At 49.3% G+C, this 139,859-nt stretch overlaps 6 protein-coding genes across 13 annotated transcripts in view; 2 read left to right on the top strand and 4 right to left on the bottom strand.

Annotated features, from left to right (window-relative positions):
• The window catches only part of Cda (cytidine deaminase), a 25,839-nt gene extending 7,935 nt beyond the window's left edge, over positions 1–17,904 (top strand). Inside the window, exons 2-4 of the mRNA XM_051171958.1 lie at positions 6,451–6,562; positions 14,034–14,091; positions 17,735–17,904. Of these exons, the coding sequence (XP_051027915.1) occupies positions 6,451–6,562; positions 14,034–14,091; positions 17,735–17,851 (287 nt within the window). The 3' untranslated portion in view covers positions 17,852–17,904. The remainder of the gene's footprint in view (positions 1–6,450; positions 6,563–14,033; positions 14,092–17,734) is intronic.
• Positions 17,905–28,598: 10,694 nt separating this feature from the next.
• Pink1 (PTEN induced kinase 1) lies at positions 28,599–43,724 on the top strand. Its single transcript, XM_051171260.1, has 8 exons — positions 28,599–29,046; positions 33,911–34,174; positions 34,871–34,971; positions 37,147–37,329; positions 37,785–37,948; positions 41,620–41,747; positions 42,011–42,247; positions 43,349–43,724. Exons 1-8 carry the CDS (start codon positions 28,660–28,662, stop codon positions 43,604–43,606), a joined length of 1,722 nt encoding a protein of 573 aa, XP_051027217.1. The 5' UTR covers positions 28,599–28,659; the 3' UTR covers positions 43,607–43,724.
• A 1,618-nt stretch (positions 43,725–45,342) lies between these two features.
• On the bottom strand, positions 45,343–52,027 carry Ddost (dolichyl-diphosphooligosaccharide--protein glycosyltransferase non-catalytic subunit). The gene is made up of 11 exons (XM_051171159.1): positions 51,854–52,027; positions 51,624–51,734; positions 49,038–49,124; positions 48,327–48,430; positions 48,125–48,219; positions 47,636–47,729; positions 46,970–47,118; positions 46,382–46,529; positions 45,826–45,946; positions 45,633–45,739; positions 45,343–45,545 (listed from the first exon to the last, which is right to left on the bottom strand). Exons 1-11 carry the CDS (start codon positions 52,011–52,013, stop codon positions 45,396–45,398), a joined length of 1,326 nt encoding a protein of 441 aa, XP_051027116.1. The 5' UTR covers positions 52,014–52,027; the 3' UTR covers positions 45,343–45,395.
• A 2,169-nt stretch (positions 52,028–54,196) lies between these two features.
• On the bottom strand, positions 54,197–90,812 carry Kif17 (kinesin family member 17). Its single transcript, XM_051171645.1, has 15 exons — positions 90,535–90,812; positions 83,577–83,723; positions 82,787–82,888; positions 80,255–80,444; positions 76,747–77,199; positions 73,918–74,027; positions 67,716–67,869; positions 64,758–65,305; positions 63,651–63,731; positions 62,195–62,412; positions 61,519–61,750; positions 60,876–61,134; positions 58,976–59,043; positions 57,309–57,429; positions 54,197–55,082 (listed from the first exon to the last, which is right to left on the bottom strand). The coding sequence occupies exons 1-15, from the start codon at positions 90,763–90,765 to the stop codon at positions 54,904–54,906; spliced, it is 3,093 nt and encodes a 1,030-aa protein (XP_051027602.1). The 5' UTR covers positions 90,766–90,812; the 3' UTR covers positions 54,197–54,903.
• Positions 90,813–93,268: 2,456 nt separating this feature from the next.
• On the bottom strand, positions 93,269–102,312 carry Sh2d5 (SH2 domain containing 5). 3 transcript variants are annotated; one of them, XM_051171949.1, is made up of 10 exons: positions 102,220–102,312; positions 99,453–99,580; positions 99,037–99,117; positions 98,647–98,721; positions 97,773–97,919; positions 96,547–96,822; positions 96,246–96,420; positions 95,798–95,906; positions 95,163–95,322; positions 93,269–94,096 (listed from the first exon to the last, which is right to left on the bottom strand). In XM_051171949.1, exons 2-10 carry the CDS (start codon positions 99,537–99,539, stop codon positions 93,893–93,895), a joined length of 1,314 nt encoding a protein of 437 aa, XP_051027906.1. In that variant the 5' UTR covers positions 99,540–99,580; positions 102,220–102,312; the 3' UTR covers positions 93,269–93,892. The 3 variants fall into 3 exon arrangements, with proteins under 3 accessions (XP_051027906.1, XP_051027907.1, XP_051027908.1); XM_051171950.1 differs by having other exon boundaries at positions 96,571–96,822; XM_051171951.1 differs by having other exon boundaries at positions 96,246–96,417; positions 96,571–96,822.
• A 6,610-nt stretch (positions 102,313–108,922) lies between these two features.
• Positions 108,923–139,501, bottom strand: Hp1bp3 (heterochromatin protein 1 binding protein 3). 6 transcript variants are annotated; one of them, XM_051172215.1, is made up of 13 exons: positions 139,365–139,501; positions 134,642–134,836; positions 134,167–134,266; positions 132,830–132,983; positions 129,485–129,644; positions 125,552–125,695; positions 122,653–122,733; positions 120,798–120,952; positions 116,736–116,826; positions 114,327–114,486; positions 111,446–111,557; positions 110,071–110,187; positions 108,923–109,639 (listed from the first exon to the last, which is right to left on the bottom strand). In XM_051172215.1, exons 2-13 carry the CDS (start codon positions 134,735–134,737, stop codon positions 109,345–109,347), a joined length of 1,665 nt encoding a protein of 554 aa, XP_051028172.1. In that variant the 5' UTR covers positions 134,738–134,836; positions 139,365–139,501; the 3' UTR covers positions 108,923–109,344. The 6 variants fall into 6 exon arrangements, with proteins under 6 accessions (XP_051028172.1, XP_051028174.1, XP_051028177.1 ...); XM_051172217.1 differs by lacking the exon at positions 134,642–134,836 and having other exon boundaries at positions 139,365–139,427; XM_051172220.1 differs by lacking the exons at positions 134,642–134,836; positions 139,365–139,501 and adding an exon at positions 138,811–138,880.
• Between the last annotated feature and the right edge of the window lie 358 nt (positions 139,502–139,859).

The following is a 139,859-nucleotide window of genomic DNA, read 5'->3' as shown; positions in this document are numbered from 1 at the left end:
ATGGGATACCACAGTCTCATCTCAGAGTCAGAGACAGTGACGTAGCTTCTCTTCAGCCTGTCCCTTGTGTGGAGATGATGGTGGCCTGTTTTGTGACCGTAGGGAAGCAAAGCAATTTGCAGGTCTTTCAGGATGGATGATAGATAGATAGATAGATAGATAGATAGATAGATAGATAGATAGGGAATTTAAGATTATGCAATTTTCTAGAGACCCTGAATGCAGTTATTTTCATCTCAAAAATTTAGCTCTGAAGTGGCATGCTCTACTTGCTCAGGATTAGTAAATCATTTTCACTCAAATGGCTGTAACAAGATGGCCCAGGCTGGGTAACTTCAACTACACACATTGATCCCCTCACAATCTACAAGGCTCGGCTTCCACTCTTGGCCACCTTCTCTTCATGTCCTTGCCCAGTAGGAGAGAGCAGTCTCTGGTGTCCTCTGAGGGCGCCATATGGGCCTGTCTTCCACTATTCATCAGGAGGAGGATGATGACTTCATCTCAATCTAGCTGTTTGCCAAGGCTTCTCCTGTTTGCTCCATAGCAATGCTGGGTAGGGCTGCAACAGGGGAAGCGTGGAGGCAGGTACACATCCAGGCTGGAGTATATATCCAAGACCTCTGCTGTCCCAGACCCCAGTCACTCTCCTACGACCACGACACAACCAAGCTTGTCGTCACAAAATTCACATGAGAGTTAACTAAGAGGAAGATGTGTTTCAGCCAAGAAGCACCGTGAAGAAAGTTAAGGCTGGGCAGGCGGACAGAGAGGGCGGGAAGATGGAGGAAGCAAAGAAGCGGGCTTGTGGAGGGTGTCGGGGAAGGTTTCCCACAAAGGTGAGTAGGAGGAGCTGTGAATCTGGCATCTAAGGCCAGAAGGACAACACATTAGGATAAAGACGTTAGTTGACTTTATTTTGGGTTCTAGCAACAAATTCATGTATTAATAATAATAGTCTTTTCACGGGCTGGAGAGATGGCTCATCAGTTAAGAGCACACACTGCCCTTGCAGAGAGGACTTCAGTTCCCAGCACCCCCATAGCAGGGATCCGGGGATCCAATGCCTCTCACCTTTCCTGGTACTCATGTGGGTTTGCACATACCCTCGAGGCCACCACCACACACATATACGCACATACTTTATTTTTTTAATTAATTAAGATAACCTATAAAAATAATTACAATGAGTGTTTAGGAGGCTGGAGTTGTAGCTTGGTTGGTGGGGTGCTTATTTGCCTAACACACAGCAGGCCCTGGGCTTGCTCCCCAGCAGTGCACATGTACACACCCCTCACATCTATATACTCACCCCTGATAGGCAGCATACCACAGACCCAAGGACAGATACCACCAAAGTCCAGTTTGGTGAACTAGTCAGTTTAATTGGGGTTACTTACAGGAATATGAGTGAGGAGTCACTCATAGGAGCAGAAATGACTCAAAGACAGCTGCATCACCAAGGCCCACCCCAGCATGAATGGCATCTCACAAAGCAAGGAATCTGGAGCTCTCTGCACATTTTGCACAGGACTCAACAATTGAAGAGTGGCCTCTCCGGGTGGCTCAGTTGGTTTAAATGTCTTCCAGGTAGCTCCATTTGTCTGAGAGTGACTCCCAGCATTCTTTGCTCTTTACTCTTGGGGAGGGAGATGCCCAATGAATCTTGTCGGTTTCAGGGACTTCCTGAAGCTATTCTGAGTTGTTTACTTGCTGTCTTTTTGTTTGTTTGTTTGGTTTGGTTTTGGCTTTTCAAGACAGGGTTTCCCTGTAAAACCCAGGCTGTCCTGGATTTACCTGCTGTCTTTTTGTTTGTTTGTTTGTTTGTTTGTTTGTTAGACCAGGCTGGCCTCTAACTCACAGCGATGCGCCTGCCTCTGCCTCCCAAGTGCTGGGATTAAAGGTGTGCGCCACCATGGCCGGCTGAGAGAAAAATTTACAAGGTGTGTGTGTGTGTGTGCATGTGCGTATGCGTGTGTGTGTGTGTGTGTGTGTGTGTGTGTGTGTAATATTGGCCCTTGGTGAGCTAACTACCTCTGATAGGAAAAAAACAAAAACAAAACCATTTTCTTTTTTTTTTTTTTTTTTTTTTTTTTGGTTTTTTGAGACAGGGTTTCTCTGTGTAGCCTTGGCCATCCTGGACTCACTTTGTAGACCAGGCTGGCCTTGAACTCATAGCGATCCGCCTGCCTCTGCCTCCCGAGTGCTGGGATTAAAGGCATGCGCCACCATGCCCGGCTCAAAACCATTTTCTTATGAAAAAGAGACTCATTCCTTTCTTCATGTCAAGCACCAAGTGTTGAGTATTAGTCTCAGGGTTGCTTTGTTGCAGGTTTTTTGTTTTGATTTTGTTTTTGTTTTTGTTTTTCGAGACAGGGTTTCTCTGTGTAGCCTTGACTGTCCTGGACTCACTTTGTAGACCAGGCTGGCCTCGAACTCACATTGTTGCAGGTCTTGAGTACTAGCTGTATTCCTTGGCTTTGTGTCTGCAATGACAGAGATACACATGAACTGTTATAAACTGAAGAAATGCAGGAGCTCACATAGCCACCCCGTGGAAGGACCTGGAGATTATCCGGGCCTTGGGGATAGCTGCCAAAGTACAGATGTGTCTCTCGTTCCTCTGTGCAAAGGTCCTCTAAAGGTCCCTTTCAGAACAAATGGGAATATGGCCAGCCTCAGAGCAGAACAGAAGAGCTACACAGAGAAGAGCCCCTGATTGGCCAGTTTGGGTCAGATGCTCAGCTGTAGGCCAGCCAGTAGGAAGGCCATGTGAAAAAAGATGGCAGCTTCCGTCTACATTGCTTGCTGGGAATGAGGTGACCCTTCATAAAACAGAGGAAGAAGAGCCTGGGCAGGGGGTTCTGTCCTTAAATTACTTGCTGTGAACCTGGGTTCAGCTCTCCAGAACTCACGTAAAATAGATGGCAGAGCATACGAGGAAACCTGTTATCCCAGGTTGGGGCATGCAGATCCAGGACAGCAGGATCCCTGGGGCTTATAGGCCATCCAGACCAGATAAACAGATAAGCTCCAGGTCCAGTGAGAGATCCTGCCATAAAAAAAATAATAATCAATCAGCCAGGCATGGTGGCATACACCTTTAATCCCAGCACTCGGGAAGCAGAGGTAGATGGATCGATGTGAGTTCAAGGCCAGCCTGGTCTACAAAATGAGTCCAGGACAGCCAAGGCTACACAGAGAAACCCTGTCTCAAAACACCAGGAAACAATAAGGCTGGAGATGGCTTAGCAGTTAAGAGCACATAGCGCTCTTGCAGAGGATCTGAGTTTTGAACCCAGCCTCCATGTCAGGCAGTTTGCAACCATCTGTAACTCCAGCTTTCAGGGACAAAATGCCCTGTTCTGAACACCACAGGCAGCTGCACTCACGTGTGCACAGATATCACCACACACATGTATACACATAAATAAAATAAGGTGAGAATGAGGAAGACACCAACATCAGCCAACAAGAACATATGCATACACATAATCAAACATACACACACACAAATAAATAAATAAAAGGAAGAGATGCTAAGATGTCAAAGCAGTCAGTGTCCACAGCACTCAACTGTGGTGCCCACTATATACACCTGCTCTTCTTCCCTGACAGTGCAGGGCCACCCTTAACCTGGCTATGAAACATGCTGGCCTTCCTCCCAGCAGCCTTACAGCTGTGGCATCCTGCCAAAGGTCTAGTGACAGCCATCAGTCCTGGACCACGGATTCATGTGATCTCAAGAGCTATGAGCTACATAATAAATGTATTCACTCCCGATGCGCTAATGTAGATCATGAAGGGACAGGAAATCCAAGAGGAGATACGGACTCTGGCAGCTGGATGTTCAGGGACTTCTCTTATGGCTTGTAGACCTGATAAACACCTGAGGGACAAAGTACTGCAGACTCATAACGAGCACTCAGGCTTGGATGTGGCAAGAACTGAGCGTATATGACAAATATGGACCCAGTGACTGCAGGAAGATGGCTGCCGCGCTCTCTTTTCTCCGGAAGACCAGGAGTGGGGCTGGAGTCCAAGCATGTGGGCTGCTGCACTGCTTTGTTCTGCAATCTGGTCTGGAGATTTAAAAAAAAAAAAAGGATCTGTCCAGGTGTCCCACCATCCCTAGAGTGGCCCTTATCATGCACAGGGTCAGGCTGGCACGCTGTCCCATTCAAGTCTTAGCCCTTTGCTGGACAAGGTGGCACACATCCTTAATCCCAGCACAAAGGTAGGTTGATCTCTGTGAGTCTGAGGCCAGCTAGGTATACATAGCAAGGTCCAGGCCAGCCAGAGCTGCGTTGTGAGACCCCTCTCAATGAAACAAACACACACAAAAAAAATCATGTCTTGAGCCCTAGGAAGGCAAAGAGGAGGCAGAGGGCTAGCGGTGAGCTTCTAGAAACGTCGTCATAAGTCATTCATTGTACTTACTGCATCCATTCACGCCCGCTGGCTTAAACTGCGTAACTGGCCTAGGGAGATGGCTCAGCTGTGCAAGCACGAGGACCCGAGTTCAAATCCCGAGCTCTCATACATGTAGAAAGTGGGTGTGTCACATTTGCTTGTAATCCCAGGGCTGTTTGTGAATTGTGGGGGGGGGGGTTGGCGGGGGACAAGAGGATCCTTGACAGATTACTGCCTGTCACCCTAGCTCGAGGGACTAAAGAAAAGAATGACACAGCAAGCATTCTATAGCCTCCTAAGGCCTCCACAAATGCACACAGGTGTGCACATGTCTCCCCCCGCCCCCACACACACCCAAGCCAACAAAGCAGGACTACAGGAAACTCCGAGGGAGCCTGTAAAATGTGGTTTCCAGCTGAGTAACCCTGTCTGTCCCCAGCTAAACCCAAATGGGGCACAATTAGCAACCTCTGTCACCTGGTACAGATCTGCACACATTCCTTCTTCCCCTAGACAAAGCACCCACCTTTCACCTGCCTAAGGGAGGCCTCTGAGGGCAGACTCCCACAGCTGCGCTGCTCGCTTCTCCTCCTCCAGTCCAGATGTAGGTTTGTTGGCTCAATGGTCCATGAACTGAATTAGTTTTCTGTCGCCACTTCCCATCCATTCCCACAACACCTCATGTGGAGTTATAAACAGTGATAGTGGCAGGATGTCCCGCTAGGTAAAAGGAAGGAAAGGGGACACATAGTCACCAGCCATGGAAGCTAATAAGGGGACACATAGTCACCAGCCATGGAAGTTAATGAACCCCAAGACAAGAAGTGAGAGGTCTCCTGTCCTGGCACATTTCTGTTTTCTGCTTGGGTCTGTAGCTAAGCTATCTGAAAACTTCTTCCTTGGTCAAGTCTGGGAAGCTCCTCACAACTGATGACACACTTGCTAAAAGTGTTGGGGAGCTGGGGGGATGGCTCAGAGGTTAAGAACGCTGGCTGCTCTCCTAGAGGACCCTGGTTCAGTTCCCAGCACCCACATGGTGGCTCATAACCATCTCTAACTCCAGTTCCAGGGGATCCAGCATTCTCTTCTGGCCTCTGTGGACACCAGGCACACATACAGTATTCCTACATACGTGTAGGCAAAACATTCATACACATAAAATAAAAACGAATGAAACGTAAAAAGCAAAAGCGTTCAGACCACACTGAGGGCCCCTCCCCTGTCGCTTCCATCTCTTAGACCCAGATCAGAAGCTTCTATCTGTTTTCTCCCTCTGCAGTACTGGGAAAACAATCTCTATCCTCACACTAGGTGAGCACTCTGCCACTGCCAGCACTCTGTTATCCAGTCTCAGCATCTCCCTTCACCTTGACCTTGACCTTGACCTTAGGGGTGATGATGAGGCTGCCCACCTGCCCAGTTGCAGTGTCCTCTGCTTCCAGGTTGGGAACTAGGATAAGGCACCAGGGAAACAAAGACCTGAGCATTCTTGGAAAATCCACTCCCCAGGGGGCCCCAGTGTTCCCCATACATTACCCTCTCCTTTCCCACTTTGTTCATAACAGTGGGCCCCTCCCAGGCCTGGGCTGTAGGAGTGTTCTCGTTATGTTTTCTGTTGCTGTGATAAGGCCCAACCAAAGCAACTTGGGGAGGACAGGGTCCACGCCACCCACATTTTCACATGGTCAGAGCAGGAGCCTGGAGGCAGGAACTGGAGGAGAAGCCGTGGAGGGAGAGGGCAGGCTGCTTACAGGTTTGCTTCTCATGGCTTACTCAGCCTGCTTCATAGTACTAAGGACCACCAGCCCCGCCGTGGTACCACCTACAGTGACCTCTCACATCAATCATCAGTCAGTACCCCCACAGACTTCCTGGGGTGGGGCATTTTTCTCAACTGAGGTTCCCTCTCCCCAAATGACACTATCATGAGTCAGGTTGACATAAAAGAGGCACAGGGAACCTCTTCCGGCCTCTTCATCAGGAAATGGTTCTGTGTCACCGTATTGCCTATATCGTTGGTCTCCTCTCTCCCCTCAGGGTGCAACGTAGAAAACGCCTGCTACCCACTGGGCGTGTGCGCTGAGAGGACTGCCATCCAGAAGGCCATCTCGGAAGGGTACAAAGATTTCAGGGCTATTGCTATTGCCAGGTGAGTGGAATAGGCCAGTTACAGCAGAATCCATCATATTTCCGGCTGATGGCCCCCACACAACTCATTCATTCACTCACCAGACACGTGACTATTGTAAACGTTCTTCCTGGCAGGCTGAGTGCCAGGGATGTGGAGGTAAATAAGAAATAGAGTCTGAGGCTGGGGACTTGGCTCGGTTGGTATTATGCAAAGACCCCAGCATTGCATAAAACTGGACATACTTGTAGGCCCCTATAATCCCAGCACTCAGAAGATATAGGCAGGGCGATCAGAAATTCCAAGTCAGCTTTGGCTACAGGAGACCTTGTCTCAGAAAGAGCAAGGCAGGAAGAGCTGAAGAGTGGTGGAGCTCTGGGGAGCCCTTGATGCATGCACGCACTTGAGGACCTGAGTTCTGTAAAAAACAAAAACAAAAACAAAACCCAGTCCTGATGGCTTATGCCTGTGATCCCAGCACTGGGAAGGTGGAGACAGGCAGATCCCTGGAGCTGGCTGGTCAGCCAGTCCAGTCAAAAAAGTGCCCTCCAGGTTCAGTGAGAAAACACCTTTCAAAAACATAAGGCGGGGGCTGGAGAGATGGCTCAGCAGTTAAGAGTCGTGGCTGCTCTTCCAGAGGACCTGCGGTTTGATCCTCAGCACTGACTTGGTAGCAGCTTACAACCGTTTATAACTCCAGCTTCATAGGATCCAACACCCTCTATTGGTCTCTACAGGCATCAGACATGCACATGGCACACAGACATACATGTAGGCAAAATAACCAAACAAATAAAATAAAACAATTGAAAAATATAGATAAGGTACATAGTGACATAGGAAGAGGCCTGAAACTGATTTCTGGCCTTCACACACTTGCATGCATGCACACACAAAAACATATACATAGTCACACACACAAACCTATACATACTCACACATACACATAAAGAAAAATAACAATAATTTTAAAATGGATTCAATCAGCAGTAGTGCCACAGGAGACATCCCAGAATTCCACCGGGATCCTGAGGAGGTCCCCTTAATCTTTAGACTTTAAACAGAAAGAGAGGCGCCAGGAGAAGAGTAGACACACCTAAGAGCTTGGGTGTGGGCTTCTCAAAGGAAGTACACACTTTCTTGTCCCAGTAATGACTATAAGAGGGATCTGGAGCCAGGCATGGTGGCACATGCCTGTAATCCCAGCACTCAGGGAGGCAGAGGCAGGTGGATCTTTGTGAGTTTGAGGCCAGCCTGATCTACAAAGAGAGTCCAGGACAGGACAGCCAGGGCTACACAGAGAAACCCTGTCTCGAAAAACCAAAAAACAACAAACAACAACAACAACAACAAAAAAAAAACCAGAGGGATTGGGGGCTTTGAGATGTCAGGTTTCATCTGGTTTCTAGGGGCTCCTCCCCTCCTCTATCTTTCTCTCTCTCCCTCCTCCCTCCCTCCCTCCCTCCTTCCTCTCCCCCCCACCCTCTATTCTTTGTTTTTGTTTTTGTTTTTTGAGACAACATCTCCCTGTGTACCCCTGGCTGTCTACACAGCTATGAAACTCACTTTGTAGACCAGGCTGGTCTCAAACTCACAGAGCTCCACCTGCCTCTGCCTCCCTTGGGATTAAAGGTGTGCGCCATGCCTGGCTAATTATTGGCATTCTTGATTCCCAGCTGCAGGGAGGCTTCAACCAGACTCCTGAGTAAGCAGCTCCTATTCTTTTTTCGTGCCCCTGTAATTTTCCAGGTCTTTCTGGTCTGCCTCAGACTCCACCCTCAGAGTTAGCTTACCGAGCCGGTAACCCCAGGGTGATTCCATCCCAACACCACCAAGTGTGACACAATCCCCCAGAGGTACAAAAGAAAGATGTCACACAGGAACTCATAGCCAGGGGACCTGAAAGTCATTTGGTGCAGACTCCCTTGCCACCACCCCACTTTTATCGACAAAAATAAAACAAAACAAACAAACAAAACCCTGAGGCCTAAGAAGTTAAGGAACTTTCCTGGGCATTAGTGGTAAAGCTGGGACAAAACCCAGGTCTCAGTAGTCCAGGGCACAGTCCACTGTGCTGTGCTGTGCCAGGAGGCAGACACCACCCCCTGCTCTCCTCAATTGAGTCCAGAACCAGCTGTTGCGCTCTGCTAACTTCAGAAGCCAGCATCCAAGTGAAGGTGCCAAAACCAGGGTTCAAAAACAAGCTGGCGCGGTGACCTGGTGTCTAGGGTTCAAACTAACCCAACTCCAGCTGGGCCCTGGCTGTACTAGAGCCCCAGTCAGTGCTCTCTGGTGTCCCAGATGTGGTCACTCTAGCTCCCTTGGCCTTCCTGCAGTGGGAGTGTGGTGGGGCCTTGCTGGCGCTGGTCATAGGTAGACTGTGTGCCTTCAAGACCAAAGCCTGTATGAATGGACTCTTTTCCTGGTTTAGACCCCAGCAAGTTAATGCCTTTGTGGTGGGCTGCATTTTGGGTGCCCCTTTTGTATTGGCTGGGAGAGACGTAATCTTGGCAAACTCATGGTTGAGGAGACTGACACAGGACACAGCAAACCCAGCCAGCAGAGCCAGCTGACCCAAACATTGGTCTTTGGCAGTATGTGATACAGACTGTCGAAGAGCTTTTCTTCTTGGGAATGGAGTTGCAGGCTGAGAGCGAGGCAGGGCCTTAGAGCAAGGCTGACATGGTCTATGCAGCAGAAAAGGACCTGGTGGCTTGTCCAAGACCCTGTGTTTTGCCCCAGTTTGGCCCCGAGGCGGTCCAGAGCACCTGAATGTCATGTCGCAGTGACTGAAGCCAGGTGTGCCCTGGGGAAGCCAGGCTGCAGTTCCCAGCGTTCTCCGGAGCCCAGGGCTGGCCTGGCTTCCCTTTGGTTTGCGGAGAATAAATGAGGCTGTGCTGGGAACATTCTGTGCAAATGAGCAGAGATCAGGACATGAGCTGCACTTTGTGAAGGAATGGCGAGAAATAACTCAATTTCAAAGCTGGTCCAAGAAAGTTATGATGTTCTGGGAGAAGAGAGGTCAGAGCCAGCAGAGTGGCACTGTCACCTGCCCGCTCTGTTAGCATTTGCCTCATGAGAGGCTTTTTCTCTTCCCCATCACCTGCTTTTAAACATGACCAACTGGGTCTTTCTACGGTCCTTACACAACAACTGCACTCTCTAGCACCCAACGGGCCTACTCTGGATTTTTTTTTACCCCATAACCATATCCCCCAGCCAGCAATGCAGTCATTACCACACTAATGACTTATTAAATAGCACCAATTTAGAGGAGGAATGGGAAATGTCAGCCAGCTCTTATTGGCAAAGAACAGGACCGAGCAGTCTAATGCTCTCTCTGGGATCACAGAAGATGGAGATGCTGTGGGCGTTGGCAAAGCCACGTGAGATTCTGAGGCCGCGCTGGGCTCCTAGCCTCTTTCGGCAGGTTTCTAGTCCACCGAGCTAAGTGTGACTTCAGGGTGCAAACAAGGTCTGCACAAACCACAGGAAACCCTTGATCTCCTGGGGAAAAGGTAGCCCAGGGGAGAGAAGAGAATGCAGAGAGGCATGGGAGAAATGTCCAGATGCAGCCAGCTTGTCTGTCTGTCTGTTTGTTTGTTTGTTTGTGTTGTTTTGTGGGAGACAGGGTTTCTCTTTGTAGCTTTGGCTGTCCTGGACTCGCTTGGTAGACCAGGCTGGCCTCGAACTCACGGAGCTCCACCTGCCTCTGCCTCTCTGAGTGCTGGGATTAAAGGTGTGCGCCACCACACCCTGATTTGTCCATTCTTTTTTTGTTTTGTTTTGTTGGTTGGTTTTGGTTTTTCGAGACAAGGTTTCTCTGTGTAGCCTTGGCTGTCCTGGACTGGCTTTGTAGACCAGGCTAGCCCTGCACTCACAGAGATCTGCCTGCCTCTGCCTCCGGAGTGCTGGGATTAAAGGCATGTGCCACCATGCCTAGTGCTCACTCACTCCAGGCAGGAATGTTGAGTGACAGCTAAAGTCCCATATCTAGGGTCACTGAGGCCTGTCCTACTGTCTACTTAAGGTATTTAGAAGCCTCTGAGCCAGACAGTGGTATTGCACGCCTTTAATCCCAGCACTCAGGAGGCAGAGGCAGGCGGATTGCTGTGAGTTCAAAGCCAACTTGGTCTACAAAGCGAGTCCAAGACAGTCAAGACTACTCAGAGAAACCCTGTAAGAAGCCTCTGAGTCTGGCTATTTTATTTTGTTTTTTTATACTAGGTCTCATGTAAGCCGGGCTGGCCTCGAACTCACTTTGTAACTGAGACTATGACCCAAACTCTTATCTTCCTGCCTTTACCTCCTGAGTGCTGGGACCATATGTCTGTGCCATCAAACCCACTTTGTATGGTGCTGTAGGCCAGACTCCTGGCCTCTGTGCATTACAGTCAAGCATTCTCACAGCCCAGCTACAGTTCTAGCCCGCAGCCTGGCTTTTTAAGCTGTAAAATTCATGAAAGGAACAATCCTCCACCAAGTTGTTGGCAGGTCACCTGAAATGACTTCTGTGACCTCCCTAGCACCTGGTGTGTCATCAGTGAGAAGCACCATTGTGGTGGTTTTTGTGACTACTTCTGCAAGCGGAGACAGAGTGCCTGGGTTCTGGGTTCAAATCTTGGTTCTGCCCCTAACTGGCTCTGTGACCCTGAGTAAGTTGCTTCTCTCATGACCTCTAACACGTAATAGTGCCTGCCACTGGTTCATATCTTTCAGGGTGTGTGCGTGTGGGGGGGGTTAAATGATCTGGTTGGCTCACTCTTCTGAAGAGCCTCAGCTTGGCGATGGCTACTGCAGTACAGAGGAAAGTGAGCCAGTTAGCACAGCTTAGAACTTCTAGTGGTTAAAAATGAAGCTGAATCCAGCTCCCTGGTAGGATGCTGGATTGGTCCCCTGGAGACTCCTGACTCAGGTCACCATGTCCTTAGGGAGTCACCGGCTGTGGAAGGGAAGCGGAGGCCTTCCCGCAGTTGGCTTCTGCAGCAGCATTTCTGGGCTGCTTTGTCCCTCTATGTGGTGGTGAGGGCCCCGAAGGCAGGAGCACTCTGAGGGCCTGTTGCTCCTTTCCCATGCCTGCCTGGCACTGACACAGGTAGGAGGAAACAAAACATAAGACAGTCTAACCCTGTAACACCTGCCACCCAGACACAGCACTGTTTGACTTGATTCACAGAATGTCCCATTCCCCCATGTTCCCACGGGTTTTCTTCTGGAGCAGGGAGCCTTCTTGGGGAGAACCCCACCCTTTCATGGAGCAGAACCATTTATTTTTTATTTGCCGGGCACAGTGGAGCATGCCTTTAATCTCAGCACTTAGGAGGCAGAGCTAGATGGATCTTTGTGGGTTCGAGGCCAACCCGGTCTGCATAGCAAGTTCTAGGACAGCCAGGGCTACAGAGTGAGACCATGTCTCAAAAACCAGGCAAAAAAAAAAAAAAAAAACACCCGAAAAACAAAAACGTAAAACAGAAACATTCTTTGACTGGACCCCAGATATAAGTCAGCTATTGCCGAATCTAAAAAACAGCCCTCAGTTGCTCTGTCCTGCTTTTGTTTGCCTCCACTTGGTCCATTGATGGCTGGTCAATTGGCCTCTTCCTCTTGTTAACCTATAAAGTTCTGGTCACAGTGAATATGTGTGTTTCCTTCATTGTTGTACCCCCAGCACCAGTGGCAGCACATAGTAAGTGCTCAATAAATGCATGTCATCTGAAATGAGCCAACATCTACAGAACCCCTTGCAGGGAGCTCAGCATGCTAGGCACACAGTGCACAGCACAGCAGCTACCGTTAACGCATAGTGAGAATAATTATAAACAGCACAGAGCACACACTATGTAATAAAGCATTTTTGTGATAAAGTAAGTGCTAAAATGATGGCAGAGATTGCATATGGAAGGGAACAGGTGTGTGGAAATTAGGCCCGGCAATAACAATACAGCATTCTGAGACTCGTGAAACCCTGGGGCACAAATTTAGCTGAGTTGGAAGAACACCAACCTAGCATGCATGAAGCCAGGCGTGGTGGCGCATGCCTGTAATACGGGAGCTGAGGAGACGGAAGCAAGGAACTCACAAGGTCAAAGTCATCCTCAGCTACATGTCCAGCCTGGGCTACGTGAGACCTTGTCTCAAAAATAAAGCTTACATGTCCTTCCCGCAGTCTACTGCACTTTGTTGAGATCCTGTCAGGCAGATGGCACTGTTACTCCTCACGTATTACAGACAAAGGCACAATCCCTGGGTGACTTAAGATGACTCAGAGCCACACATCGAGCAAAATAGGGAGCTTGCCAAAATCCCATGCTCTTTTAGAGCAGTCATTAAACTGTGGGCACAGAAGGTCAAGGATGGTGGCAGCAGGCACCAAGACCCCTCCAGCCACTTCTGTTCTCTAGACACCATCCAATGGTTCTCTGTGTGAGCCAGAGGACTATGCAAAGATGCGTGAATTCTCGAAGGCAACCTGGCTGCAAGTGTGTGTCTTGCTCTGTCTCTCTCGGGTGCCAGGAGCCCATTTTTCTCTTTGATACCGTTTTGTCCATGCCCAGGCCCTTTGTGTGTCATCTTTCTTCCTTTTTCTTCCATTCCTGTTTCTTTCTTTCTTTCTTTCTTTCTTTCTTTCTCTTCTTCTCTTTTTTCTCTTTCTTCTTTCTTTCTTTCTTTCTTTCTTGTTGTTCGAGACAGGGTTTCTCTGTGTAGCCTTGCCTATCCTGGACTCGCTTTGTAGACCAGGCTGGCCTCGAACTCACAGTGATCCACTTGCCTCTGCCTCCCAAGTGCTGGGATTAAAGACGTGCACCACCACTGGCCCGGCTCCTTTCTTTTTAACCAACATTTTTATTTGTGTGTGTGCATGTGTGTACATGTGTGTGCAGGCTTCAGAATAGCCATTCTGCTCTGTATTTCACCAAACGTATGGCCTCACCAATAAAACAGCTATACCAACTCCCCACTTGTTCGGAGGAGTAAAACCAAATGATGAGGTAAAATGCCTGGCACAGTAGTTTTTTTCACTAAGTGGGAATGAGTGACTCTACTCTTCCTGTAAGGACCAGTTGGTGCTGCCTTCTGTGTGAGACGTGACAGGGTTGCTCCAGTGACAGGGTTATTACTCTCTTACTGTGCATTCTTAGTGCATTTTCCTTAAATAATAAGTCATCTGGTTTTTGTGTCACCCTCTGGGCCGAGCCATCCTATAGAAGGATAGAGACTAGCTCTCCCTCACCCCTGTCTCTTGGGGTATAAATGACAAAACAGCTAAGTGCCCCTTAAACATTTATTGGGACACTGATGAGGGCAGTGTTACCACTGTGGCCAGCTGCCAAGTCCCCTTCCCAGCCTCCAGACACAATGATTCTGGGAATCAGGAATTGTCTGATGGGGTGTGACCTGATTTGCAACAGGACAGGGACTCCGCGTTTGAATCTCAGCCATCGGCCAAGAGCCTTGTGACAGACTGCTCTGAGTCGAGTCTTTGTTTCCCCAGTGACTTGCAAGAAGAGTTCATCTCTCCCTGTGGAGCCTGCCGACAAGTCATGAGAGAGGTAAGAGCTTGGTTCCTTCCGGGAAAGCAAGCCTGAGGTCTCTTCGGGGCCACACCGGACTACCAGTGTGGACACTTGCTGTCCAGCCTACTTGGCTGGCTGACTTCCAAGATCTGCCTGGGTTCTTGTGAGTCATTGGAAATGAGTCCCTCTTTCGACATACGTGACAACTTGCCGTGGTTGCTACCAGGCACTGAGTCAGCTCTGGGGACAAGCCAAGCCAGGCCAGGCTTGCCCTCACAGAGCTTCAAGCAGCTATAAGAAGAGATTTCGGGGACAGAGGGGCAGCAGGGGACAGAGAACGATAAACTACAGCCCGTAGGCCAATTCCAGCATGCCTCTTGATTGTAGATAACTCTGATAGGGGTACAGCTACTCCCACTCGCTGCTGCATTGGCAGTAACCACTCTGGCCCATGGTAGCAAGGGTGATCAGTTAGAGGAAAACCACAAAGCCTATATTTCCTATTTGGCCTTTTTAAGCAAAATCTTTGCCAGCTTCTACTCTAAGTGGCCAGGAAGGACCTCTCTTTGAAGGTGACATTTTAGTAGCAATATAAATCATGAACAGCGATGAGGCAGGGAGTTCTGCATGGAAGGACCAGCGAGTTTCACACTAGCCTAGCGTTGTGCTGTGTGGACTGCAGAGCAAAGGGCAGTGGGGAAAATCACAATGGGATATGGGATCACAGGTGTGGGCTGGGCCCCGGTCACGTGGCCATACCAGCCAGCCAGGGAACACAGAGCATGTTTGTTCCAGAATAAAGGCAGCCAAGTTATGTACTTAAAAAATGACAAAAATCACAAGTTATATGTAACGTGCGTTTTACTAGTGTCTTCGGAAAGTCAAGAAAAGCCAGATATAGCCGGGCGTGGTGGCGCACGCCTTTAATCCCAGCACTTGAGAGGCAGAGGCAAGTGGATCTCTGTGAGTTCGAGGCCAGCCTGGTCTACAAAGTGAGTCCAGGATAGCCAAGGCTAACACAGAGAGACCCTGTCTCGAAAAAACAAAACAAAACAAACAAAAATCAAGAAAAGCCAGGCACGATTACAGGCATACTCTTGTGATCCCAGAACTCAGGAGTTGGTGGGAGGTTTCTTGCAAGTTTGGGGCCAGCCTGGGTTCCATAGCAAGTTCCAGGACAGCTGTGGCTATCCAGGGAGCTCCTGTGTCAAAACTACAAACAAACAAACAAACAACAAAATTGAAAAGGGGGGGGGGCGGGGGCGGGAGAATGAATATATAAAGGGGAAGCCAAGAAAGATATGAAGCAAGTGTTATTATTTATGTATTTATTATTTTTAATGTGTGTGTGTGTGTGTGTGTGTGTGTGTGTGTGTGTGTGTAAGTAGGTGCCAGGGTACAAATGTGGAGGTCAGAGTACAACTTTTGAGATTCTCCTATCTCCTTCTACCGTGTTGGCTTTAGGGATCCAGTTCAGACGCCTCCTGTATCCACACGCTGGGCGAAGTGTGCAGGAAAGTCTGAGGGGCTTTGCCACAGGGCAGCTGTGTGCCTCCTGTTCTGTGAGCATTCTTGCTTTGGAACCAGTGCTGGCGGGCGGGGCAGCTTGGCTCATCTGTCTTCTGCTTCCCAACCCTGCAGTTCCCAGAGCCCATCTCCCACATCCAGATGAAAAGCTACCCCCAGAGGCATTTAATTCACACAGTGAATTTTACCTCCACACAGAGGGGTGAGCGCAGCTGCCAGCGCGAAGTGACCGTGCCTAAGGAAGCCACCACTGAGCATCAAGTCTCTGGTTCTCAGGGCCCCAACTTGATCCGCTTGCTTACAGCCATTTTCTCTAACAGATTCGATGCTGGCAGAGGAAGGAGAGCAAATGAAAAAGCTGGAGGGGAGAAGGAAACATAAAACCAAATGTGAACAGTGAGCCATGAGGCCTGGGTACCAGGGACCTGGCATCTAAACCGGCCTACATCAAGCTCACATCCTCACCCTCAGGCACTGCCTGCCAAGCAGAAAAATTTCCTCCCTTGAAACCTTAATTCTGAAAAATCCAAGGATTGATAGTGTCTGGTAACAGCTCAGTGATTCAGACAGATGTGTGGAAGAACAGGAGGCCAAGCACCAGCCTCAGCTGGCAGCCCACACATCAGTCACAATGCCATGGCCTCTGTGAGCTGGGCTCTTTCTTACTAGGTGCCAGGGTCTGTGGCTCTCATCATGGCCGCTAGGAAGAAGCTGGGTCTTTTGACTTCATCTCTACCACTGACTTAACTTCCCACCTACCCATCCCCCTGGCACCCTCTCCTATAAATAAACCCCCTCAGAGATAACGATAAGGAAGCCCCCAGAGGATCCACAGCAAGGTAGGATGTGGGAGAAAGTTCTGGAGACATGGTCATCTTTGCTGAGGCGGATTGCTGTGAGTTCAAGACCAGCCTGGTCTACAAAGCGAGTGCAGGGCGGCCAAGGCTAACACAGAGAGACCCTGTCTCGAAAAACCAAAAAAAAACAAACAAATAAAAAGAAGTTTATCTGAGGCTTACAGTTCCAGAGGGTTAGAGACCATAGTGCAGACAGCAGAGGAGAGAGGTAGCTGGAAGCCGGAAGCCGGAAGCTGGCATCTGGACCAGTAAGCAGGAGGCAGCGAGTACTCTGGAAAGCATGGATTTAGAAACCTTAAAGCTTGCTTCCAGGGACACTTCGTCCAGCAAGGCCACACTTTCCAAGCCTCCCCAGACAAGCCTACCAACTGGGAACCAAGTGTTCAAATGAGACATCTCTTTCAAACTCCCACAGCTGATTGGTCCTACTAGAATTCAAACAGTGTGTTGAGCGCCATCCTGGAAGAGACACGGACTCCTCTTTGGATGAGGCACAAAGGGGAACCTGTAAGGGGCAGCAGGTCTTAGCTGTCACTTGTCATGGCAGAAGGAAGCCTAGCTCTGGGGCATAGACTTTTGAAGAAGATTTTACTGTTGTGTCTGTGTTTGTGTCTGTGTGGGGACACGCCCATTCAAACACAGTTCCCGGGCCTTTAATGCCAGCACTTGGGAGGCAGAGGCAGGCAGATTGCTGTGAGTTCGAGGCCAGCCTGGTCTACAAAGCAAGTCCAGAACAGCCAAGACTGGACAGAGAGAGACCCTGTCTCGAAAAAACAAAACAAAACAAACAAACAAACAAATGTTCAAGTCAGGGGTCCCCAGAGCAAACTGGCTGGCAGGACTAGCCACATGGCTGAACTCTTGGGGTTTGAGAGAGAGACCATGCCTCAACAGATAAAGTAGAAGAGCCATAGAGGAGGATTTGAGACCCAACCCTTGGGCTTCCACACGCACATGCACCCACATGTGTTCCCACACATGCATATACACACGTGTATACCACACACACACACACATGAAAATGGTATTGTTTTTACAAAGCTCCTGGGGGCATCCTCTAGGGAATGCTCATGGCTCATCAACAACAGGCCATGTACTGTGTGGTGGACCAGTGCTCTTCCACTGTGAGCTGCAATTATTTTCATTCCCATTTGGCAGGTGAGGAAAACTGAGGCACAAAGAGGAAGACCATTAGATAGAAAATAGTAGAGTCAGATTCAAACTCACACCTTCCACCCACCTCAGTCCCACGGCCTCCCTGACACAACTTTGCCCTCTTTTTTTTTTTTTTCCAGTTTGGCACCGACTGGGCCGTATACATGACCAAACCAGATGGCACATATGTAGTCAGGACAGTCCGGGAGCTGCTGCCCGCCTCGTTCGGGCCTGAAGACCTGCAGAAAGTTCACTGAAGGCTGGAGAATACCTACTGCCTATGAGGGCCTGGGTTCCTGCCTAAGGGACAGCTCCTGGAAGACTTCATAATGACCCTGTCTCTGGCTGGCCCTGGGGATACCTGCCACATGGGCCCCAAGTGGCTGGGCAAGAGTGACCTTGATTAACCACCACAGTCTCCCCCAGAATGATGGAAGCCGCCTCTTGGCCTGAGCCAAAGCCCACAACCTCCTGGAGACTCAGATCACTCCACTCCTTCCTGTCTCTCCCATGGGCCCTGGCATTCCGGGCCTGGCCTGTCTCCCTGCCAGCCTTCCAAGACTCTGTCCTGTCCCGTGTGACTTTTCTGGTTATAAACATCACAGAAGACCTTGAATCAGAAGGACGCATTTTTGCTCTTAATCCCTGTGTGCAGCTCTTAGAGGGGGTTTGTCTCTGGGGGAGTCTTAGCTGGTTTCTTCTGATAGAGGATATGAGTGCTTCCCACTGTACCCCTCTATGTGGCATCTGAGGTCAGAGGCCTCTTGCCTCTCTGTTCTTGGATGGGGGGAAGGGGGTGCCCCAGGCAGGGTTTGATCATAGGAGCTCACTTGCTATAGTGTGGACACAGGATGTCCCTCCAAGGTCCATGGACTGAGTAGGGGAAAGCTAGGTCATTGGGTGTGTGTCCCTGAAGGACATCGAGACTTCCAGGCTTCTTCTCCCCCCCCCCCCCCCCCTCCGAGGCTACTACTTTCTCTTCCTCACTTCCTAGCTATGAAATGAACTGGTCTTTACCACATACTGGCGAGGTGAACTGCTCTTTACCACACACTGGCACAGTGATGTGTCCCTCCCCCAACCAGAGGATCAAACTCTCAATGAGGCCCACAGGCCAGACCCTCCAAAACTTGAGCCCAAATGAACCTTTCCTCCTTATAAGTTGATTCCCTCAGGGTATTTGTTACAGTTCAGAAAGCTGACTGACACAATTGCTAGGGGCTGGATTGGGCTGAGACCTGCGTCCCGGAGCCACCCACTGCCACAGCCATGAGAGACTGCACAGTGGAAGGGTTAAGTGTGGGCAAAGTAGAGAAGATTGCTCTTGAGATCCCGTCAGTGTCACGTGCCTTTGTACTATTCTTTGTTTTCAGTGCTCAGGGGTTCTGGGACTTGCTGCCACCTCTCTTTTTAGATGATGGGGCACAGTAGCTGAGAGCTTGCTCTATAGCCATGTCAGAGCACAACAAACGGCCTTGGGGCTGGAGATGGTACTCAGGGGAAAGCAAAGCCCGTGCAAAGGCCCTGGATCCCTGCTGTAAAATAGGACAAAATGCAAAACAGCCTGGGAAGCTCAGGGGCTCTTCAAAAAGGTTTCAAAGGGAGGGAAGAAGTTTAAAAAGAGAAAACTGAGCCAGGGCATGGTGGCGCATGCCTTCAATCCCAACACTCGGGAGGCAGAGGCAGGCAGATCTCTGTGAGTTCGAGGCCAGCCTGGTCTACAAAGCGAGTCCAGGATGGCCAAGGCTACATAGGGAAACCCTGGCTTGAAAAGCCAAAATAACAAACAAACAAAACTACCTAAGACACTCAACACTTGGGAAGCTGAGGCAGAAGAGTCATAGCAAGTTCAAGGCCAGCCTGGGCAATAGGGTAAGAACCTATTAAAAATCAAACAGCCCAATGTTAGGTCCTCAGTAAGCTGTCAGTAAATAGCTGCTATTTGCCTAATCAAAGGGGAAAGAGTTTGGTCCTTTGAGGATGAATTCTGCAGTCTTTTACAATCAATTTGATTCTCTCTCTCTCTCTCTCTCTCTCTCTCTCTCTCTCTCTCTCTCTCTCTCTCTCTCACTCTCACTCTCTCGTAGCTCAAGCTGGGCTCAAATTCACTGTGTAGTCAAAGATGACCTTGAACTTCTCCTCCTCTTGCCCCTACCTCCCAGGTGCTATGTCTACAAGCATACCCTATGGTGCCCAGTTTTATGGGGTGCTAGGGCTTTGCCTGCTAGGTAAACACTCTACTAACTGAGCCGCATGCCAGCCCGTGGTTCCTTTACTGATATATTAACAGCGCTGTGCTGGTGCTGGGACACAGCAGGGAATAAAGGGAAGCCCCTGCCTTCACAGCCTCATGGTGGGAAAGTGAGGTTTAAGATGGCGGTATTTCATGTCAGCCCAGAGAAAGGCAAAGTCAGGGAACAGATGGCACGGAGCTCCCCAAGGAAACCGGCATGTCTGAGCCGGGGGTTAAGGTTTTGGTTTTGTTTTAGGAAAGGATGTTGCTGGGTGGTGGTGGCGCACACCATTAATCCCAGCACTTGGGAGGCAGAAGCAGGTGGATCTCTGTGAGTTCGAGACCAGCATAGTCAACAAAGTGAGTCCTAGACAGGCAAGGCTACACACAGAGAAACCCTGTCTCAAAAACAAACAAACAAACAAACAAACAAAAAAAGGGTCAAGACAGGTCTTCCAGTTAGGGATATACAAAGGATTGTCCCCCCATGAAACACTGAACTTCTGGAAAGGGTAAGAGCAAGGCACAAATACAGGATGAGGCACTTTGTGAAAGCAGGCAGAAGCAGGAATTACTCAACGGAAGCTTCTAGAAATTAGTTGAACAGCATCCCTTAGGAAGAGCTGTAGTTATTGGCCCAAGAGAGGCAGGAATGTTAAAACGAGATCGTTTTCACTTGGCAGCCAGCTGCACAGCACACACTGACAAGCAGAGTTTTCAGAGCCCTGTGTGCTCTATTCAGTGTGTTGGTATCTGCAGACCCCTGAGGTGCAGACCCAGATTCTGATGGAAATAAATAGAAACATGTGTGCCTCCTCTGCTCTCACCAGCTGCCGCCACCTGCCTCCTTCAGTCCCACGAAGCTTGAGGAACAAGGTCACAGCTACGGTGACGGATACTAGTGTGTACGCAGTGCCCGTGTCTCAGCTCAAAGCCGCTGTTCATGAACAAGTGGCTGGGTGTAGTGGTGTAGGGCCGGAAGCTCAGCTACCTGAAAGGCTAAGGTAAGAGGGATGTGAGTTCAGGGCCAGTCGGGCTTCCTTTTGATTTGAGAACCAGCCTGGGAAATTTAGCAAGACTGCCATCTAAAAAAGAAAGGTTGGGGCTAAAGAGTTGGCTCAACGGTTAAGAGCATTCAGCACGTACTGCTCTAACAAAGAGCCTAGACTCTACATCCGGTGCCTCACAACTTCCTTTAACTCCAGATCCAGGGGATCCTACCCTCCTTTTCTGGCCTCCACAGGCACCTACCCATATGTGATGTGCATTGTGTCACACAGGGACACACTTAGAGAGAAAGGAAAGCAAATACATGAAAATAAATAAAAAAAAGAATGAGGCAAATGGATCTCTGTGAGCTCGAGGCCACCTGGTCTACAAAGCGAGACCAGGACAGTCAGAGCTGTTACACAGAGAAACCCCGTCTCGAAAACCCAAAAGTAAATAAAGTCTTGTTTTGTGTTTTCTTTTAAAGGCTGAGGATATAACCCAGTGGCAGGGAGTTGGGAGTTGGTCTGGTCTGCCCAAATGAGCAGACTCACGTACCCAGAATGTTTGTTCGTTCGTTTGTTTTTTGAGACAGGGTTTCTCTGTGTAGCCTTGGCTGTCCTGGACTCACTTTGTAGACCAGGCTGGCCTCGAACTCACAGAGATCCACTTGCCTCTGCCTCCCGAGTGCTGGGATTAAAGGCATGCGCCACCACGCCCAGCTCCCAGGATGTTTGTAACCTTGCCTAAAACCTTGTTCCTGTTTGTCCAATAAAAAGCCAACACAACCTGAGCAGGGCAAAAGAAATAGGCATTGCTAAGGTTCTCCAGCTTTTGGGAGAGACCGGAAAAGAGGCGGCGATGGCACAGAGGAAGAGCAAGGAGAAGGCAGCACCATGGGTTAGGTGGAGGAAGAAGCTCATGGCCGGTGTGGATGGAGACTTGGCCCAGATGACAACAATTAGCAAGTGCTTGGGATTATGAATGGGAGGTAGCTTGATAGAAATTACTAGAAGCAGATGGCATGGGATTGGGGCAGGGTATGGGGTACCTGCCCCCATATGGGGATATGGGGATTAATATCTGCCCTGCCCCAGGTTAGTTAAGGCTATTTTAAAATATAGCAGGTGTCTGTGTCTTCATTGATTGCCACTGTAACAATAATTATAGGGCTAATAATAAACTCTAGGCCCTGCTTATAAATTAACGGCAGCAGGGCCCTCACCTAGCATGTGAGTTCAATCCACAGTATTGTGAAAGTAGAAGAAAAACGGGCTGGTGGGGTTCTTGGAACAGGAAAGGAGAAAGAACAGATTACCAGTGCAGGAGGGTAGGAAGAAGCAAGCATGGCTGGACCTGCACGGGAGTCTGACCTAACTGCAAAGGACACCATCGGCTCCAAGGCAGGGAGGGAGACTGGGGCATGGCCACCTTTGCAGCTAAATAGCTCCTCTTCTAAATCAAGAATTGCAGGGCTCGGGGGTGTGGCTCTCATGTCTGTATTCCCAGCCCTGGAGAGGGAATCAGTTCAAGGTCATTTTTCACTATATATACAATATGGGGTGAGGGTGGACTACTTGGGGAAAAAATGGAGAGGAGAAAGAGCATCAGAGATGTAGAGGAGAAAGTCAAGGGAGGCTTCCTGGACCTTGAGTATGGATGGAGACTTGGAGAGGCAGCTCAGACCACTGGGATAAGATGACTCGGGCAACAGCAAATGATCCTGGTATTGCTGGACCCTAAAGGGAAGGACAGGGGACACAATATTTGCTGGGATGTATAGCAAAGGCCGTTCTGTACCCTGCTGAGGAGTTTCGACTTTGCCCTCAGACCAATAAGCTGGGCAAAGAGCCTTGGGAGGACTTGGCAGTAGGTGGCACGGCTGTCTCCTCTGTGAGTGTTCACGACAGGGCAGCAGGAACTGAGTGGCACAAACCACACATGGCCGAACTTCTCAACAACGTGGCGTCTCCCTGTTCCACTGCCCGCCTTGTTTCTGTCCCTCTTGGCCCAGGCACCACGGTGATGGCTTCCTTACTCCTAGTGAAGTGTCGTTCTCTGTCCTCTGTGTTCTGATGGGAACCGCTAAGACCTCCCGACAAGAAGGTCTTGTAGAGGGCAGGATTTTGACCTGGCTTCAGCCTTGCTCTGTCAAAAGCTGCAGCAGCCAGCCCCTGTGGGGAGAACCCTGCTGTTTAAGGTTGCAGTCCTCGCACTGTGCGCCACTCTGAGCTCCCTGCTAGCTCTTTCCCTCCCTGGGCCTTGGGTACCATAGCCTTTTTCATATGATAGGGGCATGCTGCCAAATGCCGAACAAGCACCATAAAAGTGCCTGGTTCCAACCAATTATGAACACCCATCTCGGAAGCCCCCCACCTATTCCCCAACGGCTATATAGCCTTTGTTCTCCCTGATTAAAGTTGAACTAGCTCCAGAAGTGGTGCCCAGAATGTTTGATCTCGGTCGTGCTGCTCCCTGTCAGGCCCTGTGTCTCGTCTTCTGCTCCTCTGGACTCGGTGGGCTGGTGGCCAACAGTGGCCCAGGGAAGAGGAGAACCACAAGCCCTCCTCCACCTCTGCTGGAGTTAACAGACAGCAGTTCTGAAATGGGCTGTGGTTAGAGGACACTGAAGCTTTGGGGAAAATGTGTCTTGTCTTTGCCAGGAGGACACAGCAATGAGCCGATGAGCCGGTGCCAACAGATGCTGTCCAGAAAGGAAAGGACAAATGCACTCAAAGGCTCTTTTTTTCAATTCCGCCTTTCCCATTTTCACATTAGCATCAGCTTTTTTTTTTTTTTTTTTCCCTCACGTCCTTTGGGAGAAGGTTAAACGATGCTTCTGAGGAGTAGCATGTACTTTACCAAAGCTCTGATGTCTTGTGTGCATGGTGGGAGAGTACTTATACAGACAAGGATGCCATGGCAGGAAGTAGACTAGAGATGGGTCCTGTGGCCTCCCCGGGACCCCTTCTGTCTTCTCATTCTTGCCTCTGAGCAGATCAAAGCTTCTCCAGCACATACCTGCTGTGCTGTGCATGCATGACTCTCTCATATAGAACATGAAACCTGCAGAATGTGAGCAGGATTCTCACCAGAAGGTCATATCCCACATCCCCATTTTAACCTTCTTGGGTACCAATGCCAAGCTGGGAGACAGCATAGGAGAACTAGGGATTATCTGCCCTCTGAGATGCTTGGTGCCACAGAGAGGCTTCTATCGTCGGACAAATGGGAGCTGCGGAGATGGCTTACTGGGTAGAGTACTTGCTGCACAAGCATGAGGACTTGAGTTCGAATCTCCAGTGCCTACAGAAAAGCTGGGTGCAACAGTGCATGACTGTAAACCCAGCATTAGGAGTGGAGGGACAGGCAGATCCCCAGAGCTCAATGGCCAGTCGCTCTAGGCAAATGGGTGTGCTTCAAGGTCAGTGTCTCAGAAATAAATAATAAATAGGTAGATAAACACACAAATAAGTAAATAAATCAGTAAATGTGGGTAGCAATAGAAAAAGACACCTGATGTTGAACCTCTGGTCTCTACATGCACATGTGCGCACAGGAACACATAAATTAAAAAAAAAAAAAAAAAATAGAGGATTGGGAGAAAGGTATCTCCTAGGCCTTGTCATAGACTGCAGGTGATAAGCACAGAGGCCCTCAGGCCCTGCCAGAAGCTTCTGTGTACAGACATCACTTGCCTGCCCTTCCCTTAAGATGTCTGCCAGCAATCAGGCTTCATGCTGTGCTTGCCTCAGACCTGTCGGAAGCAACTAAGGCTTTTCTCAGAAAGAGACGTGAAGGCCTCCAATTTACAGCAGCAGGTTAATTAACATTAGTCGGGAGATTCCTTTTCCAGGAGGCCGGCTACAGATCCCAGTCTAGTGGGACTGCCCGCAGGCTTAGGAGAACAAATCCGGAGGCTTAAAACAAACGCACTCCTGCACTTTGGATTTCAAACCATGTCCTTCTCAGGCTAAGGACTGGTCACAAACCTCCTGGTAAAGGATTATGCCACAGGAGACTAGAGGACACATCCTGCTGCAGATGGAGCTTAGTGGCTAGAGAGCTAGCCCACCACAAATGAAACCTTGGATTTGAACCCGACACTGTATCCTGCAACTGGGTGTGGTAGAGGTTCCTCTAATCCCAGCACTGGGGAGGTGGAGGCAGGAGGATCTGCAGGTTCAAGTTCATCCTCAGCCACCTAATGTATCTTGGGCTACAGGAGACCCTTTCTCAAAATATCCACCACAAAATGTTAATTGAAATATTATACTCAGGCCGGGTGGCACACGCCTTTAATCCCAGCACTTGGGAGGCAGAGGCAGGTGGATCGCTGTGAGTTCGAGGCCAGCCTGGTCTACAAAGCGAGTCCAGGACAGCCAAGGCTACACAGAGAAACCCTGTCTCACACACAAAGAAAGAAAGAAAGAAAAAGAAAGAAAGGTTATACTCAGGACAGGCTGTGATAGTGCAAGCTTTTAATCCCAGGCAGAGTCAGACAGAGAGGCTGCACAGAGAAGCCCCGTCTGGAAGAAAAGAAAAGAAAGGATAAAATATTATAGTTAGAGGCCAAGGACTCAGTGGTAAATCATGTTGTGAGGAGGGCAGGACAACAGAAAATTGCATTGTACATTTCTGAGTGTACAGTGAGTGAAATGAATCTTTTTTTCTTTCTTTCTTCTCTTTTTCTTTTTTCTTTTTTTTTTTTTTTTTTTTTGAGACAGAGTTTCTCTGTGTAGACCAGGCTGGTCTCGAACTCAGAGGTTTGCCTGCCTCTGACTCCTGAGTGCTGAGACTAAAGGTGTGCGCCACCCCTGCCCAGTGAGTGAAGTGAATTTTCATTCCATCAACACACAGATCATGAGAAGTCACCAGCATCCAAGTCTCCTCACATTGCTCTAGTAACTGCACCAGTGTCCTGACCTCTAACACCACAGAGCAGCCTCACTCACTGCCTCTGAACCTTATGTGAATGGAGTAACACTCATTCTTTTATTCTTGCTTTTACTTCTTACTACATTTATAAAATGCTGTACATGTATTTAGAAGCCCCTCATTCCTATGGGGTGAAGGAGAGATAAACCTGTTTTTTTAGGATTCCAAGTGTGGGATCGGAACAGTCTTGTGAGAGAACAGGTGAGGTTAATCCACTAGAAGACCAGCCACCTCCTGGGGGAGCTTGATTGTTGCCAGCTGAAAAGATCCCGTGAACAGACTCTGGGAGGAGATATATAAAGGAGCCCAGAACTGGAGGCGGGGCCTTTTAGAGACTTGGGATAGTTTTGGCTGTTCATCACTCCACTTCGAGACGCTCCTAGAGAGAACCGCCCCCCGCCCCCGAGAGAAAGTTTCGGGGCTCCGGGCTACTGCGGAGGTTCCAGGTTCTGGTTACTCCAGGTTCCAGCAGAAGAAATCCTGCTGATTACACGGGGAGAATCGTTCCTCGGAACTGATATCCTTACGGTTTTGTTATTGTGCCTACAATGGGGGTTTTCAGCGTTATGCTCTGTGGAATGATGTTTTAAGGCATTTTTTTAAGGTCTGTTCATCCCTCCACTTCGAGACGCTCCTAGAGAGAACCACTCGAGAGAAGGGTTCAGGGCTCCAGGCTAGCCTGGAACTTTCTACATAGATCAGGTTGTGAGCTACCACGCCCAATACTGTGAACCTTGTTAAGTGTGTATTCTGTGATTTTGACAAGTGTGAAATTACTGGGTTCCTATTTGCATATCTAGATGAATATGTCTTATATACACAGACTTTAAACTTACCAATTCAAATATGAATTCCTTTAGCATTGCCTGAATTATCTTTTTTGGTTTTTCGAGACAGTGTTTCTCTGTGTAGCCTTGGCTGCCCTAGACTCACTTTGTAGACCAGGCTGGCTTTGAATTCATCGATCTGCCTGCCTCTGCCTCCTGAGTGCTGAGATTAAAGGCGTGCGCAACCATGACCAGCCATTGCCTGAATTCTACAGGTAAACTTCACACACACACACACACACACACACACACACACACACACACACAGAGCAGGAGGGTGGGGAATTGGTAAACTTTGCTTTGCAGACCTGAGTTAGATTCCTGGAACTCAGGGTTGTTTTGTTTTGGTTTTATGTGTACAGTTTGCCTGCATGTATGTCTATGCCACGTGTGTGTGGTGCCTGAGGAGAAGGTGGTTTTGGATCTTTTGGAACTGGAGTTACAGATGGTTGTGAGCAGCTGATAGGGTTGTGGGAAACAAACACAGGTCCTCTGGAAGAGTGGCCAGTGTTCTTAATAGCTAAGCCATCTCTCCAGCCTCTTTGAGTTTGTTTAAAAGCTGGAAAACTGCCAGGTGTGGTAAGGCACACCTTTAAGTCCCAGCACTTGGGAGGCAGAGGCAGGTGGATCTCTGCGAGTTCAAGGCCAATCTGGTCTAAACGGTCTAAAACCTGGTCCAGAACAGCTAGGGCTAACACAAAGAAACCCTGTCTCAAAACACCAAAAAAATAAAATAATAAAATAAAAGGTTGGAAAGCTAAGTGTAGTGGCTCATATCTTTTGTTCCAGTGTCATGAGGCAGAAGCAGGTGGCTCTCTCTGAGTTTGAGGTTAGCCTATTGTACATACTGAGTTCCAGACCAGCCAGAGCTACTATATACTGAGACTATTTCAGAAAAGGTAAAGAGTGGAGCATGGTCAGTGCTGGGTTTTGGCAGCTGTCTGGGCTCACACCCTGAGAACGCTTTACTTCGCAATAAACTCTACTTAATCTTCTAGTCAACCCACAGGCAAATGGAGCAGGAGAACATAGAGTTTAGGAGAAAATGTATTTTTTTTTTCTTTTAGGTTTTTCAAGACAGGGTTTCTCTGTGTAACTCGCTTTTGTAGACGAGACTGGCCACGAACTCAGTGATCCGCTGCCTCTGCCTCCCAAGTGCTGGGATTAAAGGCGTGCACCACCACACCCAGCTTAGGAGAAAATTTATAATAGCTATTTGCTGATTAGTGGAGCTGAATGACCAATATTTCGGATGTATTATGTGACTATTTATGATGTTTAAAACAGAAACAAGAACTATTCAGTCTGATGTGGTGGCATATACCTGTAATCCTCACACTCCAGAAGGCTAGCCTAGTCTACATGGAGAATTCCAGGCCAAGCCGGGCTATGCAGATCACCTGATCAATACCCTCATTATCAGCTAGCTATTCCTAACAGGATGTTTGAGTAACAGGGATTTGCCATTAAGCATCTGTGTGTCTTCTGGTTAAGTGTTCCAGTGTCTTGAACCTCGGCTCCCAAACCCACTGATGCATAAATTGTAGACTTTGGTCAAGATTTCCCTCCAAGATCTAAGCTCTGAAATGTCTAACCTGCACAGGAGTATGAGGGCACTTGGGAGTAGGGGAGAAGAGACAAGGCCCTCCACAGCCAGGGCAGTGTGAACTTCAACCTTAGCCAGCTCTAATACCTGCATACAATCTGGTAACACAGCACTTTCTTATCTACAAAATTGGCACCCTTATATCACTGGTGGGAAAGTTAAGCCAGTTAATAAGTGTCAAGGGCCTGGATCGGTGAATGATAACAAATATTAGTTTCCTGACTCAACTTCTCATCTTAACCAGGACCAGGGAAGTTAAGTTAGCAACCCCTCCTCTGGGGTTCAAAGTGCAAACCAGTCACGTTTAAGAGGATGCGCAGGTGAGCGCTCAGCGCCATCGCGCGCCGAGCGGGAGAACTGCCGAGGCCCCGCCCCCCGCGCTTGCGCACATAGGCACCGCCCCCGAAGTTTGTTGTTGTTCTCCGCGTCTGGGACGTTTGTGGCGGTGGCAGCGGGTCGGGTCGCGGAGTCACCATGGCGGTGCGACAGGCGCTGGGCCGGGGCCTGCAGCTGGGTCGGGCGCTGCTGCTGCGCTTCGCGTCCAAGCCCGGTCCGGTGTCAGGCTGGGGTAGGCCCGGCCCCGCGGCGGCCTGGGGCCGCGTAGAGCGCCCGACCCGGGTTTCAGGCCCCCGAGCACAGCCGCGCCCGCTGGGGCTCCCCCTCCCCGACCGCTACCGCTTCTTCCGCCAGTCGGTGGCCGGGCTGGCGGCGCGGATCCAGCGGCAGTTCGTGCTGCGGGCCCGGGGCGGCGGGGGCCCTTGCGGCCGAGCAGTCTTCCTGGCCTTCGGGCTGGGCCTGGGGCTGATCGAGGAGAAGCAAGCGGAAGGTCGGCGGGCAGCCCAGGCTTGTCAGGAGATCCAGGTGAGCACAGCTGTGGGCTGGGAGCACCGGGAGCTGACCGAACCCAGGCCTGAGAGCAGCCCGGAGGCCTGACGGGGCGGGGAGAGGGCGGGGCCTGGGGCAGGAGGAGGCGGGGTTAGGAGAGCGAGTGGTCGCCGGGAGGGGGCGGAGCCACAGTTGACTGTAGCGCTTGTGCCGAGGCGAGCCTAGCGAGGAATCTGGCCCGACCTGGGACTAGAGAAGGAGAGGTTATCACTAAAAACACAACTGGGAGCAGGGGCGTGGGGGCTGCTTGAGTCAGGAGGGAATAGGCAACTCGGGTTTAGGGTGGAGGCGTGACTTCGGGCTTTGGACAAGTCTGGAAAGCGGTTCTAGTGCCGTTAAATTGGCGCTGCTGATTGGTGGCGGGCACAGGAGCAGCAGCAGGGGCGGGGCTAGCTGGACAGTTTTGGGGGCAGGTCTGAGGGTGAACCAGGGCGAGGTAAGAGCGTGGGCGTTGGGACTGGCAGGTCCCTGAGCCCTGATTGGACAATTAAAGGGGTGGGGTATTCGAGGACCGACTAAGCTGTGAGTGGCATCTTAGTTACGTGTCTAGGAGCATGTCCTGAGGGCATGCCTAGACATGGTACTGGTCAAGAGATAAAGGCAAAGATTATGGTCTCTCTTTGAGTATAAATTTCCTCGATATCATCCGTTAAGGCTGACCTGGGCGCTGGAGAGATAGCTCAGAGGTCAAGAGCACTGACTGTTCTTCCAAGGTCCTGAGTTCAGCTCCCAGCAACCACATGGTGGCTCACAACCATCTATAATGTGATGTGGTGCCCTTTTCTGGCCTGCAGGTATACATGCAGGCAGAGCGCTGTATACGGAATAATAAATAAGTCTTAAAAACAAAAAACAAAACAAAATTGAGTCGGGCATTGTGGCACATGCCTTTAATCCCAGCACTCGGGAGGCAGAGGCAGGCGGATCTCTGAGTTCGAGGCCAGCCTGGTCTACATAGTGAGTTCAGAACAGTCAGGGCTACAGAGAAACCCTGTCTCGAAAAACCAACGCGGATGGGGGAAGGGGCAGGGAGAGGAGAAAGCTGACCTGTTTCCCATTATTGATGGCCTAATTGGCCAACACTTTGCATTTCTTTTACAAAGAGTACTGCTAATTATTAGTTCCTGTTGCCATGTGGCAAGTGGCTTTAAGTGATTTGCTTTTCTTTTGGTGTGTGTAAAGCGGGGGGGGGGGGGGGGGGGGTGATAGAGCCCTGATTTATATATGTAGCCCAGGTTGGCCTTAAACATCTGACCATCTTCATCTCCAAAGTGCTGAGATTACTGACATGCGCTACTGTGTTTTGTATACCTTTTCTAAAATCATAAGGCTCCATGCCTTGATGGAGTTGTCATCCCAATTTATGGAGGACCCATAGTCAAAAAAGGCGAGATGGCTCACTCAAAAATCACACTCTTGGTAAAGGTAGTGCCCGATTTTCAACCTTCCAAAGCCTGAATGTGCCCTCTGCTGAGCCAGACTATCACCCCAGTTTAGCCAAACAATGTGAGAGGCTGAGCAGAGAAGACTGAGCTGTGGGAGAACACAGCAGCTCTAACGTTTTCGTTAACTAGAGTGGAGCTATGTCTGGATATATGGGATTTCTCTGGTGGTTTGTTTTGTTTTGTTTCGTTTTTTTCTGTGTGTAGCCTTGCCTGTCCTGAGCTCCCTTTGTACACCAGGCTGGCCTTGAGCTCAGAGATCCACCTGCCTCTACTTCCTGAGTGCTGGGATTAAAGGCATGCGCCACCCTCCCCCCCCCCAGCCCCCCCCCACCCACCCCCCCACCCCCCGGCTTAAACTCTTAAAATAGCACAGAGACCTCTCTTTCTATTCACAAAGTCTTCTGGTCAAGGTCATCCAGACAAACGAAACCAACAAGCTGGGTGTATTTAGAGACAGGACTTATTGTGAGGACTTGGCTCATGCTGGGCAGGCTGAGCTAAAAGCGGCAGGCAGGCCCAGTAAAGAGCCAGCTCTGCAGTTCAAACTGTAGGTTGTTGGCTGCCAGAACTGAGCCTTTCTTGGGGAAGCTAGCCTTTTCCCTAGGCGTTGGGAACACTTGCTGAGAGAGTGTACCCCTGCATTTTACAGGGTAGGGATGAGGGTCAGAGGATGAGGAGCCATGCTCAAAGACACTGATGAAGGACCAGGCAAGCATTTTCTCTTCTCCCTGTCCCTAAGACTGGGATCCAATTCCTGTGTCTTACGTAGCTGCACAGGGAGACGCTGCCTCAAGCAAGCAAGCAAACAGCCAAGTAGAAAAAGATGAGTACAAATGACAGATAAGCATATGTGAAAGTGTTCAGCACCACTGGCCATTTGACAAGGGCACATTAAAATGAGGTAAGGTATTCATGCATACTTACTGGAATAGCTAAAATAAAGTTAGGACAATAGCAGATGCCAGTGAGGGAAGGGAAATGGGCTCTCTTGTTACATCACAAATGGAAAGTAATACAAAATAGGTGTTTACCACACCAGCCTGTCATTGAAGCCATCAGCATCTACTTGGGGAAACAGAAGCATTCACACAGAAACCTGTGTGCTGCAGTTGCTATGGAAACCGGTAACCCTAGCCCTAATCCTCAAAAGATTAAAAATAGACTCATTCTAGCCAGGATTCCACTTCTGCACATATATTCAGCATAATAGGAAGCATGGGCAGAGCTTTATCCAGTGACGCTCCAGGCAGCTTTCTTCCACTAGCCAGAGAGACTGACCCCAGAGTGCTTCGGTGCAGGAGTGAATAACAAAGTACACACACACACACACACACACACACACACACACACACGAGGACATCACCCAGCCTGCTATGCCTGGATGAGTGTTGAAGACAGTATATGGCTCTAGTTCTAAGAGCCAGATGTCTATGTGTTCCCAGACAGACAGGAGGAAGAATGGAGTGCAGTTGTAGAGTCTTGGTTCTCTCGGCTGAATGGTGCTTGGGTGGTTGCTTAGCAACATGAAAGTACATTTAAAATGCTCCAATTTTAATATATATATCATATAATTAATGCTGGGCATGGTAGCCTATACCTCTTTTAGTCTAAGCATCTACAGGAGGCAGAGGCAAGCAGATCTCTGAGTTTGAAGAGAGCCTGGTCTACATAGCAAGTTCCTAGCTAGCTAGGGATATATGTAGCGAGACCCTGTCTCAAAAGAACATTTTTTTCATAATCTAAATATAAATCTACTTACTGTTGTACATAAACGATGGTAGCAACATTATTCATAATGTCTCCAAAATACCCATCTGTGAGTGAAGAGTAACACCAGCCATGGTATATTCATAGTGAAATACTCCTCCACAGTAACAGGCACCCACATATATATACAGGTAGGGACCTGAATGTACCTGGGGGCAGCAGGCTTAATGTGTAAACACTGCACGATTTCATCTCTAACTCTCTTGACATGGGCTGTCCACGGGGGCACAATGGTGACACAGGTGCTGGGAGAAGCAAGGAGTTCTGTGGCCATGGAGCTGCCCTGCATCTTGACTGGGAGGTGATGACGTGAAGATTGTGTGAGGCTGCATACTTGTGCTCGCACACACAGACACACACACGTGCAAGTTTGCCAAATGTAGTGACAGTTCAGTGTGGGTTGTCGTTAATTGTGGACCTGTGTCAATGTGATTTTGTGCCACCACTGCATAGGTATTCTGGGGAAAGGGCACAAGGGACATTTTATGCTATTTTTGCAACTTCCTGTGAATGTAGTTACTTTAGAATAAGAAGTTTAAAAGTGTCTTGGCCTCAAAACCCTGGTTGATGGGGATTCCTCTCTCCTGCCCCCTGGGCTTTATGAAGCTATTGGCAAGGAACACCCATTTTCATTGCATTAAACTATTAGAAGCCTCACTTCAAAGTAGAGTAGTTTCTAGGGACCTGTGCTCAGGAAGTGCAGAGGGCATGTGTGACAGGCTGGTCCCAGGCTGGTTATGGAGAGAGGGAGGATGGCCTAAGCTGGGCTTGAGGAAATAGGAGTGTGCCAGGCACAGCAAGAATGCAGAAGAAGCCTGGGGGAGAATGCATGAAGGGACCCAGAGAGGGTAAGTACAGAGGATACCCAGAGGTGGGGTGTAGCTCAGTAGAGCAGTTGCCTACTGTAGGTAAGGGCCAGGACACTAGAAACAAGTATAGGCGTGCCCAGCCCAGCCACAGTTGTGTCCACAGGGAATAGGTTCTAGGTCCCATTCAGATACCAAAATCCACATATACCAATCCACATCCCTTCAACAAGACGGTGGTTTTGGATGGACCTGTGCACACCTCCTGTGTGCTGTAAATCGTGTATCTCCATCGCTTACAGGGCCCAGCGTGGTGGTACACAGACCTGAATAAATGCCATGTGAGGAGCTGCTGACTGGAGCGTTGATAGAATAAGGGCAAGAGAACGGTGTACAAATGAATTACTTGCTTTGTTTGGTTTAGCTTTTTTTTTTTTTTTGGTTTTTGGTATTTTGAGACAGGGTTTCTTTTTATAGCCTTGACTGGCTGGCCTCGAACTCCCAGCAATCCACCTGCCTCCTGAGTGCTGGGATTAAAGGCATGGGCCACCATGCCCTGCACTTAGGTGCTATTTTTAAAGATTCTTTTCCATCTTCAGTTGGTTAGAGCCACAGATGATCACAGTGAAGGAACATGTGAGACAGACTGTCTTAGCCAATGAGGAGAGGCAGGTAGCGTGTGCCCAGGGCAAGCCCACACTTAAAGTCAAGGTGGCAGTCTGGGTGAGGACCCTGCCCCACTGTGCCCCTCCCCTCCTGTGTTTGCTTCATGGTGGCCTTACTATAGCCCCCTAGATCACAGTGCGTTCTTTTTCCTCACAGGCAATTTTTGCACAGAAAAACAAGTTGGCGTCTGACCCACTGGACACGCGATGCTGGCAGGGCTTCCGCCTGGAGGATTATCTGATTGGACAGTCCATTGGCAAGGGCTGCAGTGCTGCTGTCTATGAAGCCACCGTGCCCACATTGCCCCAGCACCTGGAGAAGGCCAAATGTGGCGGCTTTCTAAGGAAAGGCTCAGATGGGGAGCAGGCTCCGGGGGCCCCTGCCTTTCCCTTCGCCATCAAGATGATGTGGAACATCTCGGTAAGGATGACCGGACAGTGTTCAGGGACTGGGGAGATTGTCACAGGCTTTCCACAGGAAGGGCCTGTAGAGTTAGGCATCGAGTCTGTTCTCTGAGAGTCTGGCGCGGTCAGTTTCCGTTTGTAACTTATCCACCATCCACCAGGGCTTCAGGTCCCGTCGCATATTTGGATTCTGTCAGTAAGTAAGGGTGGGGCTTGAGAGTCTGGTTTCTCCCCCCAATTCTGATGGTGCCCTGGCTTCTGGCCTGTGAACTCCTCTGAGAGGAAATTGGCTAACCCACAGGTTTCTGAGCTAATAGTTATTTCATTTGATATAACCATTCTCCCCTCACCCTTAGCTTCTGTGGCCAGGAGTCCTGTTCCTCCCCATGCCCAACCACCTGATCCAAGGTTTACTGTCCCCTCCCTGTGGCTAGCTGTGAGCGGATGGTCACCAGAGCCCTCCCTGGACTCTGTGCCTTGGCTTCTGTGCCTTGCCAGGGCCGCTTGACAACCAAGAGCTTGCTCCAAGTAGGACCTTCCTCCAGTCTCCAGGAGGAACTGCTTTTGGCTTGCCACTTGAGAGGCGTTCTCTCACCATGGAGATGAAAGCCAGCTCTAGGTTGCAGCTGCCTTGCAACTACCCAGGCAGGGCTTGAACTTGACATTCCACAGGGGTCAGTGCACTCATATGTGCACTTCGGGTATGTTCTAGGCAGGCTCCTCCACTGAAGCCATCTTAAACAAAATGAGCCATGAGCTGGTCCCAGCAAGCCGGGTGGCCTTGGATGGAGAGTACGGAGCAGTGGCTTTCAGGTAAGCACCCCTCCGCCCACCAGAGCACTCACGGGTTCTTTGGGAACAAACACATCATTTGTATCCTCAGCACCATGTCTAATGTGCCACACAGTTATTGAATGATGCTTGGGAAAAACGGAAGATCCTCTCATGCCAGCTAATGATGTGGATGCCTGATTTACACAAGGAACTGGAGAGAACACCATCCAAACAGGCCCAGTTCAGAATGCTAGAGAAGCCAGGCGTGGTGACACATTCCTTTAATCCCAGCACTCGGGAAGCAGAGGCAGGTGGATTGCTGTGAGTTTGAGGCCAGCCTGGTCTACAAAGCAAATCCAGGACAGCCAGGAATACAAGAGAAACCCTGTCTTGGAAAACAAAAAAACAAAAAACAAAAACAACAAAACAAGAGCAGTGTGTGGACATAGCGCCACCTAGTGGTACATGTGCCCTATCTCCACAGGTGGGAATACTATAGACAGTGGCCACAGCCTGGTGTACAGACTCCATCAGAAATAGCCCTGACCCTCCCTCTAGTTGTTTCCATGACTTTCATAGCTATCTGGCCTTCAGTCCTGTGTGTCTTCCTGTTTTTCCAGGTGACAGTGACAGTTGGTTCTGCATTGAACCCCTAGTGCCTGTGCTAAGGGTACTAGCGGAAGCACTGCTGGGTCTCCAGAGGAACTCCTCTAGAGCACTCGGAGCCATGTCCACTTGGCCCCATCCAGAAGCTCCTTGCTGCTTCTCCCACCCCATGTCTCATCCTTGGCCATTGTGCTCTCCCCACTCCTCCCCAGAAGGACGAGCTCTGCCTGCTGTGCTCAGGCTGCTCTCTGTACATTGCACACAGACCCAGGTCAGACACACCCGCCCATCTCCCCACACTGCCTCAGAGCTTGTATGACCCCTGCCTGGGTGCTGCCAGCCTCCTGCGGGGGTCCTGACTCTCCCGGTCACCATTGACCCAGGGGCAAGGCCTATGCCGCGTAGTGCAGGGGCCCACTCCTGTGACACAACACAGAAGGGGCAGAACAAGGGCACCAGGCCACAGGGCTCCAGGACAAGGTAGGCATCCTCTGAACTTGGCTCCTCTCTGGGCACTCCGCCATTCTCCTCTCCACCCTTAGCACTGATGTTTCTTCCCTGTGGCTCTTCTGTTCCTGGGGGCTTTTGCTTCTTGTCCCTTGTCCCCTAAGATAAGTGACTTCCTGGCCTGTTCGTCTTCCCACCAGCCATCGGGATCTCTGATGAACCCATGAGCACATTGCCCTTGGTTCCAAATGCCCACTCTTGGTTTTGTTTTTGTTTTTTGAGACAGGATTTCTCTGTGTAGCCTTGGCTGTCCTGAACTCACTTTGTAGACCAGGTGGCCTCAAACTCACAGAGATCCACCTGCCTCTGCCTCCTGAGTGCTGGGATTAAAGGTGTGTACCACCATGCCTGGCTTCCAAATGCCCACTCTGGATCCAGTCAGCTTTGAGGGCCAGAGCCACCCTGTCCCCAGTGTTAACCACTGTGCCTCTGTGTGGCCATGGCTATGGAGCCTCCTGTAGGAGTGGACACGGGCCACTAGGTGGCACCACTACAATGAACTGGGGTCTCATTTGGGAAGGAGCATGCTAGCTTCTGGGGTCAGGGAGATGATTTGGGGCTAGGTCCCTGTCCTCATGAAGCTAAAGATCTCCTGTGTTAGATCTCAGAGCGGTGACCACTCTATTTGGAGTTCTGAGCATTGTAGCTAATGCCTGGTTCTCAGTGTGACAGGTAAATGCATCCGCACCCAGTACCAGAGTAAGCACGACTGCAGTGCTTCTGTGCACTAGCACCTTGCGCAGGGCATCGAGATCTTGCCCCATTTCCCACTCCACCCCAAGCTCAGAGGGAATGAGTGGTATGATCAAGGATTGAGTGTAGCAGCTTCCGGGGTCTCTTAGCCACTGTGTTCTGCCATGTGGGATGAAGAGATGGGCACTGGTGGACTAGAGGAGCCATTGAGTGTGAGGAGCCACCACTGTTGAAGTTTTCCTCAAGCAGCACAGTAGCTGCAACAGGACAAACCTGCAGTGGATATTGGTGACTGAGGGAGTGAGGGAGTGAGATGCATGCGTGCGTGCCTGTCGTGGTGGCCTTAGCTCATCTTCCCAGCACTTGTCTCTGATGCTGATTCATCTCTTGTTCCATTTTCCCAAACAGGAGATCCAGAGGCAATCCCAAGCAGCTAGGGCCACACCCCAATATCATCCGGGTTTTCCGAGCCTTCACTTCATCTGTGCCCCTCCTGCCAGGGGCCCTGGCTGACTATCCAGATATGCTGCCCCCGTGCTTCTACCCAGAAGGCCTGGGCCATGGCCGCACACTGTTCCTCGTTATGAAGAAGTAAGCAGGAGGTGGGAGAAATGGAGGGGTGGGGGAGATGGGGTTTAAGGATCTTGAAACAGCTTCTCCTTCCTCATGGGAGCTGATCCCTGTCCTTGGAGCACAAGACTTCTGGGAGAAACAAAGCATGCAGAGGTGAGGGCTGTGTGCAGGAGAGAGCTGTGCTAGAACGAAACACCCCATCTTCCAGGATATTCCTCCCAACCGGTGCTCTTGGCACATCTGTGGCTCCTCTCACTGTGGCGTCCTCCTCCTGTGCCACCTAACTGCAGAGATGGATCTGAGGAGTTGGGGCTGCACTGTCATGGCTTCCGAGATTCAGGGTCAGGCTGGGTGTGGTCTGAAAGGACGAATAGAAATAAGAGCAGAAGCTCCTGGAGAGGAGAGGGCCAGTCCTGGCAGTGAGTGAGGCTCTGGGAATTGTGACTCCCAGACTTTCTGCTCTCTCCTGCCAGCTACCCGTGTACCCTGCAGCAGTTCCTTCAGGAGCATAGTCCCAGTCCCCGCCTGGCCACCGTGATGACCTTGCAGTTACTGGAGGGCGTGGACTACCTGATTCAGCAGGGCATCGCCCATCGGGATCTCAAGTCTGACAACATCCTTGTGGAATTGGACTCAGGTAGGTGCTGACCACACCCAGGGAGGGGGAAGATACCCCTCGAGGGCAAGGCGTGTGTGCATGTGAAGTGCGCATGTGAGGGGCCAGGGTTGGGTACCAGGCTGCTTCCTCCATCTTCCCCTTATGTGTTTAGACAGGGTCTTTCACTGAACCCAGAGCTCACTGTTTCAGTTAGACTGGCTGGTCAGTGAGCCCCTGGGATCTCTCTCCACCCACCCCTCAGGGCTATAACAGCTTTTACCTGGGTGCTGCGGGCTTAGGTCAGTGGTTAGAGTTATGAGGACCTATCTCTCCGGCCCTTGAGTGCACTGTTCTGTACTGTTGTCTTTAGCTCCAGTACAGAAGAGGAATACTATCTGATGGGTGAGACAGGCAACAGCTCTCTTTTAAGTTTCTGGGGTCTTCTCTGGGCCCACTTGCAGAACACCACCATCAGTTGATCCTGTAGTTCTCGAACCAGTGAGAGGAACGTGAGAGCTACCTGCATACACCCAGCACCTCCTGGGGATGCTCTAAAGGAGCCGCAGATGGCTGGGTAGTTAGCTGCTTTCTCTCCTGGATGACCCACATGGAAACTCACGACTGCCTGAACTCCAGTTCCTGGAGACCTGATGCCCTCTTGTGGCCTCCATGGGCACCTACATACACTTGACACACATAAACAGATAAAAAAAATTTTTTTAATTAAACTTAAGCCAGGCATAGTGGTGCACTGCACACCTTTAATCCCAGCGCTCAGAGAGGCAGAGGCAGGGGAATCAGTGAGTTCAAGGCCAGCCTGGTCTACAAAGCAAGTCAGGACAGCCAAGGCTAAACAGAGAAAACTTGTTTTGAAAAACCAAGAAAAAGAAAGCTAAGTGAATTGGCTTTTTCAAGGAACTCTGAACTCCTTTATCTTCAAAGGCCCATTTATTAGACTGTCGGCATTACAAACTCAAACTAGAGTAGAAAGATCCTTGGAGATCACTCAAAGGTGCAGTCCATGGTCTCTTGGCATTATCTAGTTAACTACAACATTTTCCACATGAAGTTACCTACCCCCACCCTACCCCTTATCTAGTCCCCTTCTAGGCCCTGTGTGGCGTGTCATGCACTTGTTGGCAGCCCTGCTTCTCCAGCTTGCTCATAAAGACTCCCATCCCAGTCTTGGCCTGAGCTCCTAGACACAGTCTAGTTCACCCATGTAGTGAGAATTCTGAAAATTTGATTTCTTTAAAAAAAACAGATTAGGGGACTGAAGAGTTGGCTCAGTGGTTAAGAGCACTGTCTGCTCTTCCAAAGGTCCCAGGTTCAATTCCTAGCACCCACATGACAGCTCACAAGATCTCCAAGATCTGACACCCTCACACCAATGCACATAAATTAAAATTAAATAAAATAGTAAAAGAAAAAAAACACAGATTAGGGAATATGGATGTGGCTTTGCAAGGAATGAAGTAAAACCCATGAGTGCTAAGTCACCCATAACACAGACATAAACAAAGTACAGATTGACAGCTGTATGAAACTGTCAGGTCCAAAGGAAACTCCAACTCCCCAAACCCCAAAGGCAGTCCATTCCATAAATGAGCTCAAGATGGACTGTCAGAAGATTTCTGGAGCTTAGATAAAAGCCAGCATTCCTCAGGAACTTGTGAGACTGGCTCCCTTCAGCCAAAAGAAGTCATTTCCTGGGCTAGAGAGTTGGCTCAGAGGTTAAGAGCACTGTCTGCTCTTTCAGAGGTCCTGAGTTCAATTCCCATTAACCACATGGTGGCTCACAACCATCTGTAATGTGATCTGATGCCCTCTTCTGGCCTGCAGGTGTACATGCAGGCAGAGCACTGTATACATAATAAATCTTACACACACACACACACACACACACACACACACACACACACACACACGAGATTATAAGAATGTGCTTTTGAGCCGGGCGTGGTGGCGCACACCTTTAATCCCAGCACTCGGGAGGCAGAGGCAGGCGGATCGCTGTGAGTTCGAGGCCAGCCTGGTCTACAAAGTGAGTCCAGGATGGCCAAGGCTACACAGAGAAACCCTGTCTTGAAAAACCAAAAAAAAAAAAAAAAAAAAAAAAAGAAAAGAAAAAAAAAAAGAATGTGCTTTTGTTTTAATCCCAGGTGTGGAATATGGGGCTGCTTTGTAGCAGCTATGATTTGCTTCGTACATGCTCTGTCAAGTCATGGCTGACTGTTGCCAGCTGGAGATAGTTTGTGCAACTGTGTGATGTTTGGAATTCTGGGGACTTTTCAGAGGGTGTATAAATACTAGGGCCCGGAGAGGGGGGGTGGCTGGGTGGGTGGTTTTCTAAGTAGTCATGCTCGAAGGAGAAATTAGATATCCTGATGGTGAAGATCAAACTTGCCCCGAGACGCTGGATGCCCTTAGTCAGCAGGAGCAGTGTAACAGTAACACCAGCCCTGCTTCGTGCACAGATCTCTTTTCTTTCCTCTTGAGCCTATTTCTCTCCTGTCTAGTGATAGGGAGTAAAACAGAGTGGGAGATAAAGGGAGGAAAGACAAACCCACAAAGTAGCAAAGACCAGCTACAAGTGGCACCCCACTTTGGGTGACCCCCCCTAACACTAGGTAGGAGAGAAACAATGATAAAAAAAGAGAGAGATCCTGAATAAAGTCAGGGAGCAATGTTGTGGTTATAGCTACTCCCTGCTGACCAGGTTGTGGTTAGCTACTCCCTGTGATCAGGTTATGGTTAGCTACTACCTGCTGACCAGGTTGTGGTTAGCTACTCCCTGCTGACCAGGCTGTGGTTAGCTACTCCCTGCTGACCAGGCTGTGGTTAGCTACTCCCTGTGATCAGGTTGTGGTTAGCTACTCCGTGCTGACTAGGTTGTGGTTAGCTACTCCCTGCTGACCAGGACATGGAGCTTCTTGGGGCAAGGATGATCTTCGCTGTCAGGACATCTAATTTCTTTCTTGTTTCTTTACACATGACTACATAATAAGCCCACCCACCCACCCACCCCGTCTCTCTGGGCTCTAGCATCTATATACCCTCTGAAAAGTCCACAGAATTGCAGACTGCACAATCACAGAAACTATCTGTAGCTGGCAATATCATGGCCCATCAGAGCACAAGGCAAATCATAGCTGCTGCGAAGCAGCCCCATATCCCACACCCAGGATTAGAACAATAGTGTGTTCTTACAGTCTTTCTGTGGTGTTTGGTTTGGTTTGGTTTGGGGGGGGTAGTTTTGGTTTTTCGAGACAGGGTTTCTCTGTGTAACCTTGGCTGTCCTGGACTTGCTTTGTAGATCAGGCTGGCCTCAAACTCACAGAAATTCTCCTGCCTCTGCTTCCTGAGTAATCACAAGTGTACACCACTGCATCCAGCTACCTTTCTGTTTATTTTTTTGGTTTTTTTGAGACAGGGTTTCTCTGTGTAACTGAGCCCTGGCTGTCCTGGACTCTCTTTGTAGACCAGGCTGGTCTCAAACTCACAGGGATCCACCTGCCTCTGCCTCCCAAGTGCTGGGATTAAAGATTGTGTGCCACCACTGCCCAGCCCCCTTTCTCTTTTTAAAGAAACCAAAATTCCAGAATTATCACTACATATCCATGTCTTGGTGGTGGCTTCTGGAGGGACCTGGGAGGGACTGTTGGGGCCAGGGGCAGACCCTGCTGCTCATTTCTGCCACCTCTCTGCAGACAGCTGCCCCTGGCTGGTGATCTCAGATTTTGGCTGCTGCTTGGCTGACAAGCATGTTGGCCTGCAGTTGCCTTTCACTAGCTGGTATGTGGACATCGGTGGGAACAGCTCCCTGAGGGCCCCTGAGGTGAGTCCTGCTGTGTTCTGCCATCAGTGGGTATTTCCTTAGTATTCCCAGTAAATGAGGGTTCCTGCCCCGATTCCTTTTTCAGTAGGCTGACCTGAGGTCCGTGGGACGTCTGTCAGCATCAACCAGGCAGTTTCGGCAGATCACTCTGGGCTAGATGCATGCTGCATTAAATTCTAGGTTCAGATTTGATCCCAGCTTAGGAGACATGCATGAACCAAGTGGTAGGCCTGCTGGGCCTGACCTCACACTGTTTCTTGAAGGTGTCCACAGCCCAACCTGGCCCTCATATAGTGATTGACTACAGCAAGGCTGACATCTGGGCTGTGGGGGCCATCGCCTATGAAATCTTTGGGCTTCCTAATCCCTTCTATGGCCAAGGCAGAGCCCACCTTGAGAGCCGCAGCTACCAGGAAGCTCAGCTGCCTGAGATGCCCAAATCCGTGCCTCCAGATGCAAGACAGCTGGTGAGGTCACTGCTCCAGCGAGAGGCCAGCAAGGTGAGGCTGATTCCAACCAATCTTTGGGCTGTTTGGATGAGGGTCTCTGTTCATGTCTGAGTCAAGGCTAAGTGTAGGCATGCTCTACAGGGTTAAACAGAGCCTCCGCCACATCCAGGCAAAGGCCAAACACAGGACAGAGTAGGGTTGAGAACAGGAGTAGGAAGCTGGCCAGCAAGCCCTGGCAGTGCACCACACCCTTTGGGTCTCTTTTACTACCTAGTCATAGGGCTTTTGTATGCTGCACATGCACCGTGCCACCCATGCTCCCAGTCCACTTGGCTTTGGTTATGTAGGAAGTTGCTTAGGATGGGGTGGTTAGATGGCCCACCTGACAACCTGAGTTCAATCCCTGGGACCCACATGAAGGTGAGAGGGCTGACCTCACACATGTGTCACAGCATGCACACCCATACACAGCATACATAGCCAGCAATAATGAGAAAAATGTAGGGCCAGCAAAATGGCTCAGAAGGTAAGGGCACTTGCTGCCAAGTCTGATGACATGAGTTTGATCCCTATGACCCACACTATGAAAGGAGAGAACCAATTCCCACAGCCTCCCCCACCCCAATAAATAATATGGTAAAATATTTTAATTTTGTTTAAAGGAGAGTGGCTTAGAAAGAAAAGGATGTTTTTTGAGAAACTTGTAACAAAGATGCAGCATGTGGAAGGAAACACTGTTCTCAACCAGCAAGAGCAGGGAGGCCAATCTGTCTGAGCCAAACGTGCAGTGGCAGGTCTGCTTCAGAAAAGCCTGAGGCTGACCTGATGCTGTTCTGCAGCCTCCACGCCTCAGTCTTCACAGCTGTCTTCTTGCAGCAGCTGCACAGACAGCGTTAATCAGCAACTACAGCAGGTGCAAAGGCTTCTTGCCCCATGCTAGAGCCCAGACAGTAGTGTGAGTCCCCTCCATGACAAAGGTGTCCCAGCACAGCTGACATGGGGAAGGGCCTGGGATTGGTTAGGGAGCAGCTGAGGGAAGATTGGTGGAGGAAGAATCAAACTGGAGCAGGCCTGAAACGACGCTCACACGGCAACAGTGTGGAGCAGGTGCTTGTTGCACGCATTCTGACTGCACCTTCCATTGCTTTGCAGAGACCATCTGCCCGTGTGGCTGCAAATGTGCTGCACTTAAGCCTCTGGGGTGAGCATCTTCTAGCCCTGAAGAATCTGAAACTGGACAAGATGATTGGCTGGCTCCTCCAGCAATCAGCGGCCACTCTGCTGGCTGACAGGCTGTCAGAGAAGAGCTGCGTGCAAACAAAGCTGCAGATGCTGTTTCTGGCTAACCTGGAGTGTGAGGCACTCTGCCAGGCAGCCCTCCTTCTCTGCTCCTGGAGGGCAGCCCTGTGATGCCTCTGCTGTGCTGTTAACTAAAACTCGGGGCATCTGTGTTGTGACGTCATGATAGTATATGAAGGACAAAGGAGGTAGCTTGGCTGGGTGGGTGGGAGTCGGGAGACAAGCTGGAGGAGGGGCTGGTCAGCCAAAGAGTAAGCCTCAGGTTCAGTAAATGCAAAGAGCAACCGTGACAATTCAAGCTGTAGACATTCGCTAGCTATGCGGGCTTGGAGGAATCCTATAGCCCTTCCTATTTAAGTCTCCAGGAGAATGAAAACATGAGTTGGCAAGCAGTAGAAGGGCCAGACAGGAAATGACTCGCCTGTCACCGAGGCAAAAGGACAAGTACTACAACACCACTGACGCTGCAGTGTGCTTGTCAATAAATTCATTTTGTAAGTGGCAGGCCAGCATGGATCACAGGTGAGCTTACCAGTGGCTGGGCTAGATGTATTCTTCTTAAAGAATGTTCACTGACCACCAAAGGGTGTCCATGCTAAAAACAATATGAGGGGTAGCCCTGTGCACACACTGGAAGTAATGAGTAGAAATTGCTCAGAGAAAGCACTGCCTGTCCTTGTATGTCCTCAGCGTAGCTGTGCGGGAGATGAGTGATTGCGGAGTCAGACCTGCGCTCCCTGTCAGAGATCCAAGATCCAAGTGGGTGGCAGTTGATGACATCTGTCCATTGTGCCAGGAATGGGCTTTGTCTGGCCAGTGCTGCTTGGAATGTGCCTCCGAGGCTGAGGACAACTAATATGTACAACAGTGTTCAGGGACCAACAGGAAAAGCCATCCTCTAATGGCAGGGGTGTCTGTAGGGCTGCTCCAAGGTACGCCTGGAAATCTGTTTCTCGGTGTTCCCAGTTGCTTCTGGAATACTCCTCTCCCCAGGCACTGAGAGAGTGACTGTGTTTCTGGCCAGCATTCCTTACAGGAGCTGAGAAGTGTTAAATGCAAATTTACAACGTAGAGCAGAGAACAGTGTGCTGATCTGAGTTTGTTAGACCCTAACAGTGAGAAAGAGGTCACATGTATTTAACATGTTACTGTTAAGAACACAGGTGTAAGCCCAGCACTCAGGAGGCAAAAGCAGGGAATCTCAAGAGTTCAAAGCCAGCCTAGTCTACAGAGCAAGTTCCAGGACAGCCAGTGCCACACACAGAAACACTGTCTCAAAAAACAAAACACAGATATGACCTAAAGCCAATCAACATAAACAGGATTGTTTATTTTATGTATACAATGTTTGCTTGACCTTACGATGCACCACTTGAATGTCCAGTGGCCAGGGAGGCCGGATAAGGGGCATCAGATCTTCTAGGTATGGAGTCAGACTGTTGAAAGCTGTGGATGCTAGGGCTTAAATTTGGATCCTCTGCAAGAGAACCAGTGCTCTTAACCACCAAATCTCTTCCAGGCCCTCAAAGGTCTTAAGACCATCACTGTCAATGTAGTTCCCACTTTGTGGTTCCCACCTTCCCTCTGTGAGGAGAGCTAGAAGACCCGCAGTCTCTGGCCCATGATCCCTAGACAGCAGCCACGCCTTCACCAAGTGTGATGGGGCCAGGTGATGTGTGAGGGCAGTGGTTCTCTTTATTTTAGAAACGGGTGGCTGCACATATGAAAAACACCAAAGTGATTCAAAGTGGGAAAATTTACCAGAAAAAAATGTTTCCTTCCCCTCCATCCCATAGTCATCACCCCCTGAGGTAAGGCGGTGCCAGTTTCCCATGGCATTTAAAAAAACAAAACAAAACAATCCATTCTGGCTGTCTCCCTGCTGTGTGGAGCCCCAGGCTCAGTCAGACTTCTCCTTCTCCTTCATGTGCAGGAAGACGATGCTGAAGATGAAGAGCCCAGCCATCATGGAGAAGGCACTGGCGTAGTAGGGATAGGCCGAGGGGATGAAGCGCTCATACTGTGTGTGCTGGAGTGGCCTCACTGACACCTGTAATAGGACACGGGTGGCAGCCCTGGTGGCTGAGAAGCCAAGGCGGACACCTACTGGCCAGAAACAGGGACTGCCCCTGCTTACCTGGGTGGAAGAGTACAGGTGTGTGTAGCCCAGCCGGTTGTAATCCACTTTAAACTGGAATACACCATACACATCTGGCAGCTTGAACTGGACACTGTACTTGCCACCTAGGAAGAAGCGACACTCAAAACCATGAGAGTTTCCCAGAGGCCAGTGCACCTTGGGGCAGGTCCAGGTCAGAAGTCACACTCACCTTTCCTCTTCAAGAAGGTCCTTACAAAGGGGTCAATGCGCACAAACTCCAGCTGAATGTCATCACCATCAAAGGGGACCCACTTGCCACTGGAGAGTTGTTCAATCACAATGCTGTACTCCTGTGGTGAGAGGCTGGTCAGCTAGGAGCCAGCTGTGGAAGGGTACCACCACCTATAGGCAGAACTGTCCTTAATTCCCACCCCTCAGCCAATGGCAGGGACTCCAGGAGGCCTACAGCCAGTATGGCTGGAGCACCTCTGCTTTCTTGGCCTGAGATCCCTAGCGGAGTCTGGGTATCACGATGTACTCAGAGTGCACTCTACCCTGACTGCAGGGACTGGCGAGTGAGGTGGCTGCCTTTTCTCCTCGGCCTATAAACTCCAACCCAAAGCTCCAACTGCAATGCCACTTTTCTGGTAAGCCTGCTCCACATCCCTGCTGACTCTTAGGGACAGACTCAAGTACCTCCTACTCCTGGATGCCCCTGAGGTGGCTGAGCTAACTGAGCCACCCAGGTCAGATCCTTAGGACCCGCCCTCCCCAGGAGCTCTTACCACCAGGTCGGTGACAGTGTAGGCATTGGGTGGTGCCGTCTCGCCCACCCGGTGATGGGACACAGGCCCTACTCGAAGGACACCCTCCTCCTTGAACACCCAGCGGGAGAGGGCCACAGCTAACTCATAGTTGCCTGTCTGAGAATACCTGGAGGAAGAGGAAAGGTGAGGCTGCAGCCACTTGCTGCTGGTGCTGATGGACCAGACCACTCCAGTCTCCTGGGCCACAAAAAGCGGCCTCTGAATGGAAGGTGCACACACCTACTGGTCCATAGATAAAGGGCAGACACTGAACAGTGAGGTTGCAGGTGGTGCTGCTATGGGTCATCTGCACAATCAACCCCAACCCATTTTGGTGCTGGAGAATGAACTGGGCCTTATGCCTGTGGGGTGAGTGCTCACGTAGGACTTAGAGGGCTCCACACAAGCCGCCACCACCATGCTAAACATGGGGCACCAATGCCAGCAGCATTACAACAAAGTCTATGGACAGTCTGAGCCCTGAAGGTACGTACACACTTCACACACTTGGCTAAAAGGCTCTTCTCCCCCTGGACACAGACTTCATGTTCCAAGCTCTGGCATTACCTCTGGGCACCGGGTGTGGCCTTCTGCACTGCTGAGTTGAAGAAGGCATCACTGAAGAAATCAAGGGACCCACTGAAGATGACTCGGGCATTGTTCCTGGCCTGGAGCCCGGCGATCAGAAGTGTATTCTTCCCCACCGCGTGGGGATACTGGGGACAGAAGAGGGCAATCCAGAGCTGCACACATCTGGACAGCTACATAGCTATGTCCCACATCCACCTGAGGGAAGACTAGGATCCCACTACTTGTCCCCAGTCCCATCACCTCTTCATCAGTGTCAGTAAAGCCCACCTCTCCTGCTCTGCTCTGATTTTTTTTTTCCCCCGACACAGGGTTTCTCCACCTGCCTCTGCCTCCCGAGTGCTGGGATTAAAGGCGTGTGCTACCACACCCAACTTCTGCTCTGATTTTCAAGTAAAAAGTACATGCCGGGGGCTGGAGAGATGGCCCACCAGTTAGGAGCACACTATTTGCTCCTCCGGAGGTTCTGAGTTCAATTCCCAGCAGCCACATGGTGGCTCACAACCATCTATACTGGGATCTGATGCCCTCTTCTAGCATGCAGGTGTATATGCAGAGCAAGCACTCATGTACATAAAAAATAATTTTTAATAAAAAGTGCTTCCCACTGGGCCTCTGGAGTGCAGAGGCTGCCAAGTCTCTTACCTGGGTGATGGGCTTATCTGGGAAGAAGGAGTAAGAAGTTGAAGAGCCTGTTAGGATGTCCAAAACCAAGGGATTATCAGGGTCTGCCACCATTCTGCAAGAGAAAGGAGAGAAGATCCTAGCACTGAGCAGGTGGCTTCAAGACACAGGGACCCCACGCCATCTCCCCTACCCCCAAAAAACTCTTCGTTTCTTCCCGGAGAGCAGTTAGTTCTTCCCTTTCTCATCTGTTCATCATCCACTCGTTCAAAGGTCTCACTAGCCAGGTTGGCTTGGAAGCCCCAATCCCCTGCTTCAGCCGCCTAAGTCAGGCACGTACCAGGAAGGACCCTTCCTCAATAGCCAAGCACTTAGGGCTCCCCGTGTTTATAGTAGACTCATTGGCACCACCTGGGGAAGGAACATTCTCAACCCTAAGTTTGCCTTAAGGTCCACCAACAGCAAGTGGCCCTTGTCCCTCCCAGTCTTGCCAATCCCCTGCACACTTACCCAACTCCCCGGAAGAGAATGGGGTTGGGCAATGACTTCCCAACAATGGTTGGGGCCTTCAGCAGGTTCTCAGCGTCAGCCACGATGAGCGTATGCTGCAAAGGTACAGATAGGTCAAGCAGGATCTACAGGAGGGTTGGAGGGCCAGGGGGTCCTTCCGACTCCCAGCTGGTCTCTAAGTGAGGGGGACGAGCCTGATTACCTGGCCAAGGTCTGAGACATCATAATTGTGATGGTCGATGACAGCTGTCTTCTCTTCATCAAATTCAATCCCACACTCACTGCCTAGCTCCCGAAGAGGGTCACCTGCACAGACCCAAGAGATTGCCTGGCTGAGTCCTGGTCGGTAGGTCTGACAATGCAGGTCATGGCTTCACTGCTCACCCTGTGCTGCATCAGGCAGGGCACCACCTCCAGTGCCCCTCCCCTATGCACTTCCTTGCACAAAGATAGAATTTGGTTCAGCCCATGCTCACTTAGCAAACTCAACAAAGCCACAGCCAATGCTGACGTCCACAGGCCTGAGCTCACCATGCTCCGTATGACCTCGACAGACCTACTGAGAGGAGCATGGTTGAAAGTCCATCACTGATGAAAACCAGGCCCTGAGCTGTTTACTGCTGGAGATGTGGGACCAGCACAGGAGCCAAGGATGCGATTCTCTCCCAACTCCTGTACAACTCTGCAACTTTGAAAACCAGAATCTGAAACCAAATCTACCCACTGCCATCCAACAGAACACAACAAAGAGAAAACCAATCTGTCCTCACTGTCACAGGACAGGACAGGAGGGACCCAGGGCCAGGTAAGTCCTGCGGTTCCCACTGCCTCCCTGGCCAGGGCTCAGCTAGCCAATGCTCTAAGATCCATGCAGAACTGGTGGAACATCCCAGAACACCTAGGGCAGACTTACCGATGTCAGAGCTGGCAGCCACCAGAACACTGCCGCCACCATCTATGAAGGCGCTGATGGTCTCCACATTGATGTTTCCTCCAAAATCTGAAAGAAAGCCCCCAGACACAGTGACGAGAGGCGCCCTGTCCCCACTGTCTGGAGATGAGACACCCACTAGAGCAGCCACAGTTGATCTGAGTGGGTTCCTATTGATCCCAAAATGAGAGAGTAGATTCACCTATGTGCTCCAAGCCATTGACCTGCGTGCTCAGAGCAATGCCTCGGCGTCCAGATGGAGTCGCCAAACTCATCCTAGTCACATTTGCTGAGGTGAGAGCACATATTCCGTGCCATCTATTCCCGCAGAAACTCTGAACTTTCCACCCACATTTCACAGAGTAACGCTGTTTAAATGCTCAGATGCCTTCAGCACCTGTAGCTGGCACCTGGGGTCGCCTTACAGCACACTATCAATGTCATTCGCCTAAAGTATTTGAGAAGGCACTGCAGAATCCACAGATAACACTGTCACTTGGCTGTGAGGCTCACCGGCCTAACACTGACAGCTTCCTTGTCACATTATCCATTCAGTGCTTTAAACATCACCCAAAGGGCTTGTTGGTTTCTGGCACTTAAAGGACGCAATCCTATCCTGTTCTGGCCAGAGCACTCAGTTCACCATTGCCACCAGCCTCCAAACTAGCACCAGTGGGCTCGTGGAGCGCTAGGGTTCTCTCCAGAGTGAGTCTGTGTTCAACACAAGGCAATCCTCTCGCACGCTAAGCATTATGGGCTGGGAACAAAGAAAAGGGCAATGAGGAAAGGAAGCCATTGTGCTAAAGTTAATGAGGAGAGCCTGCAACACGTGACACGTGAGAAGACAGCAGGGTGAGCCTGAGCATGGCATAGAGGAACAGAACACAGGCAGAGTACATGACTGTGTGCAGCCTGCCTGGTAGGGTGAGCCACAGGGCCGGTCTGAGGACCAGGAGGTGAGGTGGCCAGTTATTAGAAGGCTGGGCTGGTGGGAGCTACTGGAGGATTCTGAGCAGGAGAATGTGTCTTCCTTAGTTCCAAGGTAGAGCTAGGTGGCATGTGGGTTAGAAGGTACTGTGAGGCCAGGCTGTGAAAGCGTTCCTAAACCAGTAGCTGTTGGGAGAGAGGGACATTCCCATGAGACCTAAAGGGAACCAGCAGGAGCCAGAGGGAAACACTTTAGACAGCAGGCAAAACTCACTCTGTAAACTACAGAATACAAAGTCGCTGTCAGGGACATGAAAAGGCCATTAGTTTCATCAACTGAAGGAAAGAACGGCAGGGACATCTTACCCAGACAGGGACAACCTGGGTCAAAGACAAAATGAAAAAAAGCTATCTAGCATGCTCACCAACACAGCAAGGCAAAAGAGAAACAGGGCTGGAGAGGCAGCTCAGTGATTAAGAGCACTGGCTGCTCCTCCAGAGGAACCAGGGTTAATTCCCAGCACCCACACAGCAGCTCCCAAGCGTCTGTAAGTTAAGGCCTAATGGATGCGCCACCCTCTGGTGGCCTCGGAAGGCGTCAAGCATACACATGGTGAGACCGATATGCTTGCCAAACACCCAAACAAAAACCAAATAAATAAGAAATAGCCAAAGGAACTGGAGATCAGGTAAAGACACATGTGAGGAGGCTACAGCTACGTGACAGCTATGCAAGACAGCTATCTGCTCTTGGTCTGGGAACACCAGACTCTCAGGCCCAGGGGAGTTAAGAACGCTTTTCCAAAAACACAGGTGGAGGAAGGAGGCAAATTTCAGCTTGGTATAACTTCCTGACAGAAATGTCCGGTGGTGGAGGGGACTGCCTCGTAAGATAGAAATAGTTAAGTTAGAAACATTCATTTCATTCACTAGTCTCTTGAGGGTTGGGGAGATAGCTTAGTAGGCAGCCATGGGGCACCTGGTTCAAATCTCCGGTAAGAGCTGAAAATGGCAGATAGTGCCTATAGCCCAAGCATTAGGAGGCAAAGACAGGAAGATCCTGAGAGCTCACTGGCCAACCTCCTTAGTCATAATGGCAAAATTCAGGTTCAGTGAGAGACCTTGTCTTAAGAGAGTAAGGAGGAGAGTGACAGAATTAAGTGACCCAACACATCCTTCTCTGGCATCGTCACGTCCACAACCTCACACACACATGCATACACCCACCACCACCAATACCAATTAGCCTGTGTGATTCGGCCAGACACATCCGTCAAGACACACGTGTGTCTATTTGATTTCTTATGATCTACCACCCGCAGAATGACGTTTTACAGCAATTCACGTTAACAGGACAATTCTTTGCACACAAACAAGTCAAATCAAAGGCTTCTTTGTCATCTCTGTTAGAGAAAACCCCCTTCTCCATAAGCAAGGTGTCTATCGCGACATTTGACCCTATCCTTTAACGGATATCCTTTTTGAAAGATGAAACCTCCAAGGCCCAGGCTGGAATTAACATTTTCCTCTACTGCACTTCCGCAACTAATCTCGGGAGACAGAACATGCCCACGATCCATAAGACGACAACGGAGTCCTGAGCCTCAAATCTCAGTTCTGGGGGCGACGTGACGTCCTTACCTTCCACCGACGGGGAAAAGACGATGAGGTTGTCATAGAGGAACTCCCCGTACTTAATGAGGGACAAACTGGGATCATCTGCGGTCTTGAAGGTGAGCTCAAAGCCCCGGTCTGGAGAAGAAAACAGGAAGTTGGGGCAGACGGTCAGCAGAGGAATCCCTACTGTCGCCGTCTGAGGGTGCCGCCTTCCCCGCCCCAACCCCCCGCCATGCCCGCGCCGAGGCGCTCACCCTTCAGGCTGCGAAAAAACAGCGAGTGCGTGTCCCGCACGTTGAGGTTATCCAGCAGCACGAGGGTGCGGGGGCCGCTGGCGCAGACGCAGCCGAGAGCAGCCAGCAGCAGCGCGCAGAGGGACCAGGCACGGACGGCGACGCGGGGACCCATCTTCATCTCCCAGTCAGAGAAGCCAACACCTGGACACCGGAAGCGTCCCTCGCGGATGCCCAATGGCCGCTCGCAGCGGTGGAGTACCACCTGGAAGTGGTCCGGGTACTCCGTGGCCCCGGCGGCCCATGCCCCGACAAGGACGGACTGAGAAGCAGGGAACGCCGCCGGAAGTGCTGCCTCGGGCCGGAGTCGCTGCACCTTATTGGTGGAATGTGCTAAGGCTCCGCCTCCCCCAGGAAAAAGGGCCAATTCAAGAGAGACAGCTCCGTAGCTCCGGCCAATCAAAAAAGCCGAGTGTCCTTAAGCTCCGCCCGTGCCAGCTCCCGCCGTGGGTTTCAAACTCTGGTCGTTTCTAGACATTCTGTTTCCTAGGCTGCTGGTCCGTTTCTCCCCGCGCAGGACGCAGTTGTCGCTACTTGGACGAAATCGAGGTCACCTCCTTGTCCCTCACTGGCCTACTGGGCTAGGAAGCAGGCCCTTATCCCCAGGGAGCAATGGGGTTGGGAAATAGGCTCCTAACCAGGCCGGAAAGAGAATGGATGGCCAAGAGACAGGTTAGCGATTAAAAGGCCCTTCACACCCGAGATTGGTGGCTCGTGTCTTTAATTGCAGCGCTCGACTGAGGGGTAGAGGCAGGCAGATCTTGGTGACTTTAAGGCCAGCGTGGTCTACATCGCGAGTCTAGGCCTGCCAGGGTTACGTATTGAGAGCTAGGCAAAATGGTTCAGCTAAAGGTGCTTGCCACCGAGACTGACGACCTGAGTTCAGTCCCTGGGTCCCACACGGTGGAAGGAGAGAACCGGCCTCTGCAAGTTGACTTCTGACTTACACACCAACCCAAGACTCGGGGAAGAAATAAAACGTAAAGGTCTAGGGATGTAGTTCAGTGGGTAACCTCTTACCTAGCACGCACGAAGGCCTGGGTTTGATCCCCGGTATCATATACAATGAGGCATGGTGGCACACGCCTGTAATCTGAGCACTCGTGGTGCAAACAGCAGGATAATTAGTTCAAAGTCATCCTCAGCTACATGCCAGGTTCAGAGCTAGCTGTATGAGACCCTGTCTCTATAAAAATTATCGCTCCCGCCGGGTGGGCGTATTGCTGTGAGTTTGAGGCCAGCCTGGTCTACAAAGGGAGTCTAGGATAGCCAAGGCTACACAGAGAAACCTTGCCTCAAAAAAAAAAAAAAAAAAAGTATTGCTCCCAAGTTCTCTGCAGCACAACCCCACCACCCAGTGACTGACTTTTGGTGTGTGCCACTGCTTAGGGCACCTTTTCAAGTGTCCTCCTTGCTTTGAGTACCGCCAGCCTGAGCATACACCCTGAGTTGCCCATCTCCCACCGGCTGCTCTTTCAGCTGCCCCCGCCAGTCTATTGTCTCTACCCTTCTTAGAGGGGTGAGTGGAGCTTTGCCCCTATAGAAATCAGAGGTGGCTTCCTGTGACTGGTTCTAGTGCAGCAACTTTTTGTAGCCTCACCTTCTGCCCTGGCTACTACTTCAGCCAACTCCTGGGCCACGGGTAAGGCCTTGGGCCTACCATAGTCACTGATATAAAGGAGGAGGGCGGGATGGGAGGGCTGGTGGGTGCTACTGTTGACAGGTGGCTCAGGACCCATCTCCCTTACTGTGGGCACACCACAGGCAGGCCTGGAATACAAAGGGGAGGGCTGCCATGGCAACCTGGATTCGTTTTTTTGGCTGTGTCAGGACACCCAGTTCCAGTTCAGGCCCTGAGGACTGTCAAAACTGAGGCCCAGGCGGGAGAGCAGGAGCTGCACAAGCCTGAGTTTAATCCCTAGGACCCACAGTGGAAGGAGAGAAGCCATTCCTGCAAGCCGTCCCCTCACCTCCACACCATGACATACGCTCCCCCAACCAGGCACACACAATAAAGGAGAGAGTGCTCGTTGGTGGGGACACTTGCTACCAAGCCTGTTGACCTAGATTCAATGCCTGGGGCCCACATGGTGGAAGGAACTGACTTCCATGGGTTATTCTCTGCTCTCCACATAAACGCCACAGCACATGTGTCCCCACCAACTCAAATAATTAAACAACAACAAAAAAAAACCAAACTGGGGAGATACCTCAGTTGGTCCGTAACACACCTGAAGAGTAATACCTGAGGTTGTCTTCTGATCTACACACACAAACACAAACGCACGCACATGTGCACGCCAGGCTATTTCTGCCTCAGCAAGACAAGGTTTTGTTTCTATAGTCACTTGTGCTGGTGACAGAAACCCTGGAGCTGCTGCCAGTCTCTCTCTAGGGCAGCAGGGTAGGCCCTAGGAAGCATCGGAGGGTTGGGGAGGGGAGCTTATTCTAAAAGGCAGTTTATTGGGCAGCTTACTGTAAAGCACCTTCTCTGGGCTGCGGTCCAACCAAGGGTAGGCCAGGCATAGCAGCTGGCTCCAGGTTGCCATCTGTGTCCACTGTGTGGCACAGGTTTCCCCGGAAGGGGCCCATCACACAGAGGCCCAAATCTTAGTCACCAAGATGTTGAGCTTTGTCCATGTGGCAGCTTCTGGGCTCAATGTTGAGGATGCATGTGAAAGTCCAGGGGCATCTGAGCCCATGGAGGCAGACCCACACTGGCTAGTGTAGGCTCTGTGGCAGAAGAATCAGTGGAACACTGGCTGCTGTGCACAGCTGGAGCAGGCCTCTCTCTCTCTCTGAGAAGGGTAGTCCAACTTCCACAGAGCTCAGGCCCTGAGGCAGAGTGAGTTCTCTAGGGAACAGGGAAGAGAGTGTGTCTTCCCAGGGATGAAATCCCCTTGGGCTTGGGGACACTGTGGAGTAGGGGAGAGGAGGCCTGGTTGGGGTTTCATGGGGGAGGACTTAGAAGTTTCTAGAAGCCTGAAGGCAGGTAGCAGCAGGCAGCTGGGTCACAGAGGCTCCCCACTGAAGCTGCTTTTGCTTTTCTTCCGCTTGGCTTTAGAGAAGGGGATGTCAAGGGACTCCAGACGGAAGGGCCGGGGCTGGGGCATTTCAGAGGTCTGGGTGGACGGCAGCGCGGAGTTGTTGTTCAGAGGGGAATTGAGGCCCGGCGGTGAGTTGTGATGCGCTGTGGAGAGGAAGCAGAGGACACGGTGAGCCAGGACAGCACCACACGGGCATGCCAGTGAGCCAGGACAGCACCACACGGGCATGCCAGTGAGCCAGGACAGCACCACACGGGCATGCCAGTGAGCCAGGACAGCACCACATGGGCAAGGAGAAGGGTCTGGCAGTACCTGCCCACCTGAGGCCCTGGCTCTGCAGCCGGGACCCTCTGAGACTGCTCTGCCGTAGTACCTATGTGCCACCTGTGTGCCAGGGCGTTTTTTCCCCTATTCTATTCTTCACGTTCCTGTTACCTGGAATCTTTTGAAATACTCCATTTCTTTGTTGGCCATAGTATAACTTATTAACTAACGATTAATTTCTAGTCATGTCTCTTTTAATAACTGGAAGAGAAGCAGAACTACTTCAGCCACGGACCGTCCCTAGCTGCAGTCCTGGACCAGGGTCTCATAGCAACCATTGCTACACTTGAGGAGTCCTCACCTTGGGAGTGAAATGCAGTTAGAAATAGAGAAATCCTTCTGTGTCTGAAGGATCCAGGGTAAGGAACAGAACTGTTAAAGCATCTAACAGGCTCCAGTCTGGTACCTAAAGCTGGTAAGCCCGGGCACAAAGCCCAACCCAGCACTTCCTACAAGTCTCTGCTCCTAAGCCTTGGTTTCCTTCTCTGTCACCCAAGCACAGTGCCAGGCCTTCAGTGAAATCCTGTCCTTCCCTCTCCTAACCCCAGCTTCACTCTGTCGCTGATTTCAGTTTAGATTTTTTTTTTTTTCAAGACAGGGTTTGTGTAGCCCTGGCTGTCCTGGACTTGCTTTGTAGACCAGGCTGGCCCAGAACTCACAGAGATCCACCTGCCTCTGCCTCCCAAGTGCTGGGATTAAAGGCGTGCGCCATCACACCCAGCTCAGTTTAGAAAATTTTAAAAGTTAGTATCAGGGTTTTTAAATTTTCGGTTTTTTTGTTTGTTGGTTGGTTGGTTTTTCAAGACAGGGTTTCTCTGTGTAACCTTGGCTGTCCCAGACTCACTCTATAGACAAGGGTGGCCTCAAACTCACAGTGATCCGTAATATTGCTTTTTTAAAGTTTTGTTTTTTTTTTTTTTTTATGGTATGAGTGTTTTGCCTGCATGTATGCCTGTACACTATGTGTGTGCAAGTGCCCATAGAAGACAGAAGATGGCATTGGATCCCCTGGAACAGCATGGATTGTGGTGAACCACCATGTTGGTGCTAGGAACCCAAGTCTTGCCCCACGCCCCCAACCCCTACCCACTACCTACTGTCACCACCCCCACCACCTCCATGAAGATCAGTCTTATCAATTCGACTGTATTGAGAGACTGTGTGTCTGGGCAGGTTCCAGAGTAGAGTGGTCTATGGGGTAGCAAATGAGGAAGGAAGGCATGCCTTGAAGAAGCAGGCTAGAAGCTTAGATGGATCAAAAAGGAGAGAGAGGAAGCCCCTATCAAAAGCTTGCTGCTTCCCCTGGCTAGCATGATGTGAGCAAGTGAGCAGGTCTCCACTGCCACTGTGTCTCGCTTAGTCTCAGTCCAAAGTAGTCAATCCTCCAAACCTGTGAGCCAAACTGATCTTTCAATCTTCCTTTCTTGGGACAGGGTCTCACTAACTGGCCTCATACTTTCTATGTAGCCAAAGGTGGCCTTGAACATCTGACCTTTGCCTCCAATTCCCCAAATGCTGAAATTCCAAGCAAGTTCCATGAGCTGGTTTTTGGTTGGTTGGTTGGTTTGGTTTGGTTTTTTGTTTGTTTGTTTGTTTGTTTTGTTTTTTGGTTTTTCGAGACAGGGTTTCTCTATGTTATCTTGACTGTCCTGGACTCACTTTGTAGACCAGGCTGGCTTCGAACTCACAGCGATCCGCCTGCCTCTGCCTCCCGAGTGCTGGGATTAACGGCGTACACTACCATGCCCAGCTCTCATGAGCTGTTTTATACAGTGCTGGTGACTGAACCCAGGGCTCTGTGCACTCCAGGCAAGCACTACCAACTGAGCCACGTCCCCAGCACTCCTCCTCCAAGTTGCTTGTCTCAGGTATTCCTCGTAAGCAATAGGCACTGGCTATCATAATTACCTACTATGTGGCCCTACTTCCCCAGCCCACCTCCTCTAATCCATGCTTTAAAGCTGAGGAAATTGCGGTTTAGAGAAAGGTTCCTGATTTCCTAGTGGTTGTGGGGAAAGTTGACGCCCAGTGGGCGGGGCACTCACTGAGGCTCTTCATCGGGTCGGTGCTCAGGATCTGGCTGGCCCGCTTGGACCGGAAGTAGTTACTAGCGATATTTTCACTGTCGCTTCGACTCAGCATCAGCTTATACCGGTCTTCCTCCTGCTGCGATTTCAGAACCTCATGAGTGACAGCCCCCTCGTTTGTGCAGCTGCTGTGGGCCCTACCCTGGACTCAGGAGGTTAGGGGATGGGCGACGCCATGCTGGGCATCTCCTGGGCTCCATCACTCACAGGACTCTTAGGGGAGGAACCCCTGCCCTTCCTTGAGATGGGGGTACATGTTCCTTTCTCCAGCTTCACCAGGGGCAAGGGTGAACGACACTATGTGGTCTTATCCCTTCAGGTATAGGCATCACCGTAAGAAAAAACCGAACTTGTCAGCTACTTTTGTGGCCAACACTTCCTCCCCTTCCCTCTCCTGGGAAGGTTCTCGTTCACCTCCGTGTCAGAAGAAGGCATCAGACCCCATTATAGACGGTCATGAGCCACCATGTAGGTGCTGGGAATTGAACTCGGGACCTCTGGGAGAGCAGTCAGAGCTCTGAACTGCTGAGCCATCTCACAAGCCCCTGGAGGGTTCATTTTCAAAGCCGCTATGATGAGCCTGTTTTCCTTGGTCTGAATTTTTGGCACTGGGTTACTATTTCCTCCCATCCAGGTAGAGAGAGAAATTCACGGGGCCAGGTGTAGGGCCCCAATCACAGACTTACATCTAACTGGACATAGGAACTGGTCCAAGAGTAGGCCTGTGACCAGGCAGAACCAGTCTCAGCCTTTCCACAAGCTTTGATGTACGGATGGCTTAAGGCAGTGGTTCTCCACCTAACGCCATGACCCTTTCATAGAGATCTTCATGTTGTGGTGACCGCCCCCAGCCATAAAATTATTTTCGTTGCTACTTCATAACTGTAATTTTGCTATTGTTAAGTGTAAATATCTGATATACAGGGTATTGGACAGGAACTCCTATGTAAGGGTCGTTTGACCCCCCCAAAAGGGTCATGACCCCACAGGTTAAGAACCACTGGCTTAAAGGATGGTAGCTTTCTTCCTTTTGGATTAACTGCCCCACCCCTCCATGGGAAGAAAGCCTGAAGTTAGCTAGCACAGAGGAAAAGACACAGGGCAAAGCCAGACCCAGAACTCTGACGGAGCCCTGAGACTCAGCCATGCATCAACTGATCCACCTACATGGACGAGTGAGGTCTCTATTTTATGTTGACTGTTGGCATCTGCCACTTGGACTTAAAAGTGTTCTAACATAACCTCCCTTGTAATTCCGGGCTAAAAATATTTCCAAGCTTTTTCTTTCTTATGAAGTTAGGCCACTGCGGTGTCTCCAATCTTAGGCTAGCATGAGACACTGCAGGCAGTCACCACGAGCTGCCTGCGAGGGTGTTTGGTTGGAACAGACTTTCTCTTTGTTCTGTACTTTAGAATGAGGGACTACCTAGGGTCCAGGTGTCTAATACAGTGGTGGAAAACGGTTCAGGTTCAGCACACGGCTTTAGTCCCCAAGCAAGACAAAAGCAGCTTGTACCCTCACTGACCCCCAGCACATTGTGGGCAAACCCCACCCTCTGCCCCACCCCTCACCCCCACCTCCACCCCGACAACTATTTCTCCTTCCCTTCCACCGTGGGCCTTACCATGTGTGGCTCGCCACTGTCTACTGCAGAGGTTTTGCGGACTGGCTTGTTCTGTGGCCCAGTTGGAACTGCTATGAGAAAACAGAAACTGAGGGGCCGGGCAGTGGGTGCCAGCGGGAGCAGCCCTGGCTGGGGTGGGGTGCTCAGGCTTGGCTGGAGGCTGGAAACGGGACATTGGCCAGTCTAGCCAAGGGATGAAGACAGTAGAGGAGAGCAAGAGGATTCAGATACAGGAAAGCATGCGGCTGCTCCTAACTGAACATCATCAGGTGAGTAGGACTGGCGAGGCTGCTGCCCAGAGCTCATGGGAAATGGAGCTGGCTGGAGCTTTAATCAAATGATTGGCATCCATGACTACCGGTCACTTCAGGATGGAGGTGTGAATGGAAACTGACCAGGAAAAGGACTAGAGGGAAGTAGAGGTACACACACACACACACACACACACACACACACACACACACACACACACACAAACCTCTGAAATGAGCACAGCTATGTCTAGCTGGGAAAAAATTCCACAAAATCTGACTCTATTCTGAGATTCATCAGAGCTGGATCGGTCCTTACAGTCATTTGATCCAACCCCTTCTTTGGTAAAGCTCAGAGAGGGACAGTGGTCTTCATAAATCACACAGGAGGTCAATGGCCAAAGCAGAGACTGAACCTTGAACAGCTGGTTCTATCTATGGTCCTATTATAACTCACTGCTCTGGCTGTGAACTTGACCCTAGACAATGCAGTTTAATTTTTCTTTGCTTTAGTTTTTTGGGCTTTATTTACTAGTTTATTTTTATTTTGTGTGTGTAAGTGTTTTGCCTGTGTGCATGTATGTGCAGTATATGCATGCCTGGTGCCCACAAAGGCCAGAAGAAGCTGTCACATTGCATTAGAGCAGCAGTTACTGGCAGTGTGAGCTGCCAGATGGGGGTGCTGGCAATCAAACTCTGGTCCTCTGCATGAGCAGCATGTGCTAACCACTGAGCAATCCCACCAGCCCCTGTTTTGCTTTGTTCTTGAAGTAGAGTCTCATGTAAAACCACTTCTCTATGCAGCCAATAATGACCTTGACCTCCTGGTCCCCCTGCCTCCATCTCCCAAATACTGGGATGATCACATGCATGAGTTTTTTGTTTTGTTTTGTATTTTGGTTTTTTTTTTTAAAGGTTTATTTCATCATCATTATTATTATGTATACAGTGCTCTGCCTGCATGCACACCTACAGAAGAGGTCACCAGATCTCATTATAGATGGTTGTGAGCCACCATGTGGGTGCTGGGAATTGAACTCAAGACCTTTGGAAGAGCAGTCAGTGCTCTTAACCTCTGAGCCATCTCTCCAGCCTGTATTTTGTTTTTTTAAGACAGGGTTTCTCTGTGTAGCCTTGACTGTCCTGGACTCACTTTGTAGACTAGGCTGGCCTTGAACTCGCAGCACCTGCCTCTGCCCCCCAAGTGCTGGGATTAAAGGCATGCGCCACCACGCCCAGCTCTTGAGATCCAGTTTTAATCACGATCCTTTGTGGGACTGGCAAAGGATGGAATGACAACAGTGACAGAGCCAAGTACTCTGTGCCCTGGCAGCTCTAAGGCACTGACATGCCTGAGCATATCACAGGCCTCACAGCAACTTTAAGGGAACGGCTGTCCCCATGTCACAGATGACAGTCCCACAGAAGTTACACACACACACACACACACACACACACACACACCTGTCTACCTCCATAGCACAACACTTTCTCAGAGCCCCGATGCATTGGAGCCTCAGGGACACCAGGCTGTAATGCAGTCACAGCTTGCAGGAAGAGGCCAGGCTTTGTCCCTCTGCAAAGTGGCAAGCTGTCAAAGAAGCAGGGGCGGGGCGGTGGGGCGGGGGCGGGGCAGCCAAGCGCCTGACCTACTGGAAGGCTGGTTTTCAGGATGATGGGATCTGGGATCTTCCAGAAGCCGTTCTCCTCATCCCAGCTGGACTCCCGCCTTATCTTCTCCAGGTTGCTATAGTTACAGTCCCGGCGGATGAGCGGCTGCACCTGCTCCAGAAGCTGCTGGAAGAGCATGGAGTCCCGCTCCTGCCTGCGGATGGTTGCCAGGTAATCGATCTTCTCCAGCTGGAACTCCGACTGCAGATCTTTGATCTCCACCTCCGCCGCCCGGAGCTGAGCCGAGGATGCGTGTGACGGGTGGTGAGCGGCGACAGGCAGCTCAGCACCTGTCCCCAAATGGCCCCCGCCCCCGCAGCCACTCACAGCTGCTCACCAGCTCTCCCTTTCCCATGGCCCCATCAACACTGCATCCAGCCCTCTGAGCCTTGACCCACTATGTACAACCCTCCCTTCCAGCATGTAATGAGCGCCTCCTGTATGCACGGTCCCACCGCGCCGCCCCAGCCACCACGCCCTATTCTGGAGAATCAGAAGAGACACACTTAAATGCTTGCACGCAGACACTTAAATGCTCGCATGAGGAACACAGGGTTGCCAGCTGTTTGTGAGGTTGATGCCCACCTGGGCCATGGCGGGGGTCGGGGGGAAGGGCCTCACCTTCTTCTGCATCTTCTCGAGCAGCTTGCTTTTGGCCCTCACTTCCTCTTGGATGGAGTCGTAGACGTTGAGCAGCACCCAGTCTCCGCCGTCTTCGTCCGAGTTCTGCAGCGCGGCCACCAGCTGCTTTTTGCGCTCGTCTGCGTACCGCTTACGCCGCCTGTGCTTCTCCTTTAGGTCCTTGTTCTTAGCCTGCTCACCCCCTACCACCTGCTGCTCCAGCAACTGCAGGCTGTGGCCAGGGGGAGAAAGCCCGTGGGACAGAGCCCGCTGGTCTGCAGGCACCTGCCGCCACCTGCTCCCCACGACCCCCTTCACAGAGTGGTGCAAAGGGCTAAAGCTGCTCGCTCAGAACTTTAAGAAGTGTCCTAAGGGCTTCCTCAGCAAAGGGGTGGTGCCCAATAGTTTTTAATCCTCCTTTAAGGAACAGCTGTATCCCAGCAGGTGACTTAGCAGAAACTGGTGTCCACAGCAGCTCCGGGTCTGAGAGCTCTGCTCTGCTGTAGCACCTCGCCTTCCCCACTGCAGCGGGGAGGAGCTTGCTGTGCGCTCAGTAGAGGGTGAGTAGTGGATCTCACCTCACCCCAGCCTGGGCCACAACTCCTCAACCTCCAGCCTTGGCCAAGGTTCTTCCCATCATCCCCTAGGCTCCTGACCCCTGACCCCTGGTGCTCACCGAGCCAGCACCCGCTGTTGATCCACAGGCTGCAGCTCCTCGGTCAACACAGCTGCCTCCACACCTCCACTCTCCCTTCGCACGCTTGCCATGGCCATCAAAGGCTGAGGCTGGGCCACCTCAGCCACCTGGGCCATGTGGGCTTCAGGCTCCATCCACACACCAGGCTCTGCCTCAGACACCACCTCCTCGGCCACTTTCAGGCCTAGATCAGGCTCCTGGACACAGAGGAAACAAGACAGGAAGGAGTCATGAATGAAACTGCATAGCTCGCCTCTGGCTCAGACACGCAGGCTGAGCGCCCTAATTCCGAAGTCTAAAATCTAGTGTCAAAGAAATCTGAAAAGCTCTGAGCTGCAGGGTGCTCCAAAAGCTCCCTGTGTCAGGGGCTGGATTGCTCAGTGGTTACAAGCATAAGGACTACAGTTTAGCCTTCTAGAACACGTGTAAATTCCCTGTAGTCCCAGCCTCAGAAGGCCAGAGACAGCGGACCCCACCAAGCGAGCTGGTGACTGGGACCAGCCTTGTGGGTGATCTCTACGGTTGGTAGGGAGACCCCATTCTCAGTAAGGTGAAGATGCTTTTCAACATCAAGTTCAAGCTTCCACATGCATGTGCGCACATGTGCACCTGCAGCCATGGGCCCACATACATGTAAAACATGCACACACATGAATAGGACATAGGGGGAGGAGTTCAGATGTCAGATCATTATGGATTTAACATAATAGGGACACAACTTATAGCAAGCTATAAAAAATTTTTTTTGCACTCAATCTAACTCTCACTACAATTACCTTCACCAAATAGCCTCCCAGCCTCCTCTCCTGAGTCCCCAAGGAGGCAGGATAAGCTTTTCAAAAATATACACTGACCGTAGCATCCTTTTCCTGTCCAGGACAGCCAAGGCTACCCAGAGAAACCCTGTCTTGAAAAACCATAGGGCACCTGCCTGGGGATGTGGAGGTTTTGAGGTCTCCTCTCCCTCCCCTAGTCTGCTACTATGTCCCAAGCAGAAGATAAAGTGTATCCGAACTGGATGCCACAGGCCTACAGGAGGTCCCTGTCAGTGTCTTACAACCACCAGGTCTTCCTGCAGCCTTAGTCCTCAGTGCACACCCTGCCTTTGCTCCTTTAAGACAATGGCCTCCTAGCCTCCTGCCCAGCACTCAGGAAGCAGAGGCAGGCATATCTCTGTGAGTTCAAGGCCAGCCTGGTCTACAAAGAGAGTCCAGGACAGCCAAGGCTACACGGAGAAACCCTGTCTTGAAAAACCAAAGAGGGCAGGAGGACAAGGGCCCCCAGTGCTTCTGTCTACAGAAGGCCGCCTATTCATATCACCCTTGTGCTGAGTGCTAGTCCTCTGCTTAACATTGTTCAGCCGTGGTGCACCTGCCTGGGGGTGTGGAAGCAAGGCAACCTAGTCCCAAGAAGGGAGGGCCAGGCAGGTACTCACAGTCTCGAAGAGAAGGCTGTCAGCCACCTCAGCTTCTGACTTGGTTTCGTCACTGGGCTCCAGCAGGTCCAAGGATGGCTGCTTTTGGAAAGAAATGAGTGAGAATAAAAGGGATGCTTTGGGCCAGAAATCCCCTCTACTTTATCACTGCCATGACACCCACTTCACCTTACCTCCTTGGGGGCTCTGGACCCACCCGTGGCCTCCTCAGCCCACTGGATGAAAAGGAAAGTGGGGGAGACAGGGCACAGGTGAGCACCTATGGTGTCCCGAGATGTGCTCTGTGTGTTAATTCAGGCAAAGCACAAGCTGGCACCTCTACAGTTTGGAGGAGGAAACTGGTCTAGAGAGGCGAGTGGCTGGTGTCGCACCATCAGCTGGGATGGAAGTGGGGGCTGGGATTTCAAAGGCCCGTGTTGTTACGTGTGTGTGTGTGTGTGTGTGTGTGTGTGTGTGTGTGTGTGTGTGCGTGTGTACACATGTGCTGACATGAGGAAAACAGAAAAATGGGGAGAAAAGAAGAACATTTAAAAAAAAAAAAAAAAAACAGGAAGGGACCTGAGATTGGTCAGGAAGGGACAGAGGAGAAAACCCAAGCCCTGTGGGTTTTTTTGCTCATTTGGTTTTGGTTTTGTTTTTTATTTTTTTGAGACAAGGTTTCTCTGTGTAGCCATGGCTCTGCTGGACTCACTTTGTAGACCAGGCTGGCCTCGAACTAACAGTGATCCGCCTGCCTCTGCCTCCTGAGTGCTGGGATTAAAGGTGTGTGCCATCACACTTGGCTAGCTCTGTGGTCTTGAAGGGCAGCCCCAGGCTCTCCAGTCCTCTTAGGCTGGGAGCTCAGAATGGCTACAACAAATCACCCCTCTTCCTGCCAAAGGAGCATAACCTGCCTTACATAACCTGGGGTCTCCAACCCAGCTTTCCTAGTTTGTGTCCGACAATATCTCCTTCCCAGGCCACAGGACAGCAGGGTCTCCAAACAGGTCACCGAGTCAGAGGGGACACAGGTAGACACTGCTGAGCAGTTGAGGCCAACAGCCCTGCCGTGTACAATGACCCCTGTGCTCCCAGCCCATCCTGCCTGCTCCATAGGACAGTAGCTACCTGCTCAGCTGTCTGGAAGACGTCTGTCTGGGATGAGTCTGTCATGGCCACAGTTGAGGAGAGTCTGGCTAGCTTAGCCTCCACTTCAGCAAAAGGGTCCTGCAGGCCCGTCAATATCCGCAGTGGCAGCTCGTCCTCCTGCACATAGTTTTCTGCCTCCAGCGGAGATGCAGCAGCCTCGGGGCTGAGGTACTCACCTGAGAAGTACCTGTTTTCAGCTAGCACACCAGGCATGGAGAACTCCACATTGGCCAGCTCCTCGGGTCCCGGGAAGGCCTCCGATGTGGAGGAGTCTTCGAGGGTGGATGACTCATTGGACCCGAAAGAAATCTCTGACCTGGAGGGCTCCACATGGGGCAGTTCCTCAAATGTGAGGGGGGCTTGACCCTTGGTGACCTCGTCACTGGGCAGCGCGTCGGGCATGGAGAGGATGGTGGGCTTCACCGCAGTCTCGTACTGCAAAGCTGGTGAGCACTCGGATCCATTGGCTAGTTCTGCCCTGGACATGACCTCTGTCCTATAGAGGACCTCTGCCTTGAGAACTGCCTCTGCAACAAACAGGAACATCTGGCAGGCTCCCAAGGGGAAGACAGCCCTGTACCCACTGGGTCTCAAGAGACCAGCTTGAGACAGAACCCTGAAGATCCCACGTCAGCCATCTCTGCGTCCCTGCCCTACTTGCCTTCACCCCCCTCTCCCAGGAAGCCATCCCTAAGCAGCATGGAGGCTTCGCCATTCTCTGGCTCCCCAGCCACTGATGGCTGGGCTCTCACCACACTGCCTGGAATGGCCCTTCCATGTGTCTCGCTGCCCACCCCAGGCTGAGGTCCCCTCATGTCTAAGCACTCAGCTAAGACCCCAGATTCACCTCTAAATCCACCAACTATGCCTGATGCCCTGGAAGACATGAATGCTGGATGCGTGTTAGAGTTCTAGAAACAAAATATTGACCTTGTGGAAGCCTAATGTTCAAACTGGAGGAACTGTGAGAAGAGCAGACGATGCTAGAAGCTGTGCATCCTTCCTCTTTGGGGTGTCTACTGGGAGGAGAGTCTCCCCTCCCCATTTGGACAGGGCTTTGCTCCCCGTTCAGACCTCAAGGCTCTCCTCTACAGCCCATCCATCATCCATTTCTTTTTCTTTTTCCTTCCTTTCTTTCTTTTTTTTGAGACAGGGTTTCTCTGTGTAGCCCTGGCTGTCCTGGAACTCACTCTGTAGACCAGGTTGACCTTGAACTCAGAGATCTCCCTGCCTCGGCCTCCTAAGTGCTGGAATTAAAGGATTAAAGGTTGTCACTTACGTCCTGGACTGCCCTAAAGGGGTCCAGACTCCCTGTGCTGAAGCACAGCACACACAGAATCTCTTCCTGCCCTCAATTTCCTTACCTGCTATGTGATGATCCAGGGAATCTAACCTTATCAAAAGGGGTAGAAGGTTTTAAGTAAAGACCCCCCCCCCCACAATAGCACCAGGCACACAGCAGTACCTCCAACATCAGACTACACACCTAGCTTGTCACCAATAATAGCCTGGCTCTGCCAGTCTCAGGGTGAAGAGAAGGAAGCTGCCTCCCTCCCAGCAGCATGGAGGGTTGAATTATACATCCTAGAAACTTCCACACAAACACACATTCCTGCTAATGTCCTTGCAGGATGTGGTTGCCTTGGTAGCAGACAGGCGTAGCTTGTCTTTACTACTTTGTGGGCTCCTCTTTCTTCCACCCTTTCAACCCTCTAACACTAGATATGAGAGAAAAAAGGATAGAGAGGGCTGGAGAGATGGCTCAGAGGTTAAGGGCACTGACTGCTCTTCCAGAGGTCCTGAGTGCAATTCCCAGCAACCACATGGTGGCTCACAACCATCTATAATGAGATCTAATGCCCTCTTCTGTCATGTAGGCAGAGCACTGTATACATAATAAATGAATAAATAAATAGATAAATAAATCTTTAAAATAAAAAAGATAGAGAGGAAAGGAAAGAGATCCCCGAATAAAGTCAGGGGCCAGAAAGGGGGCGACATTATCATTAGACTACTTCCTGCTGATTAGGGACATCAAGCTCCTTGGAGCAAATTTGATCTTCCCATCAGGATATTTAATTTGCTTCCTCCTCTTCGTTTTGGTTTTTCAATACATGGTTTCTCTGTGTAGCCTGGCTGTCCTGGACCCTCTCTGTAGGCCTCTGCTTCCCAAATGCTGGGATTAAAGGTGTGTGCCACTGCCACTTGGCTTCTTGTTGTTGTTGTTTCTTCTTTGTGCATGACTACTTAATAAACCTTGACCAACCAACAACTCATCAACAACTCACCCTGCCTCTCAAGGCCCTAGCATTTATATTCCCTCTGAAAAGTCCTCAGAATTCTAAGCATCACACAATCGCAGAAACTATCAACAGCTGGCCAAAATCACGCCCCTACCAGAGCATGAGGCAAATCACAGTCAGCTACTGCAAAGCCAGCCCCCATATCCCACACCTGGGATTAAAATGAAAACATAGTCTTATAATCTTTCTGTGTCGAAAAAAAAAAAACACAAAAAAATTCTAGTATTGTCACTACAGACAGGCTCAACAGTAAGTGACTAGCGAAAGCAGAAACTTGGGACAGGAACTGGCCTCTTTACGTGGGGCCCTTTATTCCTCTGAGAAGCCCAGAGGTAGCCCAGCTTGCGGACAGAGCACCAGAGACAGTGTTGCGTGACAATATCAGCTTTGGGCCCAGGCTACCTAGATTGCAATCCTGACTCTGCTTCCCCAGCTGTGTGGCCAAAGGCAAGCTACCCATCCTCTCTGGGCCTCTTTCCTCTCTCTAGGAGGAGGGAAACTGTGGAACCTGCCTGGCTGAATTGTTGTATGGATTAGAGAGACCTGAGCCTACCAGGCAGAGAGCCCTTCCCACACCTGTGCTAGAAGGGAAAGCAGGAGGCGGACTCCCATGCTGCCCCAGGGCAGAGCGTACCTGTTTCCTTCTCCTTGCGCAGACTCTCCTCCAGCGTGGACAGCTTCACGTCATATGAGTTGCGCATGGCAGTGATGTCCTCCTGCAGCCTGACCCGAGACTCTTGCTCTGCCTCGTAGTCAGCCTTCAGGCGGGCCAGGCGCTCCTCATACTCCTGGGGTGGTGGGAGACAGAGGTGGTTAGCTACCCCAACTCAGAACCGGCCTTCAGAACTGACCTCGAGTTCTGGATACTCAGACAGCACACGAGAGAACGAGGCGGAAGTCCCTTTGTCACATGGAGGTGACAGTTCCCTGGCGACAGCCCCTCTGTACTGTCCTGTGTGCACTTTTGAGGGACTAATGCTTTCCATGAGTGTTTTCACTCTGATTCTTCCACACTACCCTACGTCATGAATGCCTTTCTTCCTCTCTCCCTCCCTCTCTTCTTCTCTTTTGGTTTTTTGAGACTGGGTTTCTCCGTGAATCCCTGGCTGTCCTGGAACTAGCTCTGTAGACCAGGCTGGACTTGAACTAGCTCTGTAGACCAGGCTGGACTTGAACTTAGCGATTCATGTGCCTCTGCCCCAAGTGCTGGGATTAAAGGTGTGCCACCTCCACCACTGGCTCCTGTCTCAATAGCATCCCACTTGCGCCCTGCCCCCTCTTGTTCCAACCTCAGCTATTTCCCCACATTGCTGCTGCCCTATGACGCCATATCCTCTGCTTAGGGGGCGTGGTTTCCAGGTTCCCATGTGATGGAACGCTGCTGGTCCTTGGACACCTTCTCTTTCTTCTTCTTCTTGTTTTGCCTGTGGATAGATCTGTGCACTATGGGCCAGAATGAACGTTAGGTCCCCTGGGATGGAGTTATAGAGGTTGTGAGCCACTTTGGGGATGCTGGGAATTGAACCCTGGACCTCTGGAACAATAACTAATGCCTTCAGCCACTGAGCCATCAAACTTATTTTAAAATTAAAAACAAGGTTTTGTTGTTGTTACTGTTGTTGTTGCTGTTGTTTTTTTTCCTGCACTGACTATGGAACCCAGGTCTTCATGCATGGTGGGTGTAATGGTTGTCATCTTGACTGTTGTTACGGCTAGATTTGTCACCTTGACTGTTGTTATGGCTAGCTTTGTCACCTTGACTGTTGTTACGGCTAGCTTTGTCACCTTGACTTGTTAACAGCTAGCTTTGTCACCTTGGCTGTTGTTACGGCTAGTTTTGTCACCTTGGCTGTTGTTACAGCTAGCTTTGTCACCTTGACACAACCTAGACTCACCTGGGAAGAAGGATCTCGGTGAGGGACTGTCTACATTGGGTTGGTTTGTGGCCATGTCTGAGGATCATCCCAGACAACCCACTGTGGGCGACACTATTCCCTAGGCAGGAAGACCCAGAGAGATCAAGCTGGGCAAAGCAATCAAGTACGCATGAGTTCATGACTCACTGCTCTTGACTGTGGACATGAGATGACTGGCTGTTTGAAGTTCCTGCCTTGACTTCCACAACACGACGGACTGTGACCTGGAATTGTAAGCTGAAATTCACCATCTCTCCCATAAGTTGCTTTCTGCAAGGGTATTTTCTCACAACAGCAGAAATGGAATTAGAATATCTGCCAACATGAAAAGAGAGTCACTCCGGCAGTGAGGGGGCACACCTCTACGTGTGCCTGTGAGAACAGACTGAGAGGCACCCAGGCTAGCGAGGGGGCACACTTCTGCGTGTGCCTGTGAGAATGCTTCTGGAGAGGACTGAGGAAGGACTGCCTGCCTGAAGATGGGCCACGCCATCCCATCAGCTATAGGCTGGGAGCAGAGGGGGAAGAAATGAAGCTGCTAGCATAGTCTCTTCCTTCTCTTTGATTCCTGGCCACCACAAAGCAAGCACCTCTTGTCATCAGACTCTTACAATGAAACTCTCTCCCTGGTCACAGTCCAGAAGGCATGGAGCCACTGGACCCTAGACCAAAACCTCTGAAACCATGAGTCAAACAAAATTTTCATTTGTTTTGTTTTGTTGGTTTTTTGAGACAGGGTTTCTCTGTGTAGCCTTGGCTGCCCTGGACTTGCTTTGTAGACCAGGTTGTTTTCGAACTCACAGCGATCCACCTGCCTCTGCCTCCCGAGTGTTGGGATTAAAGGCATGTGCCACCACATCCGGCCAGATTTATTTTTGTTTTTTGTTGTGTTTTTTGAGACAAAGTTTCACTGTGTAGCCTTGGCTGTCCTGGACTCACTTTGTAGATCAGGCTGGCCTTGAATTCAGTGATCCACCTGCCTCTGCCTCCTGAGTGCTGGGATTAAAAGCATGTGCCACCACGCCCAGCCAGATTTTTTTTTTTTTAATGTTAACAATGTTCTACCTGCATGTATGCTTGCATGCCAGAAGAGGGCACCAGATCTCATTACAGATAGTTGTGAGCCACCATGTGGTTACTGGGAATTGAACTCAGGATCTTTGGAAGAGCAGGCAGTGCTCTTAACCTCTGAGCCATCTCTCCAGCCTCAGATTTTTCATTTTTAAAGTTGTTTGTGTCAGCTATTCTGTCACAGTGACGAAGAAGCTCTTAACAGACTAAGCTAGGGTGGTACTCAGAATGTGTACACTTGGCCTTTCCACACCTGGTTTTGGCTTGTTTGTTGTTTTATTATTATGTATACAGTGCTTGCTTGCATGTACTCCTGCAAGCCAGAAGAGGGCGCCATATCACATTACAGATGGTTATGAGCCACCATGTGGTTGCTGGGAATTGAACTCAGGACCTTTGGAAGAGCAGGTGGTGCTCTTAACCTCTGAGCCATCTCTCCAGCACCCCTTGTTTGTTGTTTTGATGTACTACTGCTATTATTACTAATACTTATAATAATAATAATAATAATAATAATAATAATAATAATAATAATAATAATAATAATAATAATAATAATAATATCATCATCTTTTTTTTTTTTGAGACAGGGTTTCTCTATGTTAGCCTTGGCTGTCCTAGACTCACTTTTATAAACCAGGCTGGCCTCAAATTCACAGTGATCTACCTGCCTCTGCCTCCCGAGTGCTGGGATTAAAGGCGTGCGCCACCATGCCCGGCCTATCATTATTATTATTAAGCACATTTGGGCTTCCGGTAACTTGCTTTGCCCAGAAATGCCGACTTCTCTCCTACCTTGGGAGATTCCTGGCAAGTTCGTTCCCAAGGCTTAAAGAGGCCTCCTTACTAACTCGGCTACTCTGCCATTCATCTTTTCTGAGTCCATCAGTCTCTGTTTAGAGAGCTGCTGTCAGGCTTCCTCGCCATCCTGAGGACTAGTCTTCAGATGCACTTGAACTTCTTGACACATGCAGCGCCACTAAGGCCACTCTCTGTCAGCACCAGCTCAGCCCCCATATGCTCTGTCACCATCCCCATCCTCGCCTGCTTCCTTGCTCTCTTCGGGGAGCCCATCCAGGCACCGACTCAGTCTTCGGCCACTCAACTCAACAGCTTCTTTTACTTCCTCTCCATACAGCCCCTGACCCTCACAGCCCAGCCACCAGCACCTCAGCCAAACACATGCAACCCGCCAAGAGCCCATGAACACATGCATGTACACATGTGCGCAGATATGCACACGCATCTGCATGGGCACACCCTTGTGCACACACAGGTACATGTACCCACTTAACACTCTCACTATTAAATGGGGGGTGGGGGTAGACCCTGAATCACAGATGCCCATTTTGTGTGGGTTGGAATACTTCCTGAGTCTTTACCCTTCCTGTCTGTCCGGCAGGCTACAGGAGTTACCTCCATGGCCTTTGCATACTAAGTCCCCCGTCTCCCTCTGCACTGGGTCATTGCTTGGCAGTTACCACATGCTTGGCCCTTTTGATGTTGAAAACAAGAACCTCCTCCTGGGCTGTGTGCCCTCCAGCTATGGCCCCAGTCCCAAAAAGGTCTCAGGTCACGCTGGCTGAGGGAGGATGGAGCTGAAGAACAAGAGCTGGGCTCTGCTTCTGCGTAGTGCTCATGGATGAGAAGAGACCTTGGGTTCTGCCCTTACATGGTCTGTGCAAAACAGCAGGACAGCTGCCATAGTAGATATTTTACAGATGACGAAAGAGAGGCCCAGAGAGTGCAAACCATCTGCCAGCCACAGATCCTGTCAGAACAGGACTTTTACAACAATAAACCAGACAACCCTGGGAATCCTCCAGTCCAAACTTTCCCATTTTGACTGGAGGCTGGAACCCAGAGGCATGCCTTGGGCCCGGAGCTGAGCTGCCTCCTGGCCAGAGCCTTTTTTGTACACACAGACTATCCTGGAATCTACCCTGGTTCTCAGTATGCAGTAGTCACTCAGAAAGACATGTGGGAGGATGGAAGGGAAGGGAAAGACATCCACATCTCTGCTTCTTGTCATAGCTCAAAGCAGAAATTCCAGTGTCAGAAACGGAATCCTGGGACAGCCTTGTCTGGCTGACTCCTCTGATAGCCTACGCTGTCCACTAGGTGATAGGCGAGGGAGGCAGGCATCGCCCATGACTTCCATCACCTTACAGAGGGGGTTGCGGGTGGGGGTGGACCTGCCTGTACAGAGTGAGCTGTGGTTTCCTTGGAGACCACTAGGGGGAGGTGCCATTCAACCTACCAGACCTTGAGGGAGCCTACCCAGAAGGTTCCATTGCAGGTACTGTCTAGCTCTCCCCTCCCCTGAGGGTCTCTGAACTAAATTCACTTGTCATTATGGAATTCCACAGCCACTCCAAGTCTCTCGGTGTGCCTCTTGCTCATTGCGACCTGCAGAGGCCCAAGGGTCCTAAGGCAGGAAGGGCCACCACCATGGTGGGATGGATGCCTATAAGCTTAGACCTTCTCAGAGGACTGCTTCTTTTGTTTTCTGTTTGCTTTGTTTTTGCTTGGTTTGATTTTTTGAGACAGGGTTTCTCTGTCCAAGAACTCACTCTGTTGACCAGGGTGGCCTAAAATTCAGAGATCTGCCTGCCTCTGCCTCTGGAGTGCTGAGACTAAAGGCATGCACCACCACTGCCCATCTGAGGGTCTCTTCTTAGTGCTACCTCCACAGAGGGCAAGACCTGGGTCCTAGAGACAGACTCAACACCCAGACATACCCTACATGGCCTCAAAGGCCAGAGCTCCCAGGACTGGAGTCAGCAAGCTAGGCCCCTGGTTCCACAGCCTGACAAGAGTCCTGAGGACTGGGCCCTGATTGACATTATAGTTGAAAGGCAAGGGTTCCAGGTGAGACAAGGCCAGGCCAGAGCAGCTTCTGCCTAGTGTCAGGATTCCCCTTAGGAGCAGCCAGAGTTAGCAGGCTGTCCCACAGAGCCTGGAGTTGAGAGGGAACCTCTGTCATGTCTTCTATGTATGTATCCCTGGAGAACTGCCCTGCTGCTTCCCAGGGATGCAGGAGACACATGGCGTGAGGACCTAGGTGCCATGTGAAATCAGACGCTACACTCACCCTAGGATAAACAAGCCAAGCTGCTGTCAGGCCCAGGCTCAGTGCCAAAGGCAAACAGGCTCCTTCCCACTCCCGTATCTTGGCCTTGGCCAAGGACCCTCCCGCTACAGAGACATGTCTTCTATTCCCATCAGCCCTCAGCCACTTTTCCCAGCATTACCAAGGAGATCTTCTCTTGGGGGATGTCCCTGCTCAGGAACCCAAGTTCAAATCCTGGATCCAACTCTTGTTTGTTTGTTTGTTGTTGTTGTTGTTTGATTTTTTGAGACAGGGTTTCTCTGTTTAGCCTTGGCTGTCCTAGACTCACTTTGTAGACCAGGCTGGCCTCGAACTCATAACAGTTTGCCTGCCTCTGCCTCCCGAGTGCTGGGATTAAAGGTGTGCACCACCACGCTTGGCTTGTTTGTTGTTTTTTGAGGCAGGGTTTTTTTGTGTAACCTGACTGTCCTGGAACTCACTCTGTAGACCAGGCTGGCCTCGAACTCAGAGATCCACCTGCCTCTGCCTCTGCCTCCCACGTGCTGGGATTAAAGGCATGTGCCACCACTGCCTGGCTGGATCCAACTCTTTGATATTCCGATCTTCCGTGTAGCTTTGGAAAAGTCATGACATCCCTTTGAGCCCCAGTTTCCTCAGAAACAAAGGGGGTAACATGGTGCCAACCCCCACGGGAGTTAAGCAGGGTGACACTCTACAGGCACTGGCTCTCCCTGGGACACACTCTCCTTCACACTGGTGGCTTGCTAGGGTCTCACCTCCCGGATCAGCTGTTTCTCAGCCTCCGTGTCCTGCTGGACAGTAGCAGGGGCCGGAAGCTTCTCCTCGGGCTGGACAGGGCCCAGGGGTGTCTGAGTGGACAGCAGGGCTGGAGAGAAAGAGACATGAGCTGAGCATGAGTACCCCGGAACTAAGCATAAGAGCATCTCTATGTAAAATGCAATCAACTAGTCACCCAAGAGTTTAGGACACTGGGGATGTGGCCCTAGACAGAACTCACACCCCATGCACTATGCATGAGGAGACAAAGGTAAGTGAGCGAGCAAATGAGCAGTGAGTACACAGGAAAGGCAGGGAGGGCGTTCAGGATGAAGAACATGCCCCGATACTGTGGTCAGGACTCTGTGGAGAGTAGACGGAGTGGGATATGAGGGTAGAGGAGAGAGCCAGGCAGAGGTGGGGGAAGAGCTTTCAGACACAGGGGCAGAGTGAGTGGAAAAGCTGTGGGGCAGGTCTAGACCTATGCTGGGGTGTCTAGGGTGGTAAGGACAGCAGAGTGGAGAATGAGACCAGGTGTCCTGGACGCCTCAGCAGTGGGTACAGGGGGAGTCAGAGGAGAGACCCAGGTATAGTCAGTATTGGTGTCACAGAGTGGGAAGGAGTGTATGGGGAGACAGGAAAAAAGGGACAGAGGGCAACTGCAGAGTGTTTATTCATTGTATTGGGGTTTTTTTGTTGTAATGTTGCTGGTATTTGAGACAAAGTTTCACTGTGTAGCCCTGGCTGTCCTAGAACTAGCTCTGTAGACCAAGTAGGCCTCAACTCAGAGATCTCCACCTGCCTCTGCCTCCCAAGTACTGGGATTAAAGGCATGTGCCACCATGCCTGGCTTATTTGTTCATTTAAATTGACTTTTTATGTGAATGGTGCCTGTATGTATGTATGTATGTATATGCACTTCCTGCGTGTCTAGTGCCTACAAAAGCCAGAAGAGAGTGTCAGAGCCTGTGGAATTGGAGGCACACACATTGTAAGCTCCCATGTGGTTGCTGGGACTCAAACCCTGGTCCTCCAGGAAAGCAGTTGGTGCTCTTAACCACTAAGCCACCCTCCAAGAGTAAGGGTTTAAAGAGAAGGGTCACAGCAGAGGCGAAGAGATAGGGTTATTCCATGGGTGGGGCAGCCTGGCTGGAGTAGGGGCGAGAAGAGGGGCCTGTGGGGGTAGCCAGCAGGGGCAGACAGACACTCCACACCTTCCAAAAGGGACGGAGAGAAGAAATAGGCAGTAAGAGAGGGGAGAGGGAGGCCGAGGCCTCGCGTTAGTGTCATGGAACACCAGGCTAGGAGTCTCGCACACAGTCCGAACAGCCCATGCTCTATGACCCTGGCCATCTGGGGGTTAAGGCCTCAGCTGTTTCCTTTACTGTCCACTCCTCCAACAGATGTCAGGCAGCTGTCCTGACTTCATTTTGATTAAGAGCGAAAGCTCCTGGGAGCTAGGTCACTTGCCCAAGGACCAGGTAAGCTATTAACTGCTACTTGGCCTCAACATGTTACTTGGACAAGGCCAGTCACCACTGCCTGCTGAGCATCAGGGCTCTAATCCAAGAAGCCCCTCCCCTCCCCACCCTGTACCTCTCCCCACCCCCACTCCCATCCTGGAGGGCTGTGTTAGCTGCGGGGTTGGGGACCCTCTGGGGACTTCTTCCACTCCTGTCATCCCTTTCCCAGTTTTGGGGGGAACAGGGGAGGAGAGGGAAGGTGATGGGCACTCTGCTACACCCTGCCCCCTTCTGCCTGCCCACTCACGCCTCCCCCTGCTCAAAGGCAGCCAGAAGAGTAAGCAGAGTGGTGTTTGGGGATCTTCACACTTTGCCCCGGATCTTAGCAGGGGTGATTCTCATGGCCCAGGACTCAGCCCAGCTGCTTTACCCTCTATATGGAGCCTTTTATGATGGATCATAGCCTTTACAGGCTTGGACCCTCTCTGCCCAGTGTAGCTTTCTCCCTTAAAGTCTGTTCCCCAGAGAGTCGCAGCCTGGGCTCTGAGGGTCTGAGTCATGTGTGTCCCCGGTGTCCAGCCCTGGTCTACATATATAAAGAGGTGCTAGGAGAACTTTGGATGGTTGGGTGGGAGGGTTTAGGAGAACGAATGGGTGGACATATGAACAACTGGCAGATGAGATGTGAACGGGTGAATGGCTAGGAGAAAGGGGAAGAAGTGGAGGAGGAGAGGTGGGTGTTGGAAAGACGGATGAGCAGGGGCTGTGTGAGCTATGGAGTGGGTGGAAGGAGGCAAGCACGTGGGAAGGCAGGAGAGGGAGGGGTGGCTGGGGGTGATGAATGGGCAGACAACTGTGTGCAGAACGCGTGAACACAGGCGGGCAGGCAGGAGGCAGGCCCAAGGAGCGGAGGCTACACTCTTCTATGCGCACTGTTCCTAACAGACAGCAACAGAACACTCTGGTGTGTCTTTAAGCCCTGAGAGCCTCTGTTCCAGACCCGAGTTTGTATGCCTGCCAGACAACAGACTACATACGGTAGCTGCGATGACAGGAGCTGGGGTGGGATGTGGGGAGGTGAGTCACCCAGATGCTAACTAAGAACATGATGTCCCAGCCACTGAGCTAGGGAGACAATTGGGTAGGACTGGTAGATGGCAGAGGAGCATCCTGAGATGGGGAGTGGGCAGGCCAGCCAGCCAGCCCTCTTCCTGGGGCCACAGGCAGGTAGGGGCCATTACCCCTGGGCTGCCCTGAACTGAATGGGAGCCAAAGGACCTGCCTATGGAGAGTCTGAGAAAGCAGGGATGTGTTGGTGGGAAATGTAGTTGGCCCACCCTAGCCTGCTGCCCCAGGGTGTCCCACCTGTCAGGTGGCCAGGGCCCATCTGCTGGGCTAGGATGGCCTTTAACCTCTTGATCTCTTCCTGATACTCTCGAAGCAGGGCGTCCTTGGGGTCTTCATTAATGCGTGGCTTGTTCTTGATATTCTTGGCCCGGTTGGCATAGCGCAGCGTGCTGAGGGTCTCGTCGTAATTGTTGCAAGCAGGAGACAGGCAGGCCACCATCAGAGTCTTGGTGTTGCCGCCCAGTGAGTCCTGCAGCAGCCTTGTCAGCTTTGAGTCCCGGTAAGGGATATGCTTGCAACGTCCATCTACCAGGGCCGAGATGACGTTGCCCAGTGCTGACAGTGACAAGTTGATCTTGGTGGCCTCCTTCAGCCTCTCTCCTGTGGCCCCGGTCTTGGATTGCCGCTCACTGCCCGCCAGGTCTACCAGGTTGAGCTTGCCTGCTCGGAGGTGGTCCTTACCCCGCTCATCTGCAGACAGAGAGGCAGGCAGGGAGCAACAGCTGGTGAGCCCCCGCCATCTCTCTAAGATGAGGGTGGCTGGCTACCGAGGTCCTTAAGGCCTACCACCCAGTGGGGCTACATCTGAGCCTATCAGGAGTCTGTAAAGGAGGGGCTGCCATGGTACAGGTAAGGAGACTAAGGCTTGGAGACGGCATGGGAACTTTCCCAGGGCCACACAGAAGGCAAGGAAAGGGGGGAGGGGCTGGGCCCAAGATCAATTCCCAGCACCCACATGACAGCTCACAACTATCTTTAACTCCAGTCCTAGGGGACCTAACATCCCCATACACAGACACATATGCAGGGAAAACACTAATGCTTATAACAATAAATAAATCATGAAAAAAGAAACCAAAACAATTGAGATGTAATATGAATTAATAAAATATATTAAATAAAAAGAAAATAAAAGAAAAAGAAAAAAGAAGCCAAGGAGGGGCGGTAAGATAGGAATGCGGGGCTGCTTGACTCCAGGGGTTAAGGGTCCTTCTGCCGAGGAGAGGAGGGCCTCTTTTACAACAGTTTGGGCCGATGTCCTATGAGGCCAAAGGCAGAGGGTGGTAAAGGGGAGATGAAAAGACCTCTGGGGAACTGTACCAGTCTATGCTCAAAGTACTGGCTTTGAAGTACAGCCCCGCCCCTTCCTTACTGTATAGCATGAGCAAGGCCGCCTACCTCTCTAGTTCCCCAGAGATGAAACCATTGACTGGCTCCCTATCAGAGCTGGATATGCAGGGTCAACTGGCCACACGTTCTCTGACCAGTGAACGGCAATCTTGTAATGACAATTATGGTTGGGTTTCTTTTAAAACCCAGAAATATTAATGTTTTTGTTTTAGTCCCAGGTGTGGGCTATGGAGCTGCTTTGGACTGTCCCCAGCTGACTATGATCTGCCTGGTGTTCTGGCAGAGGCGTGGTTTCACCAGCTGCAGACAGTTTCTATGATTGTGTGATGTTTGGAATTCTGGGGGCTTTTCAGAGGGTAGATTGATGCTAGAGCTCCAGTAGGTGGGGTCAGTGGTTGTTGATTATTTAGCAAGGCTGTTTGTTAGTAGCCGTGGCCAAAGAATAAACAAGAGGAAAGAAGTCAGATTCAGGGATTCTCCTATTTCCTGTCTCCTGCCCCATCCTTGTTTCTCCTATCTAGTGTTAGAGGGTGAAACTGGGGGGATAACGGGTGGAGAGAAAGAAAAACCCACAAAGTAGCAAAGACTGGCTACACACTCTTAAGGGAGATAAAATGTTTGCTGGCATTAGATGGGTGTCTGAAGGACTTGGGTGCCTAAGACCTTTTTTGTTTTATTTTTTAATGGAGCAGAAAGAGACCTGTACTGGGCTGGAGAGATGGCTCAGAGGTTAAGAGTACGGGCTGCTCTTCCAAAGGTCTTGAGTTCAATTCCCAGCAACCACATGGTGGCTCACAACCATCTATAATGAGATCTGGTGCCCTCTTCTGGTGTACAGGTGTACATGCAGGCAGAACACCGTATACATAATAAATAAATACATCTTTAGAAAGAAAGAAAGAAAGAAAGAAAGAAAGAAAGAAAGAAAGAAAGAAAGAAAGAGACCTGTACTGTTTTTGGAGAGCACTCTGTAGAATGTACCAGGATGTGTCATGAGCCTTGAGTCTGTGTGCACTCTGTGCTTTCACAGTGCACACCAGGTCTAGCCTGAGCAAATGAGTCTCAGAGCAAAAACAGCCTTGTACACAATGCATCACTGTCCACAGCACTGCGAAACCAGAAATGATGTCAGTGGCTCATGGGACGACAGCTTAGAAAAGAGGTGAGAGTGGACCATCCTCCATCCACCACCCCTGGTCATGAAGACCTGGCAGTGACTCAACTCATAGAAGGAAGGGGAAAAAAACCACCACCACCACCACCAACAACAACAACAACAAAAAACAGAGAGGTTAGTTGTGTGACTACGTTTAGGCATCAGCCTGTCCTTCAAAACTTCTCCTGCAGAAGGCACAACAGTATAAAGCTCACAAGCCTCCATGTCCCCATCCACTGAGTCAGGCAGCTGTCCCTACCCTGGTTGCAACTGTGAGGTCATGACGTCCTGTCTGAAGACAGGAATCCCTGGGGACACCTAGGTTGATGTCCTTCACTCAAGCAAGCACCAGGGGCACAGGCCTGGGAATGGGCTGCCCAGGGTACTGAAGAGACAGTATGTAGGGAGGTTACATCAGCTCTGACCTTGGCTCTGGGTCAGGGGTCTCTTCACAGTTATGTTGCCAGTCTGGCCAGGCTGCTTCCTGCTCTATGCTCGGCAGCATTAGCGGCCAAGAAACCAGGAGGCCCTGGGTTCAAATACTGGCTCCTCTACTTCATGACTGGGGTTTCCCCCTACATGATCAAGTCTCCTCCCTTCTCAGAGCCTAAGTTTCCTACATGTGAAAGAAGGCAGATACTGTCTAGCTGGAGGACTGCGGCAGACAGAGTCACACAGATGAAGTGTAGGGGGACCTTACACAGCAGCTGGCCCCCAGGCGCCTTTTCCTCTTTCTCAGCAGCTCTCCAAGGAAGAGGAAGAGGAAGAGGCACATGAATGAAGGGCAGAGACCATTGCTGAGAAAGACGAGTCATGAGGACCGAAAGGCACACAGACGCCTCTGGCCCTTGGTATTCCCCAGGGATGGAACCCAGGGCCGGGAGCTGCAGCCCCAGCACTGAAACCACAGCCTTCCCACCTGTGAAATGGGCGTATTAACATCTGCCTCACTCACGGGGCAGTCGCAAAGGACAGATGACATGTGCCTGCCGCAAGGCACAGGAAGTACTCCTGTTATCTACAGGGTCTGTGGTTGCTGGTGCTGATCCAGGAAACAGATCCTCGCACTGGGAGGACCCTGGTCTGTTTCCTGTTTCCTCCTCCAGGCAGTCAGGGACATCTTTTCCCAGTTTGCCACGGGGCTCTCCAGGCTCCAGGGAGGTGAGACAGCCTCCTAGTGGGAGCGGAAACCCGGCTCGGGATGTCTGGGCCACCCTCTGCCCACGCCTGGCCCCATACCCACGGCATAGATCTCGATGTTGATGGTGAAGATGGAGTGGGAGCGAGAGGAGTCCTTGTTCATCAGGGTGTAGCCGACCGCACGGTTCTTCCAGCCAGTCTCCATGACACGCTCGCACTGGGCCACATTGTGCACTGTGTGCATGGACAGCCCCTTGACGTATACGCCCTTCTCGGGGTGCTCCTTCAGCTACAGGGGGGAGGACCACCAGGGGGAGGAGCTGAACGATGGCTACCAGCTGAGCATCCTACTCCTCAGTAGCTGTTCATCTAGGCTGCAAGAACATCGCCCCCACCCCCCCGCGCCGCCCTGAGCCAGATCTCCATGGCAACCAGCTGTGCTACAGCAAGGATGGAGAGGGGCACAGGCACATGGCCATGACCAAGGTCCAGCCAGAAAGGCATCTTCCTATGCTTTTCCCTCACACATGGGTTGGGGAGGGATCTTGGGAGGCCCCCGCGGGCCCCCACTCCACCATGATCTACTGGGTAGAGATCTGAGGTGGCATTTATACTGGCTTGGGAGGTGGGGAGGGGAATTGGCTTCCCCAAATCTCTTGTTCACCTTCCCTGACTAAGCAACTCCTATAAAAATGTATGGAGCTCTATGGTAAACACAGACTAAGCTGTGCTGTGGAACCTCGGGTTCCTATCCATCCACTTTCTGTGCTCCCCGGGAGATACACAGGTCCCTGAATCATAGAGGGTGAGAATGCTCCTCCTCCGCTTACATGAAGACCATCTGCACATCACCCACAAAACAGCATATCAAAGGTCTAGAGCCCACAGGCTGAGCATCACAGTGTATCTGTCACCTGCAGCCCCCGAGGCCATAGGCTCACTAAGTGAGGCCTGTCCAGTGTCCAGGGTAGCTAGAAAGGGACAGAGTCCCCAAGGTACCCACATAAGCCAATGGAAGGTGTGTGAGAAGGTAGGCTTATGCCCCTGAGCCTAGCCTTCTGGGGCTCCCAGCCCCCACCCAACTCTGCTGCCTGTGTCTCTGGATGAGGGTGAGTCATGACTCAAAGGCTCCCAACACCCTCTTCTAGTGAGGGGGCTGCAGGTTGGTGGTAGAGGTTTCTGGCAGGGAGGGCAAAGAGCTGCTAGGCTTGTGCTCTGCCAGCCGCAGGAGGATGGGCAAGGTCTTGGATGGATGGATGGAGATTGGAGAGAGAAGGGTGGTCCAGTGCAGTGTGTGGTCTGGCATGCTGGCCCATGCCGGCTCTTCCCAGTAAGTCTTTGCTGAACACCACCAATGGATGACTGTCCCCTTGCTTTCTAACCCTGGGATCACTGGCTTCCTGGTGGACTCTAGTGGGGAAGGCTTGGGTAGCTCAGAGGTAGCACCACCGAGGGAGAATCTATAGAGACACCTAGCACAGCTGAGGGCCCCACCTCACACCAGCCTCTCCTCCCTGGACCAGGCCACCGGCTTGTGAGAGCCTCAGGCAGGAGCAAGACCTCTGGCCAAGACTAAGGCCACGGGGTCCCAGTGGCTTCCGGTCCTGATAGTATTTGTTCAGATTCATTCTTTCCTCCCCTTCCCCTCCCCCTTCCTCCCTTTCCCCATCCCCTCCCCTCTTCCTCCCTTCCCCTCCCCCTCCTCCCTTTCCCCTCCCCCTCCCCTCTTCCTCCCTTCCCCTCCCCACCTCTCCTCTCTCTCTCCCCTTGCTTCCCTCCTTCTTTTCTCTTCCTCCAGCCTTCCCTAGGTTTTTCTTCCTTACTTTTTGACAGCCTCCCTATGTAGTCCAGGTTGGCCTGGAACTTGCAATCTCCCTGACTCGGTCTCCCCACTGCTGCTGGGATTTTGGGCTGTGCCATTACACCCAGATTTCTTGATCTCTCTGTGTGCCCAAAATAGTCAGGCTAATTAGTTCTACCTACCCAGACAGAACCCTCAAGTATCTAGCTTTGCTCCCACTGTTAGGAAGCAACTCTCTCCTGTCCTGAACCCAGTCTTTGAGATGACTGAGGACAACTTATAAAATGTGTTTGATGAAGCCAAGCCCAATCTTGACCATCAAGAACAGTTCTTGTGCCCTTGACTCTACCTCCCAGGGGCTCCACTTGAGGGGTCTGCCTTCTCTGCTGTCTCCAATCTGCAACACTCATTTTCAGGGTTTTTTTTGGTTGTTTGTTTTGAGACAGGGTTTCTCTGTGTAGCTCTGGCTGGCTTTGAACTCACAGAGATCCACCTGCCTCTGCCTCCTGAATGCTGGGGTTAAAGGTGTGAGCCATCACCACCTAACCATCATCATAATTTTTCTCAGCGAAGGTGTTTTCTACAATAAACATCTATTTCAAATCTCTACCTTGCTTCAACCAAGGTGGCAACAGACACAGTAACAGGCCCCATGCAGTATGTACTCTGAGGACACTCAATTCAAAAGGCCCCACTCTGGACACTGATGTTTGTCCATGACCCCAGAGCTAGGGAAGCTGAGGTAACAGGTAGCAGGATCCTGAGCCCCAGCCTGATACTATCTTCTCTTCCTGACCTTCCTGGCTACTTCCCGTGGGGTCTGCACCCACCTCTAGCTTCTGCTTGGTATCTGCACCCAACAGATCGCGGACATCTTCATTGTAGATCTCCAGATAGGAAGCCCGGACTAGGAATTTGGTGTTTTCTGCGCACTGCGGGGAGTAGACAGAGCACAAAAAGCTGGCGGATGCCAAACCCACCTGCTGCCCAGGCCTTTATAGCTGCGACATTGTGGGAGAGGGGGGATATCAGGGCCACATGGGCCCCCATCCCTACCCTGCCCTGCCTGCCCTGCTGGCAAACCTTCCTCTCCGGCTCCAGGGCCCTCTGGCCTCCAAGCTGTGCTATGGCTACCTGTCCCATGTGCTATCTGCAAACCTCACGGGAAGAGAGATGAAAGCCTTCCCACTACTCAAGGGAGGGACCACAGATGAGTTCCAGCAAGTCCTGGCTCTTGGCCGTTGGACGGGAACCTTTAGGAGTTGACCAGTCTGGAGTCTATGAGACACGTACACAAAGGGCCTCCTCACTCGAGGCTCAATAAACGGGGGAGCCATGACTGTAGAACCACTTGGTTACCATGTTCAACATCATCTCAACCGCACGAAATGTTAAATGAGTTTTAACATTCAAAGGCAGCAGGAGAAAAACATGATGCCTCTTCTCTTCTCTATTCTATGTTTTTCACCTGTCATCTTTTTTAGAACCAAGTCCTGCCTCCGCTGACCCGTGCAGGGTCAAGACCAGGTTCTGGCTGTAACGGAGGTCCATGCCTCAGTCATTGGTGTCCTGGGACCATCTGTGACACTAGCTTCACCCCTTCCCATGTGAGGCCCGTACCTGGACGCTCTCGAACACGTGCTCGAAGGCTCTCGGAATGATGCCTCTCTGGCAGGGAGGATCCGGCAGGCCCTGCATGGTGAAGGACTTCCCACTGCCTGTCTGGCCATATGCAAAAATGGTGCCATTGTAGCCCTCAGTGACACCCTGCATGAGGGGAAACCAAAGCCAGGTGTTCAGCTGACAGATCTGGGTGGGTGCCACAGCCCCCAGTCCACAGATTCAGGTCCCCTGCCTGAGTCTCCACTAACCATGGCTCCAGTCTGCCCTCAAACAATGGTCTGATGGGGTTAAACACTGTGCTAAACCAAGGGCATCTAAGAGCCTATGCAAGGGGGCCAACTCAGTTCAAATTTGTTGCTTTGTTTCATGCACCGCTGAAGACAGAACCCAAAGTCTTGTATATGCTTGGCAAGGGCTCTACCACTGAGCCACACCCTCAGCCTGTCTCCACTCTTTATCACTTGAACTGGTCTTTAGCACAATTGAGGAAAGAAATGCCTCCACCCCCCAACCCCACCCCCTAGCCAAGATCCAGCAGGAAGGCATTTCCTCAGTTCATGATGGACAGGGAGTGCTGTCTTTAGGCAGGTGGTTCATTGGTGCTATAAGAAAGCAGGCAGAGGAAGCCAGAGGAAGCAAGGCAGTAAGCAGCAGTCCTTCATGGCCTACGGGTCTCCACATCAGCTCCTGCCTCCAGGTTTCTGCCCTGCTTGAGTCCCTGTCCTGACTTCTTCCAATGATGGGCTGTGATCTGGAAATGTAAGCCAAGTTAACCCTTTCCTCCCCAACTTGCTTTGTAGTCATGGTGTGTTTTCATCATCACAGCAACACACACACACACACACACACACACACACACACACACACACACACAGTCTCCATCTCATCTGTCACGAAGGACAAGAACGTAACCCCTCCTACAGCCGACTCATCTCATGCATTAGGTGTGTGGCAAGTGCCAGCATGCACGGACAGGTGCTTCCTAATGCCTGCTGGGAATATGGCGGCGGGGGTGGGGGGGGGGGGGGGGGCAGACGCTTCTCACCCAGGCCAGGGAGGTGTACACAAGGGCAGAAGTCAAGCAAACAGTGAAGGGAGGGAGTCAAAGGAGGGAAGGAAGCAGGAAGGTGTGGGAGGAAGCAGGCACAGCCTTCTGTGCAGGAGAGAGCAGGGCAGAGGTAGAGCTGCTGACGTCGATCCAGGCTGAGGGGACACAGGAGAGTGGCTGGCTGATAGTGGCAGGTGGTACAAGGTGAGGAGGCTGAGAAGGAAGACAGACAAACTGGGTTCCACTCCTAAGGCCATTCTTCACTCTTGGATGTACTTAGTCACCCGGAACTGGCTGTCTTTTCTGCCAGGAACCATGTTCTGGTTAGAGGGAGAGCAGTGAACAAAGTAATCACAGTACCTGCCCTTAGAGCTCTCGGGTTACTACCTATGGGGCACCTGTGACTGTTGATATTGTCAATTTGATTTAGAGTTGGAGGGGGTATCTAGGTTAGGTTAACAGAGGTGGGATGATCAAGGTTAGGTTAACTAAGGTGGGGTGATCAAGGTTAGGTTAACAGAGGTGGGTAGAACTATCCTAAACACAGGCAGTGCCATTGCATGTACTGGAGTCCCAGACTGAATAAAAGAAAAAAGCTAAACAGCAGTGTTCATGTGTCTCTGTGTCCTGAGGGATGAAGGTGACAGCTGCCTCATGCTTCTGCCTCCATGCCTTCCTCGTAATGGACCGTGAACCCTTAAACCATGAGCCAAACAATGCCTTTATTCTTTTTGGGGGGGCGGTGTTTCGAGACAAGAGTTTCTCTGTGTAGCCTTGGTTGTCCTGGACCAGGTTGGCCTTGAATTTACAGTGATCCGCCTGCCTCTGCCTCCCAAGTGCTGGGATTAAAGGCGTGCGCCACCACACCCAGCAAGCCCTTTATTCTTTAAGTTGCTTCTGCCAGGTGTTTTTGTCACAGCAAGACAGGCAAGTGACACAGCAACCTATGTTAGAATGTAGGCACAGAAACCTGTCCCCAGGCCTCAGCGCCTACATGACACCTACACCTTTTCACTGAAAAAAAAAAATCTGTGACCCAAACAGAGCTTAGCAGGAATCCCTGAGAGCTGGGATTCTCAGGAATGCTGGTACCCACCCAAAGCTCCCTACCTGCCTCAGAGGACAGGAGCTTCCTTTTCTGCAGTGGAAATGGGCAAAGCCACTCAATCTAGTGAAACTGTGACCTGCAGCCCCTAAGGGGTCCTTTGAAGTAGGGATAAACAGCTACAGAGAGAGGCCCAACCTGGAGCCTCAGCCTCTCCATCCCACATGCTCAAGTGGGGAGGCACATGGCACCTCTGGAAAAGATGAAGCAGTTTGGGGCCTGTCACTGTAGCCTGAGCCCAGGGAAAGGACTCTGTAGGAAGACTGGCAGTCACACAGCAGATGATCTATTCTCCTGGGTAGCCACGAGCCATGCTGGAAAGGCCCTAGTGCACCTTGGGGGACTGAGTTTCATTTTCACAGGATCTCACACATGCTAGGCAAGCTCTCTATCACTGAACTATATGTCTTATGCGGGGGGGGGGGACGGACACGCAATATCTCATGCAGCCAAAAATGACATCAATATCAGTAGTAGCTGAGGATGACCTTGAGCTATTGATAACCTCTCCAAGCACTTTTCAGTGCACTTTACAAAGCAAAGGCCCTCAATGGGGCTTATGAGTGTTGGGGTTGAACCCAAGGCTTTGTGCATGCTAGGCAAGTATGCTATCAACAAGGCCGCATCCCCACCCAGCCCCTCTTTACTCTCTCTGGTTTCAGACTGGCCTCAAATTTCTTTGTTTTTTGTTTGTATTTGTTTTCCAAGACAGGGTTTCTCTCTGTAGCCCAGGCTGTCCTGGAACTCCCTCTGTGGCTGGCCTCGAACTCAGAGATCCTCCTGCCTCTGCCTCCCAAGTGCTGGGATTAAAGGTGTGGGTCACCGCCACCAGGCTACAGACTTCACAGTCTTTGTTTTCTTGTTTTTTTGTTTTGTTTTTTGAGACAGGGTTTCTCTGTGTTAGCCTTGGCTGTCCTGGACTTGCTTTGTAGACCAGGCTGGCCTTGAACTCAGTAATCTGCCTGCCTCTGCCTCCCCAGTGCTGGGATTAAAGGCATGCGCCACCACGCCTAGCTTTTCACAGTCTTAATATAATTAAAGAACATAAACTACCAACTATTAGTCATTAGGCATAATATCTGTAATTGTTTTTATTATAGAGATACACTGCATTAACTGTGTTATGGTTTTACTTCATTTCTTTTAGTTTTTAAAAGGCCACCACTGGGGGAGCTAAAACTATGCATGTGGCTCAAGTCTGCAATATAAAAGTTTTATTTATTTATTTAGCTTAATTAAAAAGTATTATAGCCAGGCATAGTGGTGCATGCCTTTAATCTCAGCACTCAGGAGCTGAGTTCCAGGCCAGCCTGGTCTTCAGAGTGAGTTCCAAAACACCTAGGGCTACACAGAGAAACCCTATCTTGAAAAACCAAACAATCAAACAAAACATTATGGTTTGACTCTAAAGTGTTCCTCACAGGTTATGTCGTGAGTGTTTGTTTCTGGTGGGTGACACTGTTTGGAGATACTGCAGAATCTTCAGGAGCTGAGCTGGCAGAAGCAGATAACTAGAGACAGGCCTTTGAAGCTTTTAGCACACTCGCCAGTTCTGGCCCATGGTCGGCCGGCTGATCTACTGTATGAGGGGTCGTTGCTGTTGTTGATACCGCCATGGCTCCTCATCCTGCTGGACTGATAACCCTGAAACAGTGAGCCACAATAAGCCTCCCCCTCCCCGCTTCTGTCAGGTATTTGGCTCACAGTGATATAAAAGTAATACGTTCAGTTCCTCAAGGCACCAGCTTCTTTCCTGTGCCACTTGCCACCTATGTCTAGTGGGTGCCTAACTGGTAAGTGCAAACACAGAGCATTTCCATTGTTCCAGAATGTTCTATAGGACAGCACTGCCCTTAGGTTAAGTAGGAAACAACTTTAGGTATATTTCTGAGATGAAACAAAGATTTCAAAAAAGTCTCACACAGGCAGTGGTGGAGCACACCTTTGATCCCAGCACTCAGGGAGGCAGAGGCAGGAGGATCTCTTTGAGTTTGAGGCCAGCCTGGTCTACAAATCAAGTCCAGGACAGCCAAGGCTACACAGAGAAACACTGTCTTAGGGGGGAAAAAGTCTCACACAGTAACTGATACCCTTGGCAGAGGGGCGTCCCAGGGAACATGCACATGTGGAATAGGTCCCCAGTGTCTGCCACTTGGTCACTGTATATTGCCGTCCCATTCTATCTTATTGAATTAGTGTTTTTGTTTTTCTTTTTTTTTTTTTTTTTTTGAGACAGGGCTTCTCTGTGTAGCCCTGGCTGTCCTGAGCTGGCTTTGTAGACCAGGCTGGCGTTGAACTCACAGAGAACAGCCTGCCTCTGCCTCCCCAAGTGCTGGGATTACAGGTGTGCCGCCACCTCACCCAGCTTTTTATTAGTGTTTTTCTTAATGAAATTGACTGTTGATATCTCCTCCCTACCCCATACTGAGATCAAACCTAGAGTACCACACAGGCTGGGCAAGGGCTCCCACCCCTGAACTGCACCCCCAAGCTGAGCAAGGGGCTGTAACCTGGTGTGCTCCTCAGCCATAATTCTCACAACAGTGCATCAGACACGCCACGTATTTCCTTCCATCAGTTAAAATGAAAATACCTGTCCTGAACTGCACTATGTCTCCTGGATGCGCCATCCCAAATGTCCCTCCCCCCTGGGTGAGCCTTCTATGGCTGTCCCTGCTCAAGGAGTTGGGCTACCCTTCTCAGCCTGGGCATGACAGAGGCTGTGGGTATGTGGTCCTGGGGTAGATTGGAAGTCAGGAGGCTGCTGGTTAAAGGGGTGGGGGCTGGGGAGCTGGACCAGGTAGGAGATGTGAGTCAGTCAAGGGTGGGTATGGAGAAGCTTCAGGGGGCAAGAGATGAAGGGCAGACCCTAGAGTGAAGGGATTGGGGGGGGGGGGGAGGAAAAGGCAGAAAGTGGCATTTGAGGCACTAGGGCAGCATGGAATAGGACTTGAAGGGAGGAGACTGGGCATACGGCCCAAGCTACCTGCCAGAAAGCCCTAGGGAAGGGAGCAAGTGAGCAGACCTGTGGTGTATGCAGCCCCTGTTCTCAATGGTGCACCTGCTCCACGCTCAAGCAGCCAGGGCCTCTGATGGGAGACGGAACATGGAAACTGGACCCAGGGAACTAAGATTGTCTCTAATTTGCTCCATGATTCCTCTGGCCTCAGTCATTTCTCTGACAAGAACGACTCTTGCTCTTCTGGTAAAGATTAAACGCTTGGTGCCAGTCTCTCCCCCACAGCCTTCCAGCTTCCTGCCTGGCCTCCTGTGAGGTTCGTCTCAGACTTCCCTTTCTGTTCGCCCCTCCTTCCCTTCCAAGGTTTGCTGGCCTCCCAGTGCTGCCCTCCCACTTGCCACTGATGGCTAGCTGTTAGCTTAGCTGAACTCTGACCTTGAGCTCGATGAGGGTAAGTCTGTCTCCTTCACACACCCTCCCCGTGCTCAATCTGGGCTCACAGTGGAGAATGTTTCATTTCATGGATGGGCAAATGGACTAATGAATGGACGGAGGTCAAATCTGAGGTCTGGGGGAGTGTCCACCAGGCCTGTCACTGGGACGGACCCTGCATAATCCTCAAGGTGTCAACTCTAGACAATGGGAGGCAAGGAGCTAGGGCTGAGAATTCCCAGGAGGCCTCTGAGTGGGTGGACCATTCTGGAGACAGAGAAGCGAAGGTGGAACAGGCTGCTTGGGAAGTATGAACTGCAGCCACTGTGACATGCGATCAACAGCTGGCCTTCCATTTTGATGAGCTTTCAAACAAGAGGGACTGAATCAGATGACCTCTCAGATCCATCCCTTCTAGCCTAGAAAGCCGGGTCAGCAGATGGACAACTGAGCCATCCTCAGAGCCTGGGACTGTCCCCTTGGGGGAGCTGTCCCTTGCCCCTTGTCCTCTGAGTACTGAGAGGGAACCATGTGTTTTGAGGTCTATATCCTCAGTCAGAGCTCCTTGGGAGTGGGGTCAGAGTTCAACAGGGCAGAGATGCACACTTGACCTTAGACTCTAAGGATGCATCTACTCCTGGCTCAGCACCAGGAAGGCTGTAGGCTTGAGAACACATCAACCCTCTCAACAGGCAGGAGAGGTGTAACAGCTAAAAGGGCCTGCCAGTCAAAATAGGAAGCGTCCATGTTAAATGTTTTGGGAATGCTAGGTCAAAGAAGCCAAATGGGTTTCTTTGCAGCAGGGACTTCTGCGAACCTCAGATCATGGAGCAAGTTCGAAGTGACAGAGGGAGCACACGGAAATCCCACACTGTTCCCTCTTTGGAAAGAAAGACACGTGTTTCCTCCACTACTGTCAAGAGGAGAGTGCGCTCAGAGTTTTGCTGAAATAGGAGCAAAGTTTGTAAAACCACCACCTGACAGAGAAGGACCCTGCGTCTCTTGGGAGGGAAGGAGGCTGAGGGAAATGGCTGGAGCTTTCAGGATCCTGCAGGTCTGAAATGAAGGCAGAGGATGAGGGGCGGGGGTGGGGGGTGGGTGGGATGGGGGTGGGGATGGGCAGCTGAGGGAGGGGGCGGGGCGTGGGAGCTGAGGGGCCTTGGGTCTGGTGTTCTGTGGTAAACGCTGCAAAGGACGGGGGTGTGGACCAGCTGCGGGGCGCCCGGTCCAATGGAGGCAGGTCCTATGTGTCTACCGCTAGGACTAGCCTTCAGACTAACCTGCCCGCTATTCACCTGTGCCCGGAGCCTTCTCGCTTGGCTAGGGCGGCAGGAGCTGGGCTAACCCACTTATCCCATCTCCACCTTTGGGGAGCCCCGAGCCTGGCCCTGCAGTCTCGGGGCGCCCTCACCTCCACCAGCGGGTAGGCGATCTCATTGTAGATCTGCTCGGTGAAGTGGTCCATGAAGTAGGCGCCATCGAAGGTGAACTGCTTAGGGGGCTCGTCGGCCGCTCCTGGGTTCTGGATGAAGCACTGGCCGCGCGCGCTGTCCACCGTCACCACCGACTGGCAGCTCAGCTCCCGCTCGCGCTGGTTCATGGGCCGGCAGCGTACCACTACCTTCACAGACTCCGAGGCCATCGCGCCCCGAGCGCCCCGGGGGCGTGGCCTGGTCCAGGGGGTGGAGCCAGAGCCCGCGGAGGGCGGGGCCTGACGGCGGGGGCGGGCCCGCAGCAGGGGGCCGGGGCTCCGCGCGGGGCCCGCTGGGAGCAGCAGGGGCTCGGCGGACAAGTCTCCGGGCTGGAGCCCGGGCCGCCGCCTCCCGCGCCCGGGCTCGCCCGTCCCTGAGGCCGGGCCCGGGCGGGGAACGGGGGATCCGCGCTGCAGGCGCCGCCGCACGACCTGAGCCCCAGAGCTGGTCGGGCCACGCTCGCGCTCGTGCACGCGGTCTCGGCGTTCGCCGTTGCCAGGCAACGTCCGTGACATCACAGGGCGGACCGCAGAATGGGAAGTGCGAAGGAGGCTAGCTGGCCCCGTGGGATGCACCCAGTAGTAGGGACAGCCCTGTCCCCTTTGCTTTCTCTCTCAGGCCTTGCAGCTCCAGCTCAGAGTGGTTCAGCAGCTGAAATGAGATGGCCTGGAGCCCACGCTTGACTCCACCTCCTTCAGGGTTTAGAGACTGAGAAGGCGACAAAGACTTGTCCCCTATTCACAGCCTTCTGACAGTGCGAAGCTTCCGGATGGCAGGGCCAATCTTAAGACTCCAGATTTTAAAAGACAGGAAAACTGGACCAGCAAGATGGCTCAGATAGTGAAAAGCTCTTGCTGTCAAGGCTGGCGTCCTGTATGCATTCTACTCCTGGGGCCAACGTGGTGGGAAAAAACTCTTGTAAGTGGGCCCACACAGAAATAAATGTATTTTTTAAAAAAATTTAGGAGTTAGTCTTTCTTTTGGAAAGGCCACAGAGCCTAACCTCCTGGTCCAGCCCAAGGCGCCAGCCATCCAGTTGCAATGCTCCCATGAGTCCCTCTGCAGAGAAACCCTGTCTAAAGGGGAAACTAACGTTCAAACACACACACACACACACACACACACACACACACACACACGACTACAAATGAACTAACTTTGTGGATCATCTTTTAAAGGATTCTCTGTCAGTTGTAGGAGCTAGGTTTTAGGCAGCCCTGGGCTGTGAAAAGCACCTGCTGCTTTGCTGAGGCAGTAAGCAGGCCCAAGTTATCATAGTCTGGATTTTAAAAAATTACAAGTGTGCACGTGCTTGCATAGAAGCACAAACGTACTCTGAATGTGGAGGTCACAGAACGACTTGCAGAAAATGGCTCCCTCCATCCACCACGTGGGATCAAGGGATGAAACTTAGGTCAGCAGGTTTGGCAAAACGCACTGAGCCATCTCACCAGTCCGCCAATCTTTTCTTAAAAGACCTCTCTATGAAGCCTCACCTGCCAATCCCTTCAGACCTTTCTGGGCCCTTGTGGCCAGGACCTCAGGCAGGCTCACCATAATCCCAGACAGTATGTTTGGCAAACAAAAGCAAAACAGGAAAACACTGATTAAGACCTAGCTACTCAAGAAACTTCTACAACAGACTGAACAACTGTGTTTTATTTGACTCAAGGTCCACACAGTAGAGCTGTGGTGATGATTTGAGCAAAGACAAAACTATGGCCTGACACAATCTGAACATGGGCTCCAGACTCTGCCATTTGTACCATACGATCAATAAATGCTTTGGAAGAAATGTTAAAGGGCACGGGGAAGGCTGGTCCTATAGGCATGTTGAGTATCTTCTGGTACTATACACACTGGCAATTCACACCATGAACACACCCTCCTGTAGAGGAGCCCTGGCCTGAAGTCTAGGCTAACTAGTTATTAGGTTCCCTCAGATGTTACTCTCGGAGGTTGGACTAAGGATATGCTAATCCCTCTGCTCCCATGGGGGCCAGGCCCTACTCACGGAGTGGGCATGCCAGTGGACATGACCACGGAAGGACTACCACCCAGTCTGGATGTGGTGGTGTCTCCTGTGAAAGGGTCTCACAGCTTTTTTTCCATCCCTCCCAAGACTTGGAAGAAATGGCAATGTCCTAAGCTAAGGACTCATCCTAGTTTGGGGGCACTTGAAAGGGGGGGCGTGCTGGAAGCTGAAAGCACCAGTCCTGGCTTGCCATCTTATTCCAAGGTTTGTCTTCTCTGCTCTGTAGAGGCTGCCTCCTTCCCAAGGGATCCAAAACCCAAAACCTGTGGCTTCCACTGAAACCTGTGGCATCCAAGGCACTGAACAAGGACATCCTCTTTCACCCATGCCTGCATCTCAGCATCCAAAAGAAATGTTTTCTTGTTTGCTCTTTTGAGACAGGGTTTCTCTGTGTAGCCCTGGCTATCCTGGAACTTGCTCTCTAGGTCAGGCTGGCTTCAAACTCATAGCCTCCCCTCCCGACTGCTGGGATTAAAGGCATGCACCACCACTGCCTAAGAAGTCTGTTCTTTTGAGTAGATTCATATATTCTACGGGGTTGATTTAAGGAACACTTGGATTTGTCATTCACTGGTTGGGCCACTGTCTTCCTCTAGAATGTGTCCCTGGACCATCTACTACTAAGGCCATGCCCCCTCTGTGGGCATTAGTTGTAGTTCTCATTGCAAGCAGGGTTGACTTGTGGCTGAGGTGACCAGGGCCAGCCATGCCCAATGGTCAGCACTGTGTTTTGGAAACACCAGCATGAGGTGGCTTCCAAAAGTAGCCACTAAACTGACTGTGGTTTTCTCACTGCTGGCTCACTTAGGGTGACTCCAGGAAATGAGTTGAGGGTGGTACATCTGCAACTCCCTAAGCATCCGGTTCCCTATGGGGAGCTCTCTGTCTGGGGTTCCCCATGCAGCAGAAGCTTAGATTCCTCCAGCAAGGGCTGCACCCACATCCATGAACTGCCGGGAAAGCCTCTGCACAAGGAGGACAGTGGGAAGCTGGCAATGGCCTGGTTACCAGAGCCCTGGCTCTAACCTGTTCGTCCTGGCATCTCAGCTGGCCCCAGGTCCCTGGGAGAGGTCCTGTTACCTTCAACTCCAACCTCAGGGCTTCTCTCCCATGGGCAAAGAAATGATGGAAGACCGATCAAGGGGCAGATTGACCTGTTTGGAGCTGGTGGCCTGTGAGTGGGGTGCAAGAAGGGCAGAGTGACTGCTGCACACCAGAGGCCAAGGCAAAGCTGGGCCCACAAGGGACTGAGGGCTTGCGTCCTAGCCCAGACCTTGCAGTTCTGCCTCGGACTTGGCATGGCTGAGGGGCCGCAGAGTCCGTGGGAGCCTGCCCTCGGGACCACAGTCCTGCTCTTCATAGGTGGGGTTGAGACGGCCCATGTTGAGCGGGCAGAAGAGGCTGCGCTCCATCCCGGCGTGGCTCTCCACCAGGGCCTCCAGGCTGGGGAACTCCGCTGGTAGGTGCTAGGGAGGAGGGGTGCTTAGCTCTGGTCCCCTGCCCCATTGTTGATGCCATATACCAGCCCCAATCCCAGCCTGGTCTCCCACCACACCCCCCACGGAAGGCAGGAGGGTAAATTCAGACAGGTAGAATGTGTGATAACCGTGGAACCAGTCACCATGCCCTCGCTCTTCCCAGCCTGGGCAGGCCTGAGGCAGTTGGCTTGGAAGTACAGGTGCCATGAAAAAGCCTTGCCAGCCCAGTCCTGGAAACCAGCGACTCAGAGGCTGTGTGGGTTTGGATCAGCTCTCCTCGAGGTAACCTCTGAAAGACACCTCTAGAGAGAGAACCTCAGCGGCCATCAAGAACAGAAGTAAAGGCTGGTATGGTCGCATCTTTAATCCCAGCACTCAGGAGGCAGAGGCAAGCCAATCTCTGAGTTTCAGACCAGCCTGGTCTACAGAGTGAGTTCCAGGATTGCCAGGGCTACACAGATGTCTCAAAAACCAAACAAACGCCGGGCGTGGTGGCGCACGCCTTTAATCCCAGCACTCGGGAGGCAGAGGCAGGTGGATCGCTGTGAGTTCGAGGCCAGCCTGATCTACAAAGCGAGTCCATGATGGCCAAGGCTACACAGAGAAACCCTGTCTTGAAAAACCAAAAAAAAAAAAAAAAAAAAAAAAAAAAACCAAACAAACAAAACAACAAAACCCAGAAAGAACAAAAGTAGAGCTAGCAGGGCCAACGAAACAGGAGTGGGTGGGACAAAGCTAAGGGCGGGGCCAAAGAGCACCCAGTGGGGGAAACAGAAGGTGAGGTGGGTTCAGGAGCTCAAAGATAGTTAAAGTGCAGAGTAAGAACTAGAGTGATGGCTCAGAGGTTAAGAGCATCGGCTGTTCTTCCAAAGGTCCTGAGTTCAATTCCCAGCAACCACATGGTGGCTGACAACCATCTATAATGAGATAGGGTGCCCTCTTCTGGCTTGCAGGCACAATACTGTATATATAATAAATAAATAAATCTTAAAAAGAAGTCCAAGAAATGAAAGCAGCAACAGGAAACCCTGTATGCTAACCCCACAGTCTTTACCTCTAGGCAATACCGGCCCAGGTGGTTCCTGAAGACCTGGTGAGGCACCACACCACACTGGGTCCGTACAGACAGGTTCCACTGGCCACTGGTACCTGGCTCTGGCCACAGCAGGAAGGCCCCATGCACATCTCTCCGCAGTAGGGCTAGAGCACAGGGCCTAGGGGAGAGAGCCAAGGTTAAGGCCACCAGTCTCTCCCTAGACTCAGAGGTCAGGCCTAAATATATGCCCTCAGAAGTTCTGAACCAGAGTGGCTACTCAGTGAACATTAGCTGAAGGAACTCAAGGCCTCTGGGGACCTGACTTGCTGACTTCAAGGCCCTGGTCAGGAGAGGTCTGAGGAACCTCAGGAAGACAGGCAGTGACATGCCAGAGCCCAGAGGGTTTCATCTGTGTCTCCTACCAGCTTCTTTCCCTGGCCCTGTTTTATATTCTGGAAAACTGAGGTTCAGGAGGAGAAGTCCATAACCTGAGGTCACCTGGGCTGGGAGCACCACATACTTACCAGTTAACGTCCATGTACACTCTGTCTGTGCTGCCTATGCACCCTGCGCACTGGTGTCAAGGAGCCGACCTCACATATTTATACCCAACCTAAGGGCTTGAACTTTGGGCCGGGGCAGAACTCCCTTACCTGGAGAGGCCAGCGAAGGCCCAGATGTTCTCTGTCAGGCTGCCTTCATTCTCCACCAGGCACGAGGTGCCACCAGGGCCTCGGGGCCATGCCTCCCATGCAGCTGGAACTATGGAGACCACAGATCTCAAAGGAAGCATAGCAGAACCTCCCCAAGCCAGACCTACCCCTATCTCACACCCCCTGTCCTGTAGTTTGTCTCCCCACCAAGCCCCTTCCCTAGCCCAACAACCACATATATGTCCCTTAGCAGAAATCCTCCAGTCACCAGCTAAAAGTCCATACACAACTGCTTAATCACCCGCACAGGCCCTCAAGCCTGATGCACCCTTCACATGCACAGGCAGCCATGGGAGGAGGGCAGTACAAGAGCATGAGGCCACAGCCTCAAAAACCAACATGGATGCACGGCCCTCCCTCCCCCTGCCAGCCTCCTCCTCCAACTCACAGGCCTCCCGGGCTGACAGCTGCAACTGTGTCTCATAGGTGCAGCCTCGGTAGGCCCCAGAGCGGATCACCTTGCTGCGGATGGCTTTCTTGCGCACCAGCGTGGGGGAGCAGTAGGGATTTCCCAGGCGAGTGTGACGGGTGCCCCCACGGCCCTCTGACTCTGGCAGCTCCTTCTAGGGCACCAAAAGAGGCCCATAGGCAGGCAGATTCAGACCCGTCTATTTGAGGCCAGGTGAACCTGGCAAGAAGCCCACCCCTCCAACATACCCCCAAGCCCTTGACCCTTTTCCCCCATCCACCTCCTGACTGGGGGCATTGTGTACCCCACCAGTGCCCAGTAACCCTTCTGCAGGAAGCCGTCGGAAGGAGACCAGGGCGTGGACGTTCTCGGACAGCTGATCTCGGCTGAAGGGCTCTCGCACCAGGGCAGGGGGTGCCCCAGGGCTGCAGAGCGGCTTCGGGGACATGTCCCCCACAGGCCCCAGGCAGGGCTCAGGCTGTGCCCTCTCCTCAGGGTGCTGCAAGAGGTAAGCAAGCTGGAAGGAGCGGCAGAGCAGCAGGTGTAGGATATGGACCTAGGACAAGAGGGGTGGGTTCAGCACGCAGCATGAGGCTCCTGGGAGGTGTCCTGGGTTCCAGATTGCTCTCCAGGGCTGCAAATGGCCCCCTAACTTCAAGTGCTGTCCCCAGGTGCTATTCCAAAACTTCCTGGGAAAACTAATTAGCCCTCAAAATCTCACCCCATGCAGCCTCTGTTACCAGCTTCCTCTAGTCCCTTTACTACTAAACCACTCTGTAGCAAGCATCACGTTGGGAGCAGAGAGCACCACCCTGTGCCCACTGCACGTCTACACCATCCTCCCAGCGCTCAGGCCTGCCACACCACCAGCTGGAGTAGCTCAGAGCCTTGGCCCTGGATCTGCCCTGGACCTCAGGGCAGAACATGTGCACTTGCTTCCCTATCCGTGCCATCCCACAACTCCTCTGAGGAGTTAGTGAGACTGGGCCCTGAAGACTCACAGCACTCGTGTGGGGCCTGAACACGGACCCCACCACTCAACACAATCCAGACCCTGCATGTTGGAGCCATCAGCTTCAGCTGCCTGTCACCCAGGATCCACACCCAGAGGTTGAGACCAAATGCCGGAACTCGCTAAATGACTGCAGGCCACAGTCATTCATAGTGACCACACCAGCCTATATGACCTACCCCATCAACTACACAGGTCTATACACCTAGGGACTCAGCTCAAAACCTGGACCCAGCCCCTGCTGTTAAAGGACTCAAGTGTCTGTCAAGTCACAGGTGGGCTGGGCTTTGAAGGGTGATGGGAAGTAGCCCGGAAGAGGGAGGGCAGGCACTCTACAACAGAGAAGAGTCCTTGCTAGTTTTGCCCCCAGCCAGGGAATGTCAAAAGTGATGACTTGCTACACACAGTCCTAGGAGAAAAGAGCCAAAAGCCAGTGTGGAGGCATGGATTCACCCCTGCAACTTGAGGACAACAAAGGTCTGGGTCATAGGTACCTCTCCAGGCTGGCTCCCCACAAAGAGGTGGCAGAAGAGCTTGGTGGCTGGGCTGCGTGGGTTCCGGGCAACAAAAGCAAACTGACAGGCGGCTGGGCACCAGGTGGCATAGAGGATGCGCTTCAGGGCATGGGCCATCAGGAGCACCTGTGAGGTGTGGCGGTGACAGCAGGCCTCAGACACTCACCTGTGTGGCAGTGGCCTGAGGGGCCCTAGCATGTCTGGCAGAGGCCACCCACCTCCTGTGGTGAAGAGACCCTTCTTTCTTCCCCCAAGGCCTGCCAAGCCCCAGCCCTCAGCGTTCACAGCCCTGGGCCTGCTGCAGACAGGTAGGTCAGAAGGGCCACCCCAAGTTATAGAACTGAGAGACAGAACAGTGACCCAGTGATCTCTGGTTGGAACCACACAGAGTGGCAGCAGACCCTGGGGTTATACACCTGGTCTCTGGGGTAGGATGCTGGGACTTCAAATCCCAGCTCTGCCACTCGCTTTCCATGTGGTAACAGTCCCCCAGAGCACAACCATGCCCCCCTGGGCCTTTTATAAGAAGCCTGCAGCTGTGGGTTGCACCACTGGGCTGGGCAGTCAACGAGCAGCCATGTTGGTTGTGCAGTATGCAGTCAGGGAGGGACAGTTAAGCATGCAAGAACTCCCTACTGTCCACAGCCATTGGCCAGTGCTGGGCACTGGAAAATCTCATGGAGTGGATGCCCCTCCCCATTAGCTTAGGACAGGAGGTGGCCTCTAGAGAAGATCCTGGAGGGCCAGGTAAGCAATTGTTGTCTGAGCTTGTCCTAGGGGGCCATGGTGTAAACTGCAGGCAGACCACACCCCATCTGTTCCTCACTACCTGGGCCCCTCCTACCCCTCCTACCTCGCCCTCCCCACTGTAGATCTTGAGACCCTGAAGACTGAATTTCAGGATGACAGCCCGGCGTCGGGAACAGTCCTGAGGGGAAGAAAGTTGGCAAAGGCAGATGTCACTTCTCAGGCCTGGCCCTGTGCAGTCCTGCCACAGAGCTCCTCATCAAGGTTTCTCAGCCAGGTCTGACAGAGGCCTGGGTGGCAGATTCCCAGTTATGCTATGACGAGTGGGGCATGTGTCCCCAGGCATCTAGGAAGATTACTTTAGCCTGAAACTCACTGGGTCACCTCTCAGAAGACGTTGCCCACCCCCCTCCCGGGCCTGATGTGCCCTCAGAGTTCCATCCAAGGTTAATATTCATGGTGCCCAGCCTTGAGCCATGTTCCCCAAGCTCCTCACCTGCAGTGCCCACAGCTGCTGCTGTACAAGGCACACACTCTCCTGAGTGTCCAAGTCCTCCACAGGAAAGGATCCCACGTACTAGTTGGTGGTGATGGGGGAGAAGTGAGACAGGGGAATAAGGCCCATAATGACAACACACACAAAACTCTACCCTGGAGGCAAGCTGTGGGCAGTGACCAAGCACTGTCCTTGGAGGCCAGTGTTCTTTGCTCAAGTTCTCAGCAGGTGACCCTGGTCAGGTCACATGGGCCTCATCCTCTCACCTATACCGACATTCATGTACACATATCCACTCCAAAGCAGATGGAGTCAGGTCCCTGGGCTCCAGGCACAACCCCCCGCCCCCGCCCCACCCCAGGGAGCAGCTACCTCGCAACTACCTTCCAGAACATACAAGACAGGCACCCACCCACCTGGGCAAACTTGGCAATGCACCTGGGCCGGTAAGGTGCAGGCCCACAGTCGGAGGCCCTGCGGGCCCTGGCCCCAGCCCTCTGCATGGTTCCCAGCACGCCCAGCTTCAAGCTCCACGGAGAGAAGGCTACAAAGGGCAGGGGAGAGGTTGGATTTCTGGCAGTTGGCTGAAGGCTCCCTGTCAGGGGCTCGCTCACTTACTCATTCATTCAGCCGAGCAACAAATGCACTATGTGCCCATCAATGTCCTGCACGCACGACAGAGACAAAAGACAGATTCTGCCTGCTCCTGAGCAGCAGCATCCTTGGGCAGCAAGGTGGAAAACTAGTAAGTCTTAAACAGGTGAGATGGTAGCAAAATGGAGAGGCGCAACAGGTGACGCTGGGGGCTCATGATGTTTGGAAGCTGCACTGGGGGGGGGCTAGGGGAGGGGCAGAAGTAGGATGGCTCATGGCTCACTAGCCACTGAGCTGGAGCTGGGGTTCGAGTGCTGGCTGGGCTCTCTGTGGTGGGGGAAGCTGGTAGAAATTTGCATCCAGCTCTTAGTGCCCAGAAGAAAGTGGGCACCTGTAGTTCTAGCTTCTTAGGAAGCTGGGGCAGGAGGGTCAGAATTTTTTGAACCCAGGAGTTCATGGCTAGTCTGGACAATACAAGACCCCCCCCCCCCCCAACTCAAGAGAGAAAAAAAGGTCTTATAGGGAAAACAGGACAATCTGGGAGGAGTCCACTGAAGAGCAGAAGGGAGCCACAGAAAAAGGTGAGCTGGGGCCTGAGGTAGTCTGCCAAAGCAGCAGGCTGCATATGACTCAAGATCAGCCTTAAGAAGGAGATTTTAGGGCTGGAGAGATGGCTAAGAGGTTCTGTTCTTCCAAAGGTCCCAAGTTCAATTCCCAGCAACCACATGGTGGCTCACAACCATCTATAATGAGGTCTGGTGCCCTCTTCTGGTGTGCAGGCACATATATGGGCAGAACACTGTAAAAATAATAAATAAATCTTAAGAAAAAAAAAAAGACTTGAATAAAAATGGGGGGGGGGGACAGTGCATAGGGGCGTCCGGGAGCTGGACAGCTAGGGTATCACGAACCTGTTTCAAAGGATGCTAGATCATTTGCTCAGCCTCACTCCAGTCCCTTCCTGAATCCTAACGCCTTTTTTTTTTTTTGCAGGGTATGAAAACCACAACCCACCCAAAGAGGTACTGGTGCTAAGTGGGATGCAGAGAGGAGGGACAAGTACCCAGGAGATCGACAAACAACACTCCGGCCTTGCCCCCCATCTTGTTTTTTTTTTTTTCTCGGACCCTTAGCCACAGAGGTGGGGGGCAGAGGTCATGTGGGACAGATGCGTCAATGGGCCAGCTACTCAGAATGGATGCAGGCCTCTGTTAGGGTCCCTGCAGACCCAAGGACCCTCCTATTCTCACCAGCCTTTCTTGCAATTATTGGCTTGGGTCAGAGAGACCGGGGCACAAGTTCTGTGGGGCTTTGGGCCAGCTGCCCAATCTCTCTATGCTCACTTCTTCACCTGTAAACCCTGGGTAATGCCAGGGCCCTCAAACCTGCTGGCGGGAAGGGATCTTGGGAAGACAGCAGAGTCTAGACTCTTCCTGTCCAGGCTACACCACCTGGAGACCCTCACCAACTGTGAAAGTCAGGCTGGGAATGCGGCCTTGGAGGCTCTGACTCCCCAGTAGAGAGCAGGGGTTAGTGCCACTGTGGCAGGAGTGCTTGGAAAGGGAGGGGCTTGGGTGCCTTAGAATTGATGCTCTTAGAAGCCAGGAAGGGCCCTACACCTCTGCCTGCCAGTGACTTTCAAGTCCAGGCTCAAGCCAGAGAGCAGAGGCCAGCAGGCATTTACAACTCTGAGCCAGGAAGAGTGGCAAAGGCTGCAGCAACCCCTCAGAGCCCACCTAGAACTCTGCTAGGCTGCTGTCAACCTGTGTTCTGACTCCCCCTTTACTCTAACCCAATGGCACATCTGATGTTTACAGAAAGTAAACCACACAGCCACCACGTGCTGCCTGCCCCCTTGGGGCTTCCAAGGAGGCAGTGACAGGCCTTGTCAGTTTCTAACCAACCAGTGCAGGCAGAAGACAGCAAGCAAGCAGGCAAAGACTACAAGACACATAACTAGCAACGAGACCCGCAAGGAAGAGGGTGGGAGAGGTGGAACAGGGTGAAAAGAAAAGCAACTGCAAAGCAGACAAAGAGAGCTGACAAGAGCCCTTCACTCCCTGCCTGCGGCACACTGCCGGCAAGAACCAGGTAAAGAGGGAGCGAGCCAAGGGTCAGCACACCTCATAGTCATGCACAGAGACCAGCTTCCCTAGTCCCGTGTGTGGGGTGGGGAGGTTGGAGGTGGGTGGGTGGTTAGAAGTACAGAAAGGATGCACAGCATTCTCCCAGCACCTCGTCCTTCTACTTGCTCCTCATATTCAGCCTCCCCAGAAACAGGAACTTTGTTCCTCTCCTGCCTCCCTTCCAGTCTGATCCTGCCTCCAACCAAGGAGAAGACCAGGGCTCACTGAAACCCTGGAAACAACCGAATGGCCATCTCATCCCTTTGAACTAAATTGAAGGTTTCCACAGGGGTCTGCTGAGCCAGATGGTACTCGGCTTCTAGTTTCCAGGTGGTTCTCCTTGAGTAGGGGACTGGGCAGGTTGACTCTGTACTTCAGTCCCTGGGCCTCTGTACCATATAGCCGAGCTATCCATCCACTCAGGCTACTGTGACTATCCAGCAGCTTGACCAAACACACATACCACAGGGGGAGCTGGCAAACCCTGGACTATCTGCCACGCACGACAGTCTTTACCGTCTATAGGGCTCCCAAGCAGGCGCAGCGGATGGTCCCAAGTCCAGCACACCCCGGAGACCACCCCCACAGGCCCTGGACCCGCGCAAGCAGGGACGAGACTGGGGTTCAGCATGCTTGGCTGTCCAATTCCTCAACTGTTAGGGGGTACCGCGAAGGCAGCCACCTTCTGGGGCTGTTCATCAGCCTCTGTTCCTCCGAGAATCTATCTGGATGCTCGGAGCGCACAGGCTGGATGGGAAAGACGCGGAACCGATCACGCCTGGAAGTGAGGAGCGCGTGCGAGCGCAGACAGCGACCTCGCAAGCGTCACGGTCCCCACGTAGCGCTAGGTCTTCGGGGGATGCGGAGGTGGGGTGGGGGGTTCAGGTGCCCGGGAGACAGGAAGGGAGGGATGGAGATAAGGGCTGAGGTGACGGCAACTGCGGGCGGTGGGGGTGCGGCTCGTTCTTGGTGACCCTCCCAGTCTGGGCCCAGCCCCGGGAAGGTCCCTGCGCGCACTCACCGATGCTGTCGCCTTCCTTGGTGGGTCTCACTCCGCTCCCGTCCCCGCTGCCTCCGCGCCTACCCAGCACCGCGACCGCCCCGCCCCCTTCCCCCGCGCCCCCCACGTGGCCCTGGGATCAACCCTTGGGCATCACCTGGCGGCGGCGCCGGCCTTACAAACCAATCGGAGCCGCTCCGCTCGACTGCGACGCCCAATCAGAGGCCGCGAGGGTCCTTGCCTCCGCCCACGCTGTGGCCAGGGCTGGCTCCTCCTAGTTGCTCTTCCTCGGTGAAGCCGGCCTAGCCGGGAGCGCTCTGGGGCCTCGCCACTTGCTACTCAGGCCATGCAGGTCCCCGTCTCCACTGCGGGGCCTGGGTCAGCTAGGTCGCCCCATGACCACGCAGTTAGCAGAGGACTTGGTTGAATGTATCCCTTTCCCATATGGGGATTTACAGGGCTGCTCAGCTGGAGTCCAGCAAGACGGTGACCCTGTCGACCAGCCGCACGGAAATCCACTTAGATGAGGAAATAGTGAATTCAGCCAGCTCGAGCACAAGGCGGAGAGGGCGGACCCTTCTGATCCCGTGAGGCGAGGAGCGCGGTAGGTGGCCCAAATAAACCGCAAATCCTAGCCAGGCGAGCGCTTCGTGTGTATTAAACCCGAAATCCGCAGAAATAACGCATCAGAAACTGCCCGTGCCCCACACCACAGAAATCTAGGACACAGTCAGGCCCAGGGAGAGTAACTCCTGTCCGCTCTCACGGGATCTCTTGGACAGATGACACAGCCAGTGAGAAAATGGACCTGAGCCTCGGTAGAGTCCCCAGGGGTCAGGTCTGCACCGCTCTGGGCACCCCTTGTCTCTGCAAAGCTCCTAGCACCTTTCCAGAGGCAACTGTGAGGTGTGATTGTTACAGGCCTAACCCACAATCGGGCACTTCCTCTCGCTGAAGTGCGAATTGGGCAAAAACTTCAATCGTGTTATTCCTCTAGGGCTTCTCTACAAGGCCACTGCCACCCCCACCTTTACCGAGTTCCCTGTGCCAAATGTTAAGGGACCTACCTGACAGTCTCCAGGCCAGGACCATGGGGCAAACTCAAGCTGGCTACTAGGGACACATAAAAATGAAAGGGCTAACTCCCAACTCATTATTTTTAGAGACAGGGTTTCTCTGTGTAGCCCTGGCTGTCCTGGACTCACTTTGTAGACCAGGCTGGCCTCGAACTCAGATATTTGCCTGCCTCTGCAACCCCACTCACCCCACCAAGTGCTGAGATTAAAGGCATGTGCCACCACACCGGCTTAACTCCCAACTCTTTAAATTTATGTTTTTAATTGTGAGCTATGGTGGTTCATTCCTTTCTTCTTTCGTTTTCTTTCTTTTTATCTGTGTGGGTGTTATGTCTGTGTACCACATGCAATGCAGAAGAGGGAGCCAGATCCTCTGGGACTGACATGCAGGTGCTAGGAATTGAACCCAGGTTCTCTGGAAGGGCAGCCAGCGCTCTTAACCACTGACACTTTCATCACCCAGGTGTATGCGCATCACATACATGCCTGGGTCCCTCAGAGAACAGAAGAGGGGGCTACACCTCTGGAACTGATGGCTGTGAGCCACCACATGGATGTTAAGAACACAACACAGGTCCTTTGCATGAGCAACTCGTGCTCTTAGTGGCTGAGCCATTTATCTCTCCAGCCCCCAAAATAAATACAACTTTTTTTTTTTCAAGGAAAGGAAAAAATGGCTGGGTATATACTTTTCAGTGGTAGAGCCTTTCTCAGGTATGTATAGGCGGAGTTCAGTCCATAGCACTGACAAAAGAAAAAACCCGGCAAGATGGCTCAGTGGGTTATGGTACCTGCTGCCAAGGCTGATGACCTCTGAGTTCAATCCTTAGGACCCACATTGTGGAAGATGACTCCTAACAAGTTGTCCCACCTTTCAAATACCCACAACCTTACATGTGCACACATAAAAAATAACCAAAATGTAATAATAAAAAACTGTATAGGCTGGAGAGAGGCTCAGTGGTTAATGGGTCCTAAATTGAATTCCTACATCCTACACCTACATGGTGGTTCACAACCATCTGTAGTTCAGGTTCAGGGAGATCTAACACTGTTTTCTGGCTACCTTGGGCACTAGGCACGCATGTGAAACACATACACACACATACAAAACACCCATACACATAAAATTCAAACAAAACCCTACATGCTCAAAAGTTTACATCAAAGGTGACAAACTTTGGAGGTGCCAGCCATCTCCAGGCACGCTGACCAAGTCCCACTGAGAACTGTAGCATGGAACAGTTGTCACTATCTACATTCCTAACAGCAAGCTCTCAGGCTGCCAGGATGAGTGACTCACCTGTGCAGGAAGCCTGGTATTACCCATATAAAGCATGGAGAGGGATGACAAAAAATAAGACAGGCTGGGGCGGGCCGGAGTGGGAGTCATGATTGCCAAAAGCATTAGTGCGCACCTTGCAAGTCATGGTTATTTCCTGATGACTCAATGACAATCACTAAACCACACCGGTGGGGGCTTGCTATCACAATCTCCCCTTTTATTGAAAATCCCCGAATCTGGCTCTGTGCTTGGCAGCTGATGAGCGTGCGTGGGAGTAACTGCACATCAGCAGGATGGATGCGGCTCCTCCACTCCGAGTGCCCAGGAGAGCCGGTGCCCCAGGAGAGATGCCAACCAGGACTCACGCTTTCCCAGCAGAAAGGAAGAGATCTGAAAAGACGGGGGGCTTCTTCCCAGAAACTTAGCAGCTCGTTGCTAAGACAAAGTGCTTGGGGATGCATTTGCTGCAGGAAGACTGCTACATTGAAAAACATGGAAGCCGCTAAGATGGTTTCGTAGCTTGCATACCTAACACCCTCAGTTCTACCCTTGGCCCTGTTTTTGATCCATGCAGATAAGGGGGCCAGCTGATGGCTGCACAGGTTCTGACAACTGAGTCACAGCCCCAGTTTCTCACTACGTATGTTACCAGCAAGTTTGACTTATTCAAACAGGTGCAGTAAGAGCCTAAGGACTGGCAAGAATTTCATCAGACCAAGTTTCCAGAACGGTGCAGTGGAGTGAGGCTGTAGCATAGCCCTGACCTGAGACCAGAGGCCAGCAGGAGATGGGTGATGGACAGTGGAGAACTGCTACCATTGCAGCTCATGACTGTTACATTGATATATCTACATTTTGGAACTTCTCTTGGTGGGCTTCATGGAAAATGAGCTACTTTTAAAATTTATAAAGTAAAAAGCTGCCAACCTTCTAACGTGGGAAAATCTGCCTGATGCCGTGGCTCCTGGAAAAGCTCATCCTGTGGACTGAGTGATGGAGAATTCTGGAGTAAGATATCAAACAGAAAGCATTCCAGAGCTAGCACCCGAGAGTGGCAGAGTATCTGTACAGAGTCCTATAAAAACCTTAGGGGCAGGAATGGAGGGATGGCTCAGTGGTTAAGAACACATACAACTCTTGCAAAGGACCTGAGTTCAGTCCCTGATAACATGTGGGGCTGCCTATACCTGCCTGTAACTCCGGCTCCAGTGGGAACCAATGCTTCTGGCCTCTTGAGGTCAGACTGACTATATGCCCCTCCCTCCAATAAATAAAGAATTATCTTTTAAAAACCTTAGAGCCATGCAGATAAAGTTCAGTTTTGTGTGTGTGTGTGTGTGTGTGTGTGTGTGTGTGTGTGTGTGTGTGTGTGTGTGTGTGTGTTAGTGCCTACAATCCCACCACTTGGGAAGCAGAGGCACAAGAATTATTTCAAGTTCAAACCCAGTCTGTTTTATAGTTGAATGCTAAAGCACCCAGAAATACATCTCAAGACCTGTCTGGAAAAAAACCAACAACAGCCAGGCATGGTGACACACGCTTAATCCCAGCACTTGGGAGGCAGAGGCAGGCAGATTGCTGTGAGTTCAAGGCCAGCCTGGTCTATAAATTGAGTCCAGGACAGCCAAGGCTAACCCAGAGAAACCATGTCTGGAAACCCCCCACCCTCCCAAAAAAATCCAAACAACAAAATGCCATGACTTACTAACAAACCTGCCTTATGATGATTTCACTTTCCTGTCTTCATAAACAATTATTTCCAAGGGGAGAGATGAAATTACTGGGCCAAAAGACACTTGCACAGTTCAAGAGCTTTAAAAACAAAAACAAAACCTAGGGGGAAGCAAACAAAGTAGTCCTATATTCAAAGAACATTGGTTTGGGACCAGCAAGATGTCTCAGAGGGTCAAGGGGCACTTGCTTGGGTCTGACAATGGTGGAAGGAAGGAGAACCAACTCCAAGTTGCCCTTTGAGCTCCACATAGGTGCTGTGGAGATGGACATGCACTGAACACATATAAAGTGCACAGGTGCTAACTCCGCCTTTGCCATTTACCTGTGTATAATTACAATTGACTTTTCCTCCCATAAGATGGAGACAATAAACATGACCACAGAACTACTAGATATTTGCTAACACAGTACAAAGCTACTATTATATAGTTTATATTAAGTGGTTTGGCCTCAGGCTCCTTCAAAAGCTCGGTCACCAGGTAGCTGGGAGGTGGCAGGACCTTTAGTAGATAGTAGTGGAGTGGGAGGAAGTTCAATCACTAGGAGTGTGTGCCTTCACCAACAGCCAAAGACACGATGATCTGATGAGAATGGCTGTCCTGAAACTCCCTCTATGTATCAGGCTGGCCTTGAACTCAGAGATCAGCCTACCCCTGCCTCCTGTGTGTCAGGACTAAAGCTGTACGCCACCACGGGCCCCAAGATGAGTCTTTAAGAAATCTTTGATTTGCCATGTGGTGGTGGCACGCGTCTTTAATCCCAGCACTCAGGAGGCAGAGGCAGGTGGATCGCTGTGAGTTCGAGGCCAGCCTGGTCTACAAAGTGAGTCCAGGACAGGCAAGGCTATACAGAGAAACCCTGTCTGGAAAAACATAAACAAAAAAACAAAAAAGAGAAATCTTTGATTCAATAAATATCTAGCATTCAAAATATCTTGAAAGAAAACATCATTGACCGTCAAAATAATAATTCAAAAGCAAATAAGCTGAAGCTTGTCTTTAAAAAGGAAGCAACGTGTCCCTTTTAGGAAAAAGATTACAGGGCAGGCAACGTGAGCAACTACTCTTGAGAGTACACTAGAAACTTTTCAACAGAAATTGTAGTTCAGCAGCTTTTAAAATTTGTGTTTATTCATATTTTTCAAAATATATGTACATAAAAAAGGAAGATTTACAACAGGAAAGATTGCCTTACATGCAACACAAATCCCAATGACTCATGATGGGATATCAAAGGTTATGACCCAATTCAAGCCCATTTTCTCAAGTCCATTTCCCAGCCAATGTAAGCTACGGGGATCCCAGGAGACACTGCAAGTGGAATGAATCTCAAACGAACACCTCCTCTGGCAGCATGTAAGCCAGAGAATGTACATCAAAAGTTTAAGACAATTAAAATATCAAGTGCCACAAGGAAGGAATAAATGATAAGCAGAAACTGTATTTCTCAAGTAGAAAGCTAGTTCTATTTTACACAATCTCACAATCCTAAAACAAATACAAAAAGAAGGTTAGGTAGTACAGCTTCATTTGCTTTTTCCTCCTCCTTTCTTCTGTTAAAATATCTCAAAAAAGAAACCATTTGCCTGATATCAAAAGTGCTATGGAAAGAATGGAGGGTGGGGGGGAGGGACCACGCACAGGTGAATCTGAAATCTGGTTATTTTAGCAAATCATGTTTTTACCACTTAACATTTCTATATTAGTAACTCTCAAACAAGTTATTCATGCCCCAAATATTAAAAATATATCTAGACATTTGATCAAGAATATTGTATCATTTTTGGTAGTGTAAGTAACACCAGAAATCAGATTCTATGTATTCCTGTACTTCCCCTTCAGTCAAAAACCAAGTGGTACAGACAGACAACTTGTGCTTGCTGTTAAGGGAACAATGCTCTGGGTAGCAAAGCGTGCTTGGCAGTTGGTCACAGTGACCAAAGGAGCAGTGGTCTTCAGAATCTATGGGATTGCAGAGACTGGGGCTTCTTTCCAAAGCTAAAATGTCTCCAGCTCAAGCTGGAGAGAATGTTAGTGGAGTGACTTTACAGCCAGGGTTAATCACCACAACTTTAGAAAGTCTCCAGGCAGGAGGCAACGCCTTTCTGACAGTGCACCTGCCTCCTGTTGACTTCCAGCACCAGACCTGTTGGTGCTCACTACATATATAAGTCTTTGCAATTGTTTAGACTAACTTGGAGGAAAAAAAAAAAATCAGACAATACAAAAAGAGAGAATGAGGGTCAGGATTAAGAACAAAAGAACAGTTACATAGTTTAGCGAAGTCCAGAATTATGGCAGAAATTAAAATGAGGAGGCAGGCACTGAGAACAGCACCTAAAGCTAAAAAATGTCTACACTGGCTTGTTTATATTCCTTCCCATAAAGTTCAGAGAGGAAGAAAAAAATGTAAAAGCATTATAACTAAAACAAATGCACACTCACCTTATAAAATAAGATTTTGAATTCCATCATGATACTTTTCCTATAAAATTTACTTTTTTGCCTTGAAAGACTTCTTCGTGGTAGATTTGCCCTTGCCGGGCAGCTTCACATCCTTTCTAGCATTGGCTATGGGCTTTTTGGAGGAGCTCCCACTAGGCTTCTTGATGACTGAGGGTGAGGGTCTGGCTTTCTTAGCAGGGGTCTTAGCCTTGGGGGGAGCTTTCTTAGGCAGTGGCCTCACTTTCCCTCTCTGGGCAGCAGGGACTTTTCGCACAGGCTTGGACCCTCTCTGCTTCATGGATGCTGCCTTCCCCTGGGACTTGGCTGGTGTTTTCTTTTGTAAACTGTGAGGGGGAAAAAAAGTATCACTAAGTATAGGAGAGGCACTTTGCCAGCCCAAGTTCCTTTTCCTTGAAGAGAAGTAGCTTATATAGAAATCACTGTTAAAAACAGAAATTTGACTTGATTTCTCAATATAGGCTTCATGTAAATTTAACTGATTCATAAAGTTTACAGCTCATTTCCTGGGATAATATGGGATTATTTCTTTGAATAAACCACAGACATGACTATTATCTGGTTACTCCAGGTTTCAGCAGAAGAAATCCTGCTGATTACGCCAGGAGAATCGTTACTCGGAACTGATATCCTTATGGTTTTGCTATTGTGTTCCTTAATCCTCTTTCCTTATTGTTTTGGTTAGTTGGGTAGTAATGTACGCTCGGTTAATAAGTTGTAATAAAATATATTGGTTAAGAAAATTGAGCCTACACACCTTCTTTTGGGTGGTGGTTCTTCATCCTCAGAGTCTTCTGATGATTCTTCCTCATCCTCATCCTCGTCTTCATCTTTAGAACCATCTGGCTCTTTCTTTGGAAACAGAACTCCTGGGCTAAGGTAGGGAAAAAGTAAAACACCATCTCACGTAGGGCAAAGAAAATGAGGTGAACTCAGTTGCTGTCACCAGACACGCCCATTTCTATTCAGATTCCCTCAAAAATGTCAAGTTAGACTACAAATACCTGTTCAGAATTTAATCTATATTGAACACATGTATGAAGTCACCATAAACTGGGGAAAGTTCTACATGTTTTATTCCCGTCCTCCCATCTCTTAGGAAAATAGACTGAGTAAGCAGTCACTAACCTTCTGCCATGTGGATCTGCCCCAGACACACAGCAGCCAATGCTCTGCAGAACAATGACCATGTTTTGCCTTCACAACACTGGCAAATAACTCAAAGCTAAAACTCTTCAAAGTTTTAGAGAAACTGGCCAAGAATCATATCCTCTAAACTTTAAAAAAATTTTTCTCTTAATATTTCCATAAATTAAAACATGTGTATGACCTGACTATTCAATGTACTTTTTAATATCTGAAAGAGTAAGTATACATTCAATAAAGTAATGTCTATGTTTTTAAGACTAATTATGGGGCTAGAGAGATGGTTCAGAGGTTAAAAAAGCACTGGTAGTTCTTCCAAAGGTTTTGAGTTCAAATCCTTGCAACCACATGGTGGCTAATAACCATCTATAATGAGACCTGGTGCCCTCTTCTGGCCTGCTGACTCACATGTAGGGTGAATATGGTATAAATAATAAATAAAAACTCTTCAAAAAATGACTAATTATGTAAGAAGAAAATGTCAATGCTAAAGCAAGAGCCTCACAGCACAGGCTATGGCATCTTACTAAAAATGAAAGTATAAGAGGGTTCCAGCACCAACTCACTGAAAAATGTGCAGCTGCTAAGAGCTTCATGTATGTTTAGACAACTAAATGCATCATGAACAGAAGACAGATTTTTCAAATAAAAGTTTGAAGAAGGTAGAGTTATGATCTGTGGAAACAGTCAAGGTTCCCCCCATCTGATTTTCTGGATGATTAACTAATGTTTAATTCTCTGGCAATTTGACTGTTGCTACCATTTAGAAAGATAAAGAATAATCAAAATGACTTCAAGAGCTAGCTATACCGCAATTCTAGGACAGGAGAAGTGCCTGTTTCAGTGAGAACCTTTTGCTAGTCGTTATTTTCAGATAGTCCCAGCTCAGGGTAACAGTAATGAGGCAAGCTAAATTAACCCAAGCTGGTAAAACCTAGAAGCAGATTCAAGTCTACAGTGGCCAGTGCTTCACCTTGAGAACTCACCTTGGGTAATAGGGGAAGCACAGTTGGAAGGTGCCGCTGAACCCCTTCCCCGAGATCTGCTCCATCCACCCATTCTTCTCACATTTCTGCAGAGTCTTTTTCAGCAAATGCACTTTAACAAAAAAAAAAAAAAAAAGAATAATAAAAAAAAGTTTATATATTCAGAGTTGGTTATGCAGTCAAATTAAATAGAAATTATGTAATCACTGATAATAATACACTAACTAGTATATGTTATCTAAGTCCTTTGTGCCTGACTAAATTAATTAGCTCATACAACAACTATTTTATGCCCATAAATTTGGTTAGTTATATTGAAAAAGTAAAAGAAGACATTAGAATCCATGAGTCAAAAATTTTTTTTCACAGAAAAGGTAAACAGGTATTTAAAATGAAATCATTGTGCCTTGAGTCTAGAGGTCAAAAGTCTTGTTCTCAGGTAGCATGTAAATGGTTAATACAATTTTGAATCTAAATATTTCATTTCCACTCATTCAATCGTCTAATAAGGAACCTATAGTTACACAGCAATAATCACCTCAGAGTTTTATTTCAAGATGAGCAGTAGCTAGAAAGATGGCTAAGTTGGTAAGAGTGCTTGCTGTGTTCAGGATCTTAACAAACATGGAGACAGCAGGCACTGAAGTGTACATCTGCAACTCTGCAACTAGGAGGTGGAGAGAGGCAGATCCCTGGAGCCAGTAACAATGCAGTCACACACACATGAGCATGCACACTAACTATCTATAACACAAAAGATAAGCAGGGCAATTTCCTCAAAAATAAATCGACAAAACAATGGAATAGCGGGGCTGGAGAGATGGCTCAGCAGTTAAGAGCTCTGGCTGCTCTTCCAGAGGACCTGAGTTCAATTCCTGGTAACCACATGGTGGCTCACAACCATCTATAATGGTGTGCATGAAAACAGAGCACTTGTACACATAAAGTAAGTAAATAAATATTTTTCCCCTTTTTAAAAAAGTTTATTTATTCAGATTACAACTCAATTGCCATCCCATCACTTGTATCCTCCCTCCTAGTAAATAAATCTTAAGGAAAAAAAAAAAAAAAAAAAAAAAAAAAAAGGAAAAACATAGTTCCTTTTATGCCAAGACACATAAAAGATATAATAAGAGAATTCAATTAATAAAATATAGCCCCAGCTGGGCAGTAGTGGCACACACCTTTAGTCTCAGAACTCAGGAGGCAGAGGCTCTGAGTTTGAAGTCAACCTGGTTTACAGAGTGAGTTCCAGGACAGCCAGGGACTACACAGAGAAACCTTGTCTTGAAAAACAACAACAACAACAACAACACAAAACAAAACAAAAAATCCACAACACCCTCAAAAAAGACAGCTTTAGTGTACGTGAAAATGGAAGCACTGCTAAACAGGCTTCTTGGCTGGTTGTGGTGGTTCTGTAAACCCAGCTACTTGAGGGCTAAAGCAAAATGATTTCAAGTCCAAAGCCAGCTTGGACTACCACCCTCCAACTCCTGGTCTCTCTGCATATTGCTGGCTATCTTGGAATTTGCTCTGCAGTTCTCAATCTGCAGGCTGGCCTAGAACTCAGAGATTTGCTTGCTTCTGTCTCTCAAGTGCTGGGATTAAAGGCATATGCTGCCACCATCTGTCCAGTCTGAGCTACTTAGTAAGATTCTATATTAAAAAAGAAAGTTCTTTAGGCCAAGTGTAGTTGCACATGCCTTTATTTGGGAAGCAACTGGATTGCTGAGTTGGAGGTCAGCTTGGTTTGCACAGTGAGTTCTAGCCAGCGAGGAATACATAGTGAGACCCTCTCTCAAACAACAAAACTCCACATGCTTCAAAATTATGTTTCTTTTATGTTATTGAGATGAGATGTTGCTTTGTTACCAGGCTGGTCTCACATTACTAGGGTTGAGTGATCCTCCCACCTAAAACTCCAAAGTAGCAGAGACTATATTGCATGTACCATCATGTAAGGCAAAATTTACTTAAATAAAACATACTAGTTTGTAGTTTCTGTTACAGAATTTCCATTTTCTTCACATTAAATCCTTGCAATTTAGTCACTCTTCATAAAGTGCCAAGTTTGCCACTCTCTCACCAGCACATGTGAAATGTGAAATTATAGACTAGTCTCTAATCTCAAAATATTATTTCTGGTAATTTATTGAGACAAAATACATCTTGTTATAGGGCGTAAGTCAATAACAACCTCTGACTTGGGAGAAATTGAAAACTAACAAGAAGAGCCAGGCGGTGGTGGCGCACGCCTTTAACCCCTGCACTTGGGAGGCAGAGGCAGGCGGATTGCTGTGAGTTTGAGGCTAGCTTGGTCTACAAAGCGGGTCCAGGACAGCCAAGGCTACACAGAGAAACCCTGTCTCGAAAAAACAAAAACAAAACAAAAATTCAAAAAAAAAATAAATAAATAACAGAAAGTGTCAACCAGCAGTACTAGTAAATCTAGCACTTGAAAGGTGAAGCCTGAGGAGTTTGAGTTCCACGCCAGCCTAGGGGAAACAATGAGCAGAACCTCAAACACAAAGCCTGTAAGGGCTGGAGAGACAGCTCAGATGTTAAAGTGCTCTCTGTTCTTCCACGGGACCTGGGTTTGATCCTAGCACCCATGTTCAGGCTACGTACAACCATCTGTGTCTCTAGCTGCAGGGAGGGGATCTAACATCCTGCTCTGACCTCAGCAGGTACCAAAAGACGCATGCACACACTCACCCAAACACATAAAAGCTACAATTTTTAAGAAGCATGAAAACCAATGAAAGGTAAGTCTTGATTACTTCTCAATCAGTAATTAATGCTTCCACATTAGTAGCATGGCCTTCTCTGTAATAGTATTCCTCTAGTCCCAGTTAAATGAACACACTCTGACTCTTACTTTGATAGTTAGAGTTGGTCCCTGGGTGGTTCTCCAGGACGTATTTCTTCAGAGCAGTGGTGGAGCAGGTCTTCGGTTCATTCATGGCAGCAATGGCAGACAAGATTGCATATTCCATCAGGCTTCCACCAAGGAGAGGTTTCTCCCCTGATTTCTTCAGCTGTTTTCCAAGGAGGAAGAGAAAAGCATCAAGACAACATTCTCCCAAAGCAGGTCAAGACAACACTCCTCTGCACCATGTGGGTCGGAACTCCTGCATCAGCACAGATATGTTTTACAATGAATTATCAGGTCAGGGTTTTCTCTTCCGACTCACCAGGTTTCAATCTAACTGAGGAGTCCCAACTCTCTTTTCGATACTTTCTTCTTCCATCAACCCCTCCAACCCATCTAAAACAGCAATCGGTATTTTAAACCCATAGAGACTGACATCCTTAAGCCTTTGTGCCATGAAAAACAGATACATATTTAGGGGATCATACAACAATAGATTTTGTGGCCTAATTGTATTAGTAACAATTAAATTGGCCATGGTGGCACATGCCTTTAATCCAGTACCACAAAGGCAGAGGCAGGAGGATCTCTGTGAGTTCGAGGCCAGCCTGGTCTACATAGCGAGTTCTAGGACAGCCAAGGCTACACAGAAAGACCCTGCCTTAGAAACAAAGAAAGATTAGTAACAATGAGCCCAACAGGAAAATAAGAATGCTTTATAGTACTGGCTTACTTATTTTTTGAGGCAGGGTTTCATGTATCAAAGTTTGGCTTCAAACTTGTATGGAAATAAGGCTCATTTAGAAGGCTGCTTGTCTAGCATACATGAAGCCCTGTGTCCAAACATCAACATCCCATTAGCCAGTGATGGTAGCATATGCCTTTAATCCCGAGACTTAGGAGAAAAGAGCAGGAGAATCAGAAGTTCAAAGTCAAGACCAGCCTGAGGTACAGAAGTCCCTGTCTCAAAAAAGTAAAAAGCCATAAAATTAGAAAAAAAATTCAACTTCTATATTTGACTAGGAACTTTTATCTGTAGTAAAGATCTCCAAACAAATGAACAAAAGATCAGTAAGCACATAAAAACGTACTTAGCATCAGTAGCCATTAGAAAAATGTCCATCAAAAAACTTCAAGAGAAAACACTTCCTCTCCACAGCAGACTAACAAAGTTGGAGAAAGCACAGGTTCTGTGGGAAGGTGAAATGGCCTTGTCCTGTTCACTCTATGGTTAGCAAGTCTACTCCTAGCCACTGACTTCCCAGAAAGAAAAAGTGTTTACACAAGGAACTTGGATACAAATCTTCATATGCAGTATACTACATAACTAAGAAATAGAAACAATCCAAATATGCAACTTGCGCATGGATGAACTAGGTACTGATACACACTACCACATGAAAAAACTCAAACATTATGCTAAGTAGTCAAGACAAACAAAAAAAGGCCACACAATGAATCATTTGTTTTGTATGAACTGTGAGGACCTAGGTTGTCTGAAGCTAGAGCTAAGAATTAGAAGTGGCTGCAATAGTCACCAGAGAGCTTTCCAGCGCAGCAGCAGCCTCAAAACTCAACTGTGAATCAGACCACTGAAAATCTAGCAAAACTGCTAAAACAATCTACTATTCACTGAGTTTTGTTGTAGTATCAAGAAATAGTATCTATCACTATCTGAAAGTAATCTTAGAATGTTCTTTCTCTATTTCTGTATCACAGTGGCCTTTCTTCATAAACTGAAGAGACATTTAATAAAACAACTTAAGGTAGATATTAAAAACATTAGCAAAAATGTAAAAAGTATCTCTTTTAACCAATTTTCTGAAGACAACTATTTTTCATGAAAAAATCTATTTTTTTTTCCTCTCAGTCTCTCATTTTTGGCTTCACTATTTTATTTTTGTTTTGTTTTTCAAGACAGGGTTTCTCTGTATAGCCTTGGCTGTCCTGGACTCACTTTGTAGACCAGGCTGGCGTTGAACTCAGAGATTTGCCTGCCTCTGCCTCCTTAAGTGCTGGGATTACAGGTGCACATCACCAAAACTGACTCTGGTTCCTACTTTTAATTTCTAATTTAAGAAATACTGATAGAGGGCTGGAGAGATGGCTCAGCGGTTAAGAGCACTGACTGTTCCTCCAGAGGTCCTGAGTTCAATTCCCAGCAACCACATGGTGGCTCACCGCCATCTATAATGTGATCTGAGACCCTCCTCTGCCCTGCAGGTGTACATGCAGGCAGAACTCTGTATACATAATAATAAATAAATAAATTTTTAAAAAAAAAAAAAAAAAAAAAAAAAGAAATACTGATAGATGTTAGCACATATAGGAAAATCTTTAAGGGTCTTCAACACAGTTTAAGGATAAAAGGTTCTGAAACTCAAACTTCTCAACAGCAAACACTGTGCCTCTAACCTGGAATGTCCCCGAGGCGCCTTTGCCAGTTATCTGTTCTAGCTGGCCTCTGTCTACTGCTCTCTGTAGAGCATTCTTCAACAACTGGGGCCTGCAGAGAAAAACAAAACACAGTGATAAACATGTCAGCGAATCAAGACTTGAAGAAACAGATCCAGGGTTATTTCCAAGATCTAAAGTTATAATTTCTATTATGTACAATATTCTGTTAAACAAAAACAGAGCACCAAATTGCAGGCATACTGGACAAGCGGAACCTCTTTCCTCCTAAAGAAGCTGTTACTGACATGTATATGATCTTTACCATACAGTACACACTTTCTAATGGCCAGAGCATGTCCAACTCTGTAATTACTGCTATCAGACTGATGAACACCCTGAACAATTTCAAAGCCCCCAAACAAAGCAAAGGCATCACTTCCCCCAATGGAGTCTTGCCAAGTGACCCAGGCCACACAAAGATTTTGGCTTTACTCATACCAACCAAATTCATGTGTGGCACATGTAAAAATACTTCAAAAAATTTTTTTTGGAGATAATTGACAGGTCCTGGGGAATATAGCACCTCAAGTTTGATCTCTGGCCTCTACATGCACATATACACGTGTATGCACACACCCAATCACCCCCCAAAAGAAAAAAAGTAGTAAAGGATCCTGCAAGCATCTCAACATGGGAAGCAAATTTATATCGTGTGTAAGCCGCACAACGATGATGATGACAAAGCAATTAAGGGAGCCTACTGTGGTGACTTTAAAGACTTGATTAGGTCAATGTTGACACGGCTCAGCCAGTAAAGATCTTTGTCAAGCTTTAGGGTCTGAGTTCACTCACCCACATGGTTGAAGAGGAGAACCAACTTCCACAATTGTTTTGTGTGAAAATAATAGCAAGAGTACTACTGGCTGCTTTTCCAAAGGCCCCAGGTTGAATTCCCAGCACTCACATGCTGGCTCATAATCATCTGTAACTTCAGTTCCAGGAAATCTAATGCCCTCTTTTGGCTCCTATAGGCACTGCAAGTAGGCAGTGCAGTCATCCGTGCAAGCAAATATTCATAAAATAGAACAGCCTGAGATACATGAGATCTTATCTCCAAAAAAAAGAAAAAAAGTGGCTGTTAGGTCTCCACTGTGACTTCTGAGAAAAGCAATATGGCCTTACAGAAGAAAAAAAGGGAGAAAGAGCTTCTATTAAAAAGTTGATGAAGCCAGGTGTGCATGCCTATAATCTGTGAGTTTGAGGCTAGCCTGATCAACAAAGCAAGTCCAGGACTGCCAAGGGTATACACAGAAACCCTGTCTCAAAAAAAACAAAAACAAACAAAAAAGATGATGAAATCAGTTTTAGTTCACTGTTGTCTAGAATGCTTCAACCATACAGAAAATGTTTGAAGTGGTTAGTGCAGGAAGAAAAAGGCAACAGTAGCACACACATTACTATCTACGTAAATCCACAATTAAGCTACTATGACAACCCGAAAAACTGGTCTAGATTTCCTGAAAGGAAAGCCAGATGTGGAACATGCCTTTAATCCCAGCTCTCTTAAGGAAGAGACAAAGGCGGTGGATTTCTATGAATTTAAGGCTAGCCTGGTCTACATAAGACGCTGTCTCAAGCAAACACACACTTACATAAAATTTTGTATATTCAGAATTTTATGTTTGTCATAAAGATATGCTATTTATGTATAGCTACTAGGCCCTCTATTCTTTAAGAAAGTTTTTATTACATGTAGTGAAAGGCACATGTGTGTCAATCAGATGACAACCATGAATAGTCAGCTCCCTTTCTACCATGTGGGTCCTGGGGGCTATACTAGGGGCATCAGGCTTGGCAGCAAGCGCCTCTACTCACGGAGACATCTCTATGGCCCCTATTTACTATTAAATAAAGCCTGACTTCTCGTTTGCTCCCAGATATCCTAGAAAACAGAATGGGTATCAAAAGCGGATATAAAAAGTTTTAAATATTTATGTTTTGGTATTCTGTCTGCATATGTGTATGTATGTGCAACATGTATGCGCCTGGTACCTGAGGAGGCATCAGATCCCCTGGAACTGGACAGCTGTGAGCTACCATGTTGGTACTGGAAATCAAACCTGCGTCCTCCAGAAGAACAGCCACTGCTCCTAACTACAGAGCCACCACTCTATCAGCCACAAGAGTTACAGCGACTGTGAGGATGGCTCTGCGGGTGTGGTGGTTTGAATGAGAATGGCCCCCATAGGGTTCTATGTTTGAATACTTGGTCCCTGGTTGCTGAACTGTTTGGGAAGAATGAGAGGGTGTTGCCTTGTTGGAGGAGGTGTGTCACAGGGTGGACTTTGAGGTTTCAAAGGACTGATGCCATTCCCAGTATGCCTTTGCTCTGACATCATGGATTCTAATCTCAAGACCTTTAATTACTTTCTTTTATAAAACGCCTTGGTCATGGTGTTGTCATAGGAAAGAAAACTAAGACAGTGGGTGAAAAATGCTTGCCACATAAATATAAGGATTCAAGCTCAGATCCCTAGATAGCATGTGAAAGCTAAGTGGGTATGGTGGTCCACCAGCATTTCCAACTCACAGGAGGAAAAACAAACCAAACCAACCAACCAACCAACCAACCAAACAAACAAAAAAACCTCGGGCTGGAGAGATGGCTCAGCAGTTAAGAGCACTGTCTGCTCTTCCAGAGGTCCTGAGTTCAGTTCTCAGCAACCACATGGTGGCTCTCAACCATCTATAATGTGATCTGATGCCCTCTTCTGGCCTGCAGGTGTACATGCAAGCATAATCTTAAAAAAGGGGGGGGGGGGGGGAACCAAACCAAAAAAAAAAAAAAATAAACAAACCTCTGAGGAAGCTGACTAGCTGCATTAGTCAAAGGGTGCAGTGGCACAATCAATCAAAATAGACATTCAAGGTCAACTTCAGGCCTCTGTAAGTGCGCATGCATCTGAACACACAAACACATGCCCCCGTACCTATCCCAAGTGCACATGCACATATGTGCTGAGTGTGGTGGCAGATACTGTGAGCCCATCTCTTGGGAGGTGGAAGCAACAGAAATAGCAGCTCAAGAAATTCTGTTACATAGTAAGTTTGTGGCCAGCCTGGACTACATGAGACCTTGTCTCAAAAATGAACAATAAAAGGAAAGAACTATAAGTGGCTCTCTATAACTGCAAATTCTGCAGGAATGGCTGAATCAGTACTAGATCAAAAACATTTGGTGGGGGAGCTATACCTATACTAAACACACACCTTTCCCTTACCACTATTTTATATATTATAAAACCTACTATGTAACAATTATATTAAGTATTTTAGGCAAGACTTAAAAGTATACAGGAGGACAGGATGAGTGTGGTATAGGCCTATAATACCAGCCACTTAGGCTGAGGCAGAGAATCACAAGTTTAAAAGGCTTGTCTAGGAAATTTAATGGAACAATGTCTCAAAATAAAGAGTAAAAAGAAGGCCAAGAACGGCTAAGTGGCAGAGGCTTATCTAGCATGCATGAGGACCTAGCTTCAGTTTTCAGTACTGTAAAGTAAACACACAGAAGCCAGGAAAAACTGTACTATTCAGAAGGGAGAGGCACAAAGACTGAGTTTGACAGCAGTCTAGGCTACACAGTGAGAGCCTATCTTTAAAACAATGGAAATTACACATGTACGTTTTAGCACTCAGACAGGATATATGGAAGCACATGCTTGAGCATTTGTAGGACTTTGGTATCAAGGAGGCTCCCAGCACCGAATCTTCCATAGGTAATGACTGGTGGTCATCTAGACTGTTAGGATCACATAAAAGTACGTAGTTTGGGTTTAAAAAACAAATAAAAGAACATTACCAACAAACATTGCTACACATGACATGAAAACATGGGGAATTAGGATATAAAAAAATAAAACTGTATAAGAAATTTTACACACACACACACATACACACACAAGAAATTTTACTTCTGGCTCATCCAAAAGAAATCCTTAAATATTTCATCTATGTCCTTTCACAAGAAGGGCTTAGGAACAGCATGTACTGCTTTAAAGTCAGGGCAACAGCTAATACCTGATGTCCACTCTAAGCTTAGGGTAGTACTGAGACACGTATTTCCTGATGAGACTGTAGGAAGCTTCTTTAGGTTCACAAAGTCGAGTAAAGGCCAATGGGAGAATATCTTCCAGTTTAACCTGTGGTTCTGGATCCAGTGCAGAGTCTTTCTTCTGCAACACAGCATCAAAATTACAATCACCGCAGAACCGACAGCTGTCAGCCCACATGCTACCCACAACTCCAGGGAGTTCCTGCACTCTGTCAAATCAATTGGCAAACAGAAAATTATACTTTCTCCCATATTCAAATAAATCAGAGCACAAGGTATACACTAGCAATTCTGTGAGATAATAATTTCAGATTCAAAGGAAAAAAAATACACAGAAATCTAAAGGAAGAGAGTCAAGTTATTTAAAGGTCTACTTTCATTCTACATTTTCAGTAACTGAATTAAGTACAGCAGCAGGAAGCACACCTTTTCAAATGCTATAAAGTTCTATTTTAAAAAGGAATGAACCTGCTGGGTGGTGGTGGCGCACCCCTTTAATCCCAACACTCAGGAGGCAGAGACAGAGATAGGCGGATGTCTGTGAGTTCGAGGCCAGGTAAGTCTAAAAAGCGAGTCCAAGATAGCCAAGGCTACACAGAGAAACCCTGTCTCCAAACAAAACAAACAAACAAAAAAATGGAATGAAGCTGTGCTTGGTGCCATATGCCTCAGTCCCAGCATTCTGAGGCAGAGGCAAGCAGTTATCTGTAAATTCAAGGCAGCCTAGTTTACATAGTGGATTCCAGGACAGCTAAGGATATGTAGAGAGACTTGTCTCAAAAATAAAAATTTAATTTTCAAAAGCATAAAAGGGCTGGAGAAATGGCTCAGTGGTTAAGAGCACTGTCTGCTCTTCTAGAGGTCCTGAGTTCAATTCCCAGCAACCACATGGTGGCTCACAACCATCTATAATGTGATATGATGCCCTCTTCTGGCCTACAGGTATTTACGCAGGCAGAGCACTGATATATAATAGTAAATTAATTTCTTTAAAAGGTCAGGCATGGTGGCGCACGCCTTTAATCCCAGCACTTGGGAGGCAGAGGCAGGTGGATTGTCGTGAGTTCAAGGACAGCTTGGTCTACAAAGTGAGTCCAGGACAGCCAGGGCTACACAGAGAAACTCTTGTCTCCAAAAACCAAAAAAACAAAAACAAAAATCAACAAAAAAAAAACAAAACGCATAAAAATTTCAGAGGTGTAAAGAATGATACAGATCATCATGGTTTTAATCACTGACACAGACAAAAATTTTTTCATTTTTGAATCTTTAGCCATATATTTTTTTTGAAGATTTATTTATTTATTTATTATTATGTATGCAGTGCTCCTGCAAGCCAGAAGAGGGCGCCATATCACATTATAGATGGTTATGAGCCACCATGTGGTTGCTGGGAATTGAACTCAGGATCTTTGGAAGAGCAGGCGGTGCTCTTATCCACTGAGCCATCTCTCCAGCCCTTTAGCCATATTTTTTAATCAATGAAACTGTTGTGGGTATTAGTACTTACAGAAATGAGAAGACAAAAGAGATCTGAGTACAGTTTGGGGTCTGGCGTGGGAAGAAATGTATTTATTTATCTCTGCTAGCTGAAAATATATTTCAAAAAATAATGTAATTCATACAGCTGTCTATAATTCAATATAAGGCATTTAAGACCACAGGGCTGGAGTGCTAAGGTTTGCAATCTGGCTATTCAAGAATCTGGGGAAATTGCTTACAACTTCTCTAGCCCTGAGCAGAAAGGTTGTACTTCAAACAGTGCTGCTCACACTCAATGCTCTATCTGCATTCAACACTCAAACTGTGATATAGACTTACCTTTCTGTTTTTGGATTTCTGAGGTGTTTTTCTTGATTTCTGGACCACGACAAAACTGCCAGATGCACCTTTTCCTTTTACCTAAAGTAAATGAAATCAATGTTATTCCAGCATTGAGTTAGTAACTTCACACTACAGGGTTAGAGAGCATGTGAACGCTAATGTGAAGCTCTGCTTAACTCTGGAAACCAAAGAACAATGGAGCTGAGGAGTCAAGACTCGAGATGGGACCAGACAGTTAACCCTGGACAACCCTGTCATTCAGGCTTATCTGATGATCAAACATTTCACAAAAAGGGGCTGGAGAGCCAGGTGCAGTGGTGCACGCCTTTAATACCAACACTTGGGTGGCAGAGGCAGGCTATCCAGGACCGTTACAATGAGAAACCCTGTCTTGAGAAACCTTAAAAAAAAGGGAGGGGGAGGGCCACCTGGAGAGATGGCACAGTGGTTAAGAGCAGTAACTGTTCTTCCAGAGGACCCATGTTTAATTCCCAGGACCTACATGGCAGCTTGTAACTGTCTGTAACACCTGTTCCAGGGATCTGACACTCTCATACATACAGGCAAAACAGCAATGCATATAAGATATAAATAAGTACATTTTAAAAACATTTTCACAAAAATTAACTATATTAATCACATAAAAAAAGTAATCTCAGCCAGGCATGGTAGCACAGGCCTTTAATCCCAGCACTCGGGAGGCAGAGGCAGGCGGATTGATGTGAGTTCTAGGCCAACCTGGTCTACAAAGCAAGTCCAGGACATCCAAGGCTACATAGAGAAACTCTGTCTCAAAAAAATAAAAATCTCCACATAGTAAGAATCATTTTATTCACTGATAGACCAATAAGTACCCAACACAAAGAATACACTTAGTGTATGTTTGTAACCGCCATTGCTACTTTGTGGGTTGTCTTCTTCCACTCTCTCTACCCCCTTTCAACTCCCTTACACTAGATAAAAGAAAAAACAAAATAGAGAGGAAATGTTAGCGCAGGTCCTGCTGGTTAGGCGCATTGAGCACCTTGGGGCAAGCTTCATCTTTTTGTTTCTTCTTTGTATTGGACTACTTAACAAACCATGACAAACAGCAACCAACCCTCACCCCCTTCAGGGCCCCTCTATAAAGTCCCCAGAATTCTAAACATCACACAATTGCAGAAATGTCTGCAGCTGGCAAAATCATGCTAGAGCACGAGACAAAACAGTCAGCCGCTGCAAAGCAGCCTCACATCCCTACACTTGGGATTAAAACAAAGACATGTTCTTATAATATTTCTGTGGAGTTTTGTTTGGTTTTTGGTTTTTCAAGACAGGGTTTCTCTGTGTAGCCTTAGCTGTCCTGGACTTGCTTTGTAGATCAGGCTGGCCTTGAACTCATAGCGATGCGCCTGCCTCCGCCTCCCGAGTGCTGTGTTTAAAAGCGTGCGCCACCATGGCCAGCTCTTTTCCTGTGTTTTTTAAAGAAACCAAATTTCCAAAATTCTCACTACATATAACTGTAGAATTAACTACTCCCTGACAGTTTCTAAACAGAGTTGAGTTGTCTGACCACCACAGAGCCTAAACCTATTGTACTCTGAAGAACAGTAGCAAAGAACCCTAGCAGCTCTGGAAATGTAATAAACTAAGTCCTAAGACTAGTTTTTTGGGATCTTGGTTATTTTCCTCACTGTGGACTTGATGAGATAAAGCCATTTTTGCCTGTCATGACTGTCATAATTTTTTTCCCCAGGCCAAGATGACCAGGACCTTGTGAGTACTCAGTCAAGAGTTTTAGCTAGAGCCAGGCGTGGTGGCACAGGCCTTTAATCCCAACACTCGTGAGGCAGAGGCAGGTGGATTGCTGTGAATTCCAGGCCAGCCTGGTCTACAAAGTGAATCTAGGACGGCCAAGGCTACACAGAGAAAAAGCCAGTCTTGAAAAGCTGGAGCTTTAGGTGGAGCAGCAAGGTCCATTCTAAGCTGTTCCAGCAATACTTTGAAGAACTAAGCAAAGTAGAACCGATCAGGCCAGAGAGACAGGTCTTTGGGCATAACTGTGATAGACAATCTGAGGCTAGTTCAATTCAGGCTTTATCTGATGCTCTTTAACTCTTTAGGTGTTAATAGTTTATATAATGATCAATTAAGGTGAATTTACCTACAACCCTTTTTCTTTTGGGGGGTGGGGTTCAAGACAGGGTTTCTCTGTATGATAGACCTGGCTATCCTGGACTCACTTTGTACACCAGGCTGGTTTCTAACTCACAGAGATCTACCTGCCCCTGCCTCTCAAGTGCTGCGATTACCATGCCCAACTCTACAAGCCAATTTTTAAGCAACCAGTTGAGTTACATAAATGAAAATTTAAAGCTAACAAAACTAAAACAAAAGCCCCATTGTCTTCTGATAAAGCAGTAATAATATTCTTTAATCTTGTAATAATTTTCAGAGCTATGTAATTCCAAGAATAAGCTAGTCACCAAAGATATAATCAACAGTACAACAGGCAGAGAAAAATCATACCTTTTTACTGTTTCTATTAAGAATGACCTACAAGCCACACATGGTGGTAAATGCCTTTGATCCCAGCACCCAGGGAGGCAGAGGCAGGAGGATCACTTGAGTTCAAGGCCAGCCTAGTCTACAAAGCAAATCCAGGACAACCAAGGCTACACAGAAAAACCTTGTCTAAAAAAAAAAAAAAAAAAAAAAAAAAACAACAACAACAACAAAAACCAACCAAACAAACAAAAACGGTGATCTACAAAGGCAACTGCCATCAGGGCTCTAAGACCTGGCCTCACATAGTAAGACTAGGCCAAGCTGAATTATTTCAAAATCATACAGCTAGAAACGGACTTAGCATAGCCGATACATGGGGTAACCTCATTTTCTACAGTGGTGTAATTACCTGTTTGATGACCCCTCTGTTTAACTCTCTCTTCAGTGCTTGTTTAAGGAGATAGCCCCTTCTCTCCAGATCCAGAGAAGGGTATTTATGCATGATGTACTTGCGAATAGCAACCACTGACGCGCCGCTCTTCTGGAAGCATGCCTGCAAGATTTTCAGACCACACGTGCAACACTAGTTATCTCTGTTGGAGACTGAATCATTTTCTAAGTAAGTGTTTTTAGAAGTGAACTTAGTGGCAAAGTGGTAGGGAAGAGTGAACAGTGCTTCTGCCAGCTCAACTTAAGCTTGTAAAGCTGTGGAGAAGTAACATTAACAACCATTTTTGCAACAAATTTAATTTTTTAAAATCACATACCTATAATCTCACTACTCAGGAGTCAGAGGGAGGTGCATCTCTGCAAGTTCAAGGCCTGTCTGGGTTATGGAGTGAGGCCCTGCCTTTAAAACAAACAAACACACACAAACAGAAGGGGCTGGAGAGATGGCTCAGAGGTTAAGAACACTGACTGCTCCTCCAGAGGTCCTGAGTTCAATTCCCAGTAACCACATAGTAGCTCACAGCCGTCTATACTGTAATCTGATGCCCTCTTCTGGCCTGCAAGTGTACATGAAGGCAGAGCAATGTATACGTAATAATAAGTAAATAAAATCTTTGTAAAAATCTTAAAAAACAAAACCCCAAGCTGGGCATGGTGGCACACACCTTTAATCCCAGCACTCGGGAGGCAGAGGCAGGTGGGTCGCTGTGAGTTCGAGGCAGCCTGGTCTACAAAGCGAGTCCAGGACAGCCAAGGTAACAGAGAAACCCTCTCTCGAAAAACCAAAAAAAAAAAAAAAAAAAAAAAAAAAAAAACAACAACAAAAAAAAAACAAAAAAACTTCTTTCAAATGTTGTATCTGCTATGTAGCAGATCATCAATTTCTGCAGTGCCATTTTCTATGAATTCAACATTGACAACTTTTTCCCTCTCACTAGGTGACCATTTCTCAACTCACATACACACATCTGTTTTAGGCGGTGTCACGAATACAACCTAGGGCTTTGAATACCATAGGTAAGTGCTTTACCACTATGCTACATGCCTAGTCCTGTATTTCAAATAAATAACCCATGTTTCATCCTTCAAAGAAAAAAGGTGGATGGACCAGAAAAACTTTACCACAAAAGAGGCTGCATCACTACAAATGACCTAGATTTGGGTCTCTCTGAATTGCTAGCAATCTATGATTAGTTTATTTCCAATCGTGTTATTAAATCTTTGTAGTCCTAGGGATCAAAGTCACGGCTTCACGCTCACTAGGCAAGTATTCTATGAAGAAAGCTATACTCTAGATCAATATTACTAGCCTTATGTTAAAAAAAAAAAAAAAAGGAAGAAGAAAGGAAAACAGAAGGGCTTTCCAATGTTGACCTCTTGTTCTTCCCACTGACAGTTCTGGAGATATCAGGATCCTATGTGATGAAAGATGTGTGTGTGTGTTTGTTTCTCTCTGAGGCACGTCCTTATCATTCAGAGCCCAGGATGGCACTAAACTTACTATGTAGCCAACTCTGGCCTTGAATTCCTAGATACTGTCTCTTCCAAGGGCCAGGATCACAGGTGTATGTCACCACAACCAGCCAGAAAACTGTCAGTGGTTTGGAATAATAATTTCTACTTAGAGGCAGGTGGATCACTGTGAGTTCGAGACCAGCCTGATCTACAAAGCAGGTCCAGGACAGCCAAGGCTACACAGAGAAACCCTGTCTCGAAAAACAAACAAATAATTTCTTCTACTTAATGGAATGCAAGTATGCTATATAATTAACAAAACGTTATGTAGCATAAAGTATATTAATTAAGTGTATAAAAATGTCAAATGCAGGACAAATTTTATCACTCATTCCTTTTATTCTTTTCTTTTTTTTTTTTTTTTGTCAGTCACTCATTTTTGGCTTCACTATTTTATTTTTGTTTTGTTTTTTGAGACAGGGTTTCTCTGTGTAGCCTTAGCTATCCTGGACTCCCCTTGTAGACCAGGCTAGCCTTGAACTCACAGTGATCCACCTGCCTCTACCTCCTAGTGCTGGGATTAAAGGTGTGTGCCACCACACCTGGCTTGGCTTCACTATTTTAAAAGTTTAATCCTTTCATGCTCACTACAACATTGTTTGTTCAAACCTAGACTGAGTGATCAGTTTTTTTCCCCAAGACAGTTTCCTTTAAAACAGGCTGGCTGCCCTGGAACTCACTATGTAGACCAGACTGGCCTTGAACTCAGAGAGCTGCCTGCCTTTGCCTCCTAAGTGTTAGGATTAAAGGTGTGTGCTACCACCTCTCTGCATGTCAAATTCTTAAGAAAGAGGCCATGTAAAGAATAGAGATCTTAGCCGGGCGGTGGTGGCGCATGCCTTTAACCCCAACACTCTGGAGGGATCTCTGTGAGTTTGAGGCCAGCCTGGTCTACTAAGTGAGTCCAGGACAGCCAAGGCTATATTGAGAAACCCTGTCTCGAAAAACAAAAACAAAACAGAAGAATAGAGATCTATGGTGCTGGAAAGCTGGATCAACAGGGTCTTGGAGAGTCCAGTACCAACACAGTAGCTTAAAACTACCTGTAACTCCAATTCCAGGGTGTCCAATGCCCTTGTCAGATATTCAAGTGCTCTTGAACACATACAATGCAATAAACTTGTGTGTGCGTACGTGCACGCGCACGCACACCCACACACACACATACATACATAGAAACAAAACTAAATCTTTTTTTTTTTTTTTTAAATACAAAGAAGAGGGGGTAGAGGAAGGATTTAGGCTTAACATGTACAAGTCTTGATGTTTGGTCCCCAGTAGTGAGAATGCTGGGGAGATTTATATAATAAAGGGAGTATAAGATTATATTTTCTTCTAGTGCTTGTCATACAGCAAAACCCTGTACTTTTGCAGAATCACAAGTTCAAAGTCATCCTTGACTATCATGAAATCTATCCTAACTCCCCAAAATATGTGAGAGCCATATAGCTAATGAAAGCCAATGAATTACACTCAAGTCATAATGCTATATAAGAAGACTAATTTTTGTAATACTTTGAAATATTACAGCTGGGATTACAGCCATAAACCAGTTGATATGGAGCTGGGAATGGAACCCAGGAACAAAGTAGTAGTATTAAGTTTCTTATTTTAGGTATAAAAAGTGCTACATACAAGAGGCTCAGCTGTACAAACAAGAGTGTTTTGTGTGTGTGTGTGTGTGTGTGTGTGTGTGTGTGTGTGTGTGTGTGTGTGTTGAGACAGGGTCACTGTCACTGTGTTGCCTTGGCTGTCCTGGACTCACTTTGTAGACCAGGCCGGCCTCGAACTCACAGAGATCCACCTGCCTCTGGCTCCCAAGTGCTGTGATTAAAGGCATGCACCACCACGCCCGGCCCAAGAGAGTAATTTTAATAAAAATTCTCCTTGTTTCCTAGTGATTTTATTATATATGTGCATATGCGTGTATGTGATGTGTAGAGTACCTGCAGAGGGCAATTGCTCCTTGGAGCTGGGATTACAGACAGTCATAAACCAGTTGATATGGAGCTGGGAATGGAACCCAGGTCCTCTGTAAGAACAGCAACTGCTATTAACTGCTGACCCATCTCTCTGGTCCCTTAATATGAATTTTAAAAAACAAATGGCAGGAGGATCTCTGGCCAGCCAGGTCTACAGAGCAAGTTCCAGGACATCCAGGGTTACACAGAGAAACCCTGTCTCGGGAGTATGGGTGTGAGTGTGGGGGTGCTCATCAAATGTAATTATAGTAGAAAAACATGTCCCTCGTGTAATGAATCTCCTTTAAGAAGCAAGGCAGGGTTTCTAATGTCTGGACAAAATAATCTGTTTTTAAATAAGGAAAAGATGAAGAAGGTAAACCTGCGTGAGTTGAATGCTTGAAATAACAACTTGCCTTAATGGCCTCAGTTAGGATTGCATCCATCTTGGGCCGTGGGGAGGAAGCCATCGGTGTTTGTTTCTGGGCCCTGGCTAGCTGGCTGGCAGAAAGAGTAGCCCAGGAAGGTATCGTTTTTTTCACTTTCTTCTCCTTTTCCTTAGACTGATCTTTCTCACTTAAAAACAAAGAGTTTTTGTTATGCAAGATAAGCTCTTCAGAAAGAGGCACAGGCAACATTTTGTATTCAAGGATTTCACACACTTGTATTCTACACAGGAAGACTATATGTATTTTTTGAGGAAAGCAGCATGTACTGAACATGTGCAACTTTCTTTCCTATTACTAGTCACTAAGTAACACAGCACAGCAACTGTACAAGGTGCTCCCATGGTATTAGGTAATAGAAGTTAACAGATACTTTCAAATATACAGGAGGATATACCTAACTTACATGTTACACTAAACCAACTTACAGAAAGGACATGAGCACCTACACATTTTGGTACTGTAGGGGTCCTATAACCAACGGACCCCTAACACCAAAAGACAATCACATAAACAAAAAAAGAAAAAGCTACAGAAAGAGAGAGCCAGGTGTGGAGGCTATAATCCTAGCACTCAGGAAGCACAGTATCCCAAGGTTCAAGGCCGGCCTCAGCTAAATAGCAAGTTCCAGGACAGCCACAGCAGCAAAATGAAACCTTGTCTTGAGGGAAAAAGTTGTAATTTATTTACACTGAAGTGATATATAAATAAGCAAAATTTGCACCGGAGAGGTGGCCCAACAGTTAAAAAGGACTGGCTATTCTTCTAGAGGACCTGGGTTCAATTCCTAGCACTCACATGATAGCTCACAACTGTCTTTAACTCCTGTTCCAGAGGCTCTGATACCCTCACACCAATACACATAAATAATATTAAAATAAAAATTATTAACAACAACAACAACAAAAAACAAGGGGGCTTTAGAGATGGCTCAGAGGTTAAGAGCACTGGCTGCTCTTCCAAAGATCCTGAATTCAATTCCCAGCAACCACATGGTGGCTCACAACCATCTACAATGAGATCTGGTGTCCCTTTCTGGCAGGCAGGCACACTGCATTATACACAATAAATAAATCTTAAAAAAAAAAAAAAAAAAAGAAGAAGAAGAAGCAGCAGCAGCAAAAATTTAGAAGATACAACATTTAAAAGCTTCCTGCTGCTATAAGTGAATCCAGAAGTTCCTCTTAGATATGAGCTAGATAGATGTTTCTCTTAGGCACAGGAAAGCGCAATCACATTAACTGTCACTAATAACCAAGTAAACATTCTGGCTGGAAAGACAGCTCAGTGATAAGAGCACCAGATGCTCTTCCAGAAAAACTGGGTTTGATTCTAGCACCTATAAACTGGCTCACAGCAATCCTTTCCCAAAGGGATCGAACATCTTCTTCTGGATTCCATGGCATCAACCGTGAGCATGCACAAGCAAGCAGGCAAAATACCCATATGTATTAAAAAAAAAAAAAAAAAAAAAAAAAAAAAAAAAAAAAAAAAAGTACTAAAGATCAGTAAACACCACAACAGATGTAATAGGACATGGGAAAAGTACTTAAAGTCCCAAGTATATGTTTTTAGCATGTGATGTCTCAATCACCTTAACAGTAAAACATCAACTACCTTCAAGGTAAAGAATAAAAAAGGTGGCACACAGCCGGGCATGGTGGCACACACCTTTAATCCCAGCACTCAGGAGGCAGAGGCAGGCGGATCGCTGTTGAGTTCGAGGCCAGCCTGGTCTACAAAGTGAGTCCAGGATGGCCAAGGCTACACAGAGAAACCCTGTCTCAAAAAACAAACAAACAAACAAACAAAACAAAACAAAAAAGGTGGCACACACCTTTAATCATAGCACTTGGGAAACAGAGACAGGAAGATGTCTGAGTTTAAGAACAGCCTACTCTACAGAGCAAGTTCCAGACAGCCAGGGCTACACAAAAAACCCTGTCTAAAATAAAATAATAAAATAAAATAAAACGGGCTGGCTCCACAAGTAAGAGCACTGGCTGCTCTTTCAGAGGTCCTGAGTTCAATTCCCAGTAACCACATAGTGGCTCACAACCATCTATACAGGGATCTGATGCCTTCTTCTGGCCTGCAGGCATACATGCAGATAAGATAAAATAATAAGATAAAACAAAGAATAAAAAATTTTAAACTAGAGATGATGTAAAATTTATTTTAAGTAGTTAACAGTAAGACTCTCAAGCCGAGCGGTGGTGGCACACGCCTTTAATCCCATCAACTCGGGAGGCAGAGGCAGGCAGATCACTGTGAGTTCGAGGCCAGAGTGGTCTACAAAGTGAGTCCAGGACAGCCAAGGCTACACAGAGAGACCCTGTCTTAAAAAAAAAAAAAAAAAGAATAGGGATAAAGTCAGGTGTAGTAGTGCACACCTTTAATCCCAGCACTCGGGAGGTAGAGGCAGGTATATCTCTGTGAGTTTGAGGCCAGCCTGGTCTACAAAGCAAGACCAGAGAAACCCTGTCTCAGAACCCACCTCCCCCCCCCCCCAAAAAAAGAAAAAAAGAACGGAGGTAAAAGATTTTCTGAATAAAACATGGGAAAGATGTAACTATTACTACTCTATTTAAAAAGAAAGTATGTGTTTGTGCACATGTGATGTGGGCGCTCACAGAGACCAAGGTCAATGTTGGCTGTCTTCCTCAATTGCTCTCCACCTTTTTCTTTGTAAATAAAAGCCAGGCATGGTGGCAAGTCCCTGTAAGTCAGCACTCAGCACAGGCATGAGGGGTGCTACTGCCAACCTACATAGTGAGACCTGATAAAAACGTCTGTCCCCTTCTCGCCCAAGATAAAAACAAAACAACTTAAGACAACTACCACCTTTGTACACAGATACAAACCACCAAGCAGAAATCTCACCTGCAGAGCTCAGTCATCAGACACAGAGCTTATGTAGTTCCTGAAATGATGCAATTAAGTATTCTAACAAGGACACAAAAGGCACAGAGGAACAAATGAAGTGTCTTTCAAGTCAGGCTTTTGTAGTTACTTATCAGTTCTTACTGAGATTAAAAGCAGGAAAAAAAAAAGTAGCAAATGTTCCTCGTGGGCGCACACATACACAAAGATACACAAAAGCAAACAGGAAACGCTTACTCAAACGACTATCCTACCAACCACTACAAATTCTAACCAGCATACATGTGCATAGTAAAACTTTTCAAATAGTTATTTTAGCAAGTAAACCCAAACGGTGAATACCTAGCATAAGCACATGATCTGGGGCATTCACATGACCTGCCCTGCAGTCTTCCCACACAGTCTTCAGCTAGCAAGAAGCAAAGGCCTTACTCTTTTTTTGTTTCCTCAGCAGACTTCATTTCTTCCTTCTCTTCACTTTCAGGCTCTCCCTTGGGCTGCTCGGCCTCACTAGATGTAGCAGGAGGAGTCTCAGTTTCTTGTTCTTCTACAGTAGAGATAGATTCCTCTGAGCTTCCATCTGGTTCTAAAAAATAAGGTGAGCAAAGAAGATACATCAGACCCTTCCACCCCACCTCATAGTCAATAAAAGTCAAAGAAATGTTACTTAACAGACCTACCAACTGTTTAAAAAAAAAAAGAGTTCAGGTCACACTTGTCTGCACAGCAACTTCCTGATCTTGCTGTATCAAGCTCAAATTCTGTCTCAAGAAAGATTAAAAAACAGAGCCGGGCGTGGTGGCGCACGCCTTTAATCCCAGCACTCGGGAGGCAGAGGCAGGCGGATCGCTGTGAGTTCGAGGCCAGCCTGGTCTACAAAGTGAGTCCAGGATGGCCAAGGCTACACAGAGAAACCCTGTCTCGAAAAACAAAAAACAAACAACAAAAAAAAAGATTAATAATAACAACAATAAAAACAATAATAATAATAATAACAATAATAATAATAACAATAATAATAATAATAATAATAATAATAATAATAATACAGTTCTTTGTCTGCACGTACACCTGCAGGCCAGAAGAGGGAGTCAGATACATTATAGATTGAGCCACCTTGTGGTTGCTGGGAATTGAACTCAGGATCTTTGGAGGAGCAGTCAGTGCTCTTAACCTCTGAGCCATCTCTCCAGGCCAAGAAAAAAAGTTTTACAGAAAGTAAAACCTAAAATTTGGGTATAATTTCTGGAAATAAATGATTTCTTACGAGTGAGCCAAGAATGTAAGAAGTATTTTGTGGGGGTTTGGGATATAGCATCATGCTACAGCCCTGATCAGCCTCAGATTCAAAGCAACCTTTTAGCCTTCATAGTCTCATGCATCATTCTGCCACACAGCCTGTAAACTGACACTATGAGGGATGCAGCAGTCGTCACCTCACCTGCCCACATTACTTTTTAAACTCCAACCCTCATGCTCCCTAGTACCTTAGGCATGAATGCCCAAATTGGGTATAGTGCTTAAGGATTTTGAGTAAAAATCCAGTCTCAAAGAAAAACCCGACAGTCCACACCTTTAATCCCAGCACTCGAGAGGCAAGGCAGGTGGATCTCTGTGAGTTTGAGGACAGCCTGGTCTACAAAGTGAGTCCAGGATAGCCAAGTATACACAGAGAAACCGTGTCTCAAAAAACAAAGAATCAAAGAGATTTATGGAATACTTCAAATTGAAGCATTTTGTCTTTTTAAGTTGTGGTCGTTTTACCTTACCTGGCTTTTCTTCCTCCCCTTCAGCAAGCTTGCTTTTGGGCGGAGTTTCCCGGGTAGAATTCACAGCTCGACGTATTGGCATGGTGCTATCTTCTGCCTTCTAAGAAAACAGATGCCCATAATCACACAGGCATAGAGAGTTCTCTCCTGTCTCTCTCAAGGGACCTAACTGGGTGTCAAAGATGTAGGAGAATTGAAGTCAACTCCAGGATCTAACGCACATTACTTTTAACAAGTTTTTTTTTTTTTTTTTTTTAAGTGAAACATGATTTTCAAGATATTGAAAATATTTTAGATAGAACTTCAAATGAAACAGTTACAGGTAATTTGGAATTGATTTAGAAGGTTGAAAGTTTTCTAAGGAATTTGAGGGGAAGGGAGAGATGAAAAGAACTTTGTATCTATGAAGAACCCAGCAGAGCTTGAAGTCAGAGGTTGATCCAAAAGTGAGCTTCAAGAATGCATCAGCCCCTACCTCACCTAACTTGTCCGAGTGGATCAGCTGAGCTCCTACTATAAGTGGGAGTGTCCTAGGATGGACGAGTTCACCTTGAGACATATCAGTTGCCATTTAAAATAATTCCTAGGCCTGAATACTGGCCAAACTCTGAAGCCTCTGCTGTTAATCACAGGGTTTTTCCTAATGGCTTCAGTGTGGTGAAGAGTCAACCTAAAGCACAGAAAAGACTTGGTGTGAACATCAACAGAAACAAAACTAAACTAAACATCTAAATTCAGTATTTCAAAAGGAATTAACATAACTATAAAACTTTAAGTTACAGATGACGGGGCTGGAGAAATGGCTTAGAGAATAAGAGCACTGGCTGCTCTTCCAGTAGTCCTGAGTTCAATTCCCAGCAACCACAGGGTGGCTCACAACCATCTGTAATGAGATCTGGTGCCCTCTTCTGGCCTGCAGGTGTACATGCAGGCAGAATAGGATATACATACACAGTAAATAAATCTTTAAAAAAAGAAAAAAGTTACAGATGACTTAGTTACTACTAAAAAAGACATTATCCACATTTTAACATATTAACAATGTAAAGCAAAACTAAGATGAACGCAGAAGCCACAGCAGCTTTGCAATTTCCCCAGGAATAAAGTCCAGCAAGGACAAGGATGGACTGAGGAACCTGACTCCAACCCTCTTGCCATCCTCTGGCATTCAGGAAGGAGACTGGAGGCAGGTCTAGCCATCAATTTACTAGATGATTTTTGTTATCATTCATATGGGGTCAAGAAAATTAACTGTATCTCAGTTAGGAAAGGTTTTTTGTTTTTTCCCTCATTAAAGGGAAAGCCTAAGGACAAAACTACCACTAAGGAGGGGCTGAAGAAACAGCTCAGCATTTAAGAGCTGACTGCTCTTCCACAAGTTCAAGTCCCAGCACCTGCATGGCAACTCAGAACTGTCTGTTACACCAAGATCTGACACACAGACATACATTCAGGCAAACTACCAATGCACATAAAATAAAAATAATAAACTTAAAAAATAAACCGAACTACCACTGAACACTTAACATTGAAGAATCTCCATAGCCAGAGAGATTAGTTTAGGTCACCAACCCTAAGTAAACACCCAGGACCTTGTCCTAGTGTGACCTAAGCAAATGCATATAGAAGAAAAGAGCATAATCACGTATCTACAGATAAGGCGGTATGGTGGCACGTGCCAGGTCCTAGAACCTGATCGGGAAGCTGAGGCAGGATCCATTCTCAATTCTGAGCTTTATGATGAGAGTTTTAACAAGTGAACAAACAAACAAATCACAAATAAACCTCATGTAGTCACCAGAATCTACTTGGTCATCAACATTCCTGTGTCCTTGAAAAGAAAAGAAACAAACAAATAGTATTCTGGGATGCTGGGGAAGATGGTTCAACAGGCAGTGTCATGTAAGCATGAGGCCTTTAGTTCAGATTCCTAACATGTATGTAAAAGCTGCATGTGGTGGTACCCATCTACCTCCTCAGCACTGAGACGGCAATACAGGCAGATCCCCAAAGCTCAACAGCCAGTGTAGCTAAAATGACTCAGTGTGAGATGTTCAGGTTCAGAGAGACTGTCCAAAATATAAGAAGACCCCTGTCTGTAACCTCTGGCCTCCACATGTACACATAGGTGCACACAAATCTAAACTCTAAGCTATTTTTTGTTTTGTTTTGTTTTTGTTTTTTCAGACAGGGTTTCTCTGTGTAGCCTGGGCTGTCCTGGACTTGCTTTGTAGACCAGGCTGGCCTCGAACTCACAGCAATCCACCTGCATCTGCTCCTGAGTGTTGGGATTAAAGGTATGTGCCACCACGGCCCAGAAAAATTTTAAAACCTAAAGCAGAATGCTTTCTGGTTAGAGAAAATCTTCTGGAAATATAGTTGGCAATTCCATACTTCATCAGTTGCAAAGGCAGCTGAAAGAATGCAAGCGAGAACAAGGCGTTCAACTGTAACAGCAGCACTGTGACTGGCTGGGACGACCAGGAGTGCACTATCAGCCTGAGCTCCACCTCAGCACACGCATGGTGGTGAGCACATGCTCCACACTTTCCACCCCAAATAAATCCCTGCAATTAAAAAAGTGATAAAATACCTATAGTTGGGAGGCAGAGGCAAGTAGATCTTTGTGAGTTCAAGGACAGCCTAGTTTACACAGGGAGTCCAGGACAATCAAGGGTACACAGAGAAGCCCTGTCTCGAAACAACAAAAAACGAATAAATAAATAATTAAATAAACAAATAACCCCACCTATAATTATTTGGGGGAATATTTGAAAACACCTGCCTGAGCTCTTGGTTTCTTTATTAAAGACCATAGAAGGCTAACCCTTACTTTTGTCCTTCCATAATAGGCTAGTGATTTGGTTGGTTCTTTTTGAGACTGGGTTCCTCTGTGTAGCCTTGGCTGTCCTGGAGGAGGCTGGCCTTGAACTCACAGAGATCCACCTCTGCCTCCTGAGTGCTGGGATTAAAGGCATGAGCCACTATGTCCAACTTAAAATCACTTTTCTTTAACAGCTAAGAGACCAGGCCAGCCTGGTCTACAAAGCAAGTCCAGAATAGCCATGGCTAAGACCCACAGAGAGACCCTGTTTTTTTTTGGGGGGGGGGGGAGAGAAATAAAGAAAAGGAAAAAGAAAAACAAGTTCTCCTGTGATTTTTTTTAGGTTCTTTTTTTTTTTTCTTTGAATGCTGGAATAGCAACACGACTTACTTTTGTCCAGGAAATGCCTAAGTTATTTTATTATAGACAATAGGGAATTACAGAAGTAGAAAGCCCAACTTAATTCCATGGTTGTAGTTTATTTCATTAGAAAGAGCAGCAAGACGCCTGGTGGTGATGCACACCTTTACTCCCAGCACTCAGGAGGCAGAGGCAGGCGGATCTCTGTGAGTTCGAGGCCAGTCTGGTCTACAAAGAGAGTCCAGGACAGCCAGGGCTACACAGAGAAACCCTGTCTTGAAAGACCCCCCCCCCCAAAAAAAGAAAGAGCAGCAGGTCTGGGCTGCATCATATATTTCAAACTACTGCTAACCTTTAGAATCTGCGATTTTAGGAAAGGCACCAGCATTTTATATGTTACCATAAACTCCATGTAATACGCACTTTCTGGTGTCACCAATACCTCAAACAGCTCCCAGTCTGAGCTTTCTCACTGCACTCAAAGCACATGACTGCTGGCAACTTTCCCTCCTCACTGATCAGCAGGTACTAATGTCTATCATGGCAGGACACAGAAGCTGACAATACATGGCTGCACACGCTGGAGGGAAGACTTGCATTGACTTAGGTTTCAATAACTTCCTAGTCAACTTTCAATCGTCCATCTCCCAAGTTAAGTTTAAAAAGTAGGGCCAAAAACCCAGTGTGAACTGAGGTGACAGTTCACATTACTACCCCAAGCACTCAGAACTCTGGAGGCTGAAACATGGGCTCTGTACAGGGAGAACACCTCAAGATCTGAGGTCTGCTTTGAACAGTTAATTACTCTGAAACTGAAAGATGCACGGCGTTTATTAAAAAGCTTGTGGCTGTTTTACGCCTATGCTGATTAAGAAAAAAAGTTGTTTTGTTTTTTTTTAATCGCTTCTAGGCCTTTCGGCTAAGAGCAAGTGCAGAATAGAATGGCTCTCTCTAGCCACGTTTCATGTCACTCTAAGATGCTTGAGTCTAGTAAGACTCGGGCTCCAAAACCAGTGGACAGTCGGGGAAGCGCAGAAAGCAACCGGGGCGCGGGAGAGGGGGTGACCAGCACTTCACGCTGTGCGGGAGGGTTTCAGCTTCAAGGTCGTTTAAGTAGGGCTGGTTAAGTCTCATCAGCTCCGGCCTGGGGGTAAGACGGTTGACAATGACAACCCTATCTGCGCCAGCCTAGGGAGCGCCGCTGAGGCTGGAGGCGGTCTGGGCGCGCGGGAAGACGGAAGCCCAAGGCCGTCAGGACAGCGGCGGCGGCAGCAGCGAAGCGACAGCGCCCACAGTGAGCATCGCCCGGAGCAGCAGCGAAGACAAAGGCGCGAGTGGCCGCGCGACAGAGGAAGCGCAGAACGGACGGCGCGGGGCTGCTGAGGGCGACGGCAAAGAGGCTCGGCGCAGAGACCTCTCCGCGCTCCGATCCCCGCGGGCCCTTAGCTCCGCACACTCACCACTCGGAGCTCCGTAATGGCGGCGACGGCGGCGGCAGGGGCGGAGAGAACCTGGGGGGGGCGGGCCCGCCGCAGCCAGTACCTACCGCCGGCATCTTTCGAACCGGCTTGAAGACCGTTCAGAGTAGGCTGCGGAGAGGGCGCGGCGGAAGTCGGGCCACGGGCCTCAGAGCATGCGCGAGCCCGCAGCCAATAGGGCGCTACGCAGGACGCCGGAGCATGCGCCCTGGGAGGCGGGGCGGGGGGAAGGGGGTACGACCAGGGAAGAGCTGCCCCTCCTCCCCAAATCCAAACAAAACAAGGGCGGGAGCGCGCGCCGCAGGGCCCGCGAGGCCTGCGCGGCAGGGGCCGGGGCCAGGTGGCAGGCGCGACGCGAGAGGGCGCAGCGGCCGCGGAGGGCGGACAAAAGGCGCCGGCTCTCGGGCCCCGTGCCCCGCCCCCTGCGCCCGGGCAGCGGCGTCAGCACCCAGGCCGGCGGCCTCAGCCACTCGCGCCCGGGTCCCGCGCCCACTCCCCGCGCCCACTCCCCGCGCGCCAGGTCCGTCCCGCGTTACCTCTGAGCTCCGGCGACCCGGCGCCCGCGTCCTGTACCGCCTTTCAGCGTTGCCGCCGACCGCCGATCGCCGACTCCGACACCGCTGTCCTCCAGGCCGGGCACCGAGCTCTGCCGCCCCGCCCCCCTGCCCGCGGCCTCGCGCGCGCGCGCGCCCCCGCGCCGGTCCCGCCCCCCGCGCGCTCCCTCGACGTGGGTCCCGGGCGGGCGCGCGGGGGCGCGACACGGCGGTCGTGGAAAGAGGGCGGCGCCGGGCAGAACGCTGCTGGGAGCTTCCTGCCTGCGTCCCGCGCGCTTGGCGCGGTCTCTGTCGCAGATCCCCGGGTCCTTCGTGTTTGAGGTTCCAGCCTCCCTTCAGCCGGGGAAGATGGTGCTAGACTACACACCGGCCACTTCCTGAGACCACACGGTATCGGCAGTGTAGTGGCCGGTCCTGGGTCACTACAAGGACTGGAAGATGCATTTCTCCATTGCTAGCCAGTCCGTCTGAGCATTG

The sequence above is a fragment of the Acomys russatus genome, chromosome 29, assembly GCF_903995435.1.
Source record: "Acomys russatus chromosome 29, mAcoRus1.1, whole genome shotgun sequence".
In the NCBI taxonomy this organism is placed as follows: Eukaryota; Metazoa; Chordata; class Mammalia; order Rodentia; family Muridae; genus Acomys; species Acomys russatus.
This window is presented reverse-complemented; position numbering and strand designations above follow the sequence as displayed.

Bases quoted from the DNA above. Each gene is read 5' to 3' on its own strand.
- Kif17 (XM_051171645.1), bottom strand. From the start codon at position 90,765: ATGGCCTCGGAGTCTGTGAAGGTAGTGGTACGCTGCCGGCCCATGAAC. The intron at 65,306-67,715 runs GTACGCTCTGCC...TGTTTGTTGCAG, and splicing joins GCGCAAGGAGAAGGAAACAG to AGGCAGTTCTCAAGGCAGAG. The intron at 61,751-62,194 runs GTGAGCACCAGG...CCCTGGCCACAG, and splicing joins CAACAGCGGGTGCTGGCTCG to CCTGCAGTTGCTGGAGCAGC.
- Hp1bp3 (XM_051172215.1), bottom strand. From the start codon at position 134,737: ATGGCAACTGATATGTCTCAAGGTGAACTCGTCCATCCTAGGACACTC. The intron at 132,984-134,166 runs GTAAGGTAAAAC...CTTATTTTTTAG, and splicing joins AGGGGAGGAAGAAAAGCCAG to AACCAGATGGAAGCTCAGAG. The intron at 111,558-114,326 runs GTAAGAGTCAGA...TTTTTGTTAAAG, and splicing joins GACCAACTCTAACTATCAAA to TGCATTTGCTGAAAAAGACT.
- Sh2d5 (XM_051171949.1), bottom strand. From the start codon at position 99,539: ATGCAGAGGGCTGGGGCCAGGGCCCGCAGGGCCTCCGACTGTGGGCCT. The intron at 97,920-98,646 runs GTAGGAGGGGTA...CACACCTCACAG, and splicing joins TCTACAGTGGGGAGGGCGAG to GTGCTCCTGATGGCCCATGC. The intron at 96,421-96,546 runs GTGGATGGGGGA...TTGGTGCCCTAG, and splicing joins ACAATGCCCCCAGTCAGGAG to AAGGAGCTGCCAGAGTCAGA.
- Pink1 (XM_051171260.1), top strand. From the start codon at position 28,660: ATGGCGGTGCGACAGGCGCTGGGCCGGGGCCTGCAGCTGGGTCGGGCG. The intron at 34,972-37,146 runs GTAAGCACCCCT...TTTCCCAAACAG, and splicing joins TACGGAGCAGTGGCTTTCAG to GAGATCCAGAGGCAATCCCA. The intron at 41,748-42,010 runs GTGAGTCCTGCT...TGTTTCTTGAAG, and splicing joins GCTCCCTGAGGGCCCCTGAG to GTGTCCACAGCCCAACCTGG.
- Ddost (XM_051171159.1), bottom strand. From the start codon at position 52,013: ATGAAGATGGGTCCCCGCGTCGCCGTCCGTGCCTGGTCCCTCTGCGCG. The intron at 51,735-51,853 runs GTGAGCGCCTCG...TTTCTTCTCCAG, and splicing joins GTTTTTTCGCAGCCTGAAGG to ACCGGGGCTTTGAGCTCACC. The intron at 48,220-48,326 runs GTAATCAGGCTC...GTACCTTTGCAG, and splicing joins ATGTCTCAGACCTTGGCCAG to CATACGCTCATCGTGGCTGA.